The sequence below is a fragment of the Oncorhynchus masou genome, chromosome 31 (assembly GCF_036934945.1).
Source record: "Oncorhynchus masou masou isolate Uvic2021 chromosome 31, UVic_Omas_1.1, whole genome shotgun sequence".
NCBI lineage: Eukaryota > Metazoa > Chordata > Actinopteri > Salmoniformes > Salmonidae > Oncorhynchus > Oncorhynchus masou.
In genome coordinates, this window is record NC_088242.1 from 25,881,835 (window position 1) to 26,023,993 (window position 142,159).

The following is a 142,159-nucleotide window of genomic DNA, read 5'->3' on the forward strand; positions in this document are numbered from 1 at the left end:
AGTCATTGACATTCACTCACACATGTCAGCAAAAACATTTTGATTAGTAAATTATAGCCAGCTATCTAAGATTGTAGTAATCATTGTCGAACTACCGTCTGGGGGGCTCCCATTGATTTTGTTAGTCACTAACACTCAGATATCATATTAAAAAATACTAACATTTCTCCCCACTCTATGCAAAACTGTGTAGAATTGCAGGAAATTAGCTGTAAAACTGCAAGTGTTTCTCTCCATTATATGGCACAATGAGTAGAATTGCATGAAATGTGTTATAAAATGGCTAAATCTTCTAAAGTGCCCCATGATAAAATATGTAGAATTGCAGCAAACTTGCTTTACAACTGCAACATTTTCACTACAACCATGGCAAAATGTGTAGAATTCCAGGGGGGAAAAAATATTATAATCTACGCTGTCAAGAGAGGTGCCGCTAAATAGTTTTGCTCGCCTGGTGCGGGGCTCCACTAAACAAAATTGTGTTAGCTCAAAAGACTAGGGCCAGCTCTGACTGCACGTGTGGTTATGGATGTGGGCAGTGGTGGAAAAAGTATCCAATTGTCATACCTGAGTAAAAGTAAAGATACCTTAATAGAAAATGACTAAAGTAAAAGTGAAAGTCGCCCAGTAAAATACTACTTGAGTAAAAGTCTAAAAGTAATTGGTTTTCAATAAACTTTAGTATCAAAAGTAACTGTAATCGCTAAAATGTACTTAAGTATCAAAAGTAGAAAGTAAAAGTATAAATCATTTCAAATTCCTTATATTAAGCAAACCAGACGGCACCATTTTCTTGTTTAAAAATGTACGGATAGCCAGGGGCATACTCCAACATTTAGACATCATTTACAAACGAAGCATGGGTGTTAAATGAGTCCGCCAGATCAGAGGCAGTAGGGATGACCAGGAATGATCTGTTGATAAGTGTGTGAACTGGACCATTTTCCTATGCTGCTAAGCATTCAAAATGTCACTTTTGGGTGTCAGGGAAAATGTATGGAGTAAAGAGTACAATATTTTCTTTGGGAATGTAGTGAAGTAAATGTAAAAGTAGTCAAAAATATAAATAGTAAAGTAAAGAACAGATACCCCAAAAAACTACTTAAGTTGTACTTTAAAGTAAAGCACTTTACAACACTGGATATGGGTACACAGACAAACTAGCCACTGTGGCATGATAAGCTCAGTTTTGTTGTGGGCCTCATTTCCATCAAACTTTCCCATCGCTGATATAAGCCGTACAATCAAAGAACAAGCACATGATGTAAAGGCCTAAAAGAATACCTTGGTTGAAAGAATCAGAATAAATCCAGTTTCACAACAAAAAAAGTAAAAGGAAGCGCTCTCTCAATGCAGATGAGACAATAGCATCAGACATAGAGTACCATGTGTTAGTCTATCATCCATCCACAAGGGTGCAGTGGGTGGGTTAACAACATGGCTCGAGCGGGCGGGCTTTTCTTGCAGCAAAAATTAACTTAACTCCTGAGGCATACCAGGTAATCTCAATGGCTTTTCTAACAAATACTAAGGGTTCTTGATTTTTTTATATTGTAAACTCAGCAACAAAAAGAACTGTCCCTTTTTCAGGATCCTGTCTTTCAAAGATAATTTGTAAAAATCAAAATAACTTCACAGATCTTCATTGTGAAGGGTTTAAACACTGTTTCCCATGTTTGCTCAATGAACCATAAACAATCAATGAACATGCACCTGTGGAACGGTCGTTAAGACACTAACAGCTTACAGACGGTAGGCAATTAAGGTCACAATTAAGAAAACTTAGGACACGAAAGAAGCCTTTCTACTGACTGAAAAACACCAAAAGAAAGATGCCCAGGGTCCCTGCTATTCTGTGTGAACGTACCTTAGGCATGCTGCAAGGAGGCATGAGGACTGCAGATGTGTCCAGGGCAATAAATTGCAATGTCCGTACTGTGAGACAGCGCTACAGGGAGACAGGGCGGACATCTGATCGTCCTCGCAGTGGCAGACCACGTGTAGCAACATCTGCACTGGATCGGTACATCCGAACATCATACCTGCGGGACAGGTACAGGATGGCAACAACAACTGCCCGAGTTACACCAGGAAAGCACAATACCTCCATCAGTGCTCAAAGTGTCCGCAATAGGCTGATAGAGGCTGGACTGAAGGCTTGTAGGCCTGTTGTAAGGCAAGTCCTCACCAGACATCACAGGCAACAACGTCACCTATGGGCACAAACCCACCGTCGCTGGACCAGACAGGACTGGAAAAAAGTGCTCTTCACTGACGAGACACGGTTTTTGTCTCACCAGGGGTGATGGTCGGATTCGCATTTATCGTCAAAGTAATGAGCATTACACCGAGGCCTGTACTCTGGAGCAGGATCGATTTGGAGGTGGAGGGTCCGTCATGGTCTGGGGCGGTGTGTCACAGCATCATCGGACTGAGCTTGTTGTCATTGGAGGCAATCTCAATGCTGTGCGTTACAGGGAAGACATCCTCCTCCCTCATGTGGCACCCTTCCTGCAGGCTCATCCTGACATGACCCTCCAGCAGGACAATGCCACCAGCCATACTGCTCATTCTGTGTGTGATTTCCTGCAAGACAGGAATGTCAGTGTTCTGCCATGGCCAGCGAAGAGCCTGGATCTCAATTCCATTGAGCCCGTCTGGGACCTGTTAGATCGGAGGGTGAGGGCTTGGGCCATTCCCCCCAGAAATGTCTGGGAATTTGCAGGTGCCTTGGTGGAAGAGTGGGGTAACATCACAGCAAGAACTGACAAATCTGGTGCAGTCCATGAGGAGGAGATGCACTGCATTACTTAATGCAGCTGGTGGCCACACCAGACTGTTACTTTTGATTTTGACCCCCCTTTTATTCAGGGACACATTATTCCATTTATGTTAGTCACATGTCTGTGGAACTTGTTCAGTTTATGTCTCAGTGGTTGAATTTTGTTACGTTCATACAAATATTTACACATGTTAAGTTTGCTGAAAATAAATGCAGTTGACAGTGAGAGGACATTTCTTTTTTTGCTGAGTTTATTTGACATTTGACGTTTGTTCATTGATCTTCAAGACAATGTTTGCCTTACCTGGCTTTTAGCCTGCAAAGGTGAGTCGTGGTAGGTAATCTGGCAGGAAGCAGTTGCCAGAGCAGTTAGCTAGCTTGGCCAATAATGTCACATTTTCCAGTAATTATTTACTAACTCACACATGTTGGATATCAGACAGGTGTGTTTTCCTTTCATCTTATTTCAGCAGCTTCTCCACCTTAGAACAGGATACAAATGTTTTAAATGGCATACAACGGGCAAGCTCAGTACTTTGTTGCCATTTCTGACTTACATCAAAACACAAGACATAGTTTCAGGTGGCAGGTCACCTGGTGGTTAGAGCATTGGGCCAGTAACCGAAAGGTTGCTCGATTGAATCCCCAAACTGAAAAAAATCCCCAAGATAAAAATCTGTCATTCTGCCCCTGAACAAGGCAGTTAACCCACTGTTCCTAGGCTGTCATGGTAAATAAGAATTTGTTCTTAACTGACTTGCCTAGTCAAATTAAAAAATTAATGTGATATGATACAATTGATACAGTAGCCTAAGTTGTGTGGACTCATTGTCATAAAAAAATCAATACCCTGAGGTGAAATAAACTAATCATTTTGAATTGTTACTGTTGTATTGATTTGGCTAAATATTTTAAAGCCTACAAAATGTTGAAATATCTATTGTGTTTTTCAGAGCATGGCTGGAGTCATCATTGGGAAAACTGATATCAAAAGCCATCCCGACAGGAAAAGTTGAGGATTCAATTTCATTATATTTACCCCATAATTTAATACTGGGGAATACTGGGATCTAATAGTCTATATACATTTTCAAGTATTCATGATTGGTATCAAATACATTGAGGCCTCTTGACTCTGTCTGTCCTCCCTAAGCATAGACTTTCTCCAAGGCATGCCTGCACTGTAGTCTACTGTGCTCAAGTTTATTACTTGCTCACTGGTATCCTCTTCTGGCAGGTTTCTAAACTGAACTCTCTCCTTTCTCATCATTTCAGGTTTTGGTTTTGACCAGTGGCGATCCGTCATTCATGGCAGGTGAGGCAAAGCCCAACATTTTTAGTAAAAAAATTAATAAAAATAGATATTTATTTTTGGCGGGGCTTGCCTGTTTTTCATGTTATTTTGCCATTAATACGTGTCACATATCAATTTGCAAACAACGTAAAAAAATATATATTTTAAATTGAGTTAATAAAGCCGCATACGAACATGGTCTCTTTTTGTTTTCTTAAGTAAGTCAGCTCCAAAATGCAGGTGTTTCAGCCTAGCTCAGTGCTTTCTGTGGTGGTGGGGCAAGCCAGCAGAAAATACGAAGCATTGCGCCATGATTGGCTTCGTGTTCTGTCACTCATGGGGACACTACGTCACCACCAAGTCTAAGGGTAGACCTAAAAAATTCTAGCCCTTTGGTGCTGTCATAGAGTTACATTAGAAGTGCCCATCCAAGAAGGCTCAAGATCATTGGCCACAGATAAAATGACATCAAATCACATTATATGTACAGTAGCTTTGATTGATCATGTAAAAATCCTACTTTCAAAATCTTAGCTAGCAGTCATCATCATGAATCAAATCGACAATCAACTAGCAAATTCTTTTCAATCCTTGTCATATGAAGAGAAATAATGAAGAGAAATTAAAGATAAAACGTAGCGGTACTCATCGTCCATTGGACATTAACATTACACAACAAGTTGGAAATCGCAAATTCAACAGTGAGTGGTTAGGAAGGAATCAGTGACAGTGGCTATGTGGTCCCAAATCTGAGATTAAGGGGCTCTTTTCCAAGTTTAAAATTATAAACATTCAACATTGGTCATGCTGTCAATGAAGCATGATTTGTGCCACGCTCATAACAACTGTAAACTGTAAACTTTACTTCAGTGAGTTCAAGACAACTGGGAAGTCGGGAATAAACAAAGTACGACTGGGAAAATACGCTTTGAACGATCATCCAACTCAGAATGTAAATCCAGCCTCTTTCTAGAGCTACAACCTGAAGATCAATGACGTCATCATGATTCAACCTTGTTTTCTTTCCGAGTTCCCAGTTGTTTTGAAAGCACCATAAATCCAGAGAATGTCAGACTTTGATGAAATAATTTGGCCTGGCAGGACCGCTGCGCCACCTTCCTGTTCAAGTGAGCACAGCACTTGTATTGTATGCTGCTGCATAAATGATGCAATATGCCAGGGAGATATGTATACTAAAGCTAAGAAAGTAATACTAAGTGTATGTTGTGTAGTAAGATGTTAGTAGCCCATGTGCCTCACCCTAATAATTTGGTATATTTACCATCTTAATTTTAACTACTGTTTTGACTTGGTGGTGCGCATCTAGCCTATGGCCTGTTTTAGTGAAAAGTAATCATATGATATTGTAAGAGCTTTCATTGTCTGCGTATATGCCCCTTTATTTATCCTATGGTTTGGACTTGGTGTACAGGGAGAACACTAAGAATGACTCACAGTTCTGAATTCTGTCGCTTATAAGGGCACAATGTGAGACCAAGATGCAGATACAGGAGACAGATGGTTTGAGTCTTTGATATTTATTAATAATCCAAAAGGAGTAGGCAAGAGAATGGTAATGGACAGGCAAAAGGTCAAAACTGGTTCAGAGTACAGGAGGTACAGTGTGGCAGGCAGGCTCGAGGTCAGGGCAGGCAGAATGGTCAGGCAGGCGGGTACAGAGTCCAGGCGGGTACAGAGTCAAAACCGGGATGACTAGCAAAAGAGAATAGAACAGGCGGGCGCACAGGGAAAAACACACTGGTTGACTTGGAACATTCAAGACAAACTGGCACAGACAGACACAAAACACAGGTTTAAAGAGGAAACAGATCAGGGTGTTACACGCTACACATTTCAAAAGATCTAAACAAATAGTTATATTGACTACGTCTGTCCTAGCTCTTATCCACTTGTTGTCCCCTTATGCCATAGTTTGAACATCTCAATTGTCATTAGAAACCACATTTCATTAAGCATCTCAGCCATATTAGCTATGTTTTTTTAAAGGCAGTAAATGAGGCTGAATGAACTATTTCGCTACCTTACAAGACTCTGCTGATAGCCAGGTGTAGCAGTGGTAAGATTTTGGGACTGCTGTTGGGACAGCTTTATATAGGCCCTAACATTTTGTGGGCACCGTTTGTCACCGTTCTAGTGCAATTCTGTACTACCAAACAAAAAGGCAGTAACTGCTCATAACGTGGAACTGAGAAAAAATGCTTTTATTTACCTTGGTTTCACAGTAGCTTTATGCAGTTACTACTAACATGACCCCCATTTTCTCCAAAACACAATACAATAGAGGCAGGATACTTGTCCACGTGATTAAGCATGTATTTAATGTAGCAAAAAATGCCAAAAACTATTTTTTGACCAAATGAGCAGTTACTGCCTTTTTGCTTGTTAGGGCAGAATGAATGTATTGTTTAGTGTTATGTGGTGGCTTTGCTGGCATGCATCCCACTTTCCCCCCACCAAGACCTACATGCTAAAATCGCCACTGGTTTTGACAGATTAACTTTTGTCTTCACAATCAAGGACTCGCCAGACTATTTAATTAATGTCTCCTTGTGGGGCAATGATGAATACATCAATGGACTGTCTAACACTTTCAGCGTAGGAGACTGTGGTGAGATTATACATTCAATTCAATTATATCGCTATGAAGATAGATTATAGATCATGTACAAATACATTTTGTCAATCTTTATGATATTTCTAAGACATTTATAATTACAATAATTTATCTGTATTTGATCCCCCTTAAGTTATTATGGAAAATCCTTTAGTTGCTACCAAAGATCCTGAGAAAGAGGACAGATTCTGCCCCTCAACTCCCAGGCACTGTAGTAAACATTACTATACTCGAAGTAATATAAGTAACAAAACCAATTTCTCTGTCTCAGCTTCTACAGGTTGCTGGTAAGTGAAGCTCACTCCCAGCTATCAATATGCTCTGACATAGAAATGACAAACAGAACACTGCCTCTGTTCCACCTGCCTGTGAAGAACTCCAGGGACTTGTCATTGACATACTTGCTGCCGTTTAGTCGGTAAGATCTGAGAGTGCATCGAGTAAAGTAGGTCTTGAGTAGGGTACTATCTGGTAGGGTTGTGTAGGCCCTGTCATCACATGTCCAGCAGTATAAGTACCATATGTAATAGAAACACTAAAAGCATTCAGCAAGAAAAAGAGAAGTGTTGTAAATATTTTCCAAACCACTATTTCTGCCCTCTAGATTGCAGAGCCAAAGTATTTCACCACAGCCGATGGACACAAAGGGCAGAGGCTGGAAGGGAAGCTTTTTGATGATTCTGTCACATCTTTTCCCTTAGTATGATAGGAACTAAGATGTACCACTGTACCCCTTCTTCAATATCCCCATCCTCTCCCCTGAGTAACCATAACAACCTCTGTATCACACGGCTGGGACAGAGAGGCGATTCAGCTAGTTTAGACTGATACCAAGAGAAACAGGTTGGTATACAGTGGGCTCTTATTCTCTGTTACTTGTTCAATGGAAATGTGTGAGTTTTGTGTTTGTTTAAAAGGTTTTGGACTGAATTAGACTTTTCTCTGTACTTCCAAGTGCTCTTTATCTCGGATACCAGGATTGGTTTTGACAGCTTCCGGAACTGCATGACAGCTACAGTCAATTCTAAAGCCATAATCACTGTCAACCCGGGTAAGGATATCACTTCATCTGGACTGATCATATCTGTTTACAACACGTGCCTTTTCTGCATTGAGAAACAGCAGATAATTGTTTTTTTAAGAGCATATTTTAATGTTCACATTATTCATTTAATACAGTACCTAATACTGTAATTAATGTGATTATGTTTGAGATACATAAGATACGAAGGAAGCCAGCCTTCTGTTCAGCTATGCCAACGAGGTCTCTGAATCTTTTGGATGAGGATGACAGGTCTGGAGATGTGCCTGGTATGTAACAACTATGACTGTATTAGTATTATCCTACATTTGAGACTTTGCAATCATGATTTTATGATCACATTTTATTACATGCGCCGAATACAACAGGTGTAGAATTCACTGTGAAATGCTTACTTAGGAGTCCTTTCGCAACAATGCAGAGTAAAAAAAACAAGGAAATAAGATCAAAAATGTATCGGAAATAGTAATACATTAAAATAACAATAATGAGGCTATATACAGGAGTCAGTACCAAGTCAATGTCCAGGGGTACAAGGTAGTTGAGGTAATTTAGGTAATATGTACATCTAGGCAGGGTTGGGTAGGTTACTTTCTAAATGTAATCTGTTACTAGTTACCTGTTCAAAATTGTAATCAGTAACAACTTTTGGATTAACCAAACTAAGTAATGTAATCTGATGAATTCAGTTACTTTTAGATTACTTTCCCCTTAAGAGGCATTAGAATAAGACAAAAATGTATGTTACCAATTGAACCACATCTATTGCAGGATAAATCATTGTTAATGTTTATATAGCAGGCCATATGGATGTTACATTTTACTTTATGGGTTGGTTATGTAGGCTTCTAGCCCATTGCTTTCTTCTACATATAATAATACGATTAAATTATATATTTACATTGACCCTACTCCTCTGTCAGAGCGTCCAATGTGACTCTGAATTTACAAACGCGGACTCTGGCACTCCAGATTGAATTTACGAACGCACCCTTTGTCTATATTATATTGTTACTTAAAACATTTTTTTTTTTTTAAGATATCGAACTACCTAGCTATCAGACACATTTTCGTATATGAAGCCAGTAGGCGGTGGTAATAAGCCAGTAAAGGAAGAAGCTAACCGGAACCAATATAATTTGATCCCGGAACCTAGCGTAAAGTACTTATTGTAGTGAGGGAACTATTAGTCAGACGCCCTACAGTATTTCCGGAAAAAAAACATAAGCAAGGCTATTTACAGCTTTCACATCACTTTTGTCATTAAAAATATTACATATCTTGGAGGTAAGATAATATTTTTCATAGCTAGTGCCATTTGCACACGATTTGTTTAGATGTCAACCATGTCACCAAATGGTTTAACAAACTAAATAGACAAGGCGACTAGCTAGCATAGCTAGATAACTTTGCTCTTGTCCATCGCGCGATGACAATACGAGTTGCCCTTGCTCTCTGGCACGTTAAATTGATTATTTCATAGAGGTTTGAATATTTTTTAAATTACTGACTTTAATATATTTTAGAAACTCACCAAAGTAAAAATGTTACTACTGTGCTTGAGAAACACTAAATGTAGCTCTGGTTGACACCATATCATGCGCATGGACCAGAGCTACTAAAGGATAGCTCGGCTTACGTCTGGCAAGTTGTTGACGTGCTGTCAGAAAAACTTGATAGCTAAGTAACAGTGACAAAGTTATTGTTCACTGGCATTATTACTGACTGACGTTATTGCTCTTCAATGCCTCTAATATTTGACACTGTTTTACGGCTCGTTTTGCAGTGACAACATACAGCACTCGAACATGAACGTGAACCAGGGTCAGGGGACAGTGGGGAGTGACCCGGTGATTCTGGCCACTGCTGGATATGACCACACAGTGCGGTTCTGGCAGGCCCACAGCGGCATATGCACCAGGACAGTCCAACACCAGGATTCTGTATCCTTACCTTTGCCTGCTTCACACAAATCTATCAAGAGAAATATTGCTTGCTAGTTTTGCCTTTATTTCGTTTCAAGATCCCATGTCATTGTTGGTTGTAACAACTTAGAAAGGCTCCAACTCCTTGATTAGAGATATTTTCTTAAAAAACAACATCCCCTAGTGAGCACTATATGTTGATAACATATTTTCAAACAAAAATAGTATTTTGATCTTAAGGCTGTTATTGCACAATCATTATAGCTTAGCTGCCTTTAATTATTTTCTTAACCAATACTTTCAGCAAGTGAACTCCCTCGAAGTTACTCCCGACAGAAGTATGATTGCTGCTGCAGGTTTGTGCAGAAATAAGATATTCACACCCATACTCATCATGATCATTAACATGGTACTTGACTGTGTATCTTTTCTTCTATTCCAAAGGTTATCAACACATTCGTATGTATGATCTAAATTCCAACAACCCAAACCCGGTCATAAACTATGATGGCGTCAGTAAGAACATTACGTCAGTGGGCTTCCATGAGGACGGCCGCTGGATGTACACAGGAGGAGAGGACTGCATGGCTCGCATCTGGGACCTGAGGTACTCTTGATAATATGGCGACTGTCGCTTCCTGCTGTGTTTCTGCCTGCCTGCTATGGAATTCTCACCAAGCTACATATTTTCTCTGGTCCTAGGTCAAGGAACCTGCAATGTCAGAGGATCTTTCAGGTCAATGCTCCCATCAACTGTGTATGTCTTCATCCCAACCAGGTAAGTCAGTGTCTCAAAAGTGATTAATGAAATATGCCACCACTAGAGGGAGCACTGTGACTGATACAGTACTGTCTGAGTTGTATCAAAGACGATACAGTATGAAGGTAGGCTAAAACTGCTTCTCCAAAATAAATCCATGATCACAAGTGTAGGCGAAGTCATAGCGACGTTGGTTAGCTAGGCTCATGCGTAGAAACACGTCATTGGGTCTAACTGTCGTCTCGCGCCGAACTGCGCATGTGGAGGCCGTCAAATCAAAGGAACTCCTTCGATATAAAAGTTGTTTTGACGAAAATTAAAATCTTAGTCAATCTTAGTTATCTTAGTTATCTTTGTCACTTTCATGAGGTTGGCGTAGTAACCTGTTCAATTACTTAAGACATTGGCTAAAATCTAGGTTGCCCCTTTAGATTTTGAGAAGATGAACAACATTGACTTCTCAAACCCCAGCCTGGTTTTTTTCGCAAGTGTTCCCGGAAGTATTGCAATGTTGCGCCTCTGAGTTCAGAAACTCTGTGGTTGTACTGTAACTGTTGATAAACACCTAGGTTAATCCTTGCCTTCTTTAAAGCGGCAATCAGCAGTTGAAACAAAAACAAAGCGTACTCAAATCAAACGTTATTGGTCACATGGTGATATTATTGCGTGTGTAGCGTAATGCTTGTGTTCTTAGCTCCAACAGTGCTGTAGTATATAACAATACACACATCTAAAAGAATGGAATTAAGAAACATAAATATTAGGCCTCCCGGGTGATGCAGTGGTCTAAGGTACTGCATCGCAGTGCTAGCTGTGCCACCAGAGACTCTGGGTTCGGGCCCAGGCTCTGTCGCAGCTAGCCGCGACTGGGAGGTCCATGGGGCGACGCATAATTGGCCTAGCGCCGTCCGGGTTAGGGAGGGTTTGGCCAGTAGGGATATCCTTGTCTCATCGCGCACTAGCGACTCCTGAGGCGGGCCGGGTGCAGTGCACGCTGACCAGGTCGCTCGGTGCACAGTGTTTCCTCTGACACATTGGTGCAGCTGGCTTCCGGGTTGGATGCGCGCTGTTTTAAGAAGCAGTGCGGCTTGGTTGGGTTGTGTTTTGGAGGACGGATGGCTCTCGTCCTTCGTCTCTCCCGAGCCCGTACGGGAGTTGTAGCGATGAGACAAGATAGTAACTACTAACAAATGGATACCACGAAAAAGGGGGTAAAATTAAAAAAGATACATAAATATTAGGACGAGCAATGACTGAGTGGCATTGACTATAATACAGTAGAATAAAGCAGTATGTAAACATTATTAAAGTGACTAGTGTTCCATTATTAAAGTGGCCAGTGATTCCAAGTCTATGTATATAGGACAGCAGCCGCTAAGGTGCAGGGTTGAGTAACGGGGTGGTAGCTGGCTAGTGATGGCTATTTAACAGTCTCATGGCCTTGAGATAGAAGCTGTTTTTCAGTCTCTCGGTGCCAGCTTTGATGTACCTGCAATGACCTCACCTTCTGGATGATAGCGGGGTGAACAGGCTGTGCCTCGGGTGGTTGATGTACTTGATGTTCTTTTGGGCCTTCCTGTGACATTGGGTGCTGTAGGTGTCCTGGAGGGCAGACAAGTGCCCCCGATGTTGCGTTGTGAAGTTTGAGGGTCTTAGGGGTCAATCCGAATTTCTTCAGTCTCCTTAGGTTGAAGAGGCGCTATTACGCCTTGTACCCCACACTGTCTGTGTGGACCATTTCAGTTTGTCAGTGATGTGTACGCTGAGGGACTTGAAGCTTTTCACCTTCTCCTCTGCGGTCCCATCAATGTAGATGTGAGTGTGCTCCTTCTGCTGTATCCTGAAGTCCACAATCAGCTCCTTCGTTTTGTTGATGTTGATATTTTTTTCCTGGCACCAATCCGCCAGGGCCCTCACCTCCTCCCTGTAGGCTGTCTTGTCATTGTCTGTAATCAGGTCTACTACTGTTGTGTCTTCTGAGCTTGATGTTGGAGTGCGTGGTCACGCGGTCATGGGTGAACAGGGAGTACAGGAAGGGGCTGAGCATGCACCCTTGTGGGGTCCCTGTGTTGAGGATCTGCGAAGTGCAGGTGTTGTTTACTACCTTCACCACCTGGGGGCGGCCCATCAGGAAGTCCAGGATCCAGTTGCACAGTTCAGACTTAGGGCCTCGAGCTTAATGATGAGCTTGGAGGGTACTATGGTGTTGAAGGCTGAGCTATAGTCAATGAACAGGATTCTTATATATGTATTCCTTTTATCCAGATGGGATAGGGCAGTGTGCAGTGCGATGGCGATTGCATCGTCTGTGGATCTATTGGGGCGGTAAGAAAATTGAAGTGGGTCTAGGATGTCAGGTAAGGTAGAGGTGATATGATCCTTAACTAGCCTCTCAAAGCACTTCATGATGACAGTAGTGAGTGCTATGAGGCGATAGTCATTTAGTTCAGTTACCTTTGCTTTCCTGGATACAGGAACAATGGTGGACATCTTGAAGCAAATGGGAACAGCAGACTGGGATAGGGAGAGATTGAATATGTCCGTAAATAATCCAGCCAGCTGGTCCCTGCCACTGTTTCGGTAAATAGCTGAGGGATTGGGCTGGAGAAATGTAACCACTCTCAAATTCATGGACAGAGCTATGAATGCAAGGACTGACTATCCATGATAACAAAATTATAGTTTTAGCCATGTTCTGATGGTCTACAGTGTTTGTTTACATTTACTTTGTTTACAGACATAGTAAAACAAGCTTATTTGGGGTTTTGATGGGGTATGGAAGTTGAACTTAGCTCATGGGTACATATAATTAACTTATACGTCCAAAAATGTATGTAGCAACTGCATATTGACCCTTTTTTAAAATTCTGCTTATTGTATCTAATTGATTCTCAATCAGGCTTGTGTATTTTCCAGGCTGAATTGATCGTGGGGGACCAGAGCGGTGTGATCCATATCTGGGATCTGAAGACCGATCACAACGAGCAGCTTATTCCTGAACCAGAAGTGTCCATCAACTCAGTCCACATTGACCCAGACGCCAGCTACATGGCAGCAGTCAATAGCTCGGTAAGTATGCTGAAAAATATAATTTTGTTATACTGGACACTAGTACAGGGATGGGCAACTTTGATGAGGTTGGGGCCAGAAAACATCTGAACTCGTCATGAGGTGCTACAGTTTCTCACGGGTCTGTGCAACTATAGTGCCAGTCAAAAGTTTGGACACACCTACTCATTCAAGGGTTTTTCTTTATCTTTACTATTTTCTAAATTGTAGAATAATAGTGAAGACATCAGAACTATGAAATTACACATGGAATCATGTAGTAACCAAAAAAAGTGTTAAACAAATCAAAATATATTTTGTAAGAAGCCACCCTTTGCCTTGATGACAGCTTTGCACACGCTTGGCATTCTCTCAACCAGCTTCATGAGGTAGTCACCTGGAATGTATTTCAATTAACAGGTGTGCCTTATTAATAGTTAATTTGTGGAATTTATTTCCTTCCTAATGTGTTTGAGCCAAACGTTGTGTTGTGACAAGGTAGGGCTGGTATACAGAAGACAGACCAAGTCCATATTATGGCAAGAATAACTCAAATAAGCAAATAAAAATTGTTTGTTTTAACAAATCAAAGTATATTATATCTGAGTGAGACTCCATAACCAAATCAACGGGGGGCCCCCAGCCGGTAATTCGACATTGATAACAAGTTTAGATAGTTTAGCGCCAGCTAGCTTGGCAATCTAAAAAAGTTACCTGACTGACATAACAAGAGGCACATATTTGAAATGTCACTTTCTGTAGTCTCTATTTTAACTCGAAACAGTAAGTTGAAACCCCTACTGAGGACCTTCAAGAATGGCCGGTTGCCCATCCCTGTTTTAGAGTTAATTTTGTCTAATACGACACATTTTTCCATGGGGTGTAGAGCAAATGTTTTAAAGCACGTTTGCTGCAATTCTACACATTTTGCCATGGGGCTGAGAGAAGATTTAGCCATTTTCTAACTAATTTCATTCAATTCTGTTAATTTTGCAATTGGTCAGAGAGGAAAATTAGCTGTTTTAGAGCTAATTTTGTACAATTCTAAACATTTCGACCATGATAAGTTTAGATAGCTGGCTGCTAAACTATACTGAACAAAAATATAAATGCAACAATTTCAAAGATTTTACTGCGTTACAGTTCATAGAAGGAAATCAGTCAATTGAAATAAATACATTAGGCCCTAATCTATGGATTTCACTTGACTGGGCAGGGGCACAGGCATTTATTTTTTATTTTACTTTTTATTTAACTAGGCAAGGCAGTTAAGAACAAATTATTATTTTCAATGACGGCCTAGGAACAGCGGGTTAACTGCCTGTTCAGGGGCAGAACGACAGATTTGTACCTTGTCAGCTCGGGGATTTAAACTTACAACCTTCCGGTTACTAGTCCAACGCTCTAACCACTCGGCTACCCTGCCGCCCCAGACATGAATGGGCCTGGGAAGGCATAGGCCCACCCACTGGAGAGCCAGGCCCAGCCAATCGGAATACGTTTTTCCTCACATGGGCTTTATTACAGACCAAAATACTCCTCAGTTTCATCAGCTCTCTGGGTGGCTGGTCTCAGACAATCCTGCAGGTGGTTACACATGGTCTGCGGTTGTGAGGCCATTCGGACATACTGCCACATTTTCTAAAATGACTTAGGAGGCAGCTTATGGTAAAGAAATTAATATTAAATTCTCTGGCAATGGCTCCGGTGGACATTCCTGCAGTCAGCATGCCAATTTGTGGCGTTGTGTGACATAACTGCACATTTTAGAGTGGCCTTTTATTGTCCTCAGCACAATGTGCATCTATGTAATGATCATGCTGTTTAATAAGGATCGGACCCAAATCTAACTGCCTGTAGCTCAGGACCTAAGTCAAGGATATGCATATTTTTGACCATTTGAAAGGAAACACTTTGAAGTTTGTAGAAATTTGAAATTAATGTAGGAGAATATAACACATTAAATCTGTTAGCTCGTATTTTTCTTCCATCTTTGAAATGCGAGAGGCCAATAGATGATTTAGTAATCTAGGTGCAATTTAGATTTTGGCCACTAGATAGCAGCGGTGTATGTGCAAAGTTGTAGACTGATCCAATGAACAATTGCATTTCTGTTCAAAATGTTGTATCAAGACTGCCCAAATGTGCCTAATTGGTTTATTAATACATTTTCAAGTTCATAACTATGCACACTCAAACAATAGCATTGTATTATTTCACTGTAATAGCTACTGTAAATTGGACAGTGCAGTTAGATTAACACGAATTTTAGCTTTCTGCCCATATCAGATATGTCTATGTTCTTGTTACTTACAACCTCATGCTAATCACATTAGCGCACGTTAGCTCAACCATCCCGCAGGGGGGACACAGATCCTGTAGAGGTTTTAATCAGCTTCTTGATATGCCACACCTGTCAGGCGGATGGATTATCTTGGCAAACGAGAAATGCTCACTAACAGGGATGTAAACAAATTTGTGCACAAAATTTGAGAGAAATAAGCTTTTTGTGCTTACGGAACATGGAACATTTCTGGAATATTTTTTTATTTCAGCGCATGAAACATGGGACCAACACTTTACATGTTACGTTTATATTTTTGTTCAGAATAATTTACCAATAAAAAAAAAGTGCTAATTTGAGTTTAAATTGTGATCACTGTCCATCTCTCACAGGGAAACTGTTACGTGTGGAACCTGGCAGGAGGGATGGGTGACGAGGTGACACAGCTCATCCCCAAAACCAAGATCCCCGCTCATAAGCGCTACTCCCTCCGCTGCAAATTTAGTCCTGATTCCACGTGAGTACACCACACACATTTTTTTAAAGGAATGTGTGCATAATCCAACATTAACTATTTAGAAGTAGAAGGCTTTGATTGCATGTCTTGTATAGTTACTGTATATGTGACTTAACTGTGTCTTTTCTCCACAGTCTGCTGGCGACCTGCTCAGCGGACCAGACGTGTAAGATCTGGAGAACATCTAACTTTTCTCTGATGACGGAGCTGAGCATCAAGAGTAATAACCCTGGAGAGACGTCCCGAGGTTGGATGTGGGACTGTGCCTTCTCTGGAGACTCACAGTACATTGTAACAGGTCAGTGTTATATTTCTTCCCAGTGTGTTTTATTATGCACGATAACAATTCAATGATTCATGTGTATTTACACTTTATCTAGCTCTGTTCCTGTAGGTTTTCACTCCAACCCTAATCTAGCGCACCCGATTCTAACAATTAGCTGGTTGATAAGCTGATCAGTTTAGTTACAACTGGGGTTTGAGCATCAACTTAGGGTAGCTCTCCAGGAACAGGGTTGGAGAGCCCTGATCTAGGGTAAGGGATAGTTTTTGCTGTTGGAAAGTGACGTACTTCCGTCCTTTCTAGTGTGGCTAGATTGTGATGATTTAGTTAACTCACTTTTGGGCAGTTCTGACTTGTGCTCCAACGAATCAATCAGTAAATGTGATGAATTTCCTTCCAGCCTCCTCTGACAACCTGGCACGGCTGTGGTGTGTGGAGACTGGTGAGATCAAGAGGGAGTACAGTGGCCATCAGAAAGCTGTGGTGTGTCTGGCCTTTAACGACAGCGTGCTTGGCTGAGGAGACAGCAGCAGTGGACTCCAGTGGATGAGAAGGAGCTACACTACAGCGACGCTCTGTGACTGTATATATATCTATATCCACACACCCGTCTGTCTGCTTCCACAAAAGCTTTTGATTTATCAGGATAAGAGAGGGCTGTTTTTATATTTCTCATAAGGACCACATTTCGACAGATTGGGGATACAAGGAGGTCTATGGGCTTGTTTGTGTCTTATAGCTTGGGCGAGGAGTTCGCTTACCATGAAAAACTCTGGGCCATAGCTAGATTCATGTATATGGGTTCAATAGCTTAATCAAAGGTGAAAAGTCTCAAATGTGAGGTCTTTGAAAAACTGATGGATATTTGTAATGTGGACTGAGTCCCAATGTGTGACTGTACAGGATATGATGAATTCCAGTAAAGACTAACTGGTGTGTAACATTTACTCTGTGGTGCTTTTGTCTTGATTCTCTGTTTAATACATCATAACAGGAACTACCACAAAGGCTTTGTTTTTTAGTCTGAAGTGTTGGAAAGATTCTATTTCCAATCCATATTTTACACAACTGTTCTTTATTGGAGGGATCAAGTCATTTTAACACAATCCAATAAACAGGAATGGTTACACACACAATGACTCATCTGCTGTGGGTTGCAGTACAGGAAATAACAAACACAAAAAAAAGACTCTTATACTCTCAAACTGCCACAAGGGAAGGTATTAAACATGAAGGGAGGGTGACGAGGGGAGTCTGCAGATAAACTTGACAGCTTGTTTCCTTCCCTCGGAATGGAAAGGACTGGGGCGAAAGCTTAGAAGGGACTAAGGTAGCTGCAGTATTGAGTCAAAGCTGGCTGCTGTTCCCCAGTTGTATTCAAATGGGTTTTTTTTTTGCAGCCGGCGACTTAGCAGGGATGAGAAGGATCACTTTGTTTCCCTGATCAGCGTTGGTATGTGCTGCCTGAGAGTGGATGATGGCAGGTCACTCCGGCAGGTAGTAGAAGCAGACAGACACACAGATGTTACTAGGGAAGCAGATGTCAATACAGAAGTAGACCAGACGCTGTTTACCTGGACCTTCAGAGAGAGAGAGAGGGTTTGTTACTAAACAGGCAGTTTGGTAGCGAAGACCAACAAAACCCAAGTGGCGTAAAGTAAAAATAGCAGTGAGTTCAGCCTAAAGGTTGTGCTTCTTATTTTACTTCTGGCACACTGCAAAGGTCACATAGCACTTCAGTTTAGCATTATGCTAACTAACTGTAGCAGGAAGATCACTAGTGCAAAATCTAACCCTTACTATAGCAGAGAGCACTGATGGCTACTCTGAATCCCCAAGTGAGTAAAACTGGAAATACGGTTCCATTAACAGATGGTAGTTGGCTTGCATACTTTGGGGTTTTGCAGTGATGAAAGAAGTACTCCATTGTCATACTTGAGTAAAAGTAAAGATGACTTACCAGAAAATGTCAAGTAAAAGTCACCCAGTAAAATACTACTTGAGTAACAGTCTAAGTTTACTGCTGCGACACTGCAAAGGTCACACAGCACAGTAGTTTAGGATTATGTTTCTCACTCTGCCCTATTCTGGAAAGAGCTGCCAACACAAAGACATAGGGAGCAAGCCCCCCCTCAGTCTGAGGAACTTGTTTTACAAAAGAGCCCCTGGTCTTTCCTTTGTATGAAATATGACTATTGACTTATCCCAGAATTTAATATAAAATTGGACCCACTTCAAAATAAAACAGTCCACAGTTACATACATGTACATCATTGTGTGAATGTGTATTTAGCATGTAGCTATAAATGTGAAGAAGGCTACTCTCACCGTCTTGTCTCCTGGTCCAGTGGATGGAGCTGTGTCGACACAGGGCCTGTAGAGGCTCCTCCAGGGTGGACACATCAACCTGACTGCCCCCCATCACCCCCAGGAACTCTGTCTGCCTCTGGGTCTCATTCCCCAACAACACCTCCTAGCAGAAGAGGAACACATTTGTCTCGGGATTATGAATGATGAGAGCAAGCTAAATGGACAGCAAAAGAGGAATTATGATTGCACTGCTTGTGAGGTCACCTCAGTGGTTTTTCTAACAACAAATACAAGTTGTGTCAATTAAGATTATATATAAGGATAGAACAGTGTGCTTTGGCAGACCTGAAACTCAAGCTGCCATTATAGAGCAGTGTCTCTATTAGATCACTTCAGTGGCCTATGCCAGGTTATACACTCAACCCTGCATCATTCTCAGCTGAACTCTGGTCTCTCTCATTTGGCACAATAGCCATTTAGTAATTGCACCATTTACACTGGTGATGAGTCCGATAGGGACCACTTAGAAGGCTCGCTCAGGCATAACGGCACTTTAACAGTCCGATTCCCTCCACTCTAAAGAGCATTATGCTGCAGAACAGATATTTTGCTCTCAGAAAGGCCCAGCCTTTTCTATGTGGATGAAGTCTATCCATTAAATCAGACACTTAATGACCACAATCAGTGGGTGGTTCTCGTGCTGAAGTATAGTTCTACGAGATACTTAATACCGTGAGAGTCAGAACTCAAATACAAACACAAACGACTATGTTTCTATCAGATAGCATGAGAAAAGGATAAAACACTTGGGATTTTGGCATACGTGGCATATTTCTCTTTTGAGTTTATATGCAACTTAAGTCTGCACAACCACTTAATGATTGAATGAGTCCAGCTGCACAATGGCCCATAACTGTGGGGTAATGAACCGGTAATTAACTAATGACATGAGTAATCATACACCAGCTCTTATGAATAAAGTAATTATCCTAGGCCCTGATAACCATGATTCAATCTGATATGAGCAAGTAATCGACTCATAAAGTAAAATGCTAATTGGGCCTCAAAATAAAATAACTAACAAATACCCTGCAAGGACACTGGTAGATATCGACATGGCCCTGTAGATACACAGTACTACAGCAGAAAAGCAACCCATCCATTCTGCAATGACCATTGACATTTACCAAACATAGCAAAAAAATCACACCTCATTAAAGATGTCCACTGTAGGACTGGCCCTTCCCTCGCTAACCAACCATAGTCTCGCCACTTTCTCCAGCCCAGTGAAGCCTTAACAAACCCAGTAGTCCCCAGACAGAGTGGCCATTGTGCAGATCTGAGCCTCACTGCTGTCCCAACCTGTAAGGGGATCCAGGGAAGAGAGAGGTCTAGCAGGATCAGATGCCCTGAGGAATTCAGTCCTGGAGAGACACTACACTATAAACATTTAAGGCCTTGTTCGGCCTATTACCTCCCACTCGTTCTCTGGACAGGGAGAGGGATGCTAAAATCAACACTCCTAAGTCCAATAGGGTCTGGCTGGCCATGGAGTGAGACAGAGATGGCACTAAGCTATGAGTCACTTACAATTATCCACCCCCACTGCCAACTCACACATTAGCAACAGTGTAAGGTAACAGGGCACCCTCAACTGAGAGCCGGCTGACACAGTAGGGTGTTTCTGCGTACTCTTTAGTTGTTGCCATGCCAATAAGTCCCTATGTGACATATTTCCTTCGCATGGTAACCGGCTCATATAAAGTGAAATCCAAAATAGTACATTTCATACACTGTTATATGTTGGAAAGGTGAAACATCTTTACCGTTTGCATTGACTGCTGGAGAAGGGACTGCATGTTTTCATAGTCAGATTTCTCCATCTTACTCAGGTAGCAATTCTCCTGGTTCATAGGTTTGTAACATATCAAACCCTGCACAAACAAACATAACACAATGTCAGTTCAGCATCCATTGAAGATCAGTTCTAGCATGGGAATCTGTTTCTAGACAACCAGCCTTTACAATGCAACAATGTGGAATAAGGAAACAGAAAGGTGCACTGCAGCTTGCCTCAGTTCAATACACTTTGAACAGGTCTGCTTCTTACATGTTTGACGTCAAAGAGCACGGTGGATGTGTGGTTGGCCGGTGAGGTCACAGAATAGGTCACCAGGTCGTTGTGCTTGTCCACCAATGCTGATTGTTTGATCAGGGTTCCAGTCAGATCCGGAACTGTGATTCTGACAACCTGTAAGGACCACAGTAGAGGGATAGGTTTACTCAATGTAAACTCATCATCAACATTGTGATTGTACAAGTGTGAGCGAATATTTTGTACATCAACCACAGTCATGTGTGCATCTACGTTAGATTGGGCTACAACACCTCACAGTTTTAATGCCAAATACAAAGCAACGTGTTCCGACAGGTGAATCAGGTGAGAGTTGTGTCTCCCACCTGTGCGTCGAGCTGTCTGACCCATAGATGCCCCCTGACACCGAGGGCGATGATGACCAGGAGGAGAGTGGCACTGAGGGTCACCCAGAATGCCTTGTGTGGGAACTGGCAGGACACTGTTGGACCCTCGTCCTGAGGAGACATATACAACAACAGCTTATCACAATCTACATAGCTACTTGTCTGGGTGAGTGTCTGACTGTTTCTGGATTCGACAACATTGTTGACTTCAAGAAGTTTGTTAAACTGAAATAGAATGGAACACTATACCCTATGACAGTGATCAACAACCGGATTCAGCCTGGGGAGGATTGTTTTCTTGAGCAAATAGTCAGGGGGGCGGAACATAATGACAAATCATTTGTAGACTTCAAATTGACAGCAAGCCCAAACAGATATATTTATCTCAAACATAATCATTTCAAACCTTGCTTACATTTGTATACAATCATGTCTCTCTCTATATAATGCTTGGGAAAACTTGGGAAAAGATTTCCAAAATTTCAATCACTTGGAGCTGATTTCCTGGTATTTTTTGACCAGAAAACTTGGGGTGCCAAATAAAGCCACCAGTTGGGGACCCTGCTCTGTGAGTGTTGCACAAACAGCATTACCACAACTTAGTCTTTCTATCTGTATGAAAATAACTTTTCCAAGAGCAACAAAATCATTGAGGCTAATAAAAAATAAAATAAAACTTTTGCCTGCCACAGATATTTTAAGCCACCACTGAGCAAGGTACAGATGAGTCCCACTCCTACCATGCGTTGTGAATCCTCCAACCCGGTGGTTTCTGAACGTTTCCAACACCTCACCATCCTGTGTCCGGTGACTTCTCTTCTCTCACTCCGACTTCACCCTTCTTCTCTCACCTATCTGCATCGAGCTGCGGTCATGACCAGCACCGAGTGAGACGCTCTGCGATACACCTGGCCAACTCTCTCTCGCTCTCTGTAGACCTGTCTCCCCCTCTCCTCGCCTACCTCCCCCTCACACAGACACACACGTGACAGTCCAAACCCTTTGGCCGGCTACCCTCACCTTAGACAATGGACAAAGGGGTGAGACAAACTCACCTCTGTGGACAGGTTCGGTCATCGGCCATGGCAGGGTGATATGAGGAATGGACTGAAGGACCGTCCAGTCGATGAAAGGCCAAGGTGACTTTAAGAGCTTCTGTGTTAATAACACCAGGGTCCAGCACAGCCCGCTGTGTTGAAGTTGACACAATCCACAGGGAAGCCTTTAATTTTGGAAAAGGTATGTTTATTTTTTATCAGTGTTTGATTAACTTGAGTCAAGGTGAATACTGTTGTCAAGGACAGAGGATGATACAGTAGTTTGATTATTGTATTGGCAGTACAGACAATCTAACGTATTATAGACACTTAGTTACTAAGAAGACTGACATTATGTTACATTAAAACACACTAAACAAGATCATTGATTATTGCGCAAACCCCTAACCTTCTAATTGAATGGGAGCAATTGGTAGTTATATTTTTACATTTACAATACATCAGGATACAATAAGAGTATAACTCAGTTTATGTATACTTCCTCACGTGAATGGGTAATGTAAATGGCAATAAACACAGCATTGGTACAGTGAATGAGAGTGGACAACATAAGATATATAATTCCTGATGAATTGTCAGTGCACTCCAGTTTACTGTATTTCTGCATAGCTCTCTGCTTTAGATAAATATTGAGTGATGTGATTTTAAATGTATGCACACAGATGAGGGAAATACCCAAAAGGAGTGTGTACACATTTCCTCCGACTGTGTTTGAGATCATTGCTACAGAGGGATATTGAGCAAAGAACACAGGCCTTGCATAGCCCTTCTTCCTTTTCACCCAAACACACAGCACATACTTCACTACCATTTCCTGAACAACTCTTGTGAAAAAAAAAAGTGAAATCCATTTATCAACATTGGAAATCAGGAGTAGCTAACCCTCATCCTGGAGAGCTACTGGGTGTGCTGGGCAGGCTTTTGTTCCAGCCCTACTATTAGTTTCCTTTTTTTGCTGCTGAATCTATGTGGTGCATTACAGCAGGGCTGGAACAAAGGCTTGCACACCCAGTAGCTCTCCATGAGGAGTCAGCTACACCGGCTGTATATCTTGAATACACATATTCAGCCATAGCATACTGTAGTAAAAATAACTTTAATATAGGTTTGTTTTGTTGCAGTCTTAGTATAATCGAAGCAGTTGATTAACTCTCTGTACCTTCCTGAATTTTCACATCCGTAATCCGGAAACAAGCCTGGGTTTTCAGACGCACACAGTCCTTAACGGTCCTTTATAATTAGTCAATATTAATCTAATTATCATCTATCAGGCTAAAGTCTCATTGAGATAAAAACCTATTTTTCTTTTCCACACCCTGACTGGTTATCCTTGTAGAGCAGGCAGGAGTTCTGCAATACTCTCTACGTAGTAGTCAGGCACCATCCCAAGGCGTTTTGGACAGCCACTCTCCTGATGGGCCTCAGCGTCGGCCACAGTGGACACCCCGGTCAGGGTCAGCAGGGTCTTCAGGCCACAGTTGGACCCCAGCAGGATGTCCGTGTCCAACCGGTCCCCCACCATGAGGCAGCGGGTGCGGTCCAGGCCGAACTGGCTGGCCACACAGTCGTACATGAAGTGGTTGGGCTTTCCCACCGTCTGGGCCTGGCGCTGGGCTGCGGTCTCCACAGCCTTCAGGATGCAGCCAGTCCCTGGTGGAGACAGAGAGGGGAAGACATTCAGTGTTGTTGACACATGCTTAAACATACAGTAAGATATGAAAGATCTGACTTGGGGCAGTGGAAAACCCCTCATGTTATCACATCACACTGGCTCGCTGTAAGCTACTAAAGATCATTAACACAGCACTCATGTAGCCTCCCTGTATGTGAGCACTACGGGCTATGCCACAGAGGTCTGGCCCGTTGTGGCACAGATGGTGTGCACTCCATGTGTACGGTAACCACAGTCTTGTTGGTTAATACTCCAGCTGTTGTCTCTGCATAGCCAACATCCTACTTACCTGGGACAGCTTTGCCTCCTTCCAGGGGCAGTCTGGTGTCAGTGTTGGTTCCCACCAGTAGACAGTCAGGGTTGTTGAGGTACTGCAGGGCTCTGTTCAGTTTCATGTAACTAAAGTGCTCATCAAACCCAACAACCACAGCCTTCACCTCAGGGTCCAGGGGCACGTTTGCCCAATCGATCTGGACACCTGATATCGGATCAGGCCCCACACCTGTCTGCTGGATCCCAACCTTTTCTAGTTCCTGCCTCATTGCATTGCTTCCTATGAGATACACTTTGCCCTGTAATCTGGATACATGTTTTAGGTACATTGCAGAGCAGTACGCCGTTCCAAACACTTCATCTTCAGTTGCGTTGAATCCCATCAATGCCATTTTGTCTGCATACATCTTTCTAGTTTTAGTGCTGTTGTTGGTGACGAAAAACACTTTCTTTCCATTCTTCTTGAGCAGGTTGATAACGTCAGGGGCGCCAGGGATTGCCTGATCCCCTCGCCAGATGACACCATCACAGTCGAAGAGGACACTGTCCACAGAATCTAACATTTGCTTTATTAATGGACCGTTCAGCCGGGTGCATTTTGACACAGCCATTGGGAAAACGTGTGCGTACTGTCAGCTACCGGTATCTCTTGTTCCTCGATCAGTCAGTGTCCAAAAATAACTGGCTAGCTACTGTATGCTACCACTTTCTTGTAGACTAGCCACGACGTTTAGCGAAAAATGTACGAGAACAATCTCCCGAAGAAATATGACATTAAATTTAAGCACGGGTACTATTTCGTTTGATCTTCCAGTTAAATCAGTTGGTGTCTTCAATAACGATTTATTGCGAAGTTTCCTGACCTTATATCATTGCATCAAATCCATACTGTAACACACTTCCGCACCGGTTTAAAGTGACAGGAGCATCCATGTGCCCTCTTCCGGGTTCCTTGCTCGGTTCAATATATACAGGTTAAGGGTGCGTTCGTAAATTAACTTTGGCTATGTACGATTTCAGAGCACTCTCGTCTGTGTGCAAGAGCGCTGAATAACGGATGCATTTACAAACGTGCAACACGTTGGATATGACCATTGTCAGTAAACGTCGGCAAAAAACGTAATTAAATTGTTACCAGCAGCACAGTTACAGTCACCAAACGATATGGATAACATGAAAACAGCCTAACCAGCTCTGCTAGGGCAAGTAAAATGGTCAGAGTGAGGTGTTCTCTCATTTGTGTCTGGAAGCAGCTAGCCAACTAGCCACCGTCAGCCAGTTAGCTGGGTGCTTGACTGCCCTTGTGAAGTCAGAACGCTCGGATCAACCCTACTCCTCCGTCAGAGAGTCCAATGTGGCTCTGAACGCTCCGAGAGCGAAACGCTCTGAATTTACGAACGCCAACAGCGCAATTTACGAACACACCACCTAGGTTCATTGCGGATCCACTTCATACTCCCCAATCAGCTCTGGGACGCAACATAGTGTTATGTCTTGAGACATTTTATTTTGGAATGTTGAATATTTCAAATTCGCGGATCATTCTTCAGTCAACTGACAGATGATGCAAGACTCACAAACGACCTGGAGGATTTACAAACTGTTACAAAAGTATTTTAATATGTAATGTATGTTTAGCCCAAACAATATTTAGTCCATATGAAGAAATATGTTAATGACATATTGTTTTATATTATGCAGACTCTGGTTAGCTATCTAGTAGCTAACAACTGTCATTAGCTAGCATAACAATTATAGTAAAAAAAATGATGTAGCTAGCTAGTTAAATCTCTGAAAGGCATGTTACTTTTTTTCAGTTGCCCATTAAATCCATGCGGGATCAGAAAAGGGAGAAGGGATCATGTCAAATGTCTCAACTTCGGTGATAGCTCAGCCATCACCATCTGATTATATACAGATGTTTCAAGACATGTTGAGTCAAAGCTGATCTACTCTAACAGCTGACTGCAATTCTTGTATTTTCGGTGCAGTTTTATTTAATAGAGAATACATCTAAATGTTACGTGAAAAAATGCCCAAAGTAAATAGCTGGTGGATTAGATTTTTTTTGTTTTGTTGATCAACCTCACATGCTGCAGAGTAGACTGGATTTATCTGAGTGCTAACCTCTATGCATGGATATGCTTAACTGATTTATTCTATTTTCAGACTGGACATAGAATAAAACTAGGGTCCTCACTGGTGTCAAACATTAAGCCCTCGTGGATGGTTGGGCTTTCTGCTTCAGGTGAGCTATTCAGAAGTAAGTTACAAGAAAATAGCAGGGTAGAGGCAGTATTGTTATTGATGTTGCTGTATTTATAATGATACATAACTACATACTTTCCAACAGATTAAGCAATAGAAACTCAGAGATCCCCAAACAAGAGATGACAATCTGGCTGTAAAGACTTGAAGATAGTTTGGAGCCCTATAACACATTTACCAAGTTATTGTTGCTTCTGCCTCGTCAATAAATCTAGATTACTTTGATTTGGTGTGCAGGTCAATTTGTGCTATGGATGTGCATGAGTTCTGGAGTGAGTGATTAGTATTTAGAACTAATAAAACGTCTCGACATATCTCCAAGACGTGTCTAAAGACAGTCTTAGACATCTTAATTTTAGTCTTAAAACATCAAGATTTCACAAGACATGGTTGGTGATGGCTGGGTATGTTGTGCAAGCAGCGAGCAAAGCTCCAAATGCATGTGTGTATACACAGCAAGCATTGAATGAAAATGAATTACCTGTAGGCATGATATGCATCCTTGCTTCCTCTAATACTCAATTAAACTTGATAGGCATAGACCATCTGCAAATTCATCTCAAGGAACAGACAACAGGGAAAAGGTGTATACAGAAGCTTTATTGCCAGTTAGAAAAATATTTAAGATCCCCCAAAATCCACATACCAACAACAATATCTTTAAAAAATAAATACAAATGACAAACATTCAGTACTGTAGCTAGTGGGCCTATAAACTGCCTCTGTTGAACTCAATTATCTTTTTTCTGCACGGGACAGAGGGGGAAAAATATCTCCCCCAGGTTTCTAAGCACCCCTCTATTATAGAACCACCTTTTGGACTGGTCAGAGGCTGGCAGACCACAGAAGTGGTCAGGTGAGGGGTGGCAGTGCTGGCAGACATTCCCTCGTCCCTTGTACCACTCGTTGGAGGTCTGGTTGACCAGAGCTAGGTAGGAGTGGAACATGGTGTAGCCTGCCAGGAGCAGGAAGACGAAGACCAGGAAGCCCAGCATAAACACGATCCTGGGGAAGGTCAGGAACAGGTGCTGGGGAGAGGAAATATACACAGTGTACAAAACATTAACACCTGCTCTTCCCATGAGACTGACCAGGTGAATCCAGGTAAAAGCTATGATCCACTTCAAATCAGTGTAGATGAAGGGGAGGAGACAGCTTAAAGAAGGATTTGTAAGCCTTGAGACATGGATTGTGTATGTGTGCAATTCAGAGGGTGGATCAGCTAAACAAAATATTTAAGTGCCTTTGAATGGGGTATGTAAGTAGGTGCTAGGCGCACCGATTTGTGTCAAGAACAGCAATGCTGCTGGGTTTTTCCACACTCAACAGTTTCCCATGTGTATCAAGAATGGTCCACCACCCAAAGGACATCCAGCCAACCTGTGGGAAGCATTGGAGTCAACATGGGCCAGCATCCCTGTGGAACGCTTACTACAAGGTGTCGAAGAGTCCAAAGCCCTGCCGAATTGAGGTTATTCTGAGGGGAAAATAGGCTTCAGGGAAGAGTTCTTAATGTTTTGTACACTCATTCTATATGTGGGAAGTGAATTTAAAATTAAAATATAATAAAAAAATAAATAGTACATCTGTAAACTGAGACAAAGTGTGTGGTGATTTCTGTGGCACATTAATGGAACTAGATAGGATTTCATTCATGACATTCATATTTAAATGAATTAAATCAGACTTGCTGGGTTTAAACAGGCAGAAGGAAATACTAACTCCATGTAAACATCAGGCACCAATATCATTGTGTGCGTGTCTATGTCCAGTCTTTCACCTGTATGACAAAGAGCATCCCTGCCTGCTGTTGCTGCCCATCATCATCTATGTAACGGGCTTGTAGGATGCCTGATCGCACCACAGCGTGCAGTAACATGTCCACCGTCAGTAGTGCCATGTCTGCTGCCATGGCACACACACTCAGCAGGTAGAGAAGGAAGTACCGGGTGTTCTGAGCGCCGATGCAGTTGTTGACCCAGACACAGTGGTGGTCGAAGCGCTGCACACACCTATTGCAGACTCCTGGACAAAACAAGGGCAACACATTGGCTATTCAATACAGTTTAGAGACAATAATAGTAGCAGTTATACATTATTATGTAACAATGCATCTTAGGATGTTATACACTGTTCTGAGAAGTATAGTTTATAGACTGTACTATGCCTATATAGTAGACATTCAGAGGTACAGTATTAGATCTAATGCCTGCGACTAAAAGCCAAAGGCCAATCTTTAGTACTTACTACAGTGTTTTGAGCGAGCAGGTTTGACCAGCTGACAGGTTGGACAGCAGACTCCTGGGTGGAACATCCTCTTGTCATATGGGTATACCTGGAGCTGACCAGCATGTCGCTTCTTTGTAACTGTACCTACAGAGAAAGAGCGTACTTAATTATATTCATGGTGGGATTGTATTGCACAATACAATGTGCATCCATAAGAGTTTATAAAATAACTAGCAGGAGCCTGTTCAGTAGGTGTCATTTATATTCCTCAGGGGGAAACTTTACAGAACGTTCACTTCAGATAGGAATGTATTATGTTGTGATTTTCTGTCAACTAAATAGGCCCTAGTCTGTGTTATAGTTGACTTACCAGGTTCCCTTCTAATGCAGAGGTAGAAGAAGCAGGATTTGACCACCAGTAGAACATAAGGGACTGATAGGCTGGAGAGAGTGGTGTCCATGTCCCTGCAGTATCCAAACACCTCATAGGTGAACTCTGTGTACACGGCCCCCTCCAGTAAGATATGGAGATAGATAAACATTCTGTTCCTATGAGGAGACAATGGCCAACAGTTAATCAGAGGGACTGTGTTTTTTTAAATCTATTCAATATAACAATTTTCAAAACTAGGGTTGACCCCATTTAGTCGACAGGCTGCTGTTCAACCGATAATTTTTTAGTCGGGATGTTGCAAAGAAAACAACTAAATTCTGCCATGTCTCGATTGACACCTATGGACTAAACCATTGCAGAGATTGCGGGGATGGCACACCAGTAGTACATTTCCCTTTAATTCCTAATCTACAAATGTTAGTTCAGTTACTGTAATTTTCTGTTCATGTCAATATATTATTATTTTACCATTCTTATTGTCAAATGACAACTTTGTTTGCAGAGCACACAACCTAGGCTACACTTGTGAGAAACAAGTTTAGGTTTGTTTCATTCCATTTACGAGTTATCAAATGTAGGCTTATAAAATGTGCCCATTGGGGATCTGATAGCATTTCTGATTGTATTAACTCACCACCACTAATGAGCTGTAGAGCTTCTAAAAATATATATTTTCAACTCAAAACAGCAAGTTATTTTTTTATTTTTTTATTTTTTACATCCATTGAGGATGACAATAGTTCCTCAATCTTTCCAGCTCTCTCCATTGTGATAACCACTCGGTGTAAAAGAGAAAGAAAATGTAATTCTCTTATCAGGTGGAAAAGTCATAAGACCTACCGGAAATGAATATCCCTTGTACAAATAGCCTACAGCTGTGTCTGTCCAGAGCTCACTGGTGTGGGAAACTGAGGGTCCAACATATTTTATACAATGTTGCAAGTTTGTTAGCAGGGCTGAATGGACCAAGTTGATACAATGTTTTAAAGTTCCTTGCAGAAAGGCCATGCATAACCAATGTTTATTTTTTATTTGATTTCACCTTTATTTAACCAGGTAGGCAAGTTGAGAACAAGTTCTCATTTACAATTGTGACCTGGCCAAGATAAAGCAAAGCAGTTCGACACAGAGTTACACATGGAGTAAAACAATCATACAGTCAATAATACTGTAGAAAAATAAGTCTATCTACAATGTGAGCAAGTGAGGTGAGATAAGGGAGGTGAAGGCCATGGTGGCGAAGTAAATTCAATATAGCAAGTAAAACACTGGAATGGTAGATTTGCAGTGGAAAAATGTGCAAAGTAGAGATAGAAATAATGGGTTGCAAAAGAGCTAAATAAATAAATACAGTAAGAAAAGAGGTAGTTGTTTGGGCTAAATTATAGATGGGCTATGTACAGGTGCAGTAATCTGTGAGCTGCTCTGACAGCTGGTGCTTAAAGCTAGTGAGGGAGATAAGTGTTTCCAGTTTCAGAGATTTTTGTAGTTCGTTCCAGTCATTGGTAGCAGAGAACTGGAAGGAGAGGTGGCCAAAGGAAGAATTGGTTTTGGGGGTGACCAGAGAGATACCTACTTGGAGCGCGTGCTACAGTTGGATGCTGCTATGGTGACCAGCGAGCTGAGATAAGGGGGAACTTTACCTAGCAGGGTCTTGTAGATGACCTGGAGCCAGTTGGCGACGACTATGAAGCGAGGGCCAGCCAACGAGAGCATACAGGTAGCAGTGGTGGGTAGTATATGGGGCTTTGGTGACAAAACAGATGGCACTGTGATAGACTGCATCCAATTTATTGAGTAGGGTATTGGGAGGCTATTTTGTAAATGATGTCGCCGAAGTCGAGGATTGGTAGGATGGTGATGTTTGGCAGCATGAGTGAAGGATGCTTTGTTGCGAAATAGGAAGCCAATTCTTGATTTAACTTTGGATTGGAGATGTTTGATGAGAGTCTGGAAGGAGAGTTTACAGTCTAACCAGACACCTAGGCATTTGTAGTTGTCCACATATTCAAAGTCCGAGCCGTCCAGAGTAGTGATGTTGGACAGGCGGGCAGGTGCAGGCAGCGATCGGTTGAAGAGCATGCATTTAGTTTTACTTGTATTTAAGAGCAATTGGAGGCCACGGAATGAGAGTTGTATGGCATTGAAGCTCGCATGGAGGGTTGTTAACACAGTGTCCAAAGAAGGGCCAGAAGTATACAGAATGGTGTCGTCTGCATTGAGGTGGATCAGAGACTCACCAGCAGCAAGAGCGACATCATTGATGTATACAGAGAAGAGAGTCGGTCCAAGAACTGAACCCTGTGGCACCCCCATAGAGACTGCCAGAGGCCCATACAGACCCTCCGATTTGACACACTGAACTCTATCAGAGAAGTAGTTGGTCAACGAGGCGAGGCAATCATTTGAGAAACCAAGGCTGTCGAGTCTCCAGATGAGGATGTGGTGATTGACAGAGTCGAAAGCCTTGGCCAGGTCAATGAATATGGCTGCACAGTATTGTTTCTTATCGATGGCGGTTAAGATATCGTTGAGGACCTTGAGCGTGGCTGAGGTGCACCCATGACCAGCACTGAAACCAGATTGCATAGCGGAGAAGGTATGGTGGGAGTCGAAATGGTCGGTAATCTGTTTGTAGACTTGGTTTACGAAGACCTTAGAAAAAGGCAGGGTAGGATAGATATAAGTCTGTAGCAGTTTGGGTCCAGAGTGTCCCCCCCTTTGAAGAGGGGGATGACCGCAGCTGCTTTCCAATCTTTGGGAATCTCAGATGACACGAATGAGAAGTTGAACAGGATAGTAATAGTGGTGGCAACAATTTCGGCAGATCATTTTAGAAAGGGTCCAGATTGTCTAGCCCGGCTGATTTGTCGGGGTCCAGATTTTGAAGCTCTTTCAGAACATCAGCTGACTGGATTTGGGAGAAGGAGAAATGGGGAAGGCTTGGGCGAGTTGTTGTGGGGGGTGCAGTGCTGTTGACCGGGGTAGGGGTAGCCAGGTGGAAAGCATGGCCAGCCGTAGAAAAATGCTTATTGAAATTCTCAATTATAGTAGAATTATCGGTGGTGTTTCCTAACTTCAGTGCAGTGGGCCGCTGGGAGGTGCTCTTATTCTCCATGGACTTTAGTGTCCCAGAACGTTTTGGAGTTTGTGTTGAAGGAAGCAAGTTTCTGCTTGAAAAAGCTAAGCTTGGCTTTTCTGACTGACTGTGTATATTGGTTTCTAGCTTCCCTGAAAAGTTGCATATCACGGGGGCTGTTCGACGCTAATGCAGAACGCCATAGGATGTTTTTGTGTTGGTTAAGGGCAGTCAGGTCTGGAGAGAACCAAGGGCTATATCTGTTCCTGGTTCTACATTTCTTGAATGGGGCATGCTTATTTAAGATTGTGAGGAAGGCGTTTAAAAAAAAAACACAGGTATCCGCCACTGACAGGATGAGATCAATATCCTTCCAGGATACCCCAGCCAGGTCTGTGATTTATAAAAAAGATCAACCGGGATAAGTTCTACCTGCAAGCTGCAATGTTTTAATTTGTTGGCTTTTTTATGTAGGCTATTTTTTTTACATCGTTGGCAATGTCAATAGAAGTTACTTCTAGATTTGTATAGCCTCATTTTCATTTAGATAGCATTTTTATTAATCACACATGACAATGATTTTGCGATACGAATACTTTATTTTAAAACAAATGAAACATGTCCACGAAAATGTGAAAATCATAACTGGCACGCAGATCAGTAGAAATGGTCAAATAAATTGGCACTCCAAATGTAGAAGGTTGCTGATCCCTGGTGTAGCCCATTTTCAATGATTTTGGGAGGTGGGAGGGTAATGGCAGAATCTGCCAAGTCCAGCAGTAGTGGGAGGTGGTAGTTCGGGAACATGTTTTTTTCTTCTGGTTCGGCTCTCTCTGGCTCCCTCGAGTCATTTGTGTGTCTTAATTATTTAATCACAGTGTGCTTAAAGCGTGAGACAAGCTCAGTAGACTTCATATAGCCTTGTTGATTTTATTACAACACATAGGGTGTGTCTATATATGGGAAACTACACGTTTTAAAATCAGTCGATTGGTTGAAAGAACAGAATACTGTTTTTATTCGGGACAGCCCCCCCCAAAAAAAGTTGTGCTTTCCAGGTTGTTCACTTACCGTTGATGAAATAGCATGTGCAAGGTCCTCTGTGTAAAGCTTTGAAGCCATAGTGGTGTCCAAGGTGCTATTACCTGTCAAACAAAATAAGAGCATACTTTCATAAATGAACATCTCTATGGTTATGGCTATAATTACAATGGCGCTATAGCACCACTTTGTGTACGTTTCGAGAAGTGCCGTACTCTGATAGACTCTATCTTACCTTTGTCACCGAGTCGAAAAGTAAACCAAAAGGAGTTTGTTGCTGACCAGAATATTTACAAACCAAGGCAATGCAGGTCAGCACAACCCCCACATAGATAGCAAATAGTGTGAGGAAATCCATTTGTTATTAACCTGTCAGAGTAGGAAACATGTCAGGAACATTGTAGGAAACAGCCTACTGTTAGATAACTGGCTGTCAAGCACTGACTAGAAATAACTAACGTTAGCTAGCTAACTTATCATCGTAGTGTAAGTAGATGTAATTATTAGTGTTATTCGATAACGAATAACACTAAACATTTGCTAATGTTAAAAGACGCAGGTGCTCAGGTTGGTTCGCAACGACAGGTTAACTAGCTAGCTAGCTAGCTTAGCAGCTAGCTAGCTTGCTTCCTTCCTTCCTTCCACATTTCACTGCCATAGCTAGCCTAGTTCAACAGTAGCTGAGAGTTAGCTACTTATCTAATCATGACTTAATCGAGTCACCTTGTTACTTACCCTCTTTGTGGGATGTACAATTCATCATTTAAATGTGTGCCTTAACTAGCGTTGCAGTAAACTTCATTAACTTCCTTGGACCATTCTCTTGCACGGTGTGGGTGTCTTCACTTCCGTAGCATTCTTCTTCTTCATCGATTCAGATCGGTGGAGTTTAACAGCGGTTGGCATCCAATATGTCGCATTACCGCTCCCAACTGGACTATAAATCCATTATACTTTGCGATACAAAATGGAAAACTTCCGGAGCATGTGGCTAACGTTTCTAACATTTTTTTTTATAGCGCAGCTGTTCTTCTACTACTTTAAATTTGAATTGGCAGATCGCAACCGAGAGGAACATATACCGTCACCTATTGTACTGTAGTGTTAGGCCGGTGAAAAGGGAAGAATAATTGCCCTGTCAACTAACCCTACACCTATTAAAACCTCACCACTATTCCACTACTTGGCCCTATCTGATCCTACACCAGCCCGGCTGCCTGGGAGGACACCAACCTTAATAAACCAACCTTTCTGAAGCACATGTTATTCCTCTCACTCTCTATTAGCCTCTGCCTACTCACAAGGGAGCCTCTTAGGATCCCTCGCCCTGGACCCATCTTCCTCTACTACTCTCTTTACTGCCTCAGCATATGACACTGAGCTGATCCTGGCAACCTCAACCTCTCACCAGACACTTCTAATCTCCAACACTATGGGTCTCCTACAGTTAACACACACACATTTTTCCACCGATACTACACATTCTTTTGTCTCAGGCCCCCTGCACACTTCTCACATCTAGGAATCTCCCTCCTACACACTGCTGCAACATGACCATAAGCTTGGCACCTAAAACACCATAATGGGTTCAGGACAAAATCTCGAAATGACACGTCCTAACTGGACTTTTTCGGGTAAAGACTCAGCATCAAAACTTAACAGGACAGACAGTGTCTTCTCTGTTTCACCACGCTCTCCACCGGGTCAGCGTCACACCAAACGGCGGGTAGTCACAGACACCGGGAATCTTCCATTTTAGTTGATCCTCCTCAATCCTTAACACCACCCCAGTTATCACTCCTTTCAACAGTGCCCTGCTCGAGAGATCAAAGCAAGTCACAGTTCTTGTCCCTAGGCGTGTGGTGCAGAGCGCCTGCTCACTCTGTATGGAAGAAACTGAAAAAAATCATCACGAGTCCACTTCAATTTACTTTCACTGACTTAACAGTCCCCAAACTCTTCTTCACCCAACCTGACACCAGATATGGATCAGTCAGAAGGCAAGGATCCATTCTCTACAAAAATGTCACTCCCACTGGGAAAGAATAATCTCTGTCACCCTTTCTTCCCACTCTTACAGGCATATCAAACTCAAAACCGTGCAGCTCCGAATCCGCTCCTCCTTCAAACTCTATGTCAATTATGTTTTTCCATTTTTGTACTTCTCTCTCAACATCCTCTCCTGTCCCAAGTTTTACCCCTTTTGTTTCTTCAACTTTTCCGCTTTCTTCAAAACTCATTTACATTACATTACATTTAAGTCATTTAGCAGACGCTCTTATCCAGAGCGACTTACAAATTGGTGAATTCACCTTCTGACATCCAGTGGAACAGCCACTTTACAATAGTGCATCTAAATCATTTAAGGGGGGGTGAGAAGGATTACTTTATCCTATCCTAGGTATTCCTTGAAGAGGTGGGGTTTCAGGTGTCTCCTGAAAAACTGTTTTCCATTTTTTGTACTTGACACCTATCCACCTCCCGTTCTCAACCTCCATATTCACAACCCACAGGACTCAAGCTACCAAAAAGTCCCTTGTTTCTCAGCACATCTTCCATTGCTCTGTAACCTCCGGGACGATTAGCACAGCTGTTGCTGGTGTGACGTCAAAAAACCTTAGTGTTGCTTCTCGGCTTATGATGGACTGTTACTCGACACATTGTAAACAAATGGATACATTATAAGTAATTCATGATTGATTATTTTATGTTATGCATGGCAAGGTTTGTTGTTAGTCATTTACAGTCAAGTTCCTAAATTCAATTCAGTTAGACTAAAATGCTTTAGACTTGTTTGACTTTACATTAACTCAAACTTTTTGCAAATTGACTACACATTGAAAATTCATGAATAAGTAGAAATGGTCACCATTTTACCCCATTTCAATATTGTGCACCTGCTCCTCAGTTGCACACAAAACAAAATGCATCATGATGACACAAGCTGTTGGATCTGGTTGCTGGGCTTTGCTGCATTTTCAAACAGGCCCTGCTCTCATGTTACACATTACTGTTAGTGAGAGGAGTGTTACTTAGAGGCACTTGCTCTGTAGTGTATTCCTTCATCTTCTCAGGGACTTGAAAGGTAAGACTACATCTTATTCTACTCTTTCTGAAATAATAATGTTGGTTGTAGACTCCACAGTTTGTTTAGTGTTGGGAATCTCCACATTTTCTTCACTTCCACACCAGCTGCTTCAATTTAGGCTGTTGTTACATGATGATGGGTTCAGCAGCTATCAACTCTCGCAGTTGTATTCATTTGTTTCTGTATCTAAATGACTTGATTGAATATTGCTGTCGTTTTGGTCTAGTTGTTCTCTGCTTTAAACAACGTAATGTCTTGCCAATGTTGCTGAATGAACAAATAGTCCGGTACCTACCGACCAGGGGGGGTCATCTTACCTCAGGCTCAGTGACCTGTATAATGTCACTTGCTCTCACTTGCTCTTCCTTATTCCTCTATACATGTGAAGTGACCATCTTGAGCGAGGTGTAAGATGAGAGTTTGGAGATACAAGCATGGCTGGAGAATAATTCACCTGGCCCTGTATGTATAACCAGGGCTGTGCTGTTTCTTTAACTTAAATATGACATGGGGTACTTCTGCACTTCTGCTGTTTTCTGTTGGAAAATAAGTCATTTACGTAGCTGTCTTAGTATACATACTAGTGTACAGTATTTAGGCTAATTATAGGCCAGGTGTTATTAATGTTGCTACATCCATTTGTTATTACTATGCTATTACAATGTTATTACTGATTTCATTTAGAAGAAAAACGGAAAACTACTCTCACAGTGCTCCATAAAGTCCCTCATCTCCAATAAAAGTCTCTCTCTATAAGGAACCCCTCTCATTAAACCCCTGCTATTTTGTGTAGGTTTATTGTTACACCCTCTGATCAGTAATTCAATTATCCGGATTGGGTGTGTGATGAACCTTTTTCATTTTGAATTTATGTACTGCACATGCACTGACATATATACCACAACTCACTGGCAGTGCTCAATTACTATTGACTGAGGGCCATGTGACTAACTAACTAGCCTGCTGATTGCCCTTATGTTTCCCAATACTCTATTTTACTGTAAATTACCCCAGGGACACGTTGCTGCAGCAATGTTTTAAAGTAACCCAGATCAGAGGCATACATACGCACCACTGTAACTGAGTCCGTGTGGATATCTCCACAACCCTAACCCTAGTGAAGGGGGGCATGTGTCCCTGTCCTGATGGGGGGTGGAGGGGGAGTTTAAGATTCAGCCTGTAATCCCACTAATCCAGAGCAAAGTCTTAAATTGCCCCTGCTCCTTCTCAATGGGACTGAGCATTGTGGCACACACTTATACACCAGCACACATACACTACAATACACACCACACATATTAATGCGCCCAGGCAGACGCTCCAATTAGTGTGCTCATCGACCCCTCGCCGATCGACACACACACAGTGATTCTGGGCCAGTCTCCGTCCCTTGGAGAGGTACCTAGCCGTGAGAGAGAGCAGGAAAAGAGACAGAGGAGTATTTATAGAAGAAAATGGGGCCTCACAATACCCTTTTTGGAGAGAGGTTTTATTAAGGAGCGGAGTGGAGCGAGGGTGTCCCAGTTTTATGATTAACACTGTGCAAACGGGCTGGAGGACTGCAAGGGCATATTCTGAGAGGAGATGCTGGAGCAACTCTGTGTCAAGTCTCCACTGGTGTTCTATGCACTGTCACCCTTTTCTCGTGTTGAGGTGGCAATGTGGATGATTCTGAATATAAGTTATTTTTAATTGGCAACCCCTCTTGTTTAAATGGGGGTTGTTGTTGTGGTCTGAGTTTTTTTTTAAACTCTTGTGACACAGTTAGGGAGCCAGGTTGGATACTAGCTCACATGCAGGCCACCTGCAGTTTGATCAAGTCTGATACAAGATGAAGAAATTTCTGCAGAACAAGAAAGGCAGATACTCTTTCAGGAACCAGAACAAGCCCGCTGTTCCTCGCTATCCATCTAAGGATGACTGTAAGTCTATCTGTATGACTTTTATCGACTTGTTGAAACACATGACTGTACTGTTTCAAGGCTTTTGAGGTTGCAAGCAGAAACTGTCTCTGTTGTAGGGTAAATGTTAGATTTTCTGTTGCACATGATCAAACAGAATAGATATTTGTATAATTCTATATTTGGTATGTGTGACCAGGGACAATTTTGGAAGCAAACTCATGTATTCATTCTGATCCTGTTTTAATGCTGTATACTTGTTATAGTTTATATAATGTTGTAAATCTTCCAAAATGAAACATTAGTGATTGGAGTGTATTACCCCAAAAAGCACAATAATCTTCACTCCTAGATATAAATGTGTTTTCTGTGTTTGGTTATGGCAGATATTTTTGCATAGAAAACATTGCTTCTTGTACACTTGAGTCATTCTCATGCAAGTAATAGAGTGGTATTATTTCCTAGCCTTCCGTCAGATAGGGATTCCGTGAACTTGGATTCACTTTGGAAGAGAGTGCTTCCCGCTCCTCAAGGTCAAGTACTCAGAGATGCCTTTGGAGTTTTGTTCGAGGTCGGCGACCCCAAGGGTTTGACAGGGGCTGAGAGCACCGCACTGCTTCTCTTATTCTCGTCTCAATCCGCAGGCGACAGAACATCTTTCAGTTGATCCTCATCATACTCCATGTGTTTCTTCATGCTCCTCTCCTCTTTGTCATTCTTATTTTCTCTCGTGTAGTCATTGCGATGCCGATGTCCAATCAGTGCTGGCCAGAGGAGTTTGGCTTCCAGCTGGGAGGAAGTGGTCCTAGCTACATCCTGTCTGTGGAGGAGGGGAGCAGTGCCTACCTGGCGGGGCTGCAGCCAGGTGACCAGGTCAGAGAGATTCTAGATTCTAAGCTAAACCGAAAGGCCTAATCGGTAATTATTTCAATACTTTATTTAACCATTATTTAACAAGGCAAGACAATTGAAAAACATGCATTTTATAGTACTACAGGTATGTTATACTACGATGTTATGATAATAGTGTAATAGTATGAAAAGGGATTATTACTGGAAAAGCTGTTTCTCGGTCCCTTCCTTATACTGTCTCTCTGTGATCAGGTGCTGGAGATCGAGGGCCAGAATGTGTCCACTTTGGGATTCCAGGCTGTCATCGCCATCGCTCAGACCCAGAGGAACATCCCTCCCAGCATCGGAGTTGTGTCTCGCATCCAGCAGGTCTGAACTCGCTCTGACTGGGACTCACCTGGCACCATTATGTTGTAGCACAATGTTTGATACTTCTGATTGATTTTAAGTTCCTTTTTCTGTATTTTCTGTATTTCTGTTTGTGCCTACTGTATTTCTTATTTTTTTCGTTGTTGTATTTTACCCCTTTTTCTCCCCAATTCTTTCGATCTTGGCTCATCGCTGCAACTCCCCAACGGGCTCGGGAGAGGCGAAGGTGGAGTCATGCGTCCTCCAAAACATGACCTGCCTAACCCCACTCCTTAACACCTGCCATCTTAACCCAGAAGCCAGCCGCACCAATGTGTCAGAGGAAACACCATTCAACTGGCATCCGTTGTCAGCCCGCAGGCACCCTGCCCGCCACAGGGAGTCGCTAGAGCACGATGAGCCAAGTAAAGGCTCACCGGCCAAACCCTCCCCTAACCCAGATGACGCTGAGCCAATTGTACGCTGTCCTATGGGGCTTCCGACCACTGCCGGTTGTGGCACAGCCCGGGATATGAACCTGGGACCGTAGTAACACCTCTAGCACTACAGCATATAATGCAGTGCCTTAGACTGCTGCGCCACTCAGGAGCCCCCGACTCACTGTATTTCTGATACCTCATGTAACCTCAGAAACTGTAGGGGCAATCCTGGATTTGCCGTGTTAATTTCATCGGCATGGCCATACTTTTCAATTCATTAGTGAAAATAAATTATCTCTCTTTCTATCTTAATATAATACAGTGAAAGTTAAATAAGAATGAAATCTCTGCTTCTCAGATGGACATCACCCCGGGTCCTGACGGTCGTTTTGGCTTCACCATTGTGGGAGACTGCCCCCTCCTGGTGGAAGATTGTTCCCCCTGCTCTCCGGCAGGACGAGGTGGCCTGCGGGCCGGCGACTACGTCATGGAGGTCAACAGGATCCCGGTGAGGCACCACGAGATGGCGGCAGCGCTGATCAAGGCGTCCCAGGGGCGTACGCTGAGACTAGGGGTGCTGTGTCTGGGGCCCAGACGGAAAATACGCAGCAGTGAGAGTATGGATGAGATACAGCTTGAGGGAGACGGGATGAGGACGGACCGCAAACACAAGGCCCTGGAGTTCAACAGGAAGGTGAGGCTTTCTATTAAACTAACTGTTGAATGAGTTGGAGCTATTCAGGGGAGTATTGATGTCCAGAGAAAACAACATTTTGAAAGAGAATACTTTACTGTTAAAAAATCATTACGCAAGCCTACTGAGCTTACTTCCTTAGTTAGCTAGTTGGATACTTTTTTGTGAAGGTATACCATCTTTCTTTAGGGAGTCTGTGTACTATATAGGCCCTTCAACAACAGTTATTGATATATTTCAGATTGAACAGATTTTGGGGGAGGAGCCTGAGGTGAAGGAGAAGCTGTTTGCGGTGCTGAAGCAGTATGCTGCGGAGAAGAAGGTTGATTGGCTGGCCTCTGTCCTCCCAGACATCCTCACCACTGACGAGCAGCAGACGCTCATCGGCCACATCAGGTACTTACCCTTGAGTCTCTGCTCCCAATGGTAACATCCATAGAATGTAAATAAAGATAAATACTGTAGACTTAATCTGTAGTTGTGTTCAGTATAGGCTCTTGAGAAAGAGGAGGTAGCCTACCACCTGTACTCCCTGCTGAACTTGACTCAGATTATGCCCACAGAGATACATTCAAACCTTCCCATTTTGATACATAGACATCCTAGTACAACCCAGGTGGGATGCAGCCTCCTAAAATCCCAATTTCGGAGTCCCAATGAAAAGTAATGGTAATCTATGGGGATTATTTTGCGATGGGTGTGTAAACAGGCTTTTCCAATTGCTTATTTTGCTGGTGGAGGGATTACGGGGAGCTTGCTTAGTGTCAAGCATTGTGAACGTTATCACAAGGCCCCATCTGCTGCAGACAGGGCTCCAAGACCAGACGGAGAGCACACGACACCGGTACCTTGGTCTTGTCTTGAATCGAAATTAAGTTCAGAATCTAAAATGACACCTAGTGTTTTATCTTTATTGCCTGTGAATTAAAATGTGAGGCCAGATTCTCTCTCTGTGCTTTGACACCAACAAGAAGTACCTTGGTCTTGTCTTGATTTAACTGGAGGAAGTTGTGAGCCATCCAAGTATTTAAGTCACAAATACAGTCTAATAATCGGTGGAGCTAAAATCAGACCCCTCGGCTTTTCCCACCTTTTGTTACGTTACACTTTTTCCATCTTTTGTTACGTTATTCTAACATCGATTGAATAGTTTTTTCCCCCTCATCAATCTACACACAATATCCCATAATGACAAAGCAAAACCAAGTTTTTAGAAATTTTTGCAAATGTTTCAAAAATGGAAAACTGATATCACATTTACATAAGTATTCAGACCCTTAACTCAGTACTTTGTTGAAGCACCTTTGGTAGCAATTATAGCCTCAAGTCTTATTGGGTATGACGCTACAAACTTGGCACACCTGTATTTGGGGAGTTTCTCCCATTCTTCTCTGCAGATCCTCTCAAGCTTTGTCAGGTTGGATGGGGAGCGTCGCTGCACTGCTATTTTCCGGTCTTTCCAGAGATGTTCGATCGAGTTCAAGCCTGACCTCTGGCTGGGCTACTCAATGACATTCAGAGACTTGTCCAGAAGCCACTCCTGCGCTGTCTTGGTTGTGTGCTTAGGGTCGTTGTCCTGTTGGAAGGTGAACCTTCACCCCAGTCTGAGGTCCTGAGCGCTCTGGAGCAGGTTTCATCAAGGATCTCTCTGTAGTTTTCTCCGTTCATTTTTCCCTCAATCTTAGTCTCCCAGTCCCTGCTGCTGAAAAACACCCCCATAGCTTGATGCTGTCACCCCCATGCTTCACCGTAGGGATGGTACCAGGTTTACTCCTGACTTTACACTTAGCATTCAGGCAAAAAAGTTCAATTTTGGTTTCATCAGACCAGAGAATCTGGTTTATCATGGTGTGAGAGTGCTTTAGGTGCCTTTTAGCAAACTCCAAGTGGGCTGCAATGTGCCTTCCGTCTGGCCACTCTACCATAAAGGCCTGATTGGTGGAGTGCTGCAGAGATGGTTGTCCTTATGGAAGGTTCTCGCATCTCCACAATGGAACTCTGGAGCTCTCTCAGAGTGACCATCAGGTCACCTCCCTGACCAAGACCCTTCTCCCCCGATTGCTCAGGTTGGACGAGCGGCCAGCTTTAGGAAGCGAGTGGGCTGCAAGTGGTTGCAGACTTCTTCCATTTAAGAATGATGGAGGCCACTATGTTCTTGGGGACCTTCAAGGCTGCAGAAATGTTTTTGTACCCTTCCCCAGATCTGTGCCTCGACACAATCCTGTCTCTGAGCTCTTTGGACAATTCCTTCGACCTCTTGGCTTGGTTTTGCTCTGACATGTGCTGTCAACTGTGGGACCTTATATAGACAGGAATGTGGCTTTCTAAATCATGTCCAGTCAATTGAATGTACCACAAGTGGACTCCAATCAAGTTGTAGAAACATCCCAAGGATGATTAATGGCAACAGGATGCACCTGATCTCAATTTCGGGTCCCATAGCAAAGTTTCTAAATACTTAAGTAAATAAGGTATTTCTTGTTTTTTTTAAAATAAATTAGCAAACACTTCTAAAAACTTGTTTTTGCTTCGTCATTATAGGGTATTGTGTAGATTTGTGAGGAAAACAAATAATTTAATCAATTTTAGAATAAGACTGTAAAATAACAACATTTTTAACTGGAACGGAGAGGCCAACCAACCTCTCCAGTCTGTCCAGAAGGACATCATGGTCAACGGTGATGAATGCAGCACTTAAATCCAAGAGTACAAGGACAGAGAGCTGTTTGGCATCTGTGTTAGCTCTAAGGTAATTTATCACTTTAACTAAGGCGATCTCTGTGCTGTGGTGGGCACAACAACCAGATTGGATTTCTTAAAAAATATAGTTGGCACTTAAAAACTTATTTTTCTGTTTGAAAACCAATTTCTCCAGAAATGGAAGGTTGGAGATTGGACAAAAAGTGCTAAGAGCTGAAGAATCTAGATGACTTTTCTTCAGAAGGGGTTTCACCATTGCAGTTTTTAGTGCAGTAGAGAAAGTGCGTGTGAACAGGGAGTGATTAACAATAGCTTGCACTTCTTCAGATACGCAACTAAAAACTGGTTTGAAGAAGGTGGTGGGGATAGGATCCAGAAGGCAGGTAGAAGGATTAAGTTGTGATATCACTTTCCTGAGTATGTCTGTGTCAGCCAGGGAAAATAAATCCATATTAACTTTGCGTGGTAGGCTAGGACACATATCATCAAACTTCTCATCAGGTCTTGCTTGACTGATACCCAACCTAATGTTGGTTATCTTATCTCTGAAATATGCCTCAAACTCATCACATTTAGATGTGGAGAAAAGTTCACATAGGTTTGCGGGGGTAGGATTTATCAGGCCATCAATGGTCAAGAAGAGCACACTCTCATTATTCTGATTATTAGTGATCCAGTTAGAAAAATTAGCCCGCCTGGCATTTCTAATTGACTTGTCATATATGCCATTTAAGACCGAGATTCGCTTTTCCTGGGTTACAGCAAGGTCAGTGTACTTAGAAAGTAGGTTTTCCTTTTCTCGCAGCCAAGCTAAAAGCTAACAGCCAAGCTAACAGCCAAGCTAACAGCCAAGCTAACAGCCAGAGGATCTCTTCCCTAAGATGCATGATGGTGGTGCATTTTCCAGTTCCACCTTGTCTTCATCTTGTGATTGTGTGGAAATCATCTCACACCTGACACATTTGTGCCCAGCCATTTGTGCCCAGTTCACGATAATCACTGGTTGAGTTGAGTGCCATTGATGATCAGAAGTTAAGCTCAACAATGGCAAAGCCAGTTTTAGTGTGGTCATTTCAAATTCTACCCGATGTCGACAAATCTTGCCAGCCTTGTTCCTGTCTGAGATCAGCTCAAGGATCTGCCAATTGTATTCATCACTGTCTCTGCCTTTTTGAATTACATTTGTTTGTTTGTGACCTCAACTGAACTCAGAGAATACTGGCTGCTATGGCTAAAGACTCATGTTGCCAGACATTTTAATGAAGATATATTTGCATAACCGTTTGTTTTATGTTTTTTCTTGTGTGAAAACGACCAACAAGACTCTCACTAAACCCTTAATCCAAGTACACTTTTTCCTTTAGAGTTGTCGAGATTACTGTTACTTCTATACTCTATGAAGAGAATAAATTAGAGAGGGGGATGGGCATATTTAATGTGAGATGACACTTCCCGTCGGTTTCTAAGTCGTTAATCTGATTGGTTGGTATGAGGAATCCATCTGAGGGAATGTGGACCATGTGGTCATCCGGCTGGGGTCTTACCAGACCATATCTTTGATTATCTGACCTTAACTTGAATTTACTAGAGGGAGGCAACGACACAGAGGTAAAAAATGTGGATGTGGTGGCTTGTGGGTATTGTATCTCAATGTCACTAACTGGAACAGTCTTTACCGTGAAATACTTGTTTACGAGCCCTTCCCAACAATGCAGAGTTTAAAAATAATCATAAAAATAAAAATAAAATAGTAACACAAGAAGAATAAATTAAAATACACAAGAATGGTGCCAGTACCAGATCACTGTGCAGAGATATGAGGTATTTGAGGTAGATACACTACCCTTCAGAAGTTTGGGGTCACTTTTTTCCATGAACTCATACATGAAATGAGTTGCAATATAAATAGGAAATATAGTCAAGACGTTGACAAATATTATAAATAAAGATTTTTAATATAAATAATAATTGTGTCATTCAAACTTTGCTTTCGTCAAATAATCCTCCATTTGCAGCAATTACAGCCTTGCAGATCTTTGGCATTCTAGATGTCCTTTTGTTGAGGTAATCTGAAGATATTTCACCCCATGCTTCCTGAAGCACCACCCACAAGTTGGATTGGTTTGATGGGCACTTCTTACGTACCATACGGTCAAGCTGCTCCCACAACAGCTTAATAGGGTTAAGATCCGGGGACTGCTGGCCACTCCATTATAGACAGAATACCATCTGACTGCTTCTTCCCTAAATAGTTCTTACATAGTTTGGAGCTGTGATTTGGGTCATTGTCCTCTTATAGGAGGAACCATTGCAAAATGGAGTGATAGCCTTTCTTCTTCAAGATCCCTTTTACCCTGTACAAATCTCCCACTTTACCACCACCAAAGAACCCCCAGACCATCACATTGCCTCCACCATGCTTGACAGATTGAATGAAGCACTCCTCCAGCATCTCACAAATGTCTTTGTGATCCAAACACCTCAAACTCTGTCCCGTCTCTGTGTTCTTTTTCCCATCTTAATCTTTTCTTTTTATTGGCCAGTCTGAGATATGGCCTTTTCTTTACAACTCTGCCTAGAAGGCCAGCATCCCGGAGTCGCCTCTTCACTGTTGACGTTGAGACGGGTGTTTTGTGGGTACTGTTTAATGAAGCTGCCAGTTGAGCACTTGTGAGGCATCTGTTTCTCAAACTAGACACTTTAATGTACTTGTCCTCTTGCTCAGTTGTGCACCGGGGCCTCCCACTCCTCTTTCTATTCTGGTTAGAGCCAGTTTGCACTGTTCTGTGAAGGGAGTAGTACACAGCGTCGTACAAGATCTTCAGTTTCTCGCATGGAATAGCCTTAATTTCTCAGAACAAGAATAGACTGACGAGTTTCAGAAGAAAAATTTCTGGCCATTTTGAGCCTTAATTGAATCCATAAATGCTGATGCTCCAGATACTCAACTAGTCTAAAGAAGGCTAGTTTTATCTTCTTTAATCAGAACAACAGTTTTCAGCTGTGCTAACATAATTTTAAAAGGGTTTTCAAATGATCAAATAGACTTTTATAATGATAAACTTGGATTAGCTAACACAACGTCCCATTGGAACACAGGAGTGATGGTTGCTGATAATGGGCCTCTGTACGCCTATGTAGATATCCCATAAAATATCTGCCCGATTCCAGTTACAATAGTCATTTACAACATTAACAATGTCTACACTGTATTTCTGATCAATTTGATGTAATTTTAATGGACAAAAAACGTGCTTTTCTTTGAAAAACAAGGACATTTCTAAGTGATCTGAACTTTTGAAAGTATGTACATGAAGGCAGAGTAAAGTGACTGGGCATCAGGATAGATAATAATAGAAGTAAAATAAAGTTTGCGTATTGTGAATGTATGTGTGTTTGTGTTATGTCGGTATGCATGTGTGTGTTAGGTTTGTGTATGCATAGGTAGTGTATGTGAATGTGTGTGGGTTTTGTGTGGGAGTGTCAATGCAGTGTGTGAGAGTGAGTATGTATATGGTGTGTATATATAGTCTGGTGAGTGTGCGTAGGGTCAGTGCAATATAAAGTCACATCCTTTGGGTACCATTCATATGGTATATCAGGTAGGTAGTGATGCCTAACAATTTGGGTCCTGAGTTTTTCCTGAACACATGACCAGACCAGAGAAAAGTCTTAGTGATATGATTAGATACTCATTATATAAATTGTTATACTGTAAGATCCTGTACTATCTAAGGTTATACGATTGTGTATGAATAATTTAATATTCAAATGCAAAGCGATTTTGTTCAATAAGACAGTGATTCCTGATCCCCAGAGGACAGCGACACTTATTTCCTTCTTTATTCTCTAAATATAGACTGAGTGGCATTTAACAGGCCAGGAAAATGTGTTTGTTTTATTCCACTGAATTGGACTCTCTCCCTCCTCTCCTCCTCTTTCTTTCTCTCTCTCGCTCTTGCGCTCGCTCTCTTTTTTTTCGCTAACACCCCCCCCCCTCTCTCTGTGTGGATTTTCTGTGATGGATTTTTATCTTAATTATTGTGCTTTAAGCTCTTGCTTGTCTGTGGTTGGTGACCGTTCTCCCTTGGCAGTTCACTGCTGGCGATGGTTCTTTGATGCGCCATGCTGATTTTGTCCCATACCGTTATACTGCATTAAGACTTCAACATACCATTTGTGAACCTATGCACTTACTCACATTTAGTATTGTATAATCCTCATAACGTTCCTTCTGATTCTGAAATATGACAGACTACTGACAGTAATGAGCTGTTTGGGGTGAGTACTGGTTTTATTGTTGGGTGTTTTGGGCTGTGGTACTTGCATTTGTCTTGCAGTGGTGTACTGCTGAATGCACAGATCTGTTTCAGTACAGGTAGAGACACCGCAGTGTAGTGTGTCTGACTTGCCGTAGGTGGGTAGATAATTATCCTGGTACAGTACTGTACCTGTGTACTTTTACTCTGAGGGGTAGTGTGTGTTGGCTGGCAGCCCATGCTCTTTTTCAGAGACTTGTTTGAGTGTTTTCTACTATCTATTGTTGTGCAATGATTTAATGCAGTGGTCTGAATTACTTTTTTGCAGAATTGAATTCAGTGTTAACTGTATACTTTCTTGCTTGCGTATTGACTCTCGTCACTTGAGTGAGACAACATGAAACATTCCAGGGATTTTCTACCAGATTATATGAGTCATACTTTTTGTCTCTAGCGATTCCTAGAATAAGCGATAACCTAGAACTCATCATGATAAGGGATGGGGCTTTTTTTGTATCTAATCTCTTGTGTTGTTTTTTCTATAGCTAAAACTGGATTATGGAAGCTCCAGACTATTATGTAATTGTAGTCTGTGAAAAAGTTACCCTAAAAATGACTGAACTTAAGGTGCTATTGATCATTTGATTTATTGATCCTGCCATGTTTGATGTATTGGTATATGAGTTATTGCTGCCATATTGATTGTGTTTAAGGAAGCTAAACTAATGTCAACAAAAAAGAGTCTTCTTTAATGTGGTGGTGCATACCATAGAAGTGTAATGTACTGTAACTACAAAAGCGTCCTCACACATTTACAGTAAATTACAGCATTACTGCATCTAGCAAATCACTTTACAATTTACATCCACTCTCAACCATTGATCTTCCCTCATAGGTCATCATCACATTGCTCTCCCACTGCAACGCTCCATTTCCAGACAGTTTGGAGTGTATTTGATAGGTGTATTAGAGAAATAAAGGAGGTTTCAGCTGCGTAATCACCACCATTACTGGACAATACTTTATTGGCCTTAAGAAGCTTCCTAATGCTGGAAGACATCTGGGTCTGATGGCCACTGACCAACGACATAGTGACCCTAATCACTGGTTTTCAAACCACATAATTATCTCCTAAATCCCTCCCCTCAATCTTTAATGTCCACCGGTCATTTAGTGCCTGGCAAGGGACAGTGTGGCAAAGCAAAGTAATAAATAGCGACAGTACAGTCTCTCACATCTGGAATGGAAATTAAATGAGGTCTCCCAGTTAGATTTCTATTTGTCATTTCTCCCTTTGGAGACATCCATCCTCCCTCCACCGTCTTAGATAATTATAGAGCACCACTCAACTCTGCTGCAAATGAGGTCACATTGGTTGAAAACTCAATTAGTTCCAAAGATAAGACAGTTTAGACAACTTTTATGATGAGGCGGCTGTTTGAAAGAAATCTAATCTTTTATTGAGCAGTGAAGGCTGTTGTGGTGGCAGATAAGGTTTTCTTAGAAATACCACTGAAGGACACAAGGACGCCAGATAATAATGTGGCTAGAGATGTAGAAAAGCTAGTAGAGAGAAAGCGACTCTGTGGGTTGGTGAGAGACCAAGCTAAACGATGCTGCATAAGTACATCACAACAGTAATGAGTGTCCACAAATCTCTTTCCGTGGAACAGCAGGTTCTACACGAGTTCCAGATAGGTCTCCATGTGTCTGGATAACTCAGGAGCACTGTGGAAGAACCATAGCTAATTAGCAGAACATTCCCCAATGGTGGCAAGAATCCTTATTGTCTCTGTGTCCAATTTGCTTGATTTAGCTGTCCATCTTGTTTGAATTTTCATAATTTGCTAGTTCCTTTTTACATGTTTCTGCACGTTGCTTCTCTCTCTCTCTCTCTCTCTCTCTCTCTCTCTCTCTCTCTCTCTCTCTCTCTCTCTCTCTCGTTCTCTCTGTTCTGTTTGTGTCATATTATTTGTGTTTGTGGCCAGTTAGTCTGTCTCGCCACTCATCGTCACCTGCGCCTCATGACACTCACCTGGACTCACCTGGATTATCTTCTCTATATCTGTCACTTTCCTTTGGTTTTGGTTCTTCCCTCGGGTGTTATTGACTCTGTTTCATGTCGGTGTGTTTCGTGTTTATTGTTTTGTTTATTTATGAAAACACTCACTCCCTGAACTTGCTTCCCGACTCTCAGCACACTCGTTACATTTATACTGTATGTACTCACATGATCTGTATTGGATGATGTGTTCATAGGCAGCATGTGTTTTAATTCCCATTAACAATTCCATCTGTTTTAATGCAATGTTGTTCATCAGTTCTAATTTGCTAATGCACACACACCGTTCCTGTTTAAACCAGCTGTCCGCTGCCCTCTGTGTGTGTGTGTGTGTGTATGTGTGTGTGTGTGTATGTGTGTGTGTGCGCGTGTGGTGTGTGTGTGTTGTTTTCATCATCAGCTGTTGCTTTTACATCTGTGTCACAATTGCTGTAATGAACCGTATGTTTTATATCTTCAATTAGCAAAGAATTAGTTCTCTGATTAAATAACACCATACCGCTGTTCTCTTGGTTGCGTTATTAAAGACAGACAAGACGATGGCTTTGATCAGTGTGTTTGTCTACATGATGAGAAGATGATAATCCTTCACCTCATATCATTCTCCCTCTGAGAATCCCACAGTTCCTAGAGAGGCTCAGAGAAGCTATTGTTCTGCTCCTCAGATAGATGGGCAGGCAGGCAGATAGATAGAGAGATGACAGCAAGAGAGAGAACAAGAGAGGGAGAAAGGGAGAGAAAAGTGATAGAGTAATATATTGCTGACTCCCACACCTTTGCTGTCGCTGTGTTGGTATCTCAAGCTGCAGCAGAGTGAATCCACACTGTAGCAAATGACGCCACTGCACAGAGGGCTGCCTCACTGACTGGCTCTATAGACATCTCTCTCCCTCTTTCTCGCTATCCAACCTGCACTTCTCTTCTTTATCCATGGACTACAGCGACTAAATGGAAACGTAGCGACTTTTTAGAAGAAGTGCGTTTGTTTTGTTTCTCGTCAATCTATGGATTTCTAAGTATGTTTTATGATGAATCTCTTTCACCAAGTCAACAGTGATATGTATTCAGCTGCGTGAATTTTCTTCTCCAACCTGGATGCTTGTTTCTCAGTTCTAGCTCTGACTTTTTCCTCTGAATCTCAGATCAGGGCTTTGGTATGAGTGGTGTGGTTTTAGGCACCAGAGTTGATACAGACTACTGAGGTATCTAGTAATACCTTCTGATTCCCGGAGATCTCCGGAGATCTACATAATCTCTCTCTTCATCATCTCTGATTCCTCTGGGCAGAGGTGACAGACTGTTGAAGGGTAACTGCTGAGGTCTACCTGGTGGTAACCCCTTGGATCCAGGGGGAACTCCACCCATCCACCTCTCCACCCTCCCCCTACTTTCTCTTCCTCTTTACATACTGGTCCCTCTCTCACCATGTTCACCAGGATCTTCATCCCCAAGAAGCACCGGCAGCGGTTTGACGAGGCCGTTTCCCAGAGCCTGATCCAGAGGATCTGTCGCAGTAAGAGCATCAGCGAGCCGGGCCCTCAGGGCCGTCTGAGACGTAGCCGCAGCGAGGACCACCCCGACCGCCACTACGGCTCCAAACGGGCCAGCTCAGTACCCCGGGACCCCGGGGAGGACAGAGGGGGAAAGGAGAGAGGAGAGAGGGGGTACAGGAAGTCTATGTCGGGCATACCTGTGCATCAATCAGGAGCCAATCAGAGGTTAGTATACAGTATGGTGTATTTAGCTATGACTCCCACTCACCTGAGAGAGAGAAGATTTAGAATATGCTGTTTGTGTGGTTGGAGTTGGAAATAATGGACATTAATTGGACTTAAAATTACTACTGAAGGACATTTAAAAAATAAGTGTTCCAACCCTTTGGGTAATATCTGGGTAATTCTCTAAATGTTTAAATGTGATGTTTGTTGATAGATGATTTGGAAGCACCTGTTGATTAGGGAACCGTCTCTGTTAACCATTGAGTCTGTTTACTCACCTGATATTATAACACCACACAACGATTATATCTTTCAGGGTCCAACTGATAATAACAAGGAGGAATTAAGATTATGACTCAGAAAGTCAGTACTATACAGCAGGCTCAGCTCACTCCATTCCAGTTTTACTTTGTAGTAGACTCAAGTCCGTGTTTAACCAACAGCCCCTCCCCATTTAATTTTACCTTTATTTTACTAGGCAAGTCAGTTAAGAACAGATTCTTATTTTCAATGACGGCCTAGGAACAGTGGGTTAACTGCCTGTTCAGGGGCAGAACAACAGATTTGTCAGCTCGGGGATTCGAACTTGCAACCTTTCGGTTACTAGTCCAACGCTCTAACCACTAGGCTACCCTGCCGCCCCATGGCCTATATCCTAATGAGCAGCATGTTGGAATATGTCCTGTGTAATCATCTACCATTATTTATGGTAAACTGCCTTTTGAGGGGTAGGTTTCAAGTCAATATGGAATAGTGAATAGAGCAATATTGAAATCTCCAGTGATGATAGGTTACTTGATTGATTGTTAATTGAATCATCAACATCATGTTTTTAGCTCCTCTTCTGTGCTGCTTCTTGGGATATGGAATGGTACTGATGTATATAAAGTACAAATGGTAGATGAGGGGAGAGATGAGATCTGTTTTCTTCACCTTTTCTAAACCACAGGTTTCTTATCCCCAGTGCTTTGCAGTGCTGAGCCTACCCTCTGTGTCTCTGTACGTATATAGCACAGTACAGTACTCTAACAACCCATTTGAATAGTTTTCATCTGTCCCGCCTTACATAACAAGCATAAAGACAATCAAATAATGGATTTTACCCGTTTCCTCTCCTCTTCTTCTTCTGCTTTATGGAACTCCTGTTTATATATGATGTTGCCTTGAGTAGTTTCCATGGCAACCGTGATATCTCCATCCCAGTCTTTGATGGTAATGCTTCTTTCTGGGAGCCAGGGAACAGAGGCATCACTGTCTGAGCTGGAAATGATACCTGTTATGTGGTATTCCTACTGGACACACTAGCTGCTGTTTATTTTTTACTCATTCACATTCCTTTATTGTTCAAGTTACATAACAGACAGCGTGATGTGGGCATGATAATATGAAATCCCTGTAGAATTGTTATTTACTGTTGAGAATGCTAGGCTATTCTAAACACCCAGTAGTACTTTATAAATACAGTTGAAAGCTGTTGAAAGCCCATTGATAAAACATCAGTACACAACAAAGGTAGTAATGTAGTTCCTGAAATATTACAACTATAATGTTACAACCATATCTTTTACTACTTCTACTGTAAAAATGTATACAAATGTATGTTCTGACAGAAGATAATACACACTTTGTAATGTTCCCTCAGCCTCCATGCTCCCCCTAGGACAGTAAGGGTTTACAGAGGGAAGAAGAGTTTTGGGTTCACCCTGAGGGGGCATGCCCCTGTCTGTATCGACTCTGTCATCCCAGGTAAGTTATGACGCACTGCTGATTACACTTCTCTATGTGGTGCGTTGGGTGGATGAAGTTCTATGTTTTGTGTTGGGTAACACTGTATTCTACTGGGCTGGTATCAGGTGGGTGGTGTTGACTGTTGGGGATGCTGTAGTCAGTAGTGGGGGTTATGTGTTTGGGATGCTGTGGTCAGTAGTGGGGGTTGTTAGATGTTTGGGATGCTGTGATCATTATTTTATGTATTTATTTATTTATCCTTTATTTAACTAGGCAAGTCATTGGGATGCTGGGAAAGTGGGATGCTGTGGTCAGTAGTGGAGGTTGTTAGGTGTTGGGGATACTGTGGTCAGTAGTGGAGGTTGTTAGGTGTTGGGGATGCTGTGGTCAGTAGTGGAGGTTGTTAGGTGTTGGGGATGCTGTGGTCAGTAGTGGAGGTTGTTAGGTGTTGGGGATACTGTGGTCAGTAGTGGAGGTTGTTAGGTGTTGGGGATGCTGTGGTCAGTAGTGGAGGTTGTTAGGTGTTGGGGATGCTGTGGTCAGTAGTGGAGGTTGTTAGGTGTTGGGGATGCTGTGATCAGTAGTGGAGATTGTTAGGTGTTGGGGATGCTGTGATCAGTAGTGGAGGTTGTTAGGTGTTGGGGATGCTGTGGTCAGTAGTGGAGGTTGTTAGGTGTTGGGGATGCTGTGAGCAGTAGTGGAGGTTGTTAGGTGTTGGGGATGCTGTGATCAGTAGTGGAGGTTGTTAGGTGTTGGGGATGCTGTGATCAGTAGTGGAGGTTGTTAGGTGTTGGGGATGCTGTGGTCAGTAGTGGAGGTTGTTAGGTGTTGGGGATGCTGTGGTCAGTAGTGGAGGTTGTTAGGTGTTGGGGATGCTGTGATCAGTAGTGGAGGTTGTTAGGTGTTGGGGATACTGTGGTCAGTAGTGGAGGTTGTTAGGTGTTGGGGATGCTGTGGTCAGTAGTGGAGGTTGTTAGGTGTTGGGGATGCTGTGAGCAGTAGTGGAGGTTGTTAGGTGTTGGGGATGCTGTGATCAGTAGTGGAGGTTGTTAGGTGTTGGGGATGCTGTGATCAGTAGTGGAGGTTGTTAGGTGTTGGGGATGCTGTGATCAGTAGTGGAGGTTGTTAGGTGTTGGGGATGCTGTGGTCAGTAGTGGAGGTTGTTAGGTGTTGGGGATGCTGTGATCAGTAGTGGAGGTTGTTAGGTGTTGGGGATGCTGTGATCAGTAGTGGAGGTTGTTAGGTGTTGGGGATGCTGTGGTCAGTAGTGGAGGTTGTTAGGTGTTGGGGATGCTGTGGTCAGTAGTGGAGGTTGTTAGGTGTTGGGGATGCTGTGATCAGTAGTGGAGGTTGTTAGGTGTTGGGGATGCTGTGATCAGTAGTGGAGGTTGTTAGGTGTTGGGGATGCTGTGATCAGTAGTGGAGGTTGTTAGGTGTTGGGGATGCTGTGATCAGTAGTGGAGGTTGTTAGGTGTTGGGGATACTGTGGTCAGTAGTGGAGGTTGTTAGGTGTTGGGGATACTGTGGTCAGTAGTGGAGGTTGTTAGGTGTTGGGGATACTGTGGTCAGTAGTGGAGGTTGTTAGGTGTTGGGGATGCTGTGATCAGTAGTGGAGGTTGTTAGGTGTTGGGGATGCTGTGATCAGTAGTGGAGGTTGTTAGGTGTTGGGGATGCTGTGGTCAGTAGTGGAGGTTGTTAGGTGTTGGGGATGCTGTGAGCAGTAGTGGAGGTTGTTAGGTGTTGGGGATGCTGTGGTCAGTAGTGGAGGTTGTTAGGTGTTGGGGATGCTGTGGTCAGTAGTGGAGGTTGTTAGGTGTTGGGGATACTGTGATCAGTAGTGGAGGTTGTTAGGTGTTGGGGATGCTGTGGTCAGTAGTGGAGGTTGTTAGGTGTTGGGGATGCTGTGGTCAGTAGTGGAGGTTGTTAGGTGTTGGGGATGCTGTGGTCAGTAGTGGAGGTTGTTAGGTGTTGGGGATGCTGTGGTCAGTAGTGGAGGTTGTTAGGTGTTGGGGATGCTGTGGTCAGTAGTGGAGGTTGTTAGGTGTTGGGGATGCTGTGGTCAGTAGTGGAGGTTGTTAGGTGTTGGGGATGCTGTGGTCAGTAGTGGGGGTTGTTAGGTGTTGGGGATGCTGTGGTCAGTAGTGGAGGTTGTTAGGTGTTGGGGATGCTGTGGTCAGTAGTGGGGGTTGTTGTTGGGGTGATCTGATCTAGAGGGGTGTTACCTGAGTATACAGTATGTTTCAGGAGGTGGAGGCGTGTCTCTGAGTTAATAACTAATCAAATCAAATTGTATTTGTTACGTACACATTGTCCAACATCCACCCATTGTACAATAAGACAGACAGGAGAGTCATGCTGGGCCAAGCTTTTATTGTTGTATTAGTTTGATTAAGGGCCCTTTAAGGGGATGAGAGGAGGGTGAATACATGGATGGATGGGGATGTTGCTGTGTGCAATGATGGAGATGTTCTGCTGTAGTTCTAAATGAAGAGGTTGGGGCAGCAGATAGCCTAGTGGTTAAGAGTGTTGGGCCAGAAACCGAAAGGTAGCTGGTTCAAATCTCTAAGCCAACTAGTTGAGAAATCTGTGACATTCCCTTGAGCAAGTTACTTAACTCCAATTGCTCTGGATAAGAGTGTCTGCTAAATTACTAAAATGGCAAATGTTGTACCAGAGTATAATAATATGGGGTTTACCGGAAGCTCATCTTTGTTAGGACTGAGGCGGGGGAGGAGTGTGTGTGTGTGTGTGTGTGTGTGTGTGTGTGTGTGTGTGTGTGTGTGTGTGTGTGTGTGTGTGTGTGTGTGTGTGTGTGTGTGTGTGTGTGTGTGTGTGTGTGTGTGTGTGTGTGTGTGTGTGTGTGAGATGCCGACCACCCACTACAGATCTGAGCAGAGGCCAGCAGTAAGTTACTCACTGACTCAGGACAGCTGTATATGGAGATGCTGTGGGTGGATGAGATAAGATCGTGATGTACAGGCATCCATAAGAACACACTGTCTCGTGTCAGAGAGCCTGCATGGCCATGTGGTACTGTACACCTACTTAAGAACGATAAATAATAATATTGTGCTAAATTGGTTCCTAAAGGCCTACCGGCATAACCCAATACATCAGACAACACATGGTGCATAAAAACAACAACAGTCAAATACCACGTACTGATTTGATTACTGAGGCTTTTATAAATGTTATGTTTTTGCGTATCATCTTGGATTGTTATGTGTCTTCCCTCCTTTTCTCTCTGACTCTCATCCCCTTGTCTCTCTTCAGACAGCCCTGCTGAAGACTGTGGTCTCAAACCAGGCGACCGCATCCTTTTCCTCAATGGGCTGGACATGAGGTACACAAACCTGTTATGTCTTTACTTTACCTTATGATGCACACAAGAGAGTGAGTCAAGCTGGGCTGGTGTGTTTCCTTGTGCACGCACATGCGTGGATGTGTGTGTGGAATGGCATTTGAGAAAATTCTTGTGGGAAGTCCTTTTACGCCCTTTAAACTGACTTATTTTCCCTTTTTATTCTGAACTGGAAGTGTAGGAGTGCCCATTAGAACACAGCCTGGCTGGAATCACATTTGTTCAGGAGGGCTCTGTCAATATTTCACCGCCCATAGCACAGTATCACCCACAGTATCACCCACAAATACCTCATTATACCACCCTAGTAACCATGTAAACTATGGGTCACATGGGTGAGTAGTCGAGCATACTACTGAATACTGTAGATAGTAACTCTCTGTACCTTTCAGTGTCTGTAGGAGCTCGTCCAATGACAGCATCCTTGCACATTGATTTTATTACTGACAGTGACTGTGTGTGTGTGTGTGTGAGTCTTCAGGAACTGTTCCCATGAGAAGGTGGTGTCCATGCTGCAGGGCAGTGGTGCCATGCCAACCCTGGTGGTGGAAAGCGGCCCTTCTGGTTACTCCCTCCCTGACCAGGGGGACCAGGAGGACACTTCCCCAAGCGTGGCCCCTTCAGTGGCCCCAAGGTCCCGGTCCCCGGTCCCCCTCAGCTCTCTACAGTGGGTGGCTGAGATCCTCCCCCCCAGCATCAGGGTCCATGGACGCACCTTTAGCCAGCAGCTGGATCACCTGCTCACCGTGCAGGAGAGATACACCATCTGCAAGGCCCTGGAGACCTTCTTCCAACACAGGTGGGGGGGTGGGGTATTAGAGGATGGAGAGAGAGACGGAGAGAGAGAGAGAGAGGGAGAGAGAGAGAGAGAGAGAGAGAGAGAGAGAGAGAGAGAGAGAGAGAGGGAGAGAGAGAGAGAGAAAGAGAGAGGTATTTTATCTCCTTTCAAATGTCAGGAATTATGTTTTATTCATTTGAAATGGCTCACACATCAATAGTAGATATTACATACATTTTATGTTTACCTACCCTAAAGGAGAGTTACAGAAACATAATCTGACAGTTCCCTACCAAATAACATCCTACCCCTCAATAATCTGCTTGGATCCTAATATGGTTCATTACATCTTATTACATGCACTAAATGTAAATTATATAATATATACATTATATAATGGTAAACGTGTCTAATCTAAAGCAATACATGTTATTTTACAGAGTACAGAATCAAAGAGTCACCAAGACAAATTCCCTATCAACGTTACTGAATAGCAATAAACCTTTTCGAAAGTAGGATTTGCTTTTGATACTTTTATTTTGGCATGTTTGAGAAAGTGAACTTGCACATGTTAACAAGCTACCAGGTGCATGGGGAAAAGTATTCTTAATAATAAAAAGAAGAAAAACTCCAGCACACTGGTAGGAGTTGAGTTGTACCTCCCCAATACCCTGATGAAACATTGGTTAAAATATCTATTCAATTAATGGAAGAATGAATATTACCAGTGTGCCTGAGATTTTTATTTATTTTTATTTTAGCATGTTTTAAAATACTTTTTGTAGCAACAAAAAGGTCAGATTTCGAATTTCTTTGTCTTTGCTGTTCAGAAGTATCTAAAATAGTGACTTTTTCATTGTATATGTTCAGGAACGTGGACACCCTGATTGTTGATGTGTTCCCCGTGTTGGACACTCCAGCCAAGCAGGTGATCTGGCAGTTCATCTACCAGCTGCTGACCTACGAGGAGCAGGAACACTGTCAGAGCAAGATCTCACGCTTCCTGGGCTTCAAGACCGCAGGTGGGTTAGCCATTAGCAACATCTCTCTGCCTGCTTGGTTGGGTCTGTTGTGTGTGAGTGATTTGAGTTAGATGTGGGGTCTCTGTCTGGTTGTGCTCTCACCGGGTTAGATTTGATATAATGTTTTGTCTTTCATAGTGGAGGATTGCTTTGCATCTTTACAGGCAAGGCCTTGCAGAGGTAAAAACGTAGACAACTAGAAGTTAAAATGAAAATAGCTAACAACTAGAGAATATATTTATTGTTCAGTGGGAGTTGGGTGGGATGTTCTTAGATATTTCCTCCTGTCATTCTAATTCATTAGAATTTGTCTCTCTCTTTCTCTCTCTCTGTGTGTGTGTGTGTGTGTGTGTGTGTGTGTGTGTGTGTGTGTGTGTGTGTGTGTGTGTGTGTGTGTGTGTGCGCGTGCGTGCGTGCGTGCGTGCGTGCGTGTGTGTGTGTATGCAGCAGCAGAGCCTGAGCCAGAGCCAGGTGCAGGACATGAGCACCACAGGAGGAGCAGCTCAGTGCGTGTGTCAGGTACCTCCTACAGAGGCACCGTACGGGAGAGGAGCTCTGACGACTGCATCATCGGAACACACCTGGGGATGGGTACGAATGTGATCAGCTCAACAACTATTTGTCCTTATCCTTGATTGGAAGGGTTTCCTCTCAACTAGCCACTCCAGGGCTGAGGGTTGACTTGCTGCTTCTAACAGAGAACATCTATTGCATTAAGCCCATCTTAACTCTCATAGGGCCAAATCCTAACTTGAGAAATGCCTACAGTAACTTGGAATTTAGCATAAACCTCACATTGACGCCAATGGGAGATTTGTGCAGAAATTCAAATTACAGGTGTACTGTGTAGTGTACAGTAAATCTCAAGTTAGGATCCAGCCCATAGCTCAAAATGCACTAGGCCTCTGTCGCTTCTCCATGCTGTTAAGGACATTATGACGCTTCCTGCTGTCTCCTGCTGTCTCCCCTCCTCTCTGGGCTTGAGAGGAGGTGGATCCTCATGACTGTTTGTCCCTTCATGTGGACGCAGGGATTCATGTGGATGCACCAGGGAGTGGGACACCTGGAGAGAGACAGTGTGGAGACGGTACCTCCTTCCCAGAGTCCCCTGACCTGAATCACGTGGGTATAAAACTGCAACACAATGGTCAGCCATGCAGAGCCAGCTAATGATGAGCCATCTGTTTATAAAGAGAAATACTTACAGGGCTCCGCTGTACTGCAATGCTTTTACCAGTGCTTTAGGAAACACTTTATCTGGACGTCTGCTCACGAACTGTCTGTAAATAGTATCACATAGTTACAGTATGTTCACATTTAAAAAAAGACAAATATGACGCATGTTGTTTAGGGTTTTTACTCAAGGTTAATAATGGTTAACAAATGATCTAGTAATGATTCATAAAGAGTTTATAAGCAGACCTTGTGATAAAGAGTTCCCAGTGCTTTGTGCTAACGGCCTGCTCACACCCCCTACGACCCCTAGATGTCAGGAGTGTACACAGAGCTGGAAAGTGTGTACACGGGGAAGAATGCCATGCAACAGAGTCACAGTCGTTGCTCTCCACTGACCCTACCAGACTTTGAGGAGCTGGGACAGACTGACGCCTATGGCCAGTCTCCTGCTCGCTCCTCCCTCAGTCAAGGTAGCACAGGTAACACAGACACACACACACACACCCACACACACCGTTGAGATGGCAACCACTTGAAGCCAATGGTCAGTATATCATAAAGGTTACAACAACATCACCATTAACGTTGTCACTCATGCTCGCTTTAAGGATGACAAATGAGATCATTTAAGATGGAACCCATCTGGTTTAAGAGACTTCTTTAGAGTAAATTGAACAAACAGCTGCCACGTGGGTCAAGTTTTATTTAAACCAAATAAAACGCAGAGTCACAAAGTCATTTGTTAGATATTTTTGAAATAATGCAGCGTTTCTTCTCCCCCCCACAGGGAACCGTAAATCAGGATTGTCTCTGACATGGAAGGAGCCTCTGCCTGACCCTCTGTATGAGTTCTATCATGAGGGAACCACCCCGTCTCCCGGCAGCGTTGACTCCAACCCTTACGTGAGCCTGGAGAGCCCCCCTCCGTCTCCCCAGCACTCTGATGACCCCACCAGCCCCCTGTCCAGACGCAGGAAGCTCTTCACCTTCTCCAGACCCCCCCGGAGCAGGGACACGGACAAGTTCCTGGACGCTCTGAGCGAACAGCTGGGACACCGTGTCACTCTGGTTGATAACTTCCTCCCTGGAGAGAACGATTATGAGGAGGTGAGAGACAGAGACAGTATATGAAGAGATAGTCACTGTGAGGAGGTGAGAGACAGAGACAGTAGATGAAGAGATAGTCACTGTGAGGAGGTGAGAGACAGAGACAGTATATGAAGGTTTAGTCACTGTGAGGAGGAGAGAGACAGAGACCGTTGATGAAGGTTTAGTCACTGTGAGGAGGTGAGAGACAGAGACAGTATATGAAGAGATAGTCACTGTGAGGAGGTGAGAGACAGAGACAGTATATGAAGAGATAGTCACTGTGAGGAGGTGAGAGACAGAGGCAGTAGATGAAGAGGTTAGTCACTGTGAGGAGGTGAGAGACAGAGACAGTTGATGAAGGTTTAGTCACTGTGAGGAGGAGAGAGACAGAGACCGTTGATGAAGGTTTAGTCACTGTGAGGAGGTGAGAGACAGAGACAGTAGATGAAGAGGTTAGTCACTGTGAGGAGGTGAGAGACAGAGACAGTATATGAAGAGATAGTCACTGTGAGGAGGTGAGAGACAGAGACAGTTGATGAAGGTTTAGTCACTGTGAGGAGGTGAGAGACAGAGACAGTAGATGAAGAGGTTAGTCACTGTGAGGAGGTAAGAGACAGAGACAGTATATGAAGAGATAGTCATTGTGAGGAGGTGAAAGACAGAGACAGTAGATGAAGGTTTAGTCACTGTGAGGAGGTGAGAGACAGAGACAGTATATGAAGGTTTAGTCACTGTGAGGAGGTGAGAGACAGAGACAGTATATGAAGAGATAGTCACTGTGAGGAGGTGAGAGACAGAGACAGTATATGAAGAGATAGTCACTGTGAGGAGGTGAGAGACAGAGACAGTACATGAAGGTTTAGTCACTGTGAGGAGGTGAGAGACAGAGACAGTATATGAAGAGATAGTCACTGTGAGGAGGTGAGAGACAGAGACAGTATATGAAGGTTTAGTCACTGTGAGGAGGTGAGAGACAGAGACAGTATATGAAGAGATAGTCACTGTGAGGAGGTGAGAGACAGAGACAGTATATGAAGGTTTAGTCACTGTGAGGAGGTGAGAGACAGAGACAGTATATGAAGAGATAGTCACTGTGAGGAGGTGAGAGACAGAGACAGTATATGAAGAGATAGTCACTGTGAGGGGGTGAGAGACAGAGACAGTATATGAAGGTTTAGTCACTGTGAGGAGGTGAGAGACAGAGACAGTATATGAAGAGATAGTCACTGTGAGGGGGAGAGACAGAGACAGTTTATGAAGAGATAGTCACTGTGAGGAGGTGAAAGACATAGACAGTAGATGAAGAGATAGTCACTGTGAGGAGGTGAGAGACAGAGACATTTACATTTACATTTAAGTCATTTAGCAGACGCTCTTATCCAGAGCGACTTACAAATTGGTGAATTCACCTTCTGACATCCAGTGGAACAGCCCCTTTACAATAGTGCATCTAAATCATTTAAGGGGGGGGTGAGAAGGATTACTTATCCTATCCTAGGTATTCCTTGAAGAGGTGGGGTTTCAGGTGTCTCCGGAAGGTGGTGATTGACTCCGCTGTCCTGGCGTCGTGAGGGAGTTTGTTCCACCATTGGGGGGCCAGAGCAGCGAACAGTTTTGACTGGGCTGAGCGGGAACTGTACTTCCTCAGTGGTAGGGAGGCGAGCAGGCCAGAGGTGGATGAACGCAGTGCCCTTGTTTGGGTGTAGGGCCTGATCAGAGCCTGGAGGTACTGCGGTGCCGTTCCCCTCACAGCTCCGTAGGCAAGCACCATGGTCTTGTAGCGGATGCGAGCTTCAACTGGAAGCCAGTGGAGAGAGCGGAGGAGCGGGGTGACGTGAGAGAACTTGGGAAGGTTGAACACCAGACGGGCTGCGGCGTTCTGGATGAGTTGTAGGGGTTTAATGGCACAGGCAGGGAGCCCAGCCAACAGCGAGTTGCAGTAATCCAGACGGGAGATGACAAGTGCCTGGATTAGGACCTGCGCCGCTTCCTGTGTGAGGCAGGGTCGTACTCTGCGGATGTTGTAGAGCATGAACCTACAGGAACGGGCCACCGCCATGATGTTAGTTGAGAACGACAGGGTGTTGTCCAGGATCACGCCAAGGTTCTTAGCGCTCTGGGAGGAGGACACAATGGAGTTGTCAACCGTGATGGCGAGATCATGGAACGGGCAGTCCTTCCCCGGGAGGAAGAGCAGCTCCGTCTTGCCGAGGTTCAGCTTGAGGTGGTGATCCGTCATCCACACTGATATGTCTGCCAGACATGCAGAGATGCGATTCGCCACCTGGTCATCAGAAGGGGGAAAGGAGAAGATTAATTGTGTGTCGTCTGCATAGCAATGATAGGAGAGACCATGTGAGGTTATGACAGAGCCAAGTGACTTGGTGTATAGCGAGAATAGGAGAGGGCCTAGAACAGAGCCCTGGGGGACACCAGTGGTGAGAGCGCGTGGCGAGGAGACAGATTCTCGCCACGCCACCTGGTAGGAGCGACCTGTCAGGTAGGACGCAATCCAAGCGTGGGCCGCGCCGGAGATGCCCAACTCGGAGAGGGTGGAGAGGAGGATCTGATGGTTCACAGTATCGAAGGCAGCCGATAGGTCTAGAAGGATGAGAGCAGAGGAGAGAGAGTTAGCTTTAGCAGTGCGGAGCGCCTCCGTGATACAGAGAAGAGCAGTCTCAGTTGAATGACTAGTCTTGAAACCTGACTGATTTGGATCAAGAAGGTCATTCTGAGAGAGATAGCGGGAGAGCTGGCCAAGGACGGCACGTTCAAGAGTTTTGGAGAGAAAAGAAAGAAGGGATACTGGTCTGTAGTTGTTGACATCGGAGGGATCGAGTGTAGGTTTTTTCAGAATGGGTGCAACTCTCGCTCTCTTGAAGACGGAAGGGACGTAGCCAGCGGTCAGGGATGAGTTGATGAGCGAGGTGAGGTAAGGGAGAAGGTCTCCGGAAATGGTCTGGAGAAGAGAGGAGGGGATAGGGTCAAGCGGGCAGGTTGTTGGGCGGCCGGCCGTCACAAGAAGCGAGATTTCATCTGGAGAGAGAGGGGAGAAAGAGGTCAGAGCACAGGGTAGGGCAGTGTGAGCAGAACCAGCGGTGTCGTTTGACTTAGCAAACGAGGATCGGATGTCGTCGACCTTCTTTTCAAAATGGTTGACGAAGTCATCTGCAGAGAGGGAGGAGGGGGGGAGGGGGAGGAGGATTCAGGAGGGAGGAGAAGGTGGCAAAGAGCTTCCTAGGGTTAGAGGCAGATGCTTGGAATTTAGAGTGGTAGAAAGTGGCTTTAGCAGCAGAGACAGAGGAGGAAAATGTAGAGAGGAGGGAGTGAAAGGATGCCAGGTCCGCAGGGAGGCGAGTTTTCCTCCATTTCCGCTCGGCTGCCCGGAGCCCTGTTCTGTGAGCTCGCAATGAGTCGTCGAGCCACGGAGCGGGAGGGGAGGACCGAGCCGACAGTTGATGAAGGTTTAGTCACTGTGAGGAGGTGAGAGACAGAGACAGTAGATGAAGAGGTTAGTCACTGTGAGGAGGTGAGAGACAGAGACAGTATATGAAGGTTTAGTCACTGTGAGGGGGTGAGAGACAGAGACAGTATATGAAGAGATAGTCACTGTGACGGGATGAGAGACAGAGACATTATATGAAGGTTTAGTCACTGTGAGGAGGTGAGAGACAGAGACAGTATATGAAGAGATAGTCACTGTGAGGGGGTGAGAGACAAGAGACAGTATATGAAGAGATAGTCACTGTGAGGGGGTGAGAGACAGAGACAGTATATGAAGAGATAGTCACTGTGAGGAGGTGAGAGACAGAGACAGTATATGAAGAGATAGTCACTGTGAGGAGGTGAGAGAGCCAGAGAGTCACAATTAGACAATGTGAGCTCTAGGAGAATTGGTTTGAAATGTTAATGATACCAGATCAAATTCACCAACAGGCCGTATGTGCCTACAGTAGTGTCATTGAGTTATTTAAGTATCTACAGTGTAGTAAATCCAATGTTTATGAATAAGATACAGACGGTACAGTATGTGAAGTTGTTATTGTGTCGACAGATACAGTATTTATGGAGATGGTTTCCATTGTTTCTGAAGAAAAGCAGTGCATATGAATAGGAAATTATTAGATACAATATTATCGTACAATAAAGGTTGTTTATAAGGTGTGTGCAGACTATTCAGGATGTATACAGTGATAAAATGACCATCAGATTATACAGTATGTGTGCATCTGATTGTAAGGTTTCTGAAAATTGTATAAGGTTATAATATGTAAATCAGATGACATGGCTGTGTCTAATTATAAAGAATGAGAATGATCATTATCTGCTGTGTCCAGATGAGTTTCCAGGATGAGCAGGAAGTGAGCTACCTTCCCCACCAGCTGAGCAGTGCCAGCAGTGAGGACATCAGCAGCAACGATGACGCCACCTCCCTCACCTACTCCTCCGGGTCAGAACACATCCCCATTCCCCCGCCCCCCCAGAGCGCCCCACCGCCCCCGCCCTTCCCCACCCCCCTACCCCCGCCACCATTCGGCTTCTCCGACCCCCTTCCCATTACCTCGGTCCTCTCTCACTTTTCCCCCGAACACATCCCCCGGGCGCGCATGTCCTTCCAGCCACAGCACCCCATCATCCCCCCTCCCCCGCCCCCTCCACGGACCTTCACGTACAACAGGCCGACCCTACACAAGGTGCTGCCGACCAGGGATGAACTACAGGCCCGTTTCCACCACCAAGCACCCCAGATGACTCTCCCCCTGGCCCCTTGCTACTCTCCCCAGCCCTCTCGCCCCAGGAACCTGCCCCGCCAGGCCAGCCAGCCTCAGCCCCTGACCCAGCCCATCCTGTGTCCCCAGCCCTCCCCTCAGCCCAACAGGCAAAGCCAGCTCGCCCTCCAGAGACACCACCAGCTTCACCACCAGCCCTACCAGCCCAGGCTGAGCCACCAGCCCTACCAGCCCCAGCTGAGCCACAGCCTGCCCCCCAGACCCCACACCTGCCCCAGCCCCAGAGTCACCCTCTCCAGCCCCCTCACCTGTCCCAGCCCCAGAGTCACCCCCCCCAGGCCCCCCACCTACCCCAGCCCCAGAGTCAGCCCCCCCAGGCCCCTCACCTGTCCCAGCCCCAGAGTCACCTTCCCCAGCCCCTTCACTCAAAGACCTACGAGACCCCTGTCTCAGTGTCAGAGCTCCAGAAACACAAGGTGCCCCCACCGCCCCCTCCACCACTGCCGCCCCCGTGCGACCCGCCTCCACTGCCCAATTCCAGTCCCTGTGCTGGGGACACCAATCACATGAGTGTCAAGAGGCTACGCTGGGAGCAGGTAGAGAACTCTGAGGGGACCATCTGGGGACAGGTACGTGTGGAATATATTATATTACCCTGAACCTGGAATAATACTGTTTGTTGTTGTTTTGTTCAGACATGTATTGACAGATACTTTGTCTGCTTTAGCTTGGAGAGGACGCTGACTATGACAAACTGAGTGACATGGTGAAGTACCTCGATCTAGAGCTGCACTTTGGTACCCAACAGAGTTCCAGTAAGTTCTTTATTATGACCTCTTTCTTTCATCAGACATCTCATCTCAGGGTGTCATATCATAGAATGTATTCATATCACTGTTTCTGTTTTACCAGTTAAACCACCTCCATGATGCAATTATTTAATATTGTCCTTCTACCACCATTGTCTCTGATATTTATTTATTTTAACATGGAGTCCCATTGAAGGTCTCTTTTGCAAGGGAGCCATGCATATATAATGCAATATAATGATTTTATATCATCGCTGTGTAAGAGTACATCACAGTCCTTAATTCAACATGGCTTTTTTTGTGTTTCATTGTGTAAGTGCATTGCTGATATTCCATGTTGTTGCCTTCACAGTTCACCAAGTTGTCCCATGGTCTACTAAGCTCCTCCATTCACCTGCTCATCAAATCCATTATCCATATGGCACCACCTCCCATCCCATCTCTCCTCTCTTCTCTCATTACCCATCCATCTTTAGTGCCTGTTAGTGTTTCCACCTCTGGTGCCTGGAGAGCAGCATCCTTACACTGTGATTAAATGTGTCAGTCTCTCTTCCAGAGCCAGCCTTCCTGCCCGAGAGCTTCAAAAAGAAAGACGTGGTGGAGATTCTGTCTTATAAGAAGGCCTACAACGCCTGTGAGTATGACCATGCCGTAGCCCCCAGGGATCTGAACCTTTCTCTCAATGATCTGAACATACCCTCTATGGCCACGTGGCTCAAACACAGGTTCTCTGATTTCTACAGAAGCAGTTGAATGGTATTGTTATTGTTGTTGTTTTTGATCAATGAAGGCCTGTGACTGTCAGTGTGTTTTCTGTGAACCCCAGGATGAGTATCAGTTGCTTTTGTAACAGATTCAAATAAAATACAAATAAACCTAGTCTCCTCCATCCCTCCATTCCTTTCCTCCTCTCCTCAGCCATCCTGATCGCCCACCTGAAGCTGTCTCCAGGTGAGCTGCGTAAGGTGCTGATGACAATGACCACAGACAGGCTAGAGCCGGCCCACATCAAGCAGCTGCTGCTCTACGCCCCCGATGACCAGGAGGTCAAACAGTATCAACGCTTCGACCAGGACTCCTCCAAACTCAGCGACCCTGACCAGTTTGTCCTGCAGGTAACAGAGACATTGTTGTGTCAATGTTTCCCAAATGGTGGATCTGGTTGTTTATATTGGTCCAGTCAAATCAAATAAAATTTGATTTGTCACATACACGTGTTTAGCAGATGTTATTGCGGGTGTAGTGAAAATCCGTCTAGGCTGTGGCTAGAATGTTTAAAAATATCTATTTCAGTATTTTACTGTATAATATAGTAGTAGTTTACCACAGTATTATGCTACTATACTAGCAACAGTAACAATATTTTTCAAGTTCATAATCTGTGTGCCCAGATGCTGATGGTCCCTGAGTATAAGACTCGTCTGCGGAGCCTCCATTTTAAGACGACCCTGCAGGAGAAGACAGAGGAGATGAAGGCTGGATACGAATGTATCTACAAGGCTTCAGTGGAACTCAGGAGCAGCAAGAAACTGGCCAAGATCCTCGAGGTAATACAACCACTGCAACTCGCTCCGTGGGAGTGGAATACAGGAGCTTAATGGTTGAGAAAGGGCTGTTGATTTCATATTCTTTATGGTACCCTGCTCTCAAAATCTAAGGTTATTAAAGAACCAGGAGGATTTAAGACCAAAGACCCAAGATGATTCAGTTAAGAATTGCAATTTTGAAGATTTGTCTGTCTGTAAAATCATATAGGATAAGGTAACAAGAAACAGGCTCGGAGGTATGGATAATGTTTTTATCGTGTTTGCTGTAAACTGTTTCTAAACCTCTGTTTCTGTTGACAGTTTGTGCTGGCAATGGGGAATTACCTGAATAATGGTCAACCCAAGACGAACAAAACCACTGGCTTTAAGATCAACTTTCTCACTGAGGTATGGATGGATGTTCATGCTCTTGCTGACTGTGCTTTAGCCTCATTTGCCTCTATAGCAGTGGTTCTCAAACTAATTCTCAGGGATCCCCAAATGTTTCACAATTTTGTTTGTAGCCCTGAACTAAGTCACCTGATTCACCTAGTCAAGGGATTGATGATTAGTTGACCATTTGAATCAGGTGTGCTAGCTGTGGAATAGTTCAAATACGTGGAATGACTCGAGGTCCCCGAGGAGAGCTTTGAGAACCCTTGCGCTATAGTATTTGTGTTGTCTTTGCTTTCTAATGCCAAATCCTATCTCACCTTAATTCTTACAGCTCAGCACCACTAAAACAGTGGATGGTAAATCCACCTTCCTCCACATTCTTGCCAAATCGCTATGCCAACACTTCCCAGAACTGCTAAACTTTGCCAGGGACCTCACAACCGTACCACTCGCAGCCAAAGGTATAGTGAGACGACACCACACAATGTTCTTTACCTGGCTCCATCCTTCAGCGGGACTCTGAGGTTCACTAGCAGAATGAACACCTTCTATTTAGTACATTTACACAGTCCACAATATGTACTAAAAGTCATGTTCTTATCAGTTTCCTGATAATCCCCGGTCGTTTCCTGATAGTTCCTTTTCAACACTCCGATATGCCTTACAGCAGTCATCGCACAAGACTGAAACACGACAGCAATTACCTTATAATGAATGGCATTCACATTAGACACTTCAATTTGCAATGGATTTGTCTCATTTGAGTCATACTGTATGGTTTTGTATTGAACTTTCTCTGCAGTGAATCAGCGAATCCTGACAGCTGAGCTGGGAGACCTCCACTCCACCATCCAGGACATCAGGACAGCGTGTCAGATGATCCCTGCCACGGCTGAGGACCACTTCGCTGCTGTCATGAGTGTATCCTTTTATCGACAACAACAATTCCCTTCACAACAGAACATTTCCCACACACACACATAATCATGGTAGACAGTATAGTTAGTGTGGGCCACACAGTAACACACTGTAGTGATTAGTAGTAAGTAATTACACTGTAATTGTATATAATTACACCATACATAACAGTCATCAGGATGTTACCAGTCAGAATGTTTCACTGTGCTCCAAATGGTCTGACAGTTTGACAGTTTTATCCTTGACCCTGGAGATAAAGGGCTTCCTGGAGAACAGTCACCCAGCGGTTCAGTCTCTGGACTCTCTGCAGCTGAGAGCCATGGATGAGTTCACTAAGGTGGCCTCTTACTTCGGAGAGGACAGCAAAGCCACCTCCACTGAGGCCTTCTTTGCCATTTTCGCTGAGTTTACTTCCAAGTTTGAGGTGAGCCGGTAGCCATAGTGATGCCCTTGTTAGGTCTCTGACCGTACAATGTGACAGCATTCAGGTGTGTCTGTGACTCATGCATGATTTTGATTGGTTCATGTTTTCTAGAAAGCACTGAATGAGACCCAGGCTACAGAGAACCCCTGTATCCCCAGAGTGGCCTCTCCCCTGGCCTGGTAGAGATGAGAGACTGGATAACCAATCTGCTCTCAACCAAAGTGCCAAGACAACACAAAGAAACAGTCACAGCTACTGGGACACAAACAACATGATCTTCAACACTGCGGAATGACCTATGGCCAGGAGTTCTTCCTGAACATGTCATCTGACCAGAAAGAACTCTGAGCCCTAGGGCCCACAGTTGTCCCTGGTAAGGTCAAGTAGTACAAGAAATTAGTAATGAAGATTAATATGTTTAGATAAGAGTATATATTTGATATTTGATTATATGAAATTGAAATTATATTGAAATTGTAAAGCATAGATGTATATGGAAATTACATTTTAGATGGCTGATAGTCAAACGTATATGAATGTTATCTAGAGCTGAGCACTATTTTCACAGATGGACTTGATCTGAAAAGTGCACAACAACAGAAACTCAAATTCCATTCACACACACTCACTGCCTCTTAGATTATGTGATGATAGAATGCAGTATTAACCTACCAAGAATCATTACATTGGCATGACAATAGTACTGTGAATTATTATTTAAAAAATTAGAAGCTTTCTGGTGTCAACGTACCTGCAGTCATCCTGACGTACCTGCAGTCATCCTAACGTACCTGCAGTCATCCTGACGTTTGGCATTTGAAAAGTTCCACTCGGCAGGGGAAACAAAAAACAATGCCAGACTCCTGCGGGTTTGAAGTGTTTTATAGTATGATGAACCACATGAAATAAGAGGGTTAACCCACCGGGGCTAGTATATGGATAGCTGATAACAGAAAGACATCAATTCATTTTAGCATTGAGTGGTCTTGGCAGCTCTTACTGTCACTGTGGTTGTTATTGATGAACCGTCCATCTCTGCCATAAATTCACCTGAATTTGTATCTTGTTTTAGAACAAATGTTCACTTTTTTTCTGATGTTAATTTAAAGCTGTTTTGATGGTATTTCTTTAATACTGAACGTGTTTCTACTTTCCCTCCATAATTCCTTTTTACATTGGAATTTCAGTCAGAGCTGCCATCATGAAAATACAGATGTATTTATTTACAGACCTGTCGTACCAGGCAATTTATCATGTTCAAAAAGACACTGCAACACATTTAAATATTGCCACTAGTGCAGTACAGTGTTGACAACTGGCCGAAGCATTTGCATGTTTGTATAGGTGTTGTTTTGTGTTATATCTGGATTCGTTTACTTTTATTATATTCTGACAAATTGGGTCTGAAATGTAGGCCTATTATAACATTTGGTCGATTTAAGTTTATTGTTAATTTATTGAAATGTTCATTTTGTAAAAGTGTGTTTTATATGTTTTCATTGATATTATTGGAGTACTTTGTATAGTTAAAAAAATATTGACTTTTTATGTTGGCCATGTTGTTGCTTCTGGATCGGTTGTATTTGGATCTGTAAAAAAAAAACATGAATGCTTGACAAATAAATCTGCCTGATACCCTCGAGCATCTTTGACACTAATGACAATCATGGACCAAATAAAGTGGAATTTGTTTTGTGGTGATGCTGTTGCCATAGTAACAGGAAAATGGCAGTAAATCCCTTGCCATCATCAAATCAAATCAAATTAGTCACATGCGCCGAATACAACAGGTGTAGACCTTAAGGTGAAATGCTTACTTACGAGCCCCTAACCAACAATGCAGTTAAAAAAAATATGTACAAGCATAAGAGATAAAAGTAACAAGTAATTAAAGAGCAGCAGTAAAACAACAATAGCGAGACTATATACAGGGGGGTACCTGTATATGCGGGGGCACCGGTTAGTTGAGGTAATATGTACATGTAGGTAGAGTTATTGAAGTGACTATGCATAGAGAACAACAACAGAGTAGCAGCGGTGTAAAGGGGGGGGGGGGGGGCAATGCAAATAGTCTGTGTAGCCATTTGATTAGAAGTGCAGGACTCTTATGACTTGGGGGTAGAAGCTGTTTAAAAGCCTCTTGGATCTAGACTTCCGCTTGCCGTGCGGTAGCAGAGAAAACAGTCTATGACTAGGGTGGCTGGAGTCTTTGACAATTCTTAGGGCCTTCCTCCAACACCGCCTGGTAAAGAGGTTTTTGTTGGCAGGAAGCTTGGCCCCAGTGATGTACTGGGCCGTTTGCACTACCCTCTGTAGGGCCTTGCGGTCGGAGGCCGAGCAGTTGGCATACCAGGAAGTGATGCTCTCGATGGTGCAGCTGTAGAACATTTTGAGGATCTGAGGACCCATGCCAAATCTTTTCAGTCTCCTGAGGGGGAATAGGTTTCGTTGTGCCATCTTCACGACTGTCTTGGTGTGCTTGGATTATGTTAGTTTGTTGGTGATGTGGACACCAAGGAACTTGAAGCTCTCAACCTGCTCCACTGCAGCCCCGTCGATGAGAATGGGGGCATGCTCTGTCCTCCTTTTCCTGTAGTCCACAATCATCTCCTTTGTCATGATCACGTTGTTGTCCTTGCACCACACGGCCAGGTCTCCGACCTCCTCTCTATAAGCTGTCTCATCGTTGTCAGTGATCAGGCCTACCAGTGCTGTGTCATCAGCAAATTTAATGATGGTATTGGAGTGTTCGGTGCGTGTTGTGCTGTAGGTAAGCTGTTCGGTGCGTGTTGTGCTATAGGTAAGCTGTTCAGTGTGTTGTGCTGTAGGTAAGCTGTTCAGTGCGTGTTGTGCTATAGGTAAGCTGTTCGGTGCGTGTTGTGCTATAGGTAAGCTGTTCGGTGCGTGTTGTGCTATAGGTAAGCTGTTCGGTGCGTGTTGTGCTATAGGTAAGCTGTTCGGTGCGTGTTGTGCTATAGGTAAGCTGTTCGGTGCGTGTTGTGCTATAGGTAAGCTGTTCAGTGTGTGTTGTGCTATAGGTAAGCTGTTCAGTGCGTGTTGTGCTATAGGTAAGCTGTTCAGTGCGTGTTGTGCTATAGGTAAGCTGTTCAGTGCGTGTTGTGCTATAGGTAAGCTGTTCAGTGTGTTGTGCTATAGGTAAGCTGTTCAGTGCGTGTTGTGCTATAGGTAAGCTGTTCAGTGTGTGTTGTGCTATAGGTAAGCTGTTCAGTGCGTGTTGTGCTATAGGTAAGCTGTTCAGTGTGTGTTGTGCTATAGGTAAGCTGTTCAGTGCGTGTTGTGCTATAGGTAAGCTGTTCAGTGTGTGTTGTGCTATAGGTAAGCTGTTCAGTGTGTGTTGTGCTATAGGTAAGCTGTTCAGTGTGTGTTGTGCTATAGGTAAGCTGTTCAGTGCGTGTTGTGCTATAGGTAAGCTGTTCAGTGCGTGTTGTGCTATAGGTAAGCTGTTCAGTGCGTGTTGTGCTATAGGTAAGCTGTTCAGTGTGTTGTGCTATAGGTAAGCTGTTCAGTGTGTGTTGTGCTATAGGTAAGCTGTTCAGTGCGTGTTGTGCTATAGGTAAGCTGTTCAGTGTGTGTTGTGCTATAGGTAAGCTGTTCAGTGCGTGTTGTGCTATAGGTAAGCTGTTCAGTGTGTGTTGTGCTATAGGTAAGCTGTTCAGTGCGTGTTGTGCTATAGGTAAGCTGTTCAGTGTGTGTTGTGCTATAGGTAAGCTGTTCAGTGCGTGTTGTGCTATAGGTAAGCTGTTCAGTGTGTTGTGCTATAGGTAAGCTGTTCAGTGTGTGTTGTGCTATAGGTAAGCTGTTCAGTGCGTGTTGTGCTATAGGTAAGCTGTTCAGTGTGTGTTGTGCTATAGGTAAGCTGTTCAGTGCGTGTTGTGCTATAGGTAAGCTGTTCAGTGTGTGTTGTGCTATAGGTAAGCTGTTCAGTGCATGCGTGTGTTACAGGGTAGCAGGCCAGGATGCTCAGCTTTACTGTTAGAGGAGGATACAGTAATCTACACCTTAGTCTTGAATCAGAATCAGGAGTATTTTAAACAATTATTCGGTTTTTATTTTAGAAATTGTGTGGCCGACACGCCACAGACTTTACTGGTAGCCGGAGATTGAAGAAATGATTACTAGACAATCGTCCTCCCATCAATAAGACCAAATGAATCATTTTCTTACTCATGTTGTGTGTTCATGTGTGAGCATGTGAGTGATAAAGCCATGACTCACAACCTTTTCACATTTTTCTTCATATACTTTATTCAGAAAGGGAGTATAACCAAGCAGTCATTTTACATTTGATTTTTCTTGTTTCAGCTCAGTCTGCATACAAAACTAGCTGAGCTCAAAACGCAGCTTTAACATTTGTAGTTTAATGGCATTTGTTCATCTTTCAGAGCCTCGAAACAAGGTACTCTTTCTGCAGAAGGATAAGGCAGCAAGTTAAAGGAAAAGATGAGATAGAGGGGAATCTCAGCAAGACTACATGGATGATGGTCTCTGAAAAGCAGTACAAATACTGAACATGTTTTCAGTGCAACTAAAGCATCCAGAAATGTGCCCTTTAGTTGATACCATTCAGGGTCTCTTCTCTAGGAGCACAACCCTGCATTATACTCAAGGAAAAAGCAACGTGTATAAAAATAAAAGATAATTAAGCTTTTCTGGTCTAGTGTATCCAACACCACCTCACTACTAGGTTGTTACATTGGTTTGTGTGTAAAACCCAGCTCAGTGGGAAAGGTAGAGCAGAATGATCTTCCATATAGAAACCTGTTCCCTGGAAAGCAAGCGCTTGTGGGGTTTAGACTTGGTTCAATATCAGTTGTTGAAGTGATTCACTAGTCAGATGACAAGGTAGCTACAGTATAAGCGCTTAAAACAGTCCTTTCCTATATTCACTTATACAGGAAGTGTCACTTTAATGCCCCAGCAACATTGACGTAAACACAGAAGATTAGGAAGGCACCTACAAGCCAAGAGGATCTGCATGTACACTGACAGTATGTAGACCTATCCCCGCTACGAGTTCTGGAACCGATAAGGCCTGCTTCAGAAAACTGCATGATTATTAACTCAAGCTACAGGGAATGTGTTTTAGGAAATAAATACAGAGAGCAAAGGATGGGTTTCATACAAAAACAGGGATAAAAAAAGGTATAATTGTGAGATAGACTGGAAACCTGCTGCACTTCAGCAACAGTTATTATTTTGGCGGGATTCTACTTTTACCCACGTTTACTGTGCTTCACATTTACAAATAGTATTTTTCATTTCTTGAACTAAGGCCATCATCAAGAACAACACACCAATATCAAAGAAGTCTGTCGGTTCACTGTTAACAACCCAGTCTACTAGTAGTTCCTTAACCATCTTAAAACAATTCCGTATGTTAGCTTACAAATCCAGCCCCGGGCCCTTAAAACTCATTAAGGTGCAACATCCCATGCAAATGCATACCGTTTTCATTCCAAACCTCATCATCCCCCCAAAATCTACAAAGCTTTATCGAGGCTTCATCAGTGCTACAGTTACGATTTCCTGGTGGGGAGGGGCCAGGGGGAGGCCTGTTCTGTAGTTCCACTGGGTGGTTGAGTTGACTGTATGGAGTTGTAGCTGTAACAGGCCTGCAGTAGAGCGAACCAAGGGGGTGGTGAAGGGAAAGTTTGTGTGTGGAGGACACCGGGAGTTGAGAGAGAGCAGCAGATGTGTGGTGATCTGAGGGGAGCTTGAGATAGAAGTTGACACTAACCACAAGTCTAGGACCAGATCACCCTACCCCTAAACCTACAGTTAACCATTAAGGGATGACACTAATATCTCACCCTGGACCTGTGGTTAGAGTCAACTTCTAACCACACCTGGAGAGGAGATGGAGAGGGGACAAGGCCAGTCCTCTTCCTTATAGAACGGTACTCTCTGTGTCCAGGTCTGAGTCTTTGGGCTGGGGCACGGACGTCATGGAGGGGGCGGTCACTGGCTGCTGGTCCACAGCAAACTCAGGGATGAAGGCTCGGGTCAACCCTTTGAGAGACAGGGCTGGGTCTGGACAGGACAGAGACAGTGAAATGTTAGTGCTGCAGCTGAGGAGTTCATGTTAAAAGTCTGCTAAGCTGTAGTTTGTTGAGAGACTGTATAAAATCACTCACTTATTCTTTAACTAAATATTGTGGATTAACTAAGTAAAAAATAGTAAGAATTCAATAAATAGAAATGCCTAAAGGAGAAAATAAAAGTGGATTTTAAAATCAAATGGTGACTTGTGTTCAATGTTAGTTTGTTTTGGCAAGGATGGTTGACATGCTTAAAAAAGACAAGCATAATGCAAATTGAACCTGCAGTACAGACAATCACTCCCCCCATGCTACTACCTTCAGTACCATCATCTGAAGGACCTGACATCCAAACAGTGGTTTCAACCGATGCGATCTATGACCATTTTCCATTGGCTTAAATAGAAAAATAGCAGTGCACCATCAAGTAGCGTTAAATGCCAGCCACACTATGTAGCATATCAGAGATGATGCTGAGACAGATTTACTCTTAAACAGAGTCATGCTAATGCTATCCACATTCCATCATAAAGGCAAATAATGCAGCCCTCTTTATTGAAAACCACATCACAGCCATCATCAGCACAGAGTTAGAGAGCTTCAAAATGCATCCAAGGCTTGCACCTTAAGTACAATCCTGTTCCATGCATACCAGAACACTAAAACCTGATGCGGTTGGGTTGCCAAACTAAAACACACCTAAGTCAAGTTAGGCATTAGGCATGCAGTGTGTTTAGCCTAAAGTGAATATGTATGAAAGGCTATGATCATGCTTAATATTCGGATGGACGATAGTATAGGCCACGACAAGGAGCAGGCCATTATGGGGACAAGTCTTCCAATCAAGATAACAACAATGTCTTCAAAAAAAAAAAAAAAAAAAAGCATTTCCAGAGGGCGAACAAATGCAATTTAAGGCTTTGCAAAAGACATCCTGACACAATCTATCAAATTCAAAAAGATTATATTCTGCCAATTCCATGAATCAAATTGTTTTTTTAAAGTTTCCGGTATGCTTTCATCATTTACAGACCAACCATTAGAGATGTCCTTTGCAAATTCCACATCAAAATGTTACTGATATTTAAATGATTTAATAATGAAGGTTGAAAGTCATGATGATTCAACAACCAATGGGAACAATTGTAAAAGCAGGCACAAGTGGCATGTTTCTAAAAGTATGATGTGGTAATGGAGTAATGCCAAAACGGATGGAGTGCAGGAGCTGCAAAATGCAAGTATCACCTGACAAACCTTTCATAAATGCTCCTGAACCTGTGGACACAGGACTTTTAGATAAAACATTGTCAATATACTGTCAACACTAGAGGAAAAGGAGGTACTGAATACTGAACCAATACTATAAACTGAAAGAAGGGATTGTTGTGATATGTCTGTTTATAGACTGTTGTGAATATATGTATGTGGCGTGTTGCCAAATGAATCTCCCTTCATGGGACAATAACACGTCACTTGACTGGACTCACCCATGATTTTGTAGGCTGTGCTGCAGATCCCGTTGGTATCATTTCCCTGTGTGGGGGGCTGAGGGGGCGGAGGGATGTTGGGCCTGTTTCTGGGTTTGGGGACGGGGCGCGGCCGGGGGAGGGAGCCTGACTGGAAGGGAGAGGGGGAGCCAGGATGGGCACCGGGTATGTCCAGGAGGGTGATGGAGGGTGGAGGGGTGTCAGGCGGGGTGGGGGTGTCTGGAGGAGACTGGTCCGCCCCCGGGTAGTCTCCTGCGGGCTGGCTGAGGGCCCTAGGGTGGGGCGGGGGACTGGCCTGTGAGGGTGTGGGGGGCTGTGGGGGCGGGTGGTTGGGGGCCTGGATGGGGGGCTGGTTGCTGGATTGGCGGCGGGGGGTGGTAGAGGGCTGGGAGATGGGGGAGGTAGGGGAGTGGCTTGAGGAGGAGAGGGGTCTGGGAGAGGGGCTGAGGGACTGGCCCTGGCCTGAGAAGGGGTGGTGGTTGGTAGGGTTACTGGACTGGCCTGAAGGGGGATTGAGCGGCTTGGGAGGGGCAGGGGCCGGCTTCTTTGTACCTGGATAGTGGAGAGGGGTGGACTTCAGAAAGGAACTTATGTCTACATATACTTTATTTTAGGCTACTTGAAATTGTAGGTCTAAGTCTAACAGGGGAGCTACACTGGGGAGTCACAAAAACAGTGGGTTTTCAGCTGCTACACTGGACTGGTTAACTATAGCCAGGCTGAGCAGAGCCCAAGCCACTTTCTGTAGTGTTCTCTGGCATGAGGAGCGCATTCAATTCCTAAAAATAGAACCAGAGCGCCATTTTACACTAAGCAGCACAGGCTCTTAAAGATCTGCGTTGCTTACACAGGTTTCATTCAAATGAATAGGAGTGTCTTACACTCTGCAACAGTTACACATCCAGTGTAGCATGCTTGTAAATCTATGTCAAATGTAACAATATAACTGCTAGTGGAAATTACCTTGTAATAAGAGGCTTACTAATGAAAAAGAAAATAGGTTCTTGATAAAAATGTCCTCATGATAAGATTATGCATATAGCTCCAAATAAATGTCAACCTAATAAAGCTAAGCTGAATTGCTTTAAGGAGTGTCTCACCTCTGCGCATCATGTGTGGACTGGGCCCCATGGATCCAGCCCCAGGGCCTCCCACTCCCAGCTGTCCCCCAGCTCCCCCTCCTCCGGCTGAGCTGGCTGTGCCCGGGTGGCCCCCACCTGAACCGTTCCTCTGGTGGAGGGTCGGGGTGGAACTGGGTTCACGCTTTGGGTTGCTTAACAGACAGACAGAAGTCCTAATTTTAAGTACAAGACTCAGAATTTAGCGTAGTGCTATGAACATGTCCATCAAATTGAAGGCCTGTTCTGTGCGCTTTTTGTCCTTAACTGCACTGGGCGGTGTCTTCGGTTTACCTTCTATATTCTGTCCAATGGATCAATAGAACAGTCAAAATGAGATTGAATGGAAACCTTTCATAAACGGATTCAAACTCATCCTTCAAAAACTACATAAGCGCAATGAGAAACGGAAATGGACCTAATGGTCAAACAAAATTTCTGCTGATTCATGTGTTCTAGCCTGAGAGCAGAGGCGTGGGGAGGGCCCTCTGAGGACAGCTGGCTCACACCAACCATTGTTGTAGAGCCAGTGGTCTGAACTGAGATGTACCCACAGTGTTATTATAATGATTACTTGTTAATTGTTTGAGGAAAATGCAGTTAGACAGCAAGAGGAAAAACTCTAGGAAAATAATATGTGAGAAACCCATGCGGTCACTTCAACATTTTCTATGCTTTGTAGTAATTTTCCATTCAAAAATGATTCAAATTACCATAAAACGTTTATATTTGTAGAAGAGCAGTGACATCACCATAAACAGTGCACACACACTTATCAGCAAATGATCATCAAAAGGTTGCAGGCAAAAGGCTATTTCCTTCCCATGCAGTGGAGTGGCATGCGTGTCTGTGCTCCCCAGTGCACCACACACCCTTACCTGAGTTCCTCAGCGGTAGTAGCGAGAAGCTGCTGCGCTGCCACCAGGGCAGCCATACTCAGTGCCAGGCTAGGCTGGCAGCCCTCCAACACCATGCCCCCCGGTGGGGCCTGGAGCTCTGCCACACACCCTGTGAACTGCCCAGGCCCTGGGGCCTCTACCGGGGGTAAGGGGGGCTGGAAGGCGGGTGAAGCATGCTGCTTTCTACCTAAGGTGTTGCTGCCTCTACGGGGGACGGTGTTATGGTCCGACAGTTTGTTAGCAAAACTACAGAGAGGAGAGAGGACAGAGACGGCAGAGCCACGTTGAGAAAGAAACCCGGGCGACAGGACAGAATCACCAAGTCCCAGAGTAGAGAGAGAGCGTGAGAGAGTGGAGAGAAAGAGAGCGAGAGAGATACTCCACACCAAATAGTGAAAATGGATGTTATGTAGATTTGTAGTCTAAAGTCACAAAGATAAACGAGAAGCCTATAGCACTTAAGACATCCAAAAATACACTTCAAAAAGACCCCCATGTAAGTATGATAATCATCAGAGCTACCAATCAAACCAAACATTCAAAGTGTAAATTAATATATTATTGGTTGAGTTATACAAGTGAAAATCCTTTAGATTTAAATAGCATATCCTCAGCTCAGAGCACTGGCAGGTATAGGATCTGTCTTTGACCTTTCACCCCATGGCAGTTCAAAGTAGACGGATGGAGCTAGTTAATTGACCATTAATTAACACATTTAGCATCTCCTGGCTTCCACACACAGCCTACAAGCCACTGATGCAGACCTGTGGAACATCTACATTTTAAAAAGTCTAATAAATCCATGTAATATAGTCTAAAATTCACAATAAATACATTATTTTAGACCGGTCTAAAGAAACATGATATGAACAAAATGTAGTGTATTTCAGTACAAGAGAATAGCATACTCGGAGTTATCCTTATGTTAGGTCCTGATCTGGCATTATTTTATAGTGTGAAGAATACAATGGAATAAAATATAAATTATAGTTTCTCCAAACGATCTGAGGGAGTGTGTTGAGCAGTTAAAGAAACAGGAACTCCAATATGCTTAATTTAGAGTTATTCATGTAACTTTTGTTGTGACACAAACGTTGGGCTATACGTTTATACATTCTAAGGCTGCATGATGTTTATACATTCTAAGGCTGCATGAAAGGCATGAGCTCTGCTGTGTTTGTTTGCACAGGTTGTATACACTTCATCAGTCTCTCATTCCCAATTTGACAAGCACTTGATAATGCCTCAAATTTTCCGGCAGCATCCCCTTTGTATGGTCGTAATGCCCCCTAAAAATATCCATGCCTTTTGTGGCCAGTGGCAGTTGTGCCCTTGGGCTGAATATAATAATTATAATTCACTTTCCCCTGCGTGCTGTTTACTCCAAATCACCTCTCACGGCTCTCCGTCACGTGATCGGCTCTTTCTTACAGGCTACAAGTGAAGACGGACATTGGGGACGCAACTGCGGGCGTTCTTATCCAATTCTGAGGCGCATATTGAAGATATTGGAAGAGGAAGAACTGTCCACATTTACTTTTTCAGCCAACAAGATGAGTAGGCCTAACAAACAGAAAAAGCACTGACCTCCATCAATCTACTATCCCCATAGTACAAAAGTTGACCTATTCTGTGAGAGAAATAAATATTCCAAACAGTCTGGGACAGTTGTGGGACACGATAGATCCCTAATTAATACAAACACTAGCAATAAAAACAAAACAACAAATGAGGCTGATGCAACAGATCAGAATGTTTAGCTTAAAATATTGATAGATAAGGCTATTCCATCACATAAGCGCAGCAATGCTCACACGGCAAGAGGTTATAAGTGTGAATGTTCCATTAGCAGGAAAACACCATTATCAAAAGTGACCAGAAATGGGATTATGCATGTAATGCTTTTATTATTTAAAAAAAAGTGAATTTATGGTGAAAATTAATTTACCCAACTTGAAACTCACGTGCTGCATATGTATGCCAGTTAGGCTCTACACTCCTTATAAAGCAGATAAAGTGCTTAAATTTAAAGAAGTTATTTGGCGACTGTAGTTGTGATACAAACTTTATCAAAACATAGGCCTATGGGCCTACATGAGGTGTGAGACTATGATACGAAAGTCGGAAAAAAGGAAAGGTATACATCGTTTCTTGCCTGCGCTGGGTTGGGCATCGTTCACAAGTGATAGTGTGATGGGTGACAATATTAGCCTATTATTGATTTCATCTGGTCTTTACAAAGAGTAAATAATAAATGTGTGAAATGTGTTTTGATTTACAATGGACCATTATCATGCACCTGTCTTGAAACGGGCAGCGGGGGAAAATACATGTCAGCTATGCACTTAAAAAGCAAATGGAGGATGATTTTCCTGTGGTACATTTTCATGCCAGCCATGTTGTAAAGAGAAACAATGTGTTTAACATTAGGAAAGTTGAGAAATAAATATAGTAGCCTATAGAAAGCTGATGGGTTCCTCCTCTTTTAAGAGGCCATCACTGTTTTCTCAAGCAATTGTATGGCCTATTGAAATGTTGCGCAACATGAGCTCTCATGAAGTGTTTGATTAGATTTTCAAAGACATTTGTATTGATGTTAGAGTGATTAGAGACAAGAGTGCTGAGTACCAGGCAGTTAGCCAGTTTGGTAGACTACTAATGACCATTTCTTTTTTTACCTTTATTTAACTAGGCAAGTCAGTTAAGAACAAATTCTTATTTTCAATGGCGGCCAAGGAACAGTGGCAGAACAACAGATTTGTACCTTGTCAGCTCGGGGATTTGAACTTGCAACCTTCCGGTTACTAGTCCAACGCTCTAACCACTAGGCTACCCTGCCACCCCATCAGCATCATCAGAGCTTGGAGAAGCCTAACTACCGTGACTAAACGGTCACGTTGAATTTGACTGCCTTCATGACTCGTGACCGTCGGTGTGGCGGTAATACAGTCACCGTAACAGCCCTAGCTACGGTTGGTGGTTACCTGTCCTTGCGAGGGTTATCGTTCTCTGGCCCCACCATGCTACCAGGCCTCTTCCTCTCGATGGTGGAACAGTCATACTCCATCGAGTGGTTGGAAGGAGGGGTGGGCATTGCGAACATCCCCGAGACATTAAACTCCACATCTATGCAAAGACGGAGAACAGGCAAGTAGAATTCCTTTAGGCGCCATTTAAAAACAAACAGATCTATCTTTTTGAGTAGCCTGGGAATCAGATTTATACCACTGAAAGAGTAATCTGATGACATTCCCGTTTCCATTGTTCATGATCCTGTACACAGGAGACTAAGTACCTCCCTCCTGAGGACCCGGTCAAAGGTCACATATACATACCCTCAGGGAAGAACCAGTCAGCGTGCTGTATGATAGGTTCTATGATGGTCACCACGTGAACAGAGGTAGCAGCAGCCATCTCAGCTAAAGTCCTGCAGGCATAGAGGACGGCAGACATGTTATAAACGAACACTAACAAACATTCATTTTTTAGTTTGAAAAGTAAGAAACTCCCCCCTTTCTCACCCCTCTGTTTTGGCCCATAGCATGTTTGGTCCCAGTACAATGGCGATGTTGCTAGGGGTCATCTTGTTGACCTCACTGTCCTGAGCCAGCTTGGACAGGAACTTCACCAGATACCTACGACACAGGCACAGGTAAGGCAAAACATTAGATGTTAAGAAACAGGGTAACATCTCTTCATAATACACACATCTTTGTTGTGAAGCAATGTTGTGTGAACCAGTCCATCTGTTACCCACCTTAGGTTGGCTTTGTTGTTCTTCGGTAGTTGATCACACACAACCCATAGGGCCTGCAGACGCTTGTCTGGCTCTGAAACGCTGGGCAGAGAGACAGAGGGACAATCACGGACCCGTTTCATGGTTGCTATAATTTCACTCCTTTTTACATTTTATTTCTCATACTTTTATTACTGCTCTTCTTGGTTACACTTCCTTTAACAGCTATACGAGACGGTGTGAGTGGCTTACTTAGACGCCTGAATCCACTCGTCGTAAAGCTGGAAGCTCATCAGAGGTTCCGGCAGTTCTCTCAGGTAAGACTTCAGGGCTCCTGGAATGAAAGGACAGTGATGTGAGGAATGGTCTGACAGTCATTTCAGTTATATTACTTGAAAACTCTTGTCGAAACATGTCTAAAACGTGAGTAGGGCTTATAGCACCGTACCAGCGACAGCATGGGGGTCTGAGTAGAACTCCTCCAGCTGTGAGGTGGAACAGTCCAGAGCAGCCTTGAGTTTCTTCAGTTTAGAGGCCCCTGCTGCGATCCTGAACAGGCCCTGATACAACAACACAGACACGATTGATGCGACCACAGACACACAATCCGCAAACAATGCTTAAAATGAGACATTTCCTTTTGTCATAGAAGGGTCCAGACACTTGTTTTTGGTAATTTCACTTGATTAAAATAAATCAATAAATCAAACAATCATCCTCGTTGTGCAGTACGGGGGCTCTGAAAGAACATTAACAAAAACACCCAAATACGTCCTTTTAGAAACGGAAACACTTTCAGTATAGTGATGCAGGTCTTTAGATGTTGTACACGTGAAATTGTGTCATTTCGAACTTTATCCGCAACGTTACATTCCATTTTGTACGACTCGAGCAGTTTTATGCTATACAGCCGTTCCATTGTGTGGCCTGCTGCTAGACTGGACGGAGCGGTATTGTTCAAGTCGCCAAAACATACTGTAATATAACGTTGCGGATACATTTCAGAATTACACAATTTCACGTGTACAACTAAACACTATACCCTATTGTTCATGTATTTTTCCCGAGCCCCCATACTGACAAAGAGGATGAGGAAGTGAAATCGCTTGGTTGGGTAAATAAAATAAAAATGAGTGAAATCGCAAAAACATAACATTAACTCGAAAATAGAGATTTGGTTGTAAAAGAGCTAAATTCTCCTTTAATCACTACACAGACACCCAACCCTGTATTCATTCATTCACACACACCTCCACTCTCTCTCTCCCAAACAAACAGTCCCTCTCTTCTCACCACACTGACTGTGTTGTGCTCACCCATAGAATGAACGGGAAGACAAACAATGTGTTGAGAACTAAAGACTGGGAGGAGTAAACACACAGCTGATTTATTATGACCAACAAGATACTTTGTTGTATTCTAAAACCGTGCAAACACAAACATAGCATCCTAATAAATCGTAATTACAGAATAATTGCTGACATTTCTAATAAGTGAAAAGAACTTTGAACATTGCAACAGATTTAAATGTTTTTGTCCCGTCTCTCCTCATGTTCATTTTTGTAAACATTTCAAATTGATGGGTTCAATTATGTTTAGGACCAGTTTAAGTGCATTTTGTGTTTCGTATTTGGGTCCACTTTTGACGAAAATGTTCAATCCATTTCCTCCATCCTATTATTCCACCCATCCATAATTACATTTCAGTCCTCAACTTACTATGATCCCCTCATTTCTCCCCCCCTCCAGCCAATGCTTCCCTCCGTCTCCCTACCTCCTCCTTCATGCCAGTCTCCAGCAGCATCATGACGCAGGCCTCTAAGGGCAGAGCGATCTCTCTGCTACTCCTCTTCAGATGCTCCTCCAGCCCCGTCCCAAACGCTGGCTTCTCCGTCCACGAGTCTGAAGGGAGAGCGAGAGTGTGGTAGAGAGAATGGTAGCACTAAGCATGGTGGTAACAACACTACAGTTGTTACGGGTCTGCAGCGAGAGAGGTAGGTAGTCACCCCAGGAAGAGCAGTGTGTGGATGAGAGGTTAGGAGGCCTGGGAATGGTAGATTTCTAGGTCAACACTGTCCCCTCTGGTCAACCATCAGTCACTCCCTCCTCTAATAAAACCAGCTGTAACGAATGACCAGTCTCCATCCATGGTATGTGTTCCCTCTCTGTGGAAAGGAAAGCCCAGGTAGGTCTGACGTGAGCTTGTAAATAGTGTTGGACTTTGAGTCATCATAACCTACATGCTGAGAGCAAGGCTGTCTGATTTAGACCAAATGTGTCCGGTTTACTAGATCAAAACAAGCGAACAGGACACAGCTTCACAACCACAGAGGGAGGATGCCCATACCAACAGTGGAGACACCAACATAAAATGGCTTCCCCGTAATCCTTTTCAGTCCTACAGAAACAATAAGCAATTCTCTATATTTCACAGAGTCTGCCAGTTGCATTCAGCCATCATTGAGAATTATAAGCAATTACTTTGACTGAGAGATGGTTGATGTGGCATTTTAATATACGTGTAAGTGATTGAAATGGTCTAACAAATAACCAAGATGCTAACAGCTGTAGACAAGCCGGCAGGGGGAAATAAAGGAGACATTAAAGGAAAGACACACCCATTTTGAACGTCATATCGTTTTGGGGCATCTCTAAACAATGTTCTAATTGATTCTGGGGGTCATTCCGTTTTCATGTGTATCTGAGCTCTTGCCGTTCACGCAGGCAGAAATATAGCCAGTATGGCGTAGCACTTGTTTTATTTTTTATTAACTTTTATTTAAATCAGGGAAGACCAATTGAGACTAGGACCTCATTTTCAATGGTGTCCTGAGACCATAAAGTAAAATGCAAAAAAATATATAACAAGACACAATAAAAAAGTACATTAGAACATCAGCCATCATAAACAAGTTATTCAAATCAATCAAAACAATTGCACACCTCGTTGAACTCATTTATCGTCAAGGTTATAAACTGCCTTAGTGGAACCAGGGAATCCAAATGTCATTCTTTTTGTAACCGATTCCAAACATTTGGAGCGTGAAAACTAAAAGCTGATTTACCTAATTCTATGGAGACCCGAGGAATCTGAAGAGTTAACCAACCCTTTGAACGGCTTTGGCATGTCATTCTTTAATACGTTCGATTCATTTTAAATCGCGAAAATGTATATCACACATGTCAAATTTCAATACTGGCCAATGTCAAAACCCGGGATGTTGTTCTCTCTTGAATGAGCCATTGATCATATTTTTTTGCGATATTCCTACCTCGAGAAATGTATAATTTAACAGAGGGTCCACCACATTTCTGCTATTTTTCTGCTTCTTCAGTCCAGGGTGTACGGCATGCTGCTGTTGCGGACCACTCCGCTCGGCGAGGCACACGATCTGTGGTTGAACATGGTGAGATTGTAGACCCCTAAATTGATAGTGCAGTTTCTTTAAGCGATTTTACAGACAACTAGCAACTTCATATGCTGATATTGACTTCAATATTATTGTGTGTAGCTACATTTGCTAGCTAGCCAGCCAAGCCCATAGAGAGAGCATTGTACTGTGGGTTTTGTAGTTGACTTGACCTGCAAAAGACATCAACATTTCACGTTGCTGCCAACCTTATTATAACAAAATGTTCTCGCGTAGTGTTATTTTTAACACTGCAAATTATAAAGAATTGGTGCTTTTGGGTGGATGTTTCCTTTTAAAAGACTTCAGCCTAATTTAACAATAACACCATAATATACTGGACAGAGTTCCTGTATCACGCTCAGTTAAACCTTTATGAGCCTGAAGTAGAAAAAAAGAGCCTGTGGCTAGAGGGGGGGTGGGTTGGAGAGAAAGTGTTTTTTTGGAAGGATGTGAGGATTGGTCTGTACAGTGCATTCGGAAAGTATTCTGACCCCTTTACTTTTCCACATTTTGTTTCATTACAGCCTTATTCTAAAAAATATTAGTTTTTTCCCTCGTCAATCTACACACAATACCCCATAATGACAAAGCGAAAACAGGTTAAGAAATATCTGCAAATGTATTAAAAATAAAAAAAATGAAATATATTTTTTATGTAAGCATTCAGACCCTTTGCTATGAGACTCAAAATTGAGCTCAGGTGTGTCCCGTTTCCATTGGTTATCCTTGAGATGTTTCTACAACTTGGAGTCCACCGGTGGTAAATTCAATTGATTGGACATGATTTAGAAAAGGCACACCTGTCTATATAAGGTCCCACAGTTGACAGTGCATGTCAGAGCATGTCAGAGCAAAAACCAAGCCAAGAGGTCGAAGGAACTGACCGTAGAGTGCCAAGACAGGATTGTGTCGATCTGGAGAAGGGTACCAAAACATTTCTGTAACATTGAAGGTCCCCAAGAACACAGTGGCCTTCTTCATTCTTACATGGAAGAAGTTTGGAACTACCAAAGGGCCTTCGTCAGGGACATGACCAAGAACCCGATGGCCACTGACAGAGCTCCAGAGTTCCTCTGTGGAGATGGGAGAAGAAGGACAATCATCTTTGCAGCACTCCACCAATCAGGCCTTTATGGTGGAGTCGCCAGACGGAAGCCACTCCTCAGTAAAAGGCACATGACAGGATTCTCAGACCATGAGAAACAATATTTTCTGGTCTGATGAAACCAAGATTAAACTCTTTGGCCTGAATGCCAAGCGTCACGTCTGGAGGAAAACTGGCACCATCCCTACAGTGAAGCATGGTGGTGGCAGCATCATGCTGTGGGGATGTTTTTCAACAGCAGGGACTGGGAGACTAGTCATGATTGAGGAAAAGATGAATGGAGCAAAGTACAGAGAGATCCTTGATGAAAACCTGCTCAGGACCTCAGATTGGGCTGAAGGTTCACCTTCCAACAGGACAACGAACCTAAGCACACAGCCAAGACAACATAGGAATGGCTTCAGGAGAAGTCTCTGAATGTCATTGAGTGGACCAGCCAGAGCCCGGATTTGAACCCGATCGAACATCTCTGAAGAGACCTGAAAGAACTTGAGAGGATCTGCAGAGAGGAATGGGAGAAACTTCCCAAATACAGGTGTGCCAAGCTTATAGCATCCTACCCAAGAAGACTCAAGGCTGTAATAGCTGCCAAAGGTGCTTCAACAAAAAGTACTGAGTAAATGGTTGTGAATACTTGTGTAAATGTGATATTTCAGTTTTACATTTTTAATACAGCTGCAAAAAATGAAAACATTTGGGGTATTGTCTGTAGATTGATGAGGGGGAAAAACAATGTAATCCATTTTAGAATAAGTCTAACGTAACAAAATGTGGAAAAAGTCAAGGGGTCTGAATACTTCCCAAATGCACTGTACAGACCAATCCTCACATCCTTCCAAAAAAATCTATACCTCTCCATCCCAACCCCCTCTAGCCACAGTTCTGAATTCTTTTCCGAATGGACTGTATCTTGCTGCGAGAGGTTTTAGGGGGGAGTACAATGAAGTGGTCTCTAGACAAATTTGACGTAGTACTGCATTTCCTTCCATCATGGTTAAGGCTAGGATTGGAGGAGGATAACTTCTGGGCATGTTCAACCAGCACAGGGAGAGGAAGACTGGTGTACTGCACCTGGCTGTCGGAGGGTTTTGGGGGGGCAGGAGTGTAGTGTACCTTGCTGTGCTTGGATGGTTGGCAGGACGCTCTCCAGCACAGTCAGAGATTTTCTATGATAATCAGCTTGGGCCTCTAAGAGCTGGGAACACAACAGAACATTGGAGGGGGGGGAGAGAGATGGTAGAGGGAGAGTGTTAATCATCAACAATGAGGACTAAAAAATGAACTGCTCACCCAGTCAATCTACAGCTGTGGACATTCCCACACACACACCCACCCACCATTACATAGTAGCGGGCATAGTCCCCTTCCTTTGAGAAGAAACTGTACATGTCTGCAGCCAGTTGGTCCTGAGAGAGAGGAGCAGACAAGAGATCCTTACAACCAGATGACAGAGGAACCAGCTCTCAGAACTTACATTTCAAACTTAAAACACATCCATTTAATGATAAAACATCACATCAACAGTAATGTCCCTATGCCCGTTTTATTATTGACCTAAGTGGTGAGTGGCGAAGGGGTCTAAGGCACTGCATCTCAATGCAATAGGCGTCACTACAGTCCCTGGTTCCAATCCAGGCTGCATCACATCCGGCCGTGATTGTGAGTCCCACCGGGCGGCGCACAATTGGCCCAGCGCCGTCCGGGTTTGGCCATCATTGTATATAAGAATTTATTCTACACTGACTTGCCTATTTAAATAAAAGGTAAAATATATTTTTTTTTATCCACCTCTCTGGTCTCCATTATATCAACATCCAATCAATGTATTTCAGGTGGCAGCTCTGTTAGTGTTAGCGGTGGGTATGGCCATTGGGCCTTCCACCGTCAATCAAATCTGTCTGCTGTTAACAGGGCCTGGGTAGAGCTGTAGGGTTCGTAGGGCAAAACAGGCTTGGAGAGTAGAGGAAGGAAAACACACAGGCATGTAGTTTCCTGGACAGATGACCTGACACACACCACTCCATACAAACGCAATACACTGAGTCAGCAACATACACAGAGGGGCCACATGTGCACACAAACAGCTGACTGGGCATTCTTCCTAAAGCAAGCAGCCACGACGTCACGGAGGTTGGGATGTCCACTTCTGCTCTCATGTACAGTACCAGTCAAAGGTTTGGACACATCTACTCATTCCAGGGTTTTTCTTTATTTTTACTATGTTCTACATTGTAGAATAATAGTGAAGACATCAAAACTATGAAAAAAACACATATGGAATCATGTAGTAACCAAAAAAGTGTTAAACAAAATCAAATAAAATGTATTTTTGAGATTCTTCAAAGTAGCCACCCTTTGAGTGTGCAAAGCTATCATCAATATGAAATATATTCTGACTTGTTCAACACTTTTTTTGGTTACCAGATGATTCCATAGGTATTATTTCATAGATTTGATGTCTTCACTATTATTCTACAATGTAGAAAATTGTCAAATAAAAACCCTTGAATGAGTAGCTGTGCCCAAACTATTGATTTGACAGAAAAACTGTACCAATCATACCATATTTCAACTTCCTCTTCTGCAAGCAGTTAACATTTGGGACTGAGGTCTGTGATTTATCCTAATTCATACAGCGGAATGGACGTCTGACACACTTACCTTGCAGAGTTCCATTTTGTTCATAGCTTCATCCACCTCTTCTTTCAGCAGGTCTGCCTTGGCCGTCAGTGCCTGCGTGTTTGTTCCTGAGATTATTGACTTGGTTGCCTGCAACCACCTGGAAGGGGTAGACAACACACACACCAGGTTAGAAACCTGTTACAAACTTCAGAAAACATGTCATAAGCACAATATAACATGAATAAAGGTGATACATGTAAATAAAGGTGATACGCTTAGGTTGGAGTACTTAAAACTATTTGTCAACCACTACACAAATTTCTTGTTAACAAACTATAGTTTTGGCAAGTCGGTTAGGACATGTACTTTGTGCATGACAAGTCATTTTTCCAAAAATTGTTTACAGACAGATTATTTCACTGTATTACAATTCAAGTGGGTCTGAAGTTTACATACACTAAGTTGACTGTACCTTTAAACAGCTTGGAAAATTCCAGAAAATTATGTCATGGCTTTATAAGCATAATTTTAGTCAATTGGAGGTGTACCTGTGGATGTATTTCAAGGCCTGCCTTCAAACTCAGTGCCTCTTTGCTTGACATCATGGGAAAATCAAAAGAAATCAGCCAAGACCTCACATTTCTTTTTGTAGACCTCCACAAGTCTGGTTCATTCTTGGGAGCAATTTCAAAATGCCTGAAGGTACCACGTTCATCTGTACAAACAATAGTACGCAAGTATAAACACCATGGGACCACGCAGCTGTCATACCGCTCAGGAAGGAGATGCGTTCTGTCTCCTAGAGAAGAACGTACTTTGGTGCGAAAAGCGCAAATCAATCCCAGAAAAGCATTAAAGGACCATGTGAAGATGCTGGAGGAAACAGGTACAAAACTATCTATATCCACAGTAAAACGAGTCCTATATCGACATAACCTGAAAGGCCGCACAGCAAGGAAGAAGCCACTGCTCCAAAACCACCATAAAAAAAGCCAGACTACAGTTTGCAACTGCACATGGGGACAAAGATCATACTTTTTGGAGAAATATCCTCTGGTCTGAATAAACAAAAACAGAACTGTTTAGCCATAATGACCATCGTTATGTTTGGAGGAAAAAGGGGGAGGCTTGCAAGCTGAAGAACACCATCCCAACAGTGAAGCACAGGGGTGGCAGCATCATGTTGTGGGGGTGCTTTGCTGCAGGAGGGACTGGTGCACTTCACAAAATAGAGGCAGGGAAATTATGTGAATATATTGAAGCAACATCTCAAGACATCAGTCAGGAAGTTAAAGCTTGGTGGCAAATGGGTCTTCCAAATGGACAATGACCCCAAGCATACTTCCAAAGTTGTGGCAAAACGGCTTAAGGACAACAAAGTCAAGGTATTGGAGTGGCCATCACTGACCTCAATCCTAAAGAAAATTTGTGGGCAGAAATTAAAAAGCGTATGCGAGCAAGGAGGCCTAAAAACCTGACTCAGTTACACCAGCTCTGTCTGGAGGAATGGGCCAAAATGCACCCAACTTATTGTGGGAAGCTTGTGGAAGGCTACCCGAAACGTTTGACCCAAGTTAAACAATTTGAAAAGGCAATGCTACCAAATACAAATTGAGTGCATGGGAATGTGATGAATGAAATGAAATAAAGCATTCTCTCTACTATTATTCTGACAATTCACATTCTTAAAATAAAGTGGTGATCCTAACTGACCTAAGACAGGGAATTTTTACTGGGATTAAATGTCGGGAATTGTGAAAAACTGCATTTAAATGTATTTGGCTAAGGTGTATGTAAACTTCCGACTTCAACTGTACATAGGCTCACCTCGCTCTGGCAGAATCGTAGTCCAGCACTAGCCTGGCTAGCTGCTTCCTCTGTTTCAGGATGTTGGGAATGTCCACCTGAGAATATGGACAGATCACATTCATATTAAGAATGTATGGTACTTTTCCAAGTACATATTGACTCAATGATTCTTTGATGCTGTGTTGGAGTAAGAATTTACTTATATATATATATATATATATAGGCTACTCTTTGAGACCGGTTTGGATGAAATAAGGCACTAGCTAGATATCTCCTTCTCACCTCTGCTAGCTGGTTGAGTGGGTCTAGGACATCCTTCTCTATCTGGACCTCATGCTGCAGCAGCTCTGACGCCAGCCTGTTCTCGGCCTCCCCACACACCTCCATCATCTTCCTGTCAGGAGGAGACCCATACATAGGACATTCAGACGCCACAGGAAGAGCCACCGGATCAGCAGTTAATTACTTTCCTTCAAATAATATAAATAAGGACTGATAACAGCAGAGAGGGCCATCTACATGTCGCATTCGTCACTAGTCTTCGCTGGCACCACCTTTCAAATTCATCATCCACACATACTGTACATCATGCACAAATGAGAGATTGACCTCCTAAAAGCAGACAGTAGATCGGTTTCCATCTAATTGGTGACATCGTTTCATTCTAAAAATCTGCATAAAAACAATATAGGGAATTTCCCACCAGAGATGTGTTTCCATCTAATTGACTTGTTGTGTATAAAAGCCTGTGTGTGATGATGTACTGCACATAAAAATACCCTTTGCGGTTAAACTCCCATGTACCGAATAAAACATACAAGTTAGATGGGTTTCCATCGCATTTAACTCTACTGATGATTTTCTCACCAAAATAAAATGGGTGTTATATAGCGAGTGTGCCCACTCTGGTATTGGCACGTGTGCTCTAGCCAACAGCTCACAGATACAGTGCAGGTATAGCCTACTAGATGATGAGATTATTAGGGACATAAAAGCAAGATCATTTTTATTTGTCAAATGGCAGCCAAGCATCGATGATCATGTAACCAGAATAAGACACTCATTATTTATTGGAAAGGCGAATCAAGCTCGTCACCTTACACTTTCACCACCCTGTGAAGTACATCGTCATTTATTTCATCTGTAGCCTAACAAACTGCACACTTTCCCAAGTCGTAGTGGGAGGACTAGAGGTCAACCGATTAATCGACATGGCCGATTAATTAGGCCCGATTTCAAGTTATAACAATCGGTAATCTGCATTTTTGCATGGCAATTACATTGCAATCCATGTGGCGACTGAGTAGCAGGCTGACCACCTGTTATGCAAGTGCAGCAAGGAGGTAAGGTAAGTTGCTTGCTAGCATTAAACTTATAAAAAATCAATCTTAACATAATCACTAGTTAAACGAGTAATATCGGCAACCATGTGTAGTTATCTAGCTTGTCCTGCATGGCATATAATCAATGTGGTGCCTGTTAATTTATCATCGAATCACAGCCTACTTCGCCAAACGGGTGATGATTTAACAAAAGCGCATTTGTGAAAAAAGCACAATCTTTGCACCAATGTACCTAACCATAAACATCAATGCCTTTCTTAAAATCAATACACAAGTATATTTTTTTACCTGCATATTTAGTTAACATGAATTTATCTTATCAAGCAATATTAACTAGGGAAATTGTGTCACTTCTCTTGCGTTCTGTGCAAGCAGAGTCAGGGTATATGCAGCAGTTTGGGCCGCCGCGAACTGTGTGAAGACCATTTCTTCCTAACAGACTAAATAATTTGCCAGAATTTTACATAATTATGACATAACATTGAAGATTGTGCAATGTAACAGCAATATTTAGATTTAGGGTTGCCACCCGTTCGGAGAATTACAGAACGGTTCCGTATTTCACTGAAAGAATAAACGTTTTGTTTCGAGATGATAGTTTCCGGATTTGACCATATTAATGACCAACGACTCATATTTGTGTGTTTTATTATATTATAATTAAGTCAATGATTTAAAATTTGATAGAGCAGTCTGACTGAGCGGTGGTAGGCAGCAGCAGGCTCGTAAGCATTCATTCAAACTTTACTGCGTTTGCCAGCAGCTCTTAGCAATGCTTGAGGCACAGCTCTGTTTATGACTTCAAGCCTCTCAACTCCTGAGATTAGGCTGGCAATACTAAGTGCCTATAAGAACATCCAATTATCAAAGGTATATGAAATTTTAAAAAAGGTATAGAGAGAAATAGTCCTATAATTACAACCTAAAACCTCTTAACTGGGAATATTGAAGACTCATGTTAAAAGGAACCACCAGCTTTCACATGTTCTCATGTTCTGAGCAAGGAACATAAACATTAGATTTTTTACATGGCACATATTGCACTTTTGCTTTCTTCTCCAACATTGTGTTTTTGCATTATTTAAACCAAATTGAACATGTTTCATTATTTATTTGAGACTAAATTGATTTTATTTTATGTATTATAAAAAAAAAATTAAGTGTTCATTGTTCATTCTGTATTGTTGTACTTGTCATTATTACAAATATGTTTCTATATTTATAAAAAAATAAATTAAAAAAAAATAATAATTTTTAAAAAATGGCCGATTAAATCGGTATCGGCTTTTTTGGTCCTCCAATAATCGGTATCGGCGTTGAAAAATCATAATCGGTCGACCTCTAGGGAGGACCACACAACTTGCCTGACTCAAAGTTTACTTCGATATGATAGTTCTGTTAGAAATATTTATGCATAAAAGCATTTCAACTGACATTTCTCACATAATGAATTTTACCTACACAAAAAGATCCCACCTTGTCTAGGGCATTTTGTTTTGATGACATTTGGAAAGTTAACGACAAATGTTCAGTTTCAATCAGGCCTGTCAAGACATTTTTTATCCAACATGTACTTTACTCTCATAAAAAGGTCAGATGGACACCTTGGTAGTAACAGTAAAATCGATGGGTAGCTTCCAGTCACAGTTTCTAGATCCTCTTGTTTGAGTGCCTGTCCATTTCTGTCACTGTCTTACCATGCGAACAAGGCAAGCTAGTGTTGTTACATGGAGGAACTGTCTGGCACACATCCTCATTATGTGGATACACACAACCACACTAAGCACTTTCTGATCCTCCACGAAAACAAAAAATTACAAAATACAGACGATAATAACAAATTAGGCCAGTTTGTTAGCTCTGAAAACATAGTCCCACATTCTCCATCCCCCTGAGCAAGGCAGTTAACCCACTGTTCCCCGAGTGCCAAAGACGTGGATGTCGATTTAAGGCAGCCCCCCACCTCTCTGATTAAGAGGGGTTGGGTTAAACGCAGAAGACACATTTCAGTTGAAGGCATTCAGTTGTACAACTGACTGGGTATCCTCCTTTCCCCCACTCTAAGGTTCATCTGTTCCATATAACCAGCGTCAGACAAATGGTTGGTTGTCTAACCTGTCACCCTCACTCACCCAATCAGAGACTCCTCTCCCAGCTGACTGCCACCGTCCACCATGGCTTGAGACAGCGCCGTCAGAGGAAGTTTTTTCTGTGAGAGGTGTGTGTGTAGAGAAAGAGAGGGAAGAGAGAGATGTATATATATTTATTAGATACCATCTGAGGCACCAACAATTTACTCATTCTAATAATGTCAACGAAATGTTTATGCTTAGTTTTTTAGGGTTTATCAGTGGAAAGTCATTCTCCAATGTCATGAAGTTGGACAATAAAGAATAGTAGAAAGAATGAGGATGTTACTGTTATTGCTGTGTTAATAGCTACAGTACTTTGACATACTGTAAAAACTAGATACAGTATGATGCCTTTTCATTCCTTTCTATTCTCAAAGCTGGAATGAAAAGCATGGGAGGAGGGATGAGCAGAGCTGGAAATGTAGCTATGAGAAAAGTAAAATGTGTGTTTTTACCTGACCATTTCCTGTGTAAAGGCGTGGTACGGACTGGCATTGACACAATTGTACATGTTGGAGCATGAGAAGTAAACAAAAACAAACAAATTGCTGATATAGAACATTATTTTCAAGGGGGTGAGATAATCTAGTGTTAAATCGGGATAAGTGAAGACTCAATGGTATATACAGTACCAGTCAAAAGTTTGGACACACCTACTCATTCAAGGGTTGTTCTGTATTTGTACATTGTAGAATAATAGTGAATACATCAAAAATATGAAATAACACATGGAATCATGTTGTAACCCAAAAAAGTTAAACAAAAACAAAATAGATTTTATATTCTTCAAAGTAGCCACCCTTTGCCTTGATGACATATTTGCACACTCTTGGCATTCTCTCAACCAGCCTCATAAGATAATTGAACTGCATTCCAGGTCACTAACAGGTATGCCTTGTTAATAGTTAATTTGTGGAATTTCTTTCCTTCTTAATGTGTTTGAGCTAATCAGTTGTGTTGTGACAAGGTAGGGGTGGTATACAGAAGACAGGCATATTTGGTAAAAGTCCATATTATGGAAAGAACAACTGAAATAAGCAAATAGAAACAACAGTCCATCGTTACTTAAAGACATGAAGGTCAGTCAATCCAGAAGGTTTCTTCAAGTGCAGTCACAATAACGAATAAGCACTATGATGAAACTGGCTCTCATGAGGACATCCACAGCAAAGGAAGACCCAGTCACCTCTGCTGCAGGGGATAAGTTCATTAGTCACCAGCCTCAGAAATTGCAGCCCAAATAAATGCTTCACAGAGTTCAAGTAACAGACACCTCAACACAAGTATTCCGAGGAGACTCTGAATCAGGCCTTCATGGTTGAATTGCTGCTAAGAAACCACTACTAAAGGACACCAATAACAAGAACAGACTTGCTTGGGCCAAGAAACACGAGCAATGGATATTAAACCAGTGGAAATCTTGAGATATTGGTTCCAACCGCTGTGTCTTTGTGAGACGCAGAGTAGGTGAACGGATGATCTCTGCATGTGTGGTTCCCATCGTGAAGCATGGAGGTGGTGTGATGGTGCTTTGCTGGTGACACTGTGGGTGATTTATTTAGAAATCAAGGCACACTTAACCAGCATGGCTACCACAGCATTCTGCAGCGATACGCCTTCCCATCTGGTTTGCGCATAGTGGGACTATCATTTTTTTTTTCAACAGGACAATGACCCAACACACCTCCAGGCTGTGTAAGGGCTATTTGACCAAGGATAGTGATGGAGTACTGCATCAGACGACCTGGCCTCCAAAATCACCCGACCTCAGCCCAATTGAGATGGTTTGGGATGTGTTGAACCGCAGAGTGAAGGAAAAGCAGCCAACAAGTGCTCAGCATATGTGGGAACTTCTTTCAAGACTGTTGGAAAAGCATTCCAGGTGAAGCTGGTTGAGAGAATGCCAAGATTGTGTAAAGCTGCCATCAAGGAAAAGGGTGGCTACTTTGAAGAATATAAAATATATTTAGATTTTTAACATTTATTTGGGTTACTACATGATTCATTGTGTATTTCATAGTTTTGATGTCTTCACTATTTAAAAAAAGAAAAACCCTTGAATGAGTAGGTGTGTCCAAACTTTTGACTGGTACTGTAAATCATAAATATATGTTAATATTTGATCTAGTAATTCAGACAATTTGGCCAGGAATAATGTTAATAGTGTGTGTACTTACATGTCTCTTCTCTGCGTCGGTGCCAATGTGGCCCTGCAGACACGTGACCATCCTCTTGTGTGTATTGTGGGACACCACGCGCACCATCTCCATGCGCCGCTCAATCTGTGCACGAGAAGAGAGAAACACACATGACCACTTACATACAGACAGACCTTTACTGTGAAGTAGCATGCAACTAGAGCCTATAGACATGGGGAACTACTTTCATAGAGGCAGTGTGTTGAATAAGTAAACCCCTGTAAATGCATTGTTTTGTTGTTCATTGTGTAAAAAAGTTATGAATTCCATATGTTCCGCACTGCTGTCACAGGCAAAGTTAACTCAACGAGTCGTTTAGTTTTAAAAATAATGTTGGTGGAGGAACTTTGTAATGCAGACAAAAGTTCCCGGGGTTAGGGACAATGAGTTGAAAGGTTATGCCTGTAGTTTATAACTACACTGAGCCATCTTTCCCAGCCCTTTTGGTCCTCTGATAACTGTCTGTAGAATGAACGGTGTTGATGTCTTTCCACAGGTCACTATATTCCTCTAATCGCCCTCATTCCTGCCTGTTGACTGCTGTCTCATGGAAGTCCATTCAGATACATGGCCTGTTTTGATTAGTGGCCGGGGCTGGATGTCAAAGGTCAGGCACGATTGATACCGGCCGCTCCCAGCGGGGCGACACAGGAATGTTCTCTATGAAATGGATGACTCATCCGAAGCGTCTCCATGGAGACCGTAGCTGGGCTGTGACTGCTGTTTGGAGAGTGAAAGGGCAGATTAATGCTCTCCGCTTGGAAGTTGTGTTTTCAAGGCACTCTGAAGACAGGGCAGAAAACAACTTCATACTGACAGCCAGCCTTGTCAATCTCCCAAATGAAGAGCTGATATACAGGGCATTCGGAAAGTATTCAGACCATGACTTTTTTCAGACCTCATTTTGTTACATTTTAGAGCAAGGCTGTAATGTATAAAAACAAATGTAAAAAATGTTTGTCAATCAACCCACAATACCCCATAATGATAAAGCAAAAGCAGGTTAAGAAATATGTGCAAATGTATAAAAGTAAAAAAAACAGAAATTCCTTATTTACATAAGTATTCAGACCATTTGCTATGAGACTCGAAATTGAGCTCCGGTGCATCCTGTTTCCATTGATCATCCTTGAGATGTTTCTACAACTTGGAGTCCACCTGTGGTAAATTCAATTGATTGGACATGATTTGGAAAGGCATACACCCATCTATATAAAAGGGTTCCACAGTTGAAAGTGCATGTCAGAGCAAAAACCAAGCCATGAAGTCGAAGGAATTGTCCATGGAGCTCCGAGACAGATCTGCACCAAAAAATGTTCTGCAGCATTGGAAGTCCAAGAACACAGTGGCCTCCATCAGTCTTCAATGGAAGAGGTTTGGAACCAACAAGACTCTTCCGAGAGCTGGCTGCCAGCCAAACTGCACAATCGGGGGAGGGGCCTTGGTCAGGGAAGTGAACAAGAACCCAATGGTCATTCTGACAGAGCTCCTCTGTGGAGATGGGAGAACCTTCCAGAAGGACAAGCGTTTTCTGCAGCATTCCACCAATCAGGCCTTTATGGTAGAGTGGCCAGATGGAAGCCACTCCTCAGTAAAACGCTCATGACAGCCCGCTTGGAGTTTGCCAAAAGGCACCTAAGGGATGCTCAGACCACTTTAATTAATAAATAAAATAAAATAAAAAAATAAAATAAAAAAACAAAATAAATAAATAAATAAATAAATATATATATACACATATACACATTATATATACACATTATATATATATATATATATATAGCCAGGTAGGCTAGTTGAGAACAAGTTCTCATTTGCAACTGCGACCTGGCCAAAATAAAGCATAGCAATTCAACACGTACAACAGAGTTACACATAGAATAAACAAAAGTCAATAATACAGTAGAACAAAAGTAAACAAAAAGTATATGTACAGTGAGTGCAAATGAGGTAAGATAAGGGAGTCAAGGCAATAAATAGGCCATGGTGGCGAAGTAATTACAATATAGCAATTAAACACTGGAATGGTAGATGTGCAGAAGATGAATGTGCAAGTAGAGATACTGGGGTGCAAAGGAGCAAGATAAATAAATAAATACTGTATGGGGATGAGGTAGGTAGATAGATGGGCTGTTTACAGATGGGCTATGTACAGGTGCAGTGATCTGTGAGCTGCTCTGACAGCATGGGGCTTAAAGCTTGTGAGTGAGATATGAGTCTCCAGCTTCAGAGATTTTTGCAGTTCGTTCCAGTCATTGGCAGCAGAGAACTGGAAGGAAAGACGACCAAAGGAGGAATTGGCTTTGGGGGTGACCAGTGAGATATACCTGCTGGAGCGCAAGCTACGAGTGGGTGCTGCTATGGTGACCGTTGAGCTGAGATAAGGCGAGGCTTTACCTAGCAGACACTTGTAGATAACCTGTAGCCAGTGGGTTTGGCGACGAGTATGAAGCGAGGGCCAACCAACGAGAGCGTACAGGTTGCAATGGTGGGTAGTGTGTGGGGCTTTGGTGACAAAACGAATGGCACTGTGATAGACTGCATCCAGTTTGTTGAGTAGAGTGTTGGAGGCTATTTTAAAGAGAAACAGAATCCTCTGGTCTGATGAAACCAAGATTAAAACTTTTTGGCCTGAATGCCAAGCGTCACGTCTGGAGGAAACCTGGCACCATCCCTACGGTGAAGCATGGTGGCAGCATCATAATGTGGAGATGTTTTTCAGTGGCAGGGACTGGGAGACTAGTCAGGATCAAGGTAAAGATGAACGGAGCAAAGTACAGAGAGATCCTTGATGAAGTCCTGAGTGCTCTGGATCAGGTTCTCAGACTGGGGCAGGAGGTTCACCTTCCAACAGGACAATCCCAAGCACACAGCCAAGAAAACGCAGGAGTGGCATCAGGACAAGTCTCTGAATGTCCCAGCCAGAACCCGGACTTGAACCCGATCAAACATCCCTGGAAATACCTGAAAATAGTTGTGCAGACATGCCCCATCCAACCTGACAGAACTTGAAAGGATCTGCAGAGAATGGAGAAATACAGGTGTGCCAAGCTTGTAGCGTCATACCCAAGAAGACTCTAGGATGTAATCACTGCCAAAGGTGCTTCACAAAATACTGAGTAAAGGGTCTGAATACTTAAAAAAATAAAATACAATTATACATTTGCAAACATTTCTAAAAAGCTGTTTTTGCTTTGTCATGTGGTATTGGATGTAGATTGTGGAGAGAAAAAATGATTGAATTAATTTTAGAATAAGGCTGTAACATAACAAAATGTGGAAAAAGTCAAGGGGTCTGAATACGTTCCGACTGCACAGTAAATGGTGAAACGATGTTATTTCCAAAGCTTCTTTAGAGCATTGTTATGCCATTTATTGTCAGTTCAAAACTAGTGTCAGTTGTACCAACTTAGGTACAGAACATGCGCAGTATGGAACATGGGGTGTGTCGGTTTTTAAAAAGGTGGGGGGGGGGGACAGAACAATGCGTTGGGAACAGGGCAGAGACGGAGCAGCCAGGGGACAGACCGACACAGTGTCAGAACAGATAAACAGAAACCATGGCAATTGTGTTCTAAAAACAGAACTCTGGAATTCCACTGGCTGGAAGAGGACAGAGAAGATATGTGTGCAGAGACTCTTTCCACCTCTCTCTCACACGTCTTTCCCGACTCAAGGAGGCCCCGAGCATTCCCAAAACAGCTGTTATGACAGAAACTGTGTGGAGGGCGTCTCCTGCCTCTTCCACAAGCCCATGGCTTAAGGGGGAAAGTCATGTGTTCAAACTGGGCCCTGCTAGTACCTGGCACAGGAAAGGGAGATTCCTCTTATTGGAGTGGGAGATCCTGGGAATGTGTGTGTGTGTTTTGATTACATGGAGCTAGGGGTGCCACTATGTTTCCCTTTTCCACCGTATTCTTACACGCAGAGAGACAACACACACCCCCCCACCCCCTAAATTAGACACAGAGACAAAGACTTCCCACACACAGCAAATGTTCCAGTGTTGAATCAACACTGAGGGTTAAAATTAAAACTGTTCCTGTGTCTATAGCGACCCACACGTTTGTGTTAATTTAACACTGCTTAGTGCTGACGCTGTCACACTTTCTCAGTGTAAGAAATTAACACCTGTAGTGTTAGTGTTTTAATACTGCATGATGTAAAGCCTAATTTGCATATTTCTGTGGGATCCTGCCTTGCATTATCGAGTGAATTGTGGAGTTACCAACCATGACTGTACTTGTTGGTGACAGACCTAGCTGTTGAATTCATTCCTTTTAAGTCCTGAGGACTTCACCAAGTGAGTTCCAAGGCAAATGTTAAAAGATTTTACTCTGACAAAATTACACACTGAGTGTACAAAACAATTGGAACACCTTAATATTGAGCTGCACCCAGGGTTTCCGTTAGGAAAATGTGGCGCTGGACATTTGAATTTTACAGACGTTTTAGAAATGTACCGGACCCATATGCATTGGGTGAGTAACCTGATTAGGGCGTCCACCCACGGTGCTCATTGGGCGAGTAACCTGATTAGGGCGTCCACCCACGGTGCTCATTGGGCGAGTAACCTGATTAGGGCGTCCACCCACGGTGCTCATTGGGCGAGTAACCAGATTAGGGCGTCCACCCACGGTGCTCATTGGGCGAGTAACCTGATTAGGGCGTCTACCCACAGTGCTCATTGGGCGAGTAACCTGATTAGGGCATCCACCCACGGTGCTCATTGGGCGAGTAACCTGATTAGGGCGTCCACCCACGGTGCTCATTGGGCGAGTAACCTGATTAGGGCGTCCACCCACGGTGCTCATTGGGCGAGTAACCAGATTAGGGCGTCCACCCACTGTGCTCATTGGGCGAGTAACCTGATTAGGGCATCTACCCACGGTGCTCATTGGGCGAGTAACCTGATTAGGGCGTCCACCCACGGTGCTCATTGGGCGAGTAACCTGATTAGGGCATCTACCCACAGTGCTCATTGGGCGAGTAACCTGATTAGGGCATCCATCCACGGTGCTCATTGGGCGAGTAACCTGATTAGCGCATCCACCCACGGTGCTCATTGGGCGAGTAACCTGATTAGGGCATCTACCCACAGTGCTCATTGGGCGAGTAACCTGATTAGGGTGTCCACCCACTGTGCTCATTGGGCGAGTAACCTGATTAGGGCGTCTACCCACAGTGCTCATTGGGCGAGTAACCTGATTAGGGTGTCCACCCACGGTGCTCATGACAGAAATAATAGTTCAAATATGGCAATTCATATTAAAAGAACATGGAAGTCGATTAATTCTGATGTGCACTTTGAACATGTTAGAATAACTGTCAGTTGGGGGACGATAGATCCCAAATTCATACAACCAGTAGGCCTAGGCTACATAAAAAAAGTTTACAAGCAATGAGTCTGATGCAACAGATCAGAACGTTTAGCTTAAAATGTTGATAACCTATTATTTCTTCACATTATAAGCGCAGCAATGCACACAAGGCAATAAGCCATGCGTGAATGTTTGTTCCATAAAGCAATTTGTGATTTGCAATTTGGTTTCATGTGACAGAGACAAAAATATCCATTAGAAATGTATGAAGAGAGGAGATCTAATACGCTACTTTGAAGAAAGGTAAGACATGCCTCATAGTATCTATTAAAATGTTCAGGTTTCAAACCATTTAGTACACAGTACCAGTCAAAACTTGACACACCTACTCATTCAAGGGTTTTTATTTTTTTAAACTATTTTCAACATTGTAGAACACAAATAAGGTTCCGTATTTCACTGGAAGAATAAAATAAAGAATTTAAAAAAAAATCGAAATGAGTTTACGGATTTGACCATATTAATGACCAAATGATCATATTTCTGTGATTATTATATTATAATTAAGTCAATAATTTTTTTAAATCTGAGCGGTGGTAGGCAGCAGCAGGCTCGTAAGCATTCATTCAAACTTTACTGTGTTTACCAGCAGCTCTTAGCAATGCTTGAGGCACAGCGCTGTTTATGACTTCAAGCCTCTCAACTCCCGGGATTAGGCTGGCAATACTGAAGTGCCTATTAGAACATCCAATTGTCAAAGGTATATGAAATACAAGTGGTATAGAGAATAGAGGTCGACCGATAGAGAGAAATAGTCCTATAAATACTATATTAACTACAACCTAAAACCTCTTACCTTGGAATATTGAAGTCACATGTTAAAAGGAACCACCAACTTTCATATGTTCTCATGATCTGAGCAAGGAACTCAAACGTTAGCTTTTTTACATGGCACATAATGCACTTTTACTTCAACACTATTTTTGCATTATTAAACCAAATTGAGCATGTTTCATTATTTACTTGAGACTAAATATATTTTTATGTATTAAGTTAAAATTAGTATTTATTCAGTATTGTTGTAATTGTCATTATACACACACACACACACACACACACACACAGAAATTTGACCAATTGATCGGTACCGGCTCTTTTTGGTCCTCCAATAATCGGTATCGGCGTTGAAAAATCATTATCGGTCGACCTCTACTCTGCAGTGGCTTAGACCGCTGTGCCACTCTGGAGCCCAGAGATTAAGCATGTGGCATAGGAGTGGGATTCTGTTTTTCCACATGCAAAAGGGATTGCTTTTGATGCTTTATCTGCCTTCCAAATGAAAACTAGTTAGACAATTATATACACGAAAGTATGTGGAGACCCCTTCCAATTAGTGGATTCGGCTAGGTCAGCTGACAGGTATATAAAATCGAGCACACTGCCATGCAATTTCCATAAACAAACATTGGCAGTAGAATGACCTTGCTGAAGGGCTCAGTGGCTTTCAACGTGGCACCGTCATAGGATGCCACCTTTCCAACAAGTCAGTTGGTCAAATGTCTGCCCTGTTAGAGCTGCCCCAGTCAACTGTAAATGCTGTTATTGTGAAGTGAAAACGTCTCGGAGCAACAACGGCTCCGCCGCAAAGTGTTAGTTCACACAAGCTCACAGAACGGGACCGCCAAGTTCTGAAGCGCGTAGTGTGTTAAAATCGTCTGATCTGTTGCAACACCCACTATCGAGGTCCTAACTGCCTCTGGAAGCAACGTCAGCACAAGAACTGTTTGTCGTGGCGCAGAACAAGCCTAAGATCACCATGCGCAATGCCAAGCGTCGGCTGGAGTGGTGTATAGCTCACTACCATTGGATTCTGGAGCAGTGGAAATGCGTTCTCTGGAGTGATGAATCATGCTTCACCATCTGGCAGTCCGACGGATGAATGTGTGTTTGGCGGATGCCACGAGAATGCTACCTGCCTCAATGTATAGTGCCATCTGTAAAGTTTGGTGGAGGAGGAATAATGGTCTGGGGCTTTTTTTCATGGTTTAGGGTCCTTAGTTCCAGTGAAGGGAAATCTTAACGCTACATTATACAATGACATCCTAGACAATTCTGTGCTTCCAACTTTGTGGCAACAGTTTGGGGAAGACCCTTTCCTGTTTCAGCATGACAATGCCCCCATGCACAAAGCGAGAACTTGACTGGCCTCACAGAACCCTGACCTCAACCCCATCGAACACTTTGTGATGAATTGAAACGCTGACTGCGAGCCAGGTCTAATTGCCCAACCTCACTAATGCTCTTGTGGCTGAATGGAAGCAAGTCCCAACATCTAGAGGAAAGCCTTCCCAGGAGAGTAGACTCTGTTATAGCAGCAAGGGGGGGACTAACTCCAAATTAATGCCACTGAGTTTGGAATGAGATGTTCGAAGAGCAGGTGCCCACATACACCTCATGACCAAAGGTATGTTTTATGGAAAATATGTTTTATGTTTCTGGACAATGCACAATGCTGCCTTGTTGACATGACTGAGCAGTGCAGATTACTGTTCTGTTTTAAGAAGGGCACTCCTCCCTCACCGCGTTTGCCCGTTCATGTCATGGGCCATAGACCGGTACACCACGGCTCAGGTTAATAGAACTCCCTCAGTGACTCGGATAATCCTACAGTAGTATCAGTGTTGTCCATGGCAACTGTAACAGTCAGCTGACCTTCTGTGTGCTGTGCTTAAGCGCCATGCTGAGGGTATTGATCAACTATTTAAGCTCAGCCAGTGTTTTCTCCTCTCCCTTTAAATTAATCTAATCTGTCTGACCCTCACTATGGTGACTATTAATAGCCCTGGGCCCGTGGGTAAATGGAAGACAGACAAGCTAAGGCCTAGTCTGGCCCTGGGAAAGTGGACCAGAAGAACCCCTTACCCATGTCTATTAACAAAAAAACAAATCAAATGTTATGCGTCACATGCTTCATAAACAGGTGCACACTAACAGTGAGAAGCTTTCTTGCGGGTCTGTTTCCAACAACGCAGAATTAAAGATGAATAAATATAAAGTGACATGAGCAATAAATACACAGTGAATAACAAAACCTAGTAAAAATAACATGGCTATATACCGGTGAGTACGAAGTAATTGAGGTAGCTGTCAGAGGTTGACCGATTTAATTAGGGCCGATTTCAAGTTTTTCATAACAAATCGGGTAATCAGCCTTTTTGGACGCCGATTATGGCCGATTACATTGCAATCCACGAGGAAACAGCATGGCAGGCTGTGACCACCTGTTAGGTGAGTGAGCCTACCACGTGAGTGCAGGGTCAAAAGGACCTTGTGGATGCAAGGAGCCAAGGTGGGTTGCTAGCTAGCATTAAACTTATAAAAAATTGTCACATAATCACTAGTTAACCATGTAATATCATCAACCATGTGTAGTTAACTAGCTAGTCCAGCGTTGCATATAATCAATGCGGTGCCTGTTAATTTATTATCGAATCACAGCCTACTTCAACTTCGCCAAACGGGTGATGATTTAACAAAAGCGCATTGCCGAAAAAGAGCACAATCTTTGCACAAATGTACCTAACCATAAACATCAATGCCTTAAAATCAGTACACAGAAGTATATATTTTAAACCTGCATATTTAGTTAAAAGAAATTCATGTTAGCAGGCAATTTTAAGGAGGGAAATTGTGTCACTTCTCTTGCGTTCAGTGCAAGCAGAGTCAGGGTATATATGTAACAGTTTGGGCCGCCTGGCTCGTTGCAAACTGTCAACTAATTTGCCAGAATTGTACATAATTGTGACATAACATTGAAGGTTTTGCAATGGAACAGCAATATTTAGAATTAGAGTTGCCACCCGTTCGATAAAATGCAGAATGGTTCCGTATTTCACTGAAAGAATAAACGTTTTGTTTTCAAAATGAAAGTTCCGGATTTGACCACATTAATGGTAAAAGGCTTGTATGTGTGTTTATTATATAATTAAGTCTATGATTAGATATTTGATAGAGCAGTCTGTGTGAGCGGTGGTAGGCAGCAGCAGGCTCATAAGCATTCAAACTTTACTGCATTTGCCAGCAGCTCTTAACTATGCTTGAGGCACAGCGCTGTTTATGACTTCAAGCCTCTCAACTCCCGAGATTAGGCTGATAATACTATAGTGCATATAAGAACATCCAATTGTCAAAGGTATATGAAATACAAGTGGTATAGAGAGAAAGTCACCGCGTCATAATTCCTATAATAACTACAACCTAAAACTTAACTTGGAATATTGAAGAACTAGGAATATTGAACCACCAGCTTTCATATGTTCTGAGCAAGGAACTTAAACATCAGCTTTTTTACATGGCACATATTGCACTTTTACTTTCTTCTTTTTCTTCGTTTTTGCATTATTAAAACCAAATTGATCATGTTTCATTATTTATTTGAGACTAAATTGATTTTATTTATGTATTATATTAAGTTAAAATAAGTGTTCATTGTTCATTCTGTATTGTTGTAATTGTCATTATTACAAACTAATATATAAAAAACATATTTCTTTTAATATAAATAAAACCCGGCCGATTAATCGGTATCGGCTTTTTTTGGGACATCCAATAATAGGTATCGGCATTGAAAAATCATAATCGGTCGACCTTTAGTATGTACCTTATTTCAGTCCACTTATCAGTCTACTCTGGCCTACTTGGAGTAGGCCAAGGGAACGGGGGATACCTAGTCAGTTGTACAACTGAATGGATTCAACTGAAATGTGTCTTCTGCATTTAACCCAACCCCTCGGAATCAGAGAGGTGGGGGGGGGCTGTCATAATTGACATCCACATCTTCGGCGCCTGGGGAACAGTGGGTTAACTGTCTTGCTCAGGAGCAGAACGAAAGATGTTTACCTTGTCAGCTCAGGATTCAATCCAGCAATCTTTCGGTTACTGCACCAACAACACAAGTGAGAGCATGCGTAATTATACATGCTGAAAGGCTTTCAATATCTGGGAAAAAAATCTGCATCGGGCAGCAGGTGGGCTAGTGTTGGACAATGTGGTGATGCGGCTTGTAGAACCTTGTGTTTTGTTAAGGGGAGACATTTCTTCACTTCACTGTCATCAGCAAACAAGTTTCTTGCAAAGAAAACAGGTCTGGATGGCACCATGAACAAAATGAGACTGGGGCTCCCTCCCTCTGCGCAAACAAGGCATCTGCAGAGCCGTTGTATGCCTTCTAAACATTCCATCTCTGAGATCTACTGACAGTTCCTTGGACTTCATGCTATAGTTTCTGCTCTGACATGCAAAAGTCAACTGTGGCACCTTATATAGACAGGTGTGCTTCCTTCTAAATCATGTCCAAGACAATTGAATTGGACACAAGTGGACCCCAATCAAGTTGTACTGACGTCTCAAGGATGATTAAAGGAAGTTGGATGCACCCGAGCTCAATTTGGAGTGTCATAGGAAAGAGGTGTGAATACTTCGGAAAATTAGATTTCTGCATGTCATTTTCAATACATTTGTAAAAATATATATGTTTTCACTGTCATTACTGTGTGTAAATGGGTGACAAAATAAACATCTATTGAATCCATTTTGAATTCAGGCTGTAACAAAATGTGTAATAAGTCAAGGGGTATGAATACCTTCTGAAGGCACAACAACAAGCAGACTAGGTAAATAGATCAACTTTTCTACTATGGGTTGTCTGACTTTTATATTCATTACTCAGTTTGCAGAGGAACAGTAAATGTGGACTGTCCTAGCATCATTAAAGTGCACCTATTTTTACATGTTCCATATTTTTATGCCATGGTGTAGCGCCACAGCTAAATGACTGCAGCGGAAACACTGACTAAACAAACAAACAAACAAACCAGAAGGATGTGAAAGAGCCAGACAGAAGTTGTTGTACTAACTGTGATCAGCTCAGAGCCTAGTTAGGTCTATGACGCATCCACTGAGCTGGGAATCACAACTGCAATGTGACTGAGGAGTGTGTGTGCCAGGACTGATGAGAACACGTCCAGACAAGCACACAACACACTTAGCCAAAGAAGGGTGTGAGAGCTTGTCTGTGTCCAAACAAAAACAGCAGTAGCCTAAACCAGGGGTTCCCAAACTTTATCACGTCGGCTCCACTCCCGGCATTGGGGAACATCCCTCCCCCCAGCATTGGGGAACATCCCTCCCCCCAGCATTGGGGAACATACCTCCCCCAGTCTATTTCTATGGGCACAAGCACAGTTCATGACCAACTGTTCACACCCCTCATTTGCGGAGAGAACATTTTGAAGGTTTAAAGCTTTTTCCTGCAGTTCTATACATTATACATTTTGTCATGGGATGCAGAGCAACGTTTACCGTTTTAAAGTGCATATCCTGCAATTCTACACATACAGCTCTACTAGATGTCTCATCTGTTTGTGCTGTTGACCACTCTTTAGCCTACTCATGTCATCTCATGCATGCCATACATTTACAGCAGGCAAAACCAGAGCCAGCATGGATGCCAAACCCACCAACCCAGAGCATGCACGTATGGAATGACCAACACCGCAGAGAGGAGTTGGCTGAAGCAGAAAACCGATCAGTGGTGATCAAGCACCAGGCACTCCTGTGCTTCTAGGGACACGAGAAAGATCCAACCGTGTGTTCTCATATTAACATGGTAGCGTGAGAGACGTGACATGTGGAATACAGAGGCGTCTGAGTCACAGTGGGCCATGGAAGGTTGTTAGAGGAAGGTCGCACACAAAACGCCTTGGAGGGAAAACAGAGTCAACTGTCAGATACGATAAAGTGTCCCCACCTCAGTAGCAGCTATTCATAACTGCTGTTGGACAGACACTTACTCCTTCCATGACAACGCCTCATACTGCTTCTAAATAGGACACTGTCATGCTAGTTGTCACTCAAATGCTGTGTGGGTCCCATGACGCTTTCATTCCAGTATACTTCTCTCCAGTCAAACGCATGCTATTTATCTAACGTGACTGAAAGAGAACGAGGCTTGAAGCAACAGCAGGAGCCTGTCTTTTCAACAGCGTTGTTTCTGTACACGCCCTCTCTGACTTTAAATGGAGTGGAGAAAACCAAAAGAACAATAACATTCCGGAATGACAGAAATAAAGTGTTGAGTGTATGGAATGTCTTCACAGAGGGACTCCACCTGCTGTCTCTAGACTCAATGGGTATTTCCATGGGAACCAGACTACACACAGCACCGGAGGAGACCCAGAGCATCAAACTAAATTGAACTGAAATTAAATGAATAGAATATAGACACACATTGTCTTTACTTTGCACTACTAGTACCAAAGATTATTAAATTTCCTGGCAGAGTGTTACAATTTGTCACCAACATGAGGAAGAATGACATCTGTAACTCAGCTAAGAGCCTCTTGTATTCACACATTCTGAGTCCGCAGTTCCATTGACTTACTGTGCAGCACCTAATGGGAGAGTTGGTAGAGTAAATGCAAAAATGTAGCCTAGGTAATGATTTATTTACCTGTAGAAGGTCATCGCTGAGGACTTCTGTTTTCTCTGCTCTGTGGATGAGAAAACACAACAGGAGATAGATTAGGTTTGACAGCTACTGATTAGAGACACTTTGTATATGCAAACACTGTCAATACAATGAGGCCTTTCCAGACAGACTAGATTCCACACAGTGCAGAAGAACAGGGTCAGGTATTATGGGCAGTGATCATGTGAACCACTGCACTAGCCTGGGTACCAACCACACTGTTTGAAATGTATTATACAACACAACTATGGTACATTGTTGCCTCGGTGAGACAGAAGCAGACTGAAAAACCACATGAAAGCCTGAGCACTATCGGTTTACATGGTGGGGTTTAGAGCCCAACAGGTTGACCGATATTGTCGGCTGATATTAGCCTTTCACAGAAATATTTGTATCGGTCTTTATTTCACATATAAAGAACAGATATTTTATACAGTACCAGTCAAAAGTTTGGACACACCCACTCATTCAAGGGTTTTTCTTAATTTATTACTATTTTCTACATTGTAGAATAATAGTGAAGACATCAAAATGATGAAATAACAGATGGAATCATGTTGTAACCCAAAAAGTGTTAAATCAAAATTAGAGGTCATCGAACGATTTTTATATATATTTGTTTGTAATAACGACAATTACAACAATACTGAATGAATAATTAACACTTATTTTAACTTAATTTAAACACATCAATAAAATCTATTTAGTCTCAAATAATGAAACATGTTCAATTTGGTTTAAATACGGCAAAAACAAAGTGTTGGAGAAGAACGTAATAGTGAATTATGTGCCATGTAAAAAAGCTAACGTTTAAGTTCCTTGCTCAGAATACGAGAACAATGAAAGCTTGTGGTTCCTTTCAACATGAGTCTTCAATATTCCCAGGTAAGAAGTTTTAGGTTGTAGTTATTATAGCACTATTTTGCTCTAGAGGTCGACCGATTAATCTGAATGGCCGATTAATTAGGGCCGATTTCAAGTTTTCATAATCATCGGAGATCTGTGTTTTTGGGCGCCGATTTGCTGATTTTTTAAAAATACCTTTATTTAACTAGGCAAGTCAGTTAAGAACACATTCTTATTTTCAATGACGGCCTAGGAACGGTGGGTTAACTGCCTTGTTCAGGGGCAGAACGACAGATTTTCACCTTGTCAGCTCGGGGGATCCAATCTTGCAACCTTACAGTTAACTAGTCCAACGCAATAACGACCTGCCTGTCTCTCGTTGCACTCTACAAGGAAACTGCCTGTTACGCGAATGCAGTAAGCCAAGGTAAGTTGCTAGCTAGCATTAAACGTACCTTATAAAAAACAATCAATCACAATCCCTAGTTAACTACACATGGTTGATATTACTAGATATTATCAGCGTGTCCTGCGTTACATATAATCTGACTGAGCATACAAGCATCTAAGTATCTGATTGAGTGGTGGTAGGCAGAAGCAGGTGCGTAAACATGCAGTTAAACAGCCCTTTTGTGCATTTTGCCAGCAGCTCTTCGTTGTGCGTCAAGCATTGCACTGTTTATGACTTCAAGCCTATCAACTCCTTTCTGCACTCCCGTAACAGGTGGTCAGCCTGCCACGCAGTTCCTCGTGAAGTGCAATGTAATCGGCATCCAAAAATGCTGATTACCCATTGTTGTGAAAATTTGAAAAATCGGCCCTTATTAATTCAGCCATGGCGATTAATCGGTCGACCTCTACTACAGACCTTGGTTTGATTCCAGGCTGCATTCATTTAGGAACCGGGCTGCTTCCCGGGCGTGAGCCAGGTGCCCCGTTCAAAGCCAATGGTGAAGTGAAATTGTCTCAAAACAATAACCTAGCTAGATTAAGCATGTGGAATAATGAGTAGGATTCTGTCATTTCATACCTCAGCAAAGAGACGGTGTAATATTGCATGTGACCAACATGTTGAAAATGGTGCTTTTACACAAGACTCCATAGTCCATTCCCTCTCTCCACCTCCCCCATGCCATTCTATTCCCCCTACAAGTCAAGTAACCCGTTTTGTAGCATGTAACGTTTCCCCTTGCCAACTGGTCCTAGTATAGTTTCACTTTTAAGGTCCCACTGCTTAGGTTTAGGCTGATGTACAGCGAAAAGTTCTCAGGTCAGATGTTAAACAGCAGACAGTCAGTAACTGGAGCCCTAAACTCAGCGGAGTCCCTCCTCTCCTCCAAAAACTGGGCTCTGTGCACTATAGTAACCTTGTGACAGTGGTGGACAGCTGCTTCCAATTACAACCCAGAGAGAGGCATGGTAAGTGAGCGAGAGAGAGAAAAAAAGGAGAACGAGATGGAGGCTAAGAGAGAAAGATGGAGGCAGAAAGAGAAGGAGAACGAGAGAAAGGGGCTGCGAGCCAAGCCCCAAAACCAAATCCAGCGAGGATTCAAGTCAAAGTTTTCTGGAGAAGTGCCTGAAGCCAAGCAGCTTGGTGGGGTCACATGGTGTGTGGACATTCAACCTCAGAAACCAGAAGACATTTGGTTGCGTTCCAAATAGCAAAAGTAGTGCACTAATAGGGGGCCATTTGGGACAAACATGGTTCGAGCAGCAGCAGGCAGCCAGGGCCAGAGGGGACATATGAGACTCACATCACTCACCACATCTACAGCACTCCAGAGAGAAACACACTTTAAAACATATTACTAAACCACAGGTCAGAATCCCTCTAGCTGTCTCCCATTTATTGCCTCTGTGTTATATAACAGTTCAGAGTACATGGAATGAGTCTGCATGGAATTATTGACTCGGAGCACCAATCAATTATATTTGCATGGTTATTTGGTGTATAAACAAATATGAGTAGCAGTAGCCTATATCTAACAACATAAAAGCCACACTCGCTCATCCAGACAAACTAAACTGCGTCACTAAAAACAAAAATAGACCTAGTATAATGTCCCAGCCCAGGAGCAACAAAACAATTGTTTAGCATCTCTCAGCTGACCTATCAAAGTGAATGGAGCTGAGTAACTACACCAGGCTCTGTAGAACTGTTACACTCACCACGAGGTATCTTTGTGACCTAGCTAGCTATAGCAACAACATTCACTTGGATCACTGAACAACATAACAGTTAGGCTGCACCCTGCCACCAGCCTAAGAATTATCCCCATGGCAACGTGCTGGAGATGGTAAATGAATACTCTATCCGGTTTCTACAATAGAGGGGCTGTTGCTGGCCTTTTCACCACTCAATCTGTTTGGAGAAGAGGTTGAGTTTGTCATATTAGCAACAATTGGCAGCTCAGGGCTCACAACATAATGTGTATCGGAGGACGCATGACTTTCAACCTTCGTCTCTCCCGAGCCCGTACGGGAGGTGTAGCGATGAGACAAGACAGTAGCTACTACAACAATTGGATACCACAAAATTGGGGAGAAAAAGGGGTAAAAAAATAATAATTTAAAAAAAAGATATTGGACAAACTGTGGCTAGATTCTTTCCTTAATCCTTCTACCACTCTGCTGGAACAGGCTCGGTCTTATCACCAGATCTAATCACACTAGATTCAGCAGAGTTACCTCACCAGGTTCTGTCCGAGGTCCATCAGAACTTGGGAGTTAAAATCAAGAAACAAAAGTAGGCAAGGATTCACATCCTCTTCTACACAGGTACTTCTGTAGCGTTTGTCACACCAGTGTTTTTCACCCATTTTCTCTTCTTAGAAACAGCACTTCTCTGGCAGGCCATTTCCTGTTTGGAGAATAATAAGGAGAGATTTCCTCTGAGTGGCTGACTGCTGAACACAGTGTTCTGCTCCGGCACAATCACAGGAACCCAGGGACAGGCTAAAGGCCCTTCTCTATCACACACAACAAGCACACACACATTCATGCTTACATGCACGCTCATAGCTCGCACATGCGCTCACATGTATACTTGCACTCACACACTCCCACAGGTCTGCTTTCCGGATCACACACACTCCTGATTTAATGTTAGTTAAATACAGTGAGGAAATGATTAGTATTCCAGCAGTCCTGTCTGTTCACCCTGAGCCAGTGGCACAGCGCTGAAGGTACATTAAGGGGATACTCTGAGCATGCAGGATACGGTTACACTCAAACACACCAGGATTATCTGGATATGGCAACTTGGATGTCTCTCTATGCTAACTACACTGTCATTCAAAAGATGCCAATTGGAAAGAAGTACAGAGTAGCTTAGCCTTGCAGATCTTTTCTAGAATTAGAGCTAGGCCCTATGAACATGGTTTCTCCCCATAGAATTAGAGTTTGTAGAACGGATGGACATTCCAATTCAACGCTATGTTCCATTCCACAATCCACATGTGGCATTCTAGGTGACTTTTGATCCTTAGACCAGAGCAGAGCAAGATTCCAGTCTGAGATGTTATCTTGGCTGTGTCTCAAAACTCTGCAATTGCTTCCTTTCCAAGTCACCTTTTCTCCATCAGCACTGAAAGGACTGGATAGGTTTCCAACTTGTTCTTTCACCTATCATTATGTTCTGCCATATCAGAGATCATGGCAGTAGGAACATGAAGCTAGTTAAAACTATTAGAGCCACAACCGTTGCGTGTTGTGCAATGTGTATCATCTCTGGTCATGTGTTCACTCAGAGAAGCCAAGGAGATCTTCCGTACCATCCTGTGCTGGGCTCTCCCCAAGCCCATAGCTAAATGTTATATTCATACTCCCACGCAGTACCCCTCACACTTCAGCCCCACGTAATGATAACAGGCCAGGGCCCGGTTTCCCGATAGAGATGGAATTTAGGTGTTTTAAGGATGCATCTTTCCTACAACAGCCGAAGATGTAACATGCATTTCCCAAAACACCATGCAGAGAGAAAGGTAGCTAAGTTGGGGCGGCAGTGTAGTCTAGTGGTTAGAGCATTGGACTAGTAACCGAAAGGTTGCAAGTTCAAATCCCCGAGCTGACAAGGTACAAAATCTGTCATTCTGCCCCTGAACAGGCAGTTAACCCACTGTTCCTAGGCCGTCATTGAAAATAAGAATTTGTTCTTAACTGACTTGCCTAGTAAAATAAAGGTAAAATCAAAAAAAAAAAAGTACGTCGTTAGAGAATATGTCGGTACTGATAGGATCGAAAGAAAGGGAGTGCTGCTCTCGGATCAGCTTTCGCGATTCAAATCTTTACTTAACATTAGAATTATATTACCACCTATAGCTGCAAATATTGAGGCGGCTTATTCTAATAAAAATTCACTAAATCACAGATTTGGCACATCATTGTGCACATGAAAGGCTACACATGAAATACAGAGCCAAATTAGATAGTGGTCTACAAGTAGCTAAATAAAACGCAATTGAACATTAAAATGTATTTCAATATGATTAATATAGGCCTATAAGCCTACTGTTTTAATTTCATGCATATTTTTTAAACAATGCTTGTTTATACCATTGCAAAGACATTGGCAACATTGTATTTGTGGTCAACTTTGTACTGAAGTTCTCAGCGGTCAGAGAGAGACAAATAACTCATGTGATTCTACGTTTAGCGGAGATCTTGTGTATAAAGTGATGCGGGAGAGCAAAAAAAGCATCTTACAACACACTTTGTTGTTCTACAAGTGGTCTGAGGCAGGCGTTAGATTACGAGACGTTTTCAAGTGCAACATTAATAACGATGGTTTTGGGAAACCACTCAGATATTAAACGATGCTCCTACGAAGGTTCTAAAGATGAACTTAGCCTCAAGATGCTTTCGTGTAAACCTGGACCTGGCCAGACAACAACACTGGCTGTGTATTCTACTAGCTACTGTCTGCAAGGCAGGGCAGTACTCCTTTTCAGGGATACTGTTACAGGGAGGTTCTATATCTCTCTCCATGGATAAAAGCCTACGGAATTAGTGATCCGTTGCCAAGATATTCCCAAAGATTACACTTATTCAAAAGGGCTGCTCTCTCAAGGGTAGATCCATTACTGGTGATTAGGCCAGGGGCCCTAGACTATGGTTGAGAGTGAGAAGAGACATTGAGGCACTATCGTGCCATACTTATCTCAGGCATTAGACACTAGCTTGTTTAATGCATTAAATCTTGCTGACTGTGTGTAGTTTCGCATGCCAAATGCAACTCGACTGTTTGAATCGGCACTTTCAGTATAAGTCTGAGTGAAAGTGGAATGGAAGAGCATGGCGTGGCTCCATTATTTGATCGTTTAGTGTGTCACCCCTCCCCATAAGTAGAGGTGAAACTGTTCCGGGGGCCTTCTACAGCAAGCACACCTGTGCTCTTTTGAGCCACACAAGGGTAAACAAGGATGTTATCTCTTGGTTAGCATCAGTTAATATGAACTTGATCACTCATCCTGGCTACCTCAGCAGATTAGGCTGACATGGCATTGAAGTGACATGGCCAGCCAACAGAGCTGGAGGACTGGTGACTCACTGATGGACTGGCATCCCAAAACATTGCTTGAATATCTTCACTAGGTAGGAATCCATCCAATTTCAGACAGATTTTCATGTGAATATTCTAAAATCTTCATAAAACAATGAGCATTTTCCCACCAGAGATGTTTCCAACTACAAAACTTGCATTATATCCAGTAGCAAATGTGCCCACTCTGGTCTTGGTACATGAGCTCTAGCCAACAGCTAGCAGATACAGTGCGGCTAGACTACCAACCTACAGTATGAGATTATTATGGATAACAGCGATATTACTTGTATTTGCCAAACGGAGGCCAAGCATTGATCATCATGTCACCAGAATAAGACCCTCGATATTTATTGGAAAGGAGCATCAAGCTCATCACCTTGCACATTCACCACCCTGTGAAGTTCACCATTTACTTCATCTGTAGCCTAATAACCTGCATGCTTTCCGGAGTCATAGTGGGAGGACCACACAACATATCATAGCGTGACTCCCAAGTCTACTTCGATATGATGATTATCAATATTTGGCATGAAGGAGTTTCCACTGCCATTTCTCGCATGATACATTTTACCGACACAAAAATATCCCACCATGTCGAATGAACAAATTGCATGAATACAATTGTTCCGGCACTTCACCTTTCCATCAGCCCGGACGTGATTGTTTTCATGCGTCAGGTAACGTTAATGTATTCGCATGAAATTGTTGGATGATTAACCAGCGATGTTAATGTCAGTTAAATTGGGGACAAAAACTGTTGCAGGGCATGCACTTTTTGTACCATTTCCAGCGTAAGCCATTTGTGGCTCGGCCACGTGAAGTAGGTCGTCGTCACAGTCCTTGGATAACAGCTGTCAAATGTCTTTAAGCTCAGCAGTAGACGATGTGCAAATCTGGCCGTTACCGATGTAAATGTGCGATATGCATGCTGGCGAAGAGATGTTTCATGGTGAATTTAGCATCACATGTTTAGACTTCCAGCCATGGCACAAACCGTTCATAGCAAGCAACAGATGTGAACTGTTTAGGAAACCTCACCACTTTTTCCTCGATGAACAAAGATCCAAATTAAATGGGACAACATTCACGTTAGCTCTAGCCTTGACATGACCAGTTGTTGATAGAAAACATTTATTTTCTAGCCAACTGAACTGACAATACGGCATACGAACGCCATAGAAATCAGGGCAACATCCCTACCCCCAACGCCGCAATAAAGACAAAACTAGCTAACGTTAGCTAGCTAAATTTAACAACAGCCAACATTACTTGCCTGCCAACTGTTTGGTTGGCGAGTTGTTTCATCCGATTGAACTGTTTCTTCATTTTGCGTCCTTCTCCAGTGGAGTCTTGCGACGTTTTAGAGCTGGAAAAGTAACTCCTGCGATGTGCTTCATCAGACGAGGTTGGTCATGAAGTTCACAATAGCCAGCTAGCTTTTTTGTCGAAGATTAGCTTGCAGCTAGCTAAGCTATGAACCAATTAAAATAGCTAACTTACTGTGGCTAGTCACTTTTTAGCTAGTTTAGTCTTCAAGTAGTTGTTTCAGAAAAAAGCTATTCCCTCGCAAGCTGACGACATGGTTAAAGCTATGTATATGATCAAAAAGCTATTCAGAGTTCCACTGACTGGTTGCAGCCTTTACATTGCTGAATATCTGGCTGGCTACTCAACGTCGACCGCTTTCCCCAACCAGCTTGCAGCACACCTCTCCCCTCTTTGCCAGCACAAGCTGAGGGCGTTGAATGGGTGGCAGGAAGTATACGTAGCAAAAGCATCCATCCGTCTAACATCATCCCCAGCACTGCTAAATGTGCAGACTGTGTAATTTGGGCTAGTTTACGAAAGTAATCTTGCTCGGTCCCGTGATACAATACAGTACTGCAATATTTTGCACTGACCTCACAACCTCACTAGAATTGTGATCATGAAGACATTGAACATGCCTACAGAATTATACAGTAACATTTACCCATACCTATTAAAACAGTCAGTTGAATTGAAATATCAAACTGTTATTCAATGACATACAGTACCAGTCAAAAGTTTGGACACACCTACTAATTCAAGGGTTTTCATTTTTTTGTTTAACTATTTTCTACATTGTAGACTAATATTGAAGACATCAAAACTATGACATAACACACATGGAATCATGTAGTAACCAAAAAAAGTGTTAAACAAATCAAAATATATTTTGTAAGAAGCCACCATTTGCCTTGATGACAGCTTTGCACACGCTTGGCATTCTCTCAACCAGCTTCACGAGGTAGTCACCTGGAATGTATTTCAATTAACAGGTGTGCCTTATTAATAGTTCATTTGTGGAATTTATTTCCTTCCTAATGTGTTTGAGCCAAACGTTGTGTTGTGACAAGGTATGGCTGGTATACAGAAGACAGACCAAGTCCATATTATGGCAAAAATAACTCGAATAAGCAAATAAAAATGACAGTCCATAATGACTTTAAGACATGAAGTTCAGTCAATGCGGAAAATGTCAAGAATTTTAAAAGTTGCTTCAAGTGCAGTCGCAAAAACTATCAAGCACTATGATGAACTGGCTTTCATGAGGACCGTCACAGGAAAGAAAGTTAATTAGAGTTACCAGCCTCAGAAATTGCAGCCCAAATAAATACTTCACAGAGTTCAAGTAACAGACACATCTCAACATTGACTGTTCAGTGGAGACTGCGTGAATCAGGCCTTCATGGTCGAATTGCTGCGAAGAAATCACGAATAAAGGACACCAATAAGAAGAAGAGACTTGCTTGGGCCAAGAAACACAAGCAATTGACATTAGACCGGGGGAAATCTGTCCTTTGGTTTGATGAGTCCACATTTTAAATGCTTGGTTCCAACGGCTGTCTTTGTAAATACAGCAGCCAATGGAACTCGCCGATAGTTTGAAGAAAGAGTGAACGCAAGATGGGGGATAGGTTATAGCAGTTATTTATTCCGACCCATAACCATTCAATCAATCTTTGTGAAGAGAAGTCAAAGCATTCTGCATCTAATTCTAGTCCTGTATTATTCAAGGGTGTCATTAGAATGATGAAGATATGGACAAGGGAACGTATTTAATTTAACTGTTTAAAGCGGGGAAGGGCTGAAGCAACAATAGAGAGAGAAAGAAGAGGTAGGCTAATAACATTAGGGGAAATATATATGCATCAGCCTACTAATTATACAAATAGGCCGTATTATATTTCAAAAATGAAATAAAATTCGCTAGCCTATACTTGTAACTTTGTAGGCCGCATGTGTTGCAGCAGAATCGCATGTTCTCTTCTGCTTTATCGTGGTTTGAACTATGTGCGTAATTCCAGTCCATACAATACTGTATAATACAGTACAGTAATACAGTTCACACTCAAAAAGATTAGACTACTAATTCATTTATTTACCCAAGAGAGCATATAGCTAGTTACATCTATGGGCTTTCATGTTTTTCTGTCGTGCGTAATGCGCAGTAGCCTATATCATATAGGCTATGTATTGGATAACGGCACAATCATTTGGGCTTTTTTGGGCTTGGGCTCATTAACATTAAATGTTGTTCATGTAGGGCTCGTAAAATGTATTTAATATATGGCTCATCAGGCTCAGGTAGTATCAGGTGTGCATTTTCATGATGATCAAAGCTTTAATCAAATCCAGACATATTTAAATACTTTATAATGCTTTTGAATGGCACTTCCGGTTTTGGCGGGAAATATTGGGTTCCCCGGGAGAAAAGTTCAGCCCTATTTATTCTCGGGATGAAACATTTCTAAAATATCCCTGGAAAATATTCAGCCCTAATGAACATGTGGTGTCATCTGATTCCTCAGGAAAAATGTAAAACAATTCCATTCATTAAAATAATCTTGAAGGAGAGAAAAGAAGATAAGAAAAACAGAGGAGAGAGACAGGTTTTACTGATAAAGTTGCCATGGCCACGGGGAGTATGGATCATTTATTAGTATGGCTTCCATTCTTTATTGATCCAATTCCATTTGGATTGGCACCACTTGCATAGCCTGGCTGACGCAAATCATGAGTTAGGTGTCAACCAGATTTACACTTGCCCTCGAGGCCGAGCTCACCAAGCCTGGCATTAAACTAAATGTCATTATTACATGCACAGAACTAGATGTCTTTAATTGAAGTCAACACGATCAAACCCCCTGTCAAATGTTATTTATATAACTGACCCATACTTAACACCATAGAGATAAAATTTACGCGTAACATCATAACAATCCCAATGAAATTTGATGCATCTAAAATGACAATCCCAGATCTGTTGAGAGGTTATTTGATGTCATTATAATGCATTTCATTTATTGGTTGTGGCGGCTAGAGAGTAGGACAATGAAAACGTTAGAAAATGAATACAGCGTTGCATTGTGGGACACATACACCGTAGCCCAAATTCCGATGAAGCAAGACCGTGGATGGTGGTTGGATGAGCGCGCTTGTTTGAAATGGAAAATGCTTTGCGGTAGCTTTTGATAGAGAAAAACATTCAAGACGAGGCGGCTGCTTTACAAGTGGGATGTACTGTTGAGCGCTACATCCCGAGGGGTTTGTGCTGATTGTACGAAGATTGTGACAACTGGTTAAATAGCGCCTCTTCAGAAGGCAAAAACAAGATGCATGTCAGGAGAAGTGCAGTATTATCATAAGGAGATGTTTACTTGGGATACGGAGAAGGAATGGAGGGAAAAAGAGAGGCAGAGGAGGTCTGAGAGGGAGGGAGGAAGAGGGTGAGCTTGAGTTGGTTAAACATTTCTGAAAAAATGGAGATGGTTTGTTAAAGAAGAGTGGTAGAAAGTGTAAGCAGAGTGAGCTGAAGACAGGATGAGAAATGGAAGTGAATGAAGGTGAAGTGTCGGAGGTGGTAGGTGTGGTGATGTTCTCGGAGCCAGAGGCTTGCACCGAGCAGGATAAAGATGAGTCTGTGGCAGTAGGAGTGAAGTTTTTGAAAAACGTGGTCCCTTGCCTTTTGGCTGATCTATTTATGGTTTCAGGGTGGGTGCTGTGGAATCGGTGAGGGTAACCAGAAGTGGTCTTGTGTTTCTCCTGGTCAGAGGGAGAAGGCGCTCCGCGTCAAACGAATAGGGGCAAGAAATGTGAATTGTTTTGCTCTCCAGAAAAGGGCACCATTGAAAGGAGTGATTACTGGGGTAGCAGTAAATGTAAAAGTTGACCAACTGAAGGGGAAGATGCTCGTGGTTTGGTGCAACGCAGACATGGTGGCGTGAGTGGTGAAACAGAAGAGTCATTGTCTGTTCTTTTGAGTTTTGATGTTGAGTCTTTGCCCAACAAAGTGATGATAGGATATATGTTATCCTGTACGAGCTTTTGTGCCGGATACATTACGTTGTTAGCGGTGCCAAGCTTATGGCCATGTGGCCGCAGTGTGTTGGAAGGGAGGTCTCTAGGTGTGAGAAGTGTACAGAAGGGCATGAGACAAAGGAATGTGTAGCATTGGGGAAAGTATTGGTATGTGTTAATTGTAGGGGTGCCCATGGGGCTGGGGATCAGAAATGTCCCATGTGAAAGAGGCAGGTTAAGGTTTCCAAGGTTAGAGAAGTGCAGAAGTTGTCATATGCTGAGGCAGTGAAGAAAGTAGAGGAAGATGGGTCAAGAGGGAGGGATCCTGAGAGGAGTGTTGTGAGTAGTAGATCTGTACCAGTACAGAGACAGGCCAACAAGTGATATATGTTTCAGTTAGATTGGATTTTTAGCATTGATAGCAATGGTTATCAACTGTACTGCAGGGATGGAACGTAAGTGGCAGAAAATGGAGGTTGTGGTGGCAGCTGCAGGGAGGTATTTGGGTGTGCGAGACTTGACATCAGAAGAGTTAAATCAAATCAAATAAATGTGTATTTGTCACATGCACCTAATACAAAAGGTAGACCTTACAGTGAAATGCTTACTTACAAGCCCTTAACCAACAATGCAGTTTTAAGAAAATACCCCCCAAAATAAATAAGAGGATAAGAATAACAAATAATTAAAGAGCAGCAGTAAATAACAATAGTAGGGCTATATACTGGGGGTACGAGTACAGAGTCAATGTGCAGGGGCACCGGTGTCGAGGTAATTGAGGTAGTATGTACATGTCGGTAGAGTTATTAAAGTGACTATGCATAGATAATAACCGAGAGCAGCATCAGCATAGAAAGGGGGGGTATAAACAGTCTGGGTAGCCATTTGATTAGATGTTCAGGAGTCTTATGGCTTGGGGGTAGAAGCTGTTTAGAAGCCTCTTGAACCTTGACTTGGTGCTCCAATACCACTTGCCGTGCGGTAGCAGAGAGAACAGTCTATGACTAGGGTGGCTGGAGTCTTTGACAATTTTTAGGGCCTTCTTCTGACACTGCCTGGTATAGAGGTTCTGGATGGCAAGAAGCTTGGCCCCAGTGATGTACTGGGCCTTACGCACTACCCTCTGTGGTGCCTTGCGGTCGGAGGCCGAGCAGTTGCCATACCAGTCAGTGATGCAACCCGTCAGGATGTTCTCGATGGTGCAGCTGTAAAACCTTTTGAGGATCTGAGGACCCATGCCAAATATTTTCAGTCTCCTGAGGGGAATAGGTTTTGTCATGTCCTCTTCACGACTGTCTTGGTGTGCTTGGACCATGTTAGTTTGTTGGTGATGTGGACGCGAAGGAACTTGAAGCTCTCAACCTGCTCCACTACAGCCCCGTCGATGAGAATGGGGATGTGCTCGGTTCTCCTTTTCCTGTAGTCCACAATCATCTCCTCTGTATTGATCACGTTGAGGGAGAGGTTGTTGTCCTTGCACCACACGGTCAGGTCTCTGACCACTTCCCTATAGGCTCTCTCATTGTTGTCGGTGACCAGACCTAGCACTGTTGTGTCATCGGCAAACTTAGTGATGGTGTTGGAGTCATGCCTGGCCGTGCAGTCATGAGTGAACAGGGAGTACAGGAGGGGACTGAGCACGCACCCCTGAGGATCAGGATCCTGTGTTGAGGATCAGCGTGGCGGATGTGTTGCTACCTGCCCTTACCACCTTGGGGCGGCCCGTTAGGAAGTCCAGGATTCAGTTGCAGAGGGAGGTGTTTAGTCCCAGGGTCCTAAGCTTAGCGATGAGATTGGTGTTGAACTCTGAGCTGTAGTCAATGAATAGTATTCTGTCATAGGTGTTCCTTTTATCTTGGTGTGAAAGGGCAGTGGGGAGTGCAATAGAAATTGCATCATCTGTTGGGGTGGTATGCAATTCTGGAGTGGGTGTAGGGTTTCTGGGATAATGGTGTTGGTGTGAGTCATGACCAGCCTTTCCAAGCATTTCATGGCTGCAGACGTGAGTGCTACGGGTTGTAGTCGTTTAGGCAGGTTACCTTAGTGTTCTTGGGCACAAGTGAGCATAAAGTTATTTGGCTCATCTGGTATGCTCGTGTCACTGGGCAGCTCTTGGCTGTGCTTCCCTTGGTAGTCTAATAGGAGCCGGTGTAGTACGTTTCGATCTTAGTCCTGTATTGATGCATTGCCTGTTTGATAGTTCGTCGGAGGGCACAGCGGGATTTCTTATAAGCTTCCGGGTAAGAGTCCCGCTCCTTGAAAGCGGCAGCTCTACCCTTTAGCTCCTTGCGAGTGCTGCATGTAATCCATGGCTTCTGGTTAAGTTATGTACGTACAGTCACTGTGGGGATGATGTAATCAATGCACTTATTGATGAAGCCAGTTACTGATGTGGTGTACTCCTCAGTGCCATCGGAGGAGTCCAGGAACATATTCATGTCTGTGCTAGCCAAACAGTCCTGTAGCTTAGCATCTGCTTCATCTGACCAATTTTTTGTAGACAGAGTCACTTGTGCTTCCTGCTTTAATTTTAGCTTGAATCAGGAATCAGGAGTATAGTATTATGGTCAGATTTGCCAAATGGAGGGCAAGGGAAAGCTTTGGGGGGTGTTAAGTGGTGGTGTCACATCATTTCAGATTGTTGGCCTGAAGTAGGACTAAATATATTTAAATAGTGGATTAGGGTGGTGTTATTTTTTATTATTTGTGTGTGTGTAATGTTAGATGGTAGGGTATTTGTTTATTTATTTATTTTCAAGCAAGGTATAAGGGAGTTGTACTCCAGTCTAGTAGGTGGCGGTAATGCAACATTTATAGGATGCCAACCGCTCTTAAACCTCATCGAAGAAGAACACATACATTGTCTGCACCGGATGTTGAAGACTGTCAAGCTCCTTCAGCTGAGCAGTGGTAGTTAAATAATGCCAATTTAGCAGAATTTCTTGCATATGTTATGTGACGGTAGTTAAATTATTTAACTGCTTCTTATATCAATTCGTCCATCTACTATAGAGTTTCACCAACCGGCTGGTCAAGTTGTTTTGCCTGGCTTCAAAGCTACGGTCAAAGTTATAGTGTTAGCAACCAGCTAACGTTAGCCACATTGGAACAGCTGATGCATTTGGTGTTGCAGAGAATAGCGTTTTCTTTTTAAATATCAACAACAGGGACTTTTGTATGAGGTGTGAAACTGTTAGATGGCTGCCCGACAACCCTTTACAGATTTAGACACTGCCGACGAAGCAGTGAGGTCGACTTGTGACGATGCAACGACATGCAAAAGGTAGCTAGCTAGCTAGATTCATAACATGTACAAGCTGCTGCTTAGCTAGGTGATCAGAATTGCAACATGGTTGCTGTGCGTTTGCAACACGTCAATTGCCTCCCCCAGTTGCAGCCACCTGCTTACCAGCAACATGAAAAGTGTATCTATTGAACCACATAGTGTTGGAATAAATAATCAGCTTACCATTAGTATTTATTCAGATTTTACCCAGTAAATGACACAACCATATTCAATAAGACTTATTTCATAAATGGGAGTGTAGTATATTTTTATACTGCATTTGGACATGCAATACTTACCAATTGTTTGATTTTCAGATATGCAACCAGTAAAGGCTACTGGACAGACCCCTATGTCCAGTATTTTGTGAGGTCGGTAGGGGAACGAAAAGCTCCAGAAATTAACCGAGGCAAGTCGATGTTGGCCCGAGACAAAAACACATTTATTACATTTGTTTGGCGTGAAGAAGGCTTGTCTAATACTGTATTACTAAATCTTTGTTGTCCTCTGTTAGGTTACTATGCCCGCGTGCAGGGAATGAACCACCTCCTGGATGCCTTCCTCAGGAAAACAAAGTGTGACTGTCAGATAGTGAACCTGGGGGCAGGGCTGGACACCACTTTCTGGAGGCTAAAGGTACAGTCTAACAATCCCATTAAGGAAATGCATCAATCTTAGAGTACAATTCATGCTTGGTCTTGGTTTTTTACTTGCATTATCTTTCATTTGTCATTTGTATGTTTTTAGGATGAAAACCTCATGCCTAGAAAATACTTTGAAGTTGACTTTCCAATGATTGCTGCCAGGAAAATACACAACATAAAGTAAGACATTCTACTTTTTCTCTTTAGAATAATTCATATACATCAGTTTTTGGTTTCATTTGTTTTGATGTCACTGTGGTCTCAGTAATGTCAGAAATTGACCTGTAGAGGGAAGCAGAGCCTGTCTATAAACACTTTTGGAAATAGTCTGTCCAGCTTCACTTGTAGTGTGCTAATCTGTTAAAAAGAAACACAATTTAGTGTGTAGTTATAATGTTGTGAACCTTTTCTTCAGGACAAAACCACCACTGTCAAAACCTCTCATTGAGACCCACTCCACAGACTCACTATTACTAGGTAATGAAGTAAAAGACATTGGCTGATACAAATCAACATACTACTTGTATGTAGTTGTCTCTTATGGTAACATTTCACCTAGTCATTTGTATTGTCTGTGTCTGTTTCAGATGGCCACAGCCTAGACTCAGACAGGTACTGCATCATCGGTGCTGACCTCAGGGACATCCCAGGCCTAGATGACAAACTGAAGAAGTTCCACCTCAACCCAGAGTCAGTGAAAATAACATTATATTGAATATGTTTGGCCTAGAATTCACCGTTGCACTATTTTTATTTCATTTTGTTGGACAGCTTTGCAAGAGTCTAGCCATTTTTGAGGTAGGCGGTATCCAACCGTATCAGTGGATCACCAGTTTTGCTGTAGCGCTACAGTAGGATGTTTGGCAGACTATTGATGTCTTGGGCTGACAGTGTTCTTTCCCTGTACCTAACTCGTATTTATGGTCTTGGCCAGACGTGGCTGAGTGTTTGGCAGTCAGTTCCTGATGACAACGATCATACACTTGGGTGCTCTTTGATTTTCCATCCTTTCCGCCTGTGCTTTCAAAGAGACCCATCTCCTTTGATCTCAGCCTATGAGACTTGGAAAAGCCGCCATAGCCACTGGCCCAGTGTCAACCAAGGGTTCTGCTTTTCTGAGAGCTTATTGTTTTAGTGCATATATTAACTTCTTCCTGTGAGGTCTGGTCTACCAGCCAAGCCTCAATGATGTTAGAATACTTTTTTTTTTGTGGATTCAAGTGTCTTCTAAAATGTCTGCCACTTGTGCCAAAGGCTCTGTGGATGTGGTGTTTTATGTCACAGATTCTGACATTCAAGGGAGAAATTAAGCAGATGCAAATAAATGTTGTCTATTTCACCTTTGTTACATGTAGGATGCATCCCAGACATAAAATGTATACCTTTTTTTTACATGCAGAACTGATTAGGAATCCTCTGGCTTTTTTAAAACTTGGGGATGTTTTGTTCTCCTAGGTTGCCTACGTTGTTCCTGTCAGAGTGTGTGCTGGTCTACATGACTCCAGATCAGTCATCCAAGCTGGTGAACTGGGCCTCAGTCACCTTCCACACAGCCATGTTTGTCAACTATGAGCAGGTAAAGGATGAACAAGATCAGACTCTGAACTATGGCGAGATAGAATGCCTCTGCTGAGTCCATTTATATCGCTGAGCGTCTATGCTAATTGTTTCTCTCTCTTTCTAGGTGAACATGCTGGATCGTTTTGGCCAGGTGATGATTGAGAATCTTCAGCGTCGTCAGTGTAATCTGGCTGGAGTGGAGGTGTGTCAGTCACTGGAAACACAGGTACAGCACCCTCAACCGTACAGCAACTTTACAACAACACTTTAAAACACCTTTGTATAAGATCAGAAGTGACGTTACAGAATTAGCTAAATCTGAAGGCAGCAGTGATTATGCAGCACAGTTAGACAAGGTTCACTTTGTGATGCAAACACGGTGTATACATGCTGAGTGGGTGTGATTAGAAGACTACAATTCTGTATTTACAGCAGCTGTGTCAGTCTCCAGATCTCTGTCTCTGGAACCAAACTTAAGGTCTCAGGGCCGAAGACTTATGAGGTCACTTGGTCAAGAGTTTTGCTTCCTTTTGAAAGTTTCACAGTCATTATGACTTAAATCCTTTGCTTGTAAATATTCTGTATTTAAACTTTATCAAATGTCACCCCAAACATATATATGTACTCAATCATGACAATTAAACAACAAATCCCAAGTGTTGATTTTGTGCAAGACATGTCCTGAAGTGAAACATGCTTGCATTTGTAGAAAGAGCGCTTCCTAAAGACGGGCTGGGAGAATGCAGATGCTCTGGACATGATGACTGTGTACAGTGTTATACCTCAGGACGACGTGGCAAGGTAAGACACTTAAGTGTTAATGCTAGAGAAGCCAGTATTTGGAGAATATATTGGCATGGGTGTTGTTAGTCGAGGGCCTGCAAACTGTGCCGGTATATCCTCCAAACACTGGCTTCAAGGGCATTATTCCTTTTATACAACATATTCAAATAATGATAGTTTCAATCAAAATGTTATTTTGATAAATTGATTCATACAATTTCATCCTTCAACCAGAATCACTTTTATAATGTTTACATATTTTGCATTACTCATCTCGTGTGTATATACTGTATTCTATTCTACTGTATTTTAGTCTGCCGCTCCCACATTACTCGTCCAAATATTTATATATTCTTAATTCCATTCCTTTAGATTTGTGTGTATTGTGAAATTGTTAGATATTACTGCAGTGTTGGAGCTAGAAACAAGCATTTTGCTACAATCGCAATAACATCTGCTAAACGTGTGTATGTGACCAATAAAATTGTATTTTATTTATATAGTCCCGAAACAAATATAGGGTTGCTACCCAATCTGACTGGTTGTCCGTTCTATTGGTTCGGTTGCCAGAGACGCGGCCCAGTCGTTCAGTCTTTTCGTTCTGTATCTACAGACACGTGTCAGTCGTTCGTTCTAAATGTTCCATTGCTATACCTGCTGGCAACTTTCTTATCCCTTGCTGGTTAACTTAGTCACGTCCAACAGTGCAGACAGAATAACAACAGTAGCTGCATTTGTTTAAGCTGTTTTCTAGTGACATTTATTTGGATACATCCATAACAATGAGCTAATGAGGCACGATTTTACCTGGCATAGAAAATGTGCTCTCTTGTCAGGACACTGTTCAGAGGACACAGCTCACACAACTTCAAACTGAAGCAGGAAAGACTACAAACTGGCTGCACTTCGTTTCATTTTACCTTTTTTCGATTGTATATTCTTTGTATATATATCCGTAAAATGATGCCAGCTGATTAATGCTTTAGACTGGCTGAGAAACACTGCCTGCCTCTCTCGTCCCGACCCCTACACATTCATTACTATGGGACAGTGGGGAATCTAAATGTGAAAATTTCGACGAGACCGACAGCAAGGTTTATACAAATCTCCGCTGTTGAAAACTAAATGTTAGTCTAAAAGAAATGTGAGATAATGAGTACATTTTTATAGTGGAGATCAAGTTTCTAACTTCCCTGGCTGGGCTGATGAGACAGTCGATTGTGCAGTCAGATGGAACAGAGTAAATAGGCATTTTAACGTCAAATATTCAGCCGGCGGTGACTTGTGGAATAGACACCGGCTGGAATGCGCTTTTAACCAATCAGCATTCAGGATTAGACCCACCTGTTGTATAAAGTATTTTCAATACATTAGGCATCATGTTATTTCTCCATTGTCAGTTTCACATTGTTTAGCTCAAGTTTTTAATTAAAAAGAATTTCAGCTCTTTATTTAGTTTATCCATCTTTTTTTAATACAGAATAGAGCGTCTGGAATTTCTGGATGAGAAGGAACTTCTGCAGCAGCTCCTCCAACATTACAGTATATGCTGGGCCACCAAGGACAAGCTCAAGCTAGGTACATATGGGTTAGAGTACTGTCACAAAGTTTATTTTTAAGTCTTTACATTTGGATACAGAAAGTTGTTTTTAATTTCAATCACTGTTCTTTATAAGATCAGCAATGACACCATCATCTGCTTGTTCCAGGACTCTCACAAGTTGCTTTCTGAACCTGGACTGTGGACTGACTGTCTTCAGCCTGTTTCTCTGTGATCAACACCACCATGTAAGGAAGAAGGAACCCGTTAACATCAAACTCCAGTCCTGTCTGTCTTTGCTTCAAATAAAGTGTGGGAAACTTCTGGCATCAGCAGAATTCTACTTGATGTGTTTCCTTTGCATCCCATAAGTGCACCCACTGCCTCCCAGCATGTTTTTGGGAAAGAAAAGAGAAGGTTGTGCTGGAAGTGTGATATGAATGACAAGACTTTGGAAAGGACAGCATCCCTAGACTTCATTTCATTGTTTCTAAGCCAGGTACCGGTCAAGTTCTTAATGTGCCATTGTGTTGTGAACTAAAAAGTGTATGTATTATTAAGACTCTAAAAATGTATTGCCAAGACCGATAGTGTCTTACGAATAGAAATGTGAAGTTAATACATTGAATGCACTTAAAGATTTCTTTGATTCTGGATTTAAGGTAGCAATAGATACATTTGCATGTAACAAGGATTCTAGTCAAAGAAATAGGAGTGGCATTTTCAATCAGAGCAAACAAATTTCAAATTCTTGCAGGTGATACAACAGTACCAATGACACGACAATGCAGGTCTAGAGGTTGAATAAAGCTGTTAATATTTGTGTTTGAAAACCTGACCTCCATTTCATTACCTATGGTCAACAGACTGCATTAGATGCCATGAAAGTCGATGTCATTTCCACATGGAAGACACATTGAATAGTTTGTCACCCTCTGAGACCCCTATGTCCTTCTGTTCAGATCCTGTGTTTTACAGAGAAACATTAACCCAATATGACCTTGTGTACAGTGTGGTATGGATACAGATAGCAGCACTAGAGCACTGAAGACAGTGATAGAAGAGAGATGTTTGTAACACATATGCAGTGTCTAGTTCGTCTACACACCCCTTGCACAGTCTTCACATTTTGCTGCCTTAAAACTTAACCCCAAAAATGGATTCAATGACTTTTCCCTACCAATGTACTCAACCTACAAATGATAGAACATTTTCCAAATTACTTGTAAATAAATAAAAATTAGTGTGACATACAGTGAGGTTTGAACATTTTTACACCCTTCATAGAGATGAGCAATAATCGCTGCATAAAATATTTCAAATATTGAGCTTTATTGAATGCTCATAATATTGGGAAATTGTTTTATACTAATATAATTGCTCAGAGAAAGAGATTTTGTTTAAAGAGTTATATATTTTTTTCCTCAAAGGTAGGGGGGGGTCAAAATTATTGACACCCCTAAAGAGTCTTGTAAAGTAGTTATAGTTCAGTATTTGGTCCCATATTCCTATCACACAAAGACTACAAGCTTGTGACTCTACAAACTTGGATGCATTTGAAGTTAGTTATGGTTTTTCATCTTATTTTGTGCCCAATATAAATACATGTTGAGTCATTTGTGTCACTTTTTTATAGATAAGAATAGAATGTTTCTAAACACATTGCGGATGCTACCATGATTACGGATCATCCTGAAAAATCATGAATAATGATGAGTAAAAAAGAGGTCAAAGTTCATATCCCCAAGACATGCTAAACTCTCACAATTACCAATAACGGGAGGTTAGCATGGGGGTATGATCTTTGAACTCTGTAACACAACCAAAACTAACTGCAAATGCATCCAACAAGCTTAGAGTGTCACAAGTTTGTATTCATTGCATGCAACGAATATGGGACCTAATACGTTATTTATAAAAATCTTTAGGGATGTCAATCATTTGAACCCCTACCTCTTCGGGAGAAAAAATATATTACTTGAGCAATTGTATTAGTATAACATATAATTTCACAAATTTGTTATACAATATCTCAGTATTTGAATTATTTATTTTATTGAGTCATTATTGCTCATCTTTATCAAGGGTGTTAATAATTTATCATACAATATCTCAGTATTTGAATTGTTTATTTTATTGAGTCATTATTGTTCATCTTTATCAAGGGTGTTAATAATTTCGGACCCCACTATATTCATTGTTTTTGTAAAAATTGCTCAAGCTCAGCAAATTTTGTTGGTCATTGAAGGACAGCAATTTCAATTAACAGGTGTGCCTTGTAAAAGTTAATTTGTGGATTTTCTTATCTTCTTAATACGTTTGAGCTAGTCAGTTGTGTTGTGACAAGGTAGGGGTGGTAAAAGACCAAGTCCATATTTTTATTTATTTAACTAGGCAAGTCAGTCAAGAACAAATTCTTATTTACAATAACAGCCTACCAAAAGGCCTTTTGGTAGGGGGCTGGGATTAAATATTAAATATAAATATAGGACAAAACATACATCACGACAAGAGAGACAACACTACATAAAGAGAGACCTAAGACAACAACATATCAAGCCAGCAACACATGACAACACAGTATAGTAGCAACACAACATGACAACAACATGGTAGCAACACAACATGGTAGCAGCACAAAACATGGTACAAACATTATTAGGCACAGACAACAGCACAAAGGGCAAGAAGTTAGGGACAACAATACATCACGCAAAGCAGCCACAACTGTCAGTAAGTCCATGATCGAGTCTTTGAATGAAGAGATTGAGATAAAACTGTCCAGTTTATGTGTTTGTTGCAGCTCATTCCAGTCGTTAGCTGCAGCAAACTGAAAAGACAAGCGACTCAGGGATGTGTGTGCTTTGGGGACCTTTAACAGGATCTGACTGGCAGAACGGGTGTTGTATGTGGAGGATGAGGGCTGCAGTAGTTATCTCAGATAGGGGGGAGTGAGGCCTAAGAGGGTTTTATAAATTAGCATCAACCAGTGGGTCTTGCGACAGTATACAGAGATGACCAGTTTACAGAGGAGTATACTGTAGAGTGCAGTGAGGAGTCCTATAAGGAGCATTAGTTGCAAATCTGATGGCTAAATGGTAAGGAATATCTAGCTGCTCGAGAGCACCCTTACCTGCTGATCTATAAATGATGTCTCTGTAATTTAGCATGGGTAGGATGGTCATCTGAATCAGGGTTAGTTTGGTAGCTGGGGTGAAAGAGGAGCGATTACGATAGAGGAAACCAAGTCTAGATTTAACTTTAGCCTGCAGCTTTGATATGTGCTAAGAGAAGGACAGTGTACTGTCTGGCCATACTCCCAAGTACTTGTATGAGGTGACTACCTCAAGCTCTAAACCCTCAGAGGTAATAATCACGCCTGTGGGGAGAGAGGCATTCATTTTACCAAACCACATGTCCTTTGTTTTGGAGGTGTTCAGAACAAGGTTAAGGGTAGAGAAGGATTGTTGTAGAGCATTTAACACAAAATCCGGGGAGGCCAGCTGAGTATAAGGCTGTATCATCTGCATATAAATGGATGAGAGAGCTTCATACTGCCTGAGCTGTGTTGTTGATGTAAATTGAGAAGAGTGTGAGGCCTAGGATTGAGTCTTGGGAGACTTCCTTGGTGACAGGCAGTGGCCTGTCAGAGACACCAGACACCTGTCAGAGACACCCCTCAGAGACACCAATACTCCTTAGCCGGCCCACAAGAATGGAATGGTCTTCCATATCAAAAGCTTTGGCCAAGTCAATAAAAATAGCAGCACAACATTGCTTAGAGTAAAGGGCAATGGTGACATCATTGTGGACCTTTAAGGTTGCAGTAACACATCCATAACCTGAGCGGAAACCAGATTGCATACCAGAGAGAATACTAATCGACATCAAGAAAGCCAGTCAGTTGATTGTTGACAAGTTTTTTTCAACACTTTTGATAATCAGGGCAAAATAGAAATAGGCCTATAATAATTAGTATCAGCTTTATCCCCCCCCCTTTAAATAAAGGACGAATCGTGCCTGCCTTATATGCAATGGGAACCTCCCCAGAAAGGAGAGACAGGTTAAAAAGGCCAGAGATAGGCTTGGTGATGATAGGGGCAGCAACCTTAAAGAAGAAAGGGTCTAAACCTTCTGACCCAGATGTTTTTGGGGGGTCAAGTTTCTGGAGCTCCTTTAGCACCTCGGACTCAGCGACCGCCTGCAGGGAGAAATTTTGTAGGGGGGCAGGGGATAAAAGAGGGAGGAGCATTGGAGCTAGTTGCATTAGAAAGGGTGGGAGATGAGGACTGGTAAGGAGGCATGGCGAAGTCAAATAGGAATCCTGACTTAATGAAGTGTTGATTAAAGAGCTCAGCCATCTGCTTCTTGTCAGTAACAACCAAACCATCAACTTTAAGGGACCTGGGCAGCTGTGAAGAGGATGGTTTATTCTCCAGGTCTTCAACCGTTTTCCAGAACTTCTTGGGGTTAGACCCGCAGAGAGAGAACTGCTCCTTAAAGTAACTAACTTTGGCCTTTCGGATAGCCTGAGTGCACTTATTTTTCCTTTGCCTGAACGAGAGCCAGTCAGCTGAGCCTTTCGCCAAATACAATTCTTGAGGTGGAATAACTCTGCAAGATCACGGTTGAACCAGGGTCTGAACCTGTCTTTAATTCTCATTTTCTTTATGAGGGCGTGTTTGTTAACAATACCACTGAAAATATTGAAAAAGAAGGTCCACGCGTCTTCGACAGAGGGGGTCAAGCTGATTCTATACCATTTTACAGAGGCCAGTTCATGAAGGAAGGCTTGCTCATTCAAGTTTTTTAGCAAGCGCCTATGACAAATCAGTAGAGGTCGTTTCACTGAGCAGCCATTACGAAAACAGGCTGTAAAACAGTGATCACTAAGGTCATTACAGAAAACGCCAGACTGATACCTATCAAGGTTATTTGTGAGGATAACATGAAGAAGAGTAGCCTTTTCTGAGTGTTTGGAGTCAAACCATGTGGGATTGGTAATAATCTGAGAAAGATTTAGGGAGTCCCATTGCTTTAGGACTTGGTCAGGTGGTTTAAGCATGTCCCAGTTTAGGTCACCTAGCAGGACAAATTCAGACTTAGTGTAAAGGGGCCAGGAGAGAGCTTAGGGCAGGTAGGGTACAGGCTGATGCTGATGGAGGACGATAGCACCCAGCAACAGTCAACAAAGAGCTATTTGAAAGTGTAATACTTAAAACTAGCAAATCAAATTGTTTGAGGACAGAACCAGAAAGGTTAACATCAGTATTCAAAACACTCTTCCTTAATCATGTCTCAGTAATGACCAACACATCGGAATTGGAGCTGTGAAACCACACTTTCAATTTATCCATATTAGGTAATAAGCGAGAGCAGAAATCAGTGAAGCAGATATCAGAGCACAAGTCAGAATTGTGGCTAGCAACAGTAGGTGGGCCAGGGTGTACATGCACATTTCCAGATATCATCAACAGTAATACAGTCAAGGCACGGCAGAGGACAGGGAGAGCTCTGCAGTGCTGATTTATGACATCTGAATGTGCATCAGATGGCAACAAGATCATATTGTACAGCAATTTCATCAGGTATCATGAATACAAATCCGGCGAGACATGGTTAGAATAGGATGGGAGGCCAAAAGTCTATGTAACCAATAGAGTCCCAAGTGTGTGAACAAGCATAGTCTGTCCCACGTTTGGGAAAATAAAGTTTGTAGTCAACAAAACATGCAGGAGTCATGAGGCAAATATCGAAATAGCAAAAATACAGACCGGTGGAAATCCGCCCTTTGATCTGTGTCACGTTCTGACCTTTATTTCCTTTGTTTTGTCATTATTTATTATGGTCAGGGCGTGAGTTGGGGTGGGCAGTCTATGTTTGTTTTTCTATGATTTGGGTATTTCTATGTTTCGGCCTAGTATGGTTCTCAATCAGAGGCAGGTGTCATTAGTTGTCTCTGATTGAGAATCATACTTAGGTAGCCTGGGTTTCACTGTGTGTTTGTGGGTGATTGTTCCTGTCTCTATGTTTGTGTTCACCAGATAGGCTGTTTAGGTTTTCTCACGTTTATTGTTTTGTTAGTTTATTCATGTATAGTGTCTTTATTAAAGTACCATGAATAACCACCACGCTGCGTTTTGGTCCGCCTCTCCTTCACCTCAAGAAAACCGTTACAATCTGATGAGTCCAAATGTGCGATTTTTGCTTCCAATCGTCCTGGTCTTTGTGAGACGCAGAGTAGGTGAAGCAATGATCTCTGCATGAGTGGTTCCCACCATGAAGCGCCGAGGAGGAGGTGTAATGGTGTGGGGTTGGTTTGCTGGTGACACTGTCTGTGATTTATTTCGAATTCAAGGCACACATAACCAGCATGGCTACCAAAGTATTCTGCAACATGCCATCCCATCTGGTTTGTGCTTAGTGGGACAACCATTTTTTTCCAACAGGACAATGACCCAACACACCTCCAGGCTGTGTAAGGGCTATTTGACAAGGGAGAGTGATGGAGTGCTGCATCAGATGGCCTGGCCCCCACAATCACCCGACCTCAACCCAATTGAGATGGTTTGGGATGAGTTGGACCGCAGAGTGAAGGAAAAGCAGCCAACAAGTGCACAGCATATGTGGGAACTCCTTCAAGACTGTTGGAAAAGCATTCCAGGTGAAGCTGGTTGAGAGAATTTCAAGAGTGTGCAAAGCTGTCATCAAGGCAAAGGGTGGCTATTTTGAAGAATCTAAAATATATTTTGATTTGTTTAACACTTTTTTGATTACTACATGATTCCATGTGTGTAAATAAATAGTACAAAAGTAAAAAATCAATAAAAACCCTGGAATGAGTAGGTGTGTCTAAACTTTTGACTGGTACTGTATATTCAGTTAAAATATCATTTAGCCGTTGTCAGAGTGTGCGCAACTGGTTGAAGGAAGTCAGGTGCAGGAGAGCAGAGATGAGTGAACAGGCACACTTTAATCAGGCAGAGGAAAACAGCTGGACACAACTGCGTCACAACACTCCGGCCCAAGGAAAAGCGATAGCGCACGAAATCACACAAAATGGTACAAAATAACAAAACCACGGGTTACAACAATACCCAGCGCAAAACTAGCCTGTAGCGTCACACACGTAACAAACAAGCAATACCGCACACAGACATGGGGGGAACAGAGGATAATATACGCGTAGAGCAATGAGGGGATGTAAGCCAGGTGTGTGGGAAAACAAGACAAAACAAATGGAAGATGAAAGGTGGCGTGGCGATGGCTAGAAGACCAGTGACTTCGACCGCCGAACGTCACCCGAACAAGGAGAGGGACTTCGGCGGGAGTCATGACAGCCGTGATGGTGAGCAGGGATGCAGACCCTGATGAGTCTTCTGTTGTTCACTGAGTGTACAAAACATTAGGAACACCTTCCTACTATTGAGTTGCAACTGCTTTTGACCTCAGAACAGCCTAAATTCGTCAGGGCATGGACTCAACAAGGTGTCAAAAGCATTCCAGAGGGATGCTGGCCTATGTTGACTCCAATGCATCCCACAGTTGTGTCAAGTTGGCTGGATGTCCTTTGGGTGGTGGAGAAATCTTATCACACACACACACACACACATAGGAAACCGTTGAGCGTGAAAAACCCAGCAGCGTTGCAGTTTGACACACCTGCTACCGTACTTTGTTCAAAGGTACTTAAATATTTAGTCTTGCCAATTCAACCTCTGAATGGCACACATACACAATCCATGTCTCAAGGTTTGAAAAGCCTTCTTTAACCCCGTCTACTCCCCTTCATCTACACTGATTGAAGTGGATTTAGTATTTTATTAGGATCTCCATTAGCTGTTGCAAAAGCAGCAGCTACTCTTCCTGGGGTCCACACAAAACATGAAACATGACATAATACAGAACAGTAATAGACAAGAACAGCTCAAGGACAGAACTAGATAAAAAAATGTTTTAAAGGGTACATGTTGCCTACATATCATACTTACAAACTATCTAGGTCAAATATGGGAGTGGCATTGTGCCGTGGGATGTTTCTTTATCTGTTTTTTTAAACCAGGTTAGTTTATTTGAGCAATATGAGATGGAACGGACTTCCATGCAGTAATATATATAATATATAACACTGTACGCTTTCTTGAATTTGTACTGGATTTGGGGACTGTGAAAAGACCCCTGGTGGCATGTCTGGTGGGGTAAGTGTGTGTCAGAGCTGTGTGTAAGTTGACTATGCAAACAATTTGGCATTTTCAACACATTAATGTTTCTTATAAAAAGAAGAAGTGATGCAGCCCTCTGATTACAATGAAGAGCAATATGTGCCGCTCTGTTCTGGGCCAGCTGCAGCTTAAGTAGCTCTTTCCTTGCAGCACTGGACCACACGACTGGACAATAATTAAGATTAGACAAAACTAGCGCCTGCAGAATTAGCTTTTTGGAGTGTGGTGTCAAAAAAGCAGAGCATCTCTTTATTACAGACATACAGTGCCTTGCAAAAGTATTCATCCCCCTTGGCATTTTTCCTATTTTGGATTTCATGTAATGGACAAACACAAAAGAATCCAAATTGGTATAGTGAAATGAAAAAATAACTTGTTTCAAAAAATGTAAAAATACTAAACGGAAAGGTGGTGGTGCGTGCATATATATTCACCCCCTTTGCTATGAAGCCCCTAAATAAGATCTGGTGCAACCAATTACCGTCAGAAGTCACATAATTAGTGAAATGAGTCCACCTGTGTGCCCTATAAGTGTCACATGATCTGTCACATGATCTCAGTAGTCATACACCTGTTCTGAAAGGCCCCAGAGTCTGCAACACCACTAAACAAGGGGCACCACCAAGCAAGCAGCACCATGAAGACCAAGGAGCTCTCCAAACAGGTCAGAGACAAAGTTGTGGAGAAGTACAGATCAGGGTTGAGTTGTATAAAAAATATCTAAAACTTTGAACATCCCACGGAGCATCCATAAATCCATTATTAAAAAATGGAAAGAATATGGCACAACAAAAAACCTGCCAAGGGAGGGCTGCCCACCAAAACTCATGGACCAGGCAAGGAGGGCATTAATCAGAGGCAGCAAAGAGACCAAAGATAACCCTGAAGGAGCTCCACAGCGGAGATTGGAGTATCTGTCCATATGACCACTTTAAGCCATACAGTACACTCCACAGAGCTGGGCTTTACAGAATAGTGACCAGAAAAAAAGCATTGCTTAAAGAAAAATAAACAAAACACGATTGGTGTTCGCCAAAAGACATGTGGCAGACTCCCGAACCTATGGAAGAAGTTACTTTTTGGCCTTCAAAGAAAACGCTATGTCTGGCGCAAACCCAACACTTCTCATCACCCCGAGAACACCATCATGCTGTGGGGATGTTTTTCCATTGGCAGGGACTGAGAAACTGGTCAGAAGGAATGATGGATGGTGCTAAATACAGGAAAATTCTTCAGGGAAACCTGTTTCAGTCTTCCAGAGATTTGGGACTTGGACGAGGGTTCACCTTCCAGCAGGACAATGACCCTAAGCATACTGCTAAAGCAACACTGAAGTGGTTTAAGGGGAAACATTTAAATGTCTTGGATTGGCCTAATCAAAGCCCAGACCTCAAAGCCCAGCAGAACCCATCCAACTAGAAGAAGCTGGAGCAGTTTTTGCCTTGAAGAATGGGCAAAAATCCCAGTGGCTTGATGTGCCAAGCTTATAGAGACATAGCTGCAAGTCTCTTGGGGTGTAATTGCTGCAAAATGTGACTGTACAAAGTATTGACTTTGGGGGGAGAATAGTTATGCACGCTAAATTTTTCTGTTTTTGTCTTATTTCTTGTCTGTTTCACAATAAAAAATGTTTTGCATCTTCAAAGTGGTAGGCATGTTGTGTAAATCAAACGATACAAACCTCCCAAAAATCAATTTTAATTCCAGGTTGTAAGGCAACAAAATAGGAAAAATGCCAAGGGGGTGAATACTTTCACAAAACACTGTACCTCTCCCCATCTTTACAACCATTGAATCTTTATGTTTTGACCATGACAGTTTACAATCTAAGTTAATACCAAGTTATTTAGTCTCCTCAACTTCAACAGCCACACCATTCATTACCAGATTCAGCTGAGGTCTAGAACTTAGGGAATGATTTGTAACAAATACAATGCTCTTCGTTTTAGAGATGTTCATGATCAGTTTATTACTGGCCATCCATTCCAAAAGACTGCAACTCTGTTAAGGGTTTCAGTGACTTCAATAGCTGTGGTTGCTGATGCATATATGGTTGAGTCGTCAGCATACATGGACACACATGCTTTTGTAACAGTGTAACTTTCGTTCGTCCCCTCGCCGGGCTCCCTCTGCACACATCAACAACTGACACCCATGAAGCATCGTTACCCATCGCTCCACAAAAGCTGTGGCCCTTGCAGAGCAAGGGGAACCACTACTTCAAGGTCTCAGAGCGAGTGACATCACCGATTGAAACGCTATTAGCGCGCACCACCGCTAACTAGCTAGCCATTTCAAATCGGTTACACTTTGTTTAATGTGTGTGGCAGGTGATTGGTCAAAATAGAAAAGAGTAGAGGGCCTAGAGAGCTGCTCTGCGGTACACCACACTTGACATGTTTGACATTAGAGAAGCTTCCATTAAATAAAACCCTTTGAGTTATATTAGATAGATAGATCTGAATCCACGATATGGCAGAGGTTGAAAAGCCATAAAACACAAGTTCTCAACAACAGGTTATGGTCAATAATATCAAAGGCTGCACTGAAATCTAACAGTACAGGTCTCACAATCGTCTTATTATCAATTTCTTTCAACCAATCATCAGTCATTTGTGTCAGTGCAGTACATGTTGAGTGCCCTTCTCTATAAGCATGCTGAAAGTCTGTTGTTAATTTGCTTACAGGGAAATAGCATTGTACTTGGTCAAACACAATATTTTACAACAATTTGCTAAGCGCTGGCAGCAAGGTCTGCTGTTAGAACCAGTAAAGGCCTCTTTACCACTCTTGGGTAGCGGAATTACTTTGGCTTCCGTCCAGGCCTGAGGACAAATACTTTGCTCTAGGCTCAGATTAAAGATATGACAGACATGAATGGCTATAGTCATCTACCATCCTCAGTAGCTTTCCATATAAGTTGTCAATGCCAGGAGGTTTGTCATTATTGATCGATAACCATTTTTCCACCTCTCCCACCCTAACTTTACAAATTATAACTTGCAATGCTTTTCTTTCATTATTTGTTATTTATACATGAATACTATGGCTCACTGTTCATTGTTGCCATTTCGTTCCTAAGTTTGCCCACTTTACCAATTTCAACCATACAGTTTTTCAATTCTTCATCAATCCATGGAGCCTAACCGTTCTAACACCGTACCCAAACTGGCCGTTCACGTGCGCCATCATGCGCAAATTGATTTTGTCCCCCCACACCAAACGTGATCACGACTCGCAGGTTTAAATATCAAAACAAACTCTGAACCAATTATATTAATTGTGGACAGGTCGAAAAGCATTTAACATTTATGGCAATTTAGCTAGCTAGCTTGCAGTTGCTAGCTAATTTGTCCTATTTAGCTAGCTTGCTGTTCTAGCTAATTTGTCTTGGGATATAAATGTTGAGATGTTATTTTACTTGAAATGCAAAAATGCAAAAGGTCCTCTACTCCGAGAATTAATCCACTCATAAACCGGTCAACCGAATCGTTTCTAGTCAGCTCTCCTCCTTCCAGGATTTTTCTTCTTTGGACTTTAAATGGTGATTGGCATCTAACTTTCATAGTTACCACAACGACCGACCAAACTCAGTTCATCTTTCAATCACCCACATGGGTATAACCAATGAGGAGTTGGCACGTGGGTATGTGCTTCTATAAACTAATAAGGAGATGGGAGAGGCAGGACTTGCACCGCATTCAGCATCTCAAATAGAACTGACTTCTATTTTAGCACTTGGCAACACTCGTTGGCACGACATGAGCGGTGTGGTCAGCATGTAACAGTCAGTTTCTTAACAGGTGCATGTTTATCAATAATTGGAAGAAGCAATTTCATAAATTCATCAAGTGCAGCATCTGGATGCTCCTCTTGAAATCACATCAGACCCACAAATATATTTAACATCATCCACATAAGGCTCACCGTAAAATCTTTTGTATGATCTCTTTTACACTATTTTAGGCCCAGCTGTTGGAACTTTGGCTTTCCTGGATATAGCCACTATATTGTGATCACTGCACCCAATGGGTACTGATACAGCTTTAGAACAAAGTTCTACCGTATTAGTAGAAATGTGATCGATACATGCGGATGATCTTGTTCCTGTCGTGTTTGTAAACACCCTGGTAGGTTGATTAATAACCTGAACCAGATTACAGACACTGGTTACAGTGAGAAGCTTCCTCTTGAGCGGACATCTTGATGAAAACCAGTCAAAATTCAGGTCCCCAAGAAAGTAGACCTCT

General features: G+C 42.8%; 8 protein-coding genes and 1 long non-coding RNA gene across 18 annotated transcripts; 5 read left to right on the plus strand and 4 right to left on the minus strand.

Moving 5' to 3' along the window:
• Positions 1-3,290: 3,290 nt before the first annotated feature.
• meiob (meiosis specific with OB-fold) lies at positions 3,291-8,030 on the plus strand. The gene is given in 11 exon segments (XM_064952764.1): positions 3,291-3,364; positions 3,738-3,793; positions 6,556-6,705; positions 6,845-6,917; positions 6,983-7,129; positions 7,261-7,415; positions 7,503-7,530; positions 7,532-7,554; positions 7,667-7,762; positions 7,935-7,986; positions 7,988-8,030. Coding segments are annotated over 11 exon segments (897 nt in total).
• Positions 8,031-8,929: 899 nt separating this feature from the next.
• On the plus strand, positions 8,930-17,517 carry mlst8 (MTOR associated protein, LST8 homolog (S. cerevisiae)). The gene is made up of 9 exons (XM_064950489.1): positions 8,930-9,040; positions 9,540-9,696; positions 9,983-10,034; positions 10,123-10,285; positions 10,381-10,456; positions 13,355-13,507; positions 16,163-16,287; positions 16,422-16,585; positions 16,971-17,517. The coding sequence occupies exons 2-9, from the start codon at positions 9,562-9,564 to the stop codon at positions 17,087-17,089; spliced, it is 987 nt and encodes a 328-aa protein (XP_064806561.1). The 5' UTR covers positions 8,930-9,040; positions 9,540-9,561; the 3' UTR covers positions 17,090-17,517.
• Positions 17,518-17,632: 115 nt separating this feature from the next.
• Positions 17,633-22,356, minus strand: bricd5 (BRICHOS domain containing 5). Its single transcript, XM_064950491.1, has 6 exons — positions 22,102-22,356; positions 21,341-21,472; positions 20,991-21,131; positions 20,707-20,814; positions 18,899-19,043; positions 17,633-18,150 (listed from the first exon to the last, which is right to left on the minus strand). The coding sequence occupies exons 1-6, from the start codon at positions 22,156-22,158 to the stop codon at positions 18,056-18,058; spliced, it is 678 nt and encodes a 225-aa protein (XP_064806563.1). The 5' UTR covers positions 22,159-22,356; the 3' UTR covers positions 17,633-18,055.
• A 228-nt stretch (positions 22,357-22,584) lies between these two features.
• On the minus strand, positions 22,585-25,313 carry pgp (phosphoglycolate phosphatase). The gene is made up of 2 exons (XM_064950490.1): positions 24,381-25,313; positions 22,585-24,069 (listed from the first exon to the last, which is right to left on the minus strand). Exons 1-2 carry the CDS (start codon positions 24,973-24,975, stop codon positions 23,744-23,746), a joined length of 921 nt encoding a protein of 306 aa, XP_064806562.1. The 5' UTR covers positions 24,976-25,313; the 3' UTR covers positions 22,585-23,743.
• An 11-nt stretch (positions 25,314-25,324) lies between these two features.
• On the plus strand, positions 25,325-26,880 carry LOC135523673 (uncharacterized). Its single transcript, XR_010452858.1, has 3 exons — positions 25,325-25,975; positions 26,534-26,612; positions 26,718-26,880. It is a non-coding gene; the product is annotated as an uncharacterized LOC135523673 (long non-coding RNA).
• Positions 26,881-27,212: 332 nt separating this feature from the next.
• zdhhc4 (zinc finger DHHC-type palmitoyltransferase 4) lies at positions 27,213-34,269 on the minus strand. Of its 2 annotated transcripts, none has more exons than XM_064950488.1 (7): positions 34,111-34,269; positions 33,611-33,744; positions 33,406-33,479; positions 29,232-29,410; positions 28,880-29,005; positions 28,437-28,657; positions 27,213-27,660 (listed from the first exon to the last, which is right to left on the minus strand). In XM_064950488.1, exons 2-7 carry the CDS (start codon positions 33,731-33,733, stop codon positions 27,364-27,366), a joined length of 1,020 nt encoding a protein of 339 aa, XP_064806560.1. In that variant the 5' UTR covers positions 33,734-33,744; positions 34,111-34,269; the 3' UTR covers positions 27,213-27,363. The 2 variants fall into 2 exon arrangements, with proteins under 2 accessions (XP_064806560.1, XP_064806558.1); XM_064950486.1 differs by having other exon boundaries at positions 28,413-28,657; positions 34,111-34,265.
• A 3,948-nt stretch (positions 34,270-38,217) lies between these two features.
• Positions 38,218-71,037, plus strand: grid2ipb (glutamate receptor, ionotropic, delta 2 (Grid2) interacting protein, b). The gene is made up of 27 exons (XM_064952877.1): positions 38,218-38,385; positions 39,101-39,237; positions 39,469-39,585; positions 40,363-40,698; positions 40,940-41,094; positions 51,156-51,437; positions 53,080-53,183; positions 56,439-56,508; positions 57,008-57,325; positions 57,745-57,816; positions 58,175-58,326; positions 58,777-58,917; positions 59,357-59,448; positions 59,813-59,981; positions 60,290-60,609; positions 64,929-65,606; positions 65,639-65,672; positions 65,751-65,950; positions 66,049-66,136; positions 66,675-66,764; positions 67,049-67,245; positions 67,522-67,677; positions 67,978-68,064; positions 68,384-68,513; positions 68,855-68,973; positions 69,230-69,394; positions 69,506-71,037. Exons 1-27 carry the CDS (start codon positions 38,295-38,297, stop codon positions 69,575-69,577), a joined length of 4,572 nt encoding a protein of 1,523 aa, XP_064808949.1. The 5' UTR covers positions 38,218-38,294; the 3' UTR covers positions 69,578-71,037.
• Positions 71,038-73,634: 2,597 nt separating this feature from the next.
• Positions 73,635-118,348, minus strand: arhgap17a (Rho GTPase activating protein 17a). 7 transcript variants are annotated; one of them, XM_064950493.1, is made up of 22 exons: positions 117,826-118,347; positions 110,147-110,186; positions 97,295-97,399; positions 95,573-95,605; positions 95,118-95,194; positions 91,925-92,036; positions 91,661-91,737; positions 89,873-89,990; positions 88,549-88,617; positions 88,325-88,406; positions 84,468-84,595; positions 83,142-83,253; positions 82,946-83,027; positions 82,715-82,795; positions 82,479-82,592; positions 82,293-82,384; positions 81,942-82,083; positions 78,937-79,203; positions 78,041-78,213; positions 76,941-77,492; positions 76,708-76,728; positions 73,635-75,445 (listed from the first exon to the last, which is right to left on the minus strand). In XM_064950493.1, the coding sequence occupies exons 1-22, from the start codon at positions 117,876-117,878 to the stop codon at positions 75,303-75,305; spliced, it is 2,673 nt and encodes an 890-aa protein (XP_064806565.1). In that variant the 5' UTR covers positions 117,879-118,347; the 3' UTR covers positions 73,635-75,302. The 7 variants fall into 7 exon arrangements, with proteins under 7 accessions (XP_064806565.1, XP_064806564.1, XP_064806570.1 ...); XM_064950492.1 differs by having other exon boundaries at positions 76,699-76,728; XM_064950496.1 differs by having other exon boundaries at positions 75,358-75,445; positions 76,708-76,742; positions 117,826-118,348.
• Positions 118,349-124,732: 6,384 nt separating this feature from the next.
• On the plus strand, positions 124,733-131,901 carry lcmt1 (leucine carboxyl methyltransferase 1). 3 transcript variants are annotated; one of them, XR_010452859.1, is made up of 12 exons: positions 124,733-125,157; positions 125,478-125,569; positions 125,675-125,796; positions 125,908-125,984; positions 126,220-126,281; positions 126,392-126,494; positions 127,260-127,380; positions 127,489-127,590; positions 128,074-128,165; positions 129,628-129,725; positions 129,857-129,935; positions 130,060-131,901. XR_010452859.1 is itself a non-coding variant. In XM_064950500.1 (11 exons), the coding sequence occupies exons 1-11, from the start codon at positions 125,072-125,074 to the stop codon at positions 129,877-129,879; spliced, it is 978 nt and encodes a 325-aa protein (XP_064806572.1). In that variant the 5' UTR covers positions 124,733-125,071; the 3' UTR covers positions 129,880-131,901. The 3 variants fall into 3 exon arrangements, 2 of the variants coding, with proteins under 2 accessions (XP_064806572.1, XP_064806573.1); XM_064950500.1 differs by having other exon boundaries at positions 129,857-131,901; XM_064950501.1 differs by lacking the exons at positions 129,628-129,725; positions 129,857-129,935; positions 130,060-131,901 and adding an exon at positions 127,797-127,866 and having other exon boundaries at positions 128,074-128,160.
• The last annotated feature ends 10,258 nt before the right edge of the window (positions 131,902-142,159 follow it).

Excerpts from the sequence above, each read along its gene's own strand:
- arhgap17a (XM_064950492.1), bottom strand. The coding sequence starts at position 117,878 with ATGAAGAAACAGTTCAATCGGATGAAACAACTCGCCAACCAAACAGTT. Across the intron at positions 89,991-91,660 it reads TACGATTCTGCCAGAGCGAG|GTGGTTGCAGGCAACCAAGT; the intron begins GTGAGCCTATGT and ends TACCCCTTCCAG. Across the intron at positions 82,593-82,714 it reads AACAACAAAGCCAACCTAAG|GTATCTGGTGAAGTTCCTGT; the intron begins GTGGGTAACAGA and ends CCTGTGTCGTAG.
- zdhhc4 (XM_064950486.1), bottom strand. The coding sequence starts at position 33,733 with ATGGATTTCCTCACACTATTTGCTATCTATGTGGGGGTTGTGCTGACC. Across the intron at positions 29,411-33,405 it reads CACATGCTATTTCATCAACG|GAACAGAATGTTTATCTATC; the intron begins GTAAGTGAACAA and ends GTCTCCTCATAG. Across the intron at positions 28,658-28,879 it reads TGCTCGCTCAAAACACTGTA|GAGTCTGCAATAGGTGTGTG; the intron begins GTAAGTACTAAA and ends TGTTTTGTCCAG.
- grid2ipb (XM_064952877.1), top strand. The coding sequence starts at position 38,295 with ATGAAGAAATTTCTGCAGAACAAGAAAGGCAGATACTCTTTCAGGAAC. Across the intron at positions 38,386-39,100 it reads CTATCCATCTAAGGATGACT|TCATTGCGATGCCGATGTCC; the intron begins GTAAGTCTATCT and ends TCTCTCGTGTAG. Across the intron at positions 66,765-67,048 it reads TAAGAAGGCCTACAACGCCT|CCATCCTGATCGCCCACCTG; the intron begins GTGAGTATGACC and ends TCCTCTCCTCAG.
- lcmt1 (XM_064950500.1), top strand. The coding sequence starts at position 125,072 with ATGGCTGCCCGACAACCCTTTACAGATTTAGACACTGCCGACGAAGCA. Across the intron at positions 125,985-126,219 it reads AGGAAAATACACAACATAAA|GACAAAACCACCACTGTCAA; the intron begins GTAAGACATTCT and ends CCTTTTCTTCAG. Across the intron at positions 126,495-127,259 it reads AAGTTCCACCTCAACCCAGA|GTTGCCTACGTTGTTCCTGT; the intron begins GTCAGTGAAAAT and ends TTGTTCTCCTAG.
- bricd5 (XM_064950491.1), bottom strand. The coding sequence starts at position 22,158 with ATGGTGAGGTGTTGGAAACGTTCAGAAACCACCGGGTTGGAGGATTCA. Across the intron at positions 21,473-22,101 it reads TGGAGGATTCACAACGCATG|GACGAGGGTCCAACAGTGTC; the intron begins GTAGGAGTGGGA and ends ATGTCTCCTCAG. Across the intron at positions 18,151-18,898 it reads CTGGACCAGGAGACAAGACG|GTCCAGGTAAACAGCGTCTG; the intron begins GTGAGAGTAGCC and ends CTCTCTCTGAAG.
- pgp (XM_064950490.1), bottom strand. The coding sequence starts at position 24,975 with ATGGCTGTGTCAAAATGCACCCGGCTGAACGGTCCATTAATAAAGCAA. Across the intron at positions 24,070-24,380 it reads AGGAGGCAAAGCTGTCCCAG|GGACTGGCTGCATCCTGAAG; the intron begins GTAAGTAGGATG and ends TGTCTCCACCAG.
- mlst8 (XM_064950489.1), top strand. The coding sequence starts at position 9,562 with ATGAACGTGAACCAGGGTCAGGGGACAGTGGGGAGTGACCCGGTGATT. Across the intron at positions 10,457-13,354 it reads TATGTCTTCATCCCAACCAG|GCTGAATTGATCGTGGGGGA; the intron begins GTAAGTCAGTGT and ends TGTATTTTCCAG. Across the intron at positions 16,586-16,970 it reads CTCACAGTACATTGTAACAG|CCTCCTCTGACAACCTGGCA; the intron begins GTCAGTGTTATA and ends ATTTCCTTCCAG.